The sequence below is a fragment of the Carettochelys insculpta genome, chromosome 2 (assembly GCF_033958435.1).
Source record: "Carettochelys insculpta isolate YL-2023 chromosome 2, ASM3395843v1, whole genome shotgun sequence".
NCBI classification, from domain to species: Eukaryota; Metazoa; Chordata; order Testudines; family Carettochelyidae; genus Carettochelys; species Carettochelys insculpta.
The window spans coordinates 50,786,033-50,930,211 of record NC_134138.1 but is presented as its reverse complement, the minus strand read 5'-3'; the positions used below and the strand labels follow the sequence as shown (position 1 = coordinate 50,930,211).

General features: G+C 45.2%; 1 protein-coding gene across 1 annotated transcript; it reads left to right on the top strand.

Moving 5' to 3' along the window:
- The first annotated feature begins 51,665 nt into the window (after positions 1-51,665).
- On the top strand, positions 51,666-126,432 carry NECAB1 (N-terminal EF-hand calcium binding protein 1). The gene is made up of 10 exons (XM_074986966.1): positions 51,666-51,672; positions 57,554-57,651; positions 90,944-91,080; positions 92,527-92,639; positions 95,288-95,364; positions 98,683-98,736; positions 99,894-100,006; positions 120,898-120,975; positions 122,410-122,501; positions 126,044-126,432. The coding sequence occupies exons 2-10, from the start codon at positions 57,634-57,636 to the stop codon at positions 126,070-126,072; spliced, it is 711 nt and encodes a 236-aa protein (XP_074843067.1). The 5' UTR covers positions 51,666-51,672; positions 57,554-57,633; the 3' UTR covers positions 126,073-126,432.
- The last annotated feature ends 17,747 nt before the right edge of the window (positions 126,433-144,179 follow it).

Sequence of the window (144,179 nt, the reverse complement as noted above, 5' to 3'; positions counted from 1 at the left end):
CACTCCAATCAGGCTATAGACAATTTTATTCACACCCAGCAAGATGTATACCTATGGGCCTATTTTACAGAAGTTTAGAAAAACAGGTCATCTCAAAATGTGAGCAGGCTTGATTGGTGAAAAGCTTAATTTTGTCCATAATGACTTTTGGATGTGACTCGTGGATCCTCAATTTAAACTATAAAGGGCGCGATCCATAGTCTATGCAGACTGAAGGGTGCCTACTACCTATCAGGAGGAAAAATTGAAGCTTTTGAGCTGTGGTTCTGGCGAAGATTGTTGCATATCTCCTGAACAGAAAAGACAGTGGAAGGTTTATATTAGAAATAGGTTTGAGGAGAAACCAATCCAGCTGTCAGAAAGCAACAGGCGCAAATTTACCTGTTTTGGCCACATCAGGAGGAGAGATGGAAGTAAACTCAAGAAAGGTATAATGGAAGGAATTGCAGCTGGTCATCATAATAGGGGGCAATCAGTAAATATAGAGATATATGATATGCAGCACATCACTGGGAGGTCAGCTGCAGAGTGCTCATAGCTTGCAGAGAATCACATAGGATTCCAAAAATCCTTCTACAATAAAGAAATGGATTTTACTTACAGCATTAAAATCTATTCCACAGATAAACTATGGTTATAGTAGGGGACTGTGTGCCAACTATACAACTGTGGCTTGACCATTAATTGTGATGTCTGCATGCATCTTGTGTTTGTTAATTGTGTCAACATACGTGCATTTCACTCTTGCTTCATTTAGAGATAAACCATATTCCCCACAGGTTGTTTTTACAAGCTGCAACAATTCATGAATTGCTGCTTTGGTATTGTGTGATCTTGGTTCTACTTAAGCTTGTGAAGTGAGCTCATATCTATCCAAAACCACAGTTTGTATTAAAGCACAGTGCATTTGCCAAGCTGGTTAAGGATCTTTATTTTTTTTATTTGTAATGCCTTGAACACACTTGACCAAAGTGTATTATTCTGTCACACCTTGAAATTAATTACTTGACATCTTCCCTGCACTCTTCATCAATATTTTTTCAGCTGATGTGCTGTTTGAAATTCTTCACACTTCACATTCGTCTTTTATTTCCTTGCATCCTAGCCAGCCTCCCTGCTCATCACACACTGGCTACGTCTACACGTGCAGCCAACATCGAAATAGGCTATTTCGATGAATAACGTCTACACGTCCTCCAGGGCCGGCAACGTCGATGTTCAACTTCGACGTTGCTCAGCCCAACATCGAAATAGGCACAGCGAGGGAACGTCTACACTTCAAAGTAGCACACATCGAAATAGGGATGCCAGGCACAGCTGCAGACAGGGTCACAGGGCGGACTCAACAGCAAGCCGCTCCCTTAAAGGGCCCCTCCCAGACACAGTTGCACTAAACAACACAAGATATACAGAGCTGACAACTGGTTGCAGACCCTGTGCCTGCAGCATAGATCCCCAGCTGCCGCAGAAGCAGCCAGAAGCCCTGGGCTAAGGGCTGCTGCCCACAGTGACCATAGAGCCCCGCAGGGGCTGGAGAGAGAGCATCTTTCAACCCCCCAGCTGATGGCCGCCATGGAGGACCCAGCAATTTCGACGTTGCGGGACGCGGATCGTCTACACTGTCCCTACTTCGACGTTGAACGTCGAAGTAGGGCGCTATTCCTATCTCCTCATGAGGTTAGCGGCTTCGACGTCTCGCCGCCTAACGTCGAAGTTAACTTCAAAATAGCGCCCGACGCGTGTAGACGTGACGGGCGCTATTTCGAAGTTGGTGCCGCTACTTCGAAGTAGCGTGCACGTGTAGACGCAGCCACTGAGTCAAATCAGGCGAAAATGAAAGAGACGGACAAAATGATTCTAGATCACTGAAGTTGTCCATGCCTTGTTTGAATCCATGATAATTCTATGCCCAGGACACCTCTTCATTGAAGAAATAAGAAGAGGCAGCCTCACTTAGAGCATTTTTGTACAAGCCCTCTGGAGCCAATATGTGGGGCTGGGATATGGAGGTGTGTTTTAGCACATACACTCCATCATCTGGGTGTCTTATAAGTCATGCTGACTGCCTCCAGAGGGGCTATTTGCATTGCAGACTCGAAGGATGGGTCAGGTCTAATTATGGGCCTGTAGTTAAGCTGAATTTCAAGATACATTCCATTCTTCCCCACAAGCGAATGTGGTCTGAACTTGACACTTAGGACCAGATTTTCAAAGGTACGTAGATGCAGATAGGCACCTAATGCAAATTTCAATAATACTTGAGCACTATGTCCCACTGAACTCAATAGTGTTTAAATAACTGTGAGGACCTGGCCCTTGCGGTTTACAGGGCAGAAAGAAGAATTTTGCTGGGATTTAAGAACACCAGCTTTTCAGTGAAGACTTCTGAGATCATTGTGACGGCTTGGCTCACTTTTCTGCATTCATAAACTCCTGGCTGCTAGCCAAAGCTCCCTATCTTTTGTTTCCCTGTGTGACAATGAATACCTCCTTCTTATCCCATGTGGGGCTGGAAGCAGAGAAAGGCTGAGAGCTGCAGCTTAAAGGCTGGGGAGGAACAATTGTTGTGTTGTACTTTATCCTTTTTTCTGGGCTTAAAAATCCTCCTTTTCATATTTTTTAAAGTTTTGAAAAACAACATTTAAAGAGGTAGACCCCAGTTGTCCCATGCTTTGCTTAGTCATCTGTACCTGGCAGAGGGATGACGTTTAGGAAGAAGGAAGGCTTTTGTGTGGTTCAGTGAAAATTGGTCATCATTTGGTCCCATTACCAGCACAGAAAATGGCAATTTGTGCATGTATTATAATTTTTTTAAAGGATGGCACTTTTCAACAACTATTTCCTAATATGCAAATTGAAATGGAATTGCGCCATTCCTCTACGTATTGCTAATTTAAGAGCACAGAAATATAGTATCTCATGTATCCTTCACTACAAAGTTCGTCAAAAATGCTAATGCTAGCCCTGCTTACTGGCTACTTCATACTGCATGTGTGAGAGTGAACCATGAGGAGCTCTGAATTACATTAGTGGCTTGCATATATTTGTCTCCATACCTGCTCACTCTAATGCACAATGTGTTGGACAGTGGCCATTACCATGACAAGACTTCCAACTTCACATGGGCTCTCCCACTACTGAAAGTCTGCCTGTAGTCATGTGTACTGACCACCCATTCACACGGATGTGCCCAGGTGCAAAGTTACAAGGGTTTTCCACCTTCAGTCCCCTGTGACTTTGTACCTCATTTAGTCCTCTGGCTGAGACACTTACAGTCCAAACCCCTACTGGGTAAGTAAGTGTACAAGTGTAGTCCAAAATCCTAAGGAATCCACCTAGCTGCTAGGCCCCACCGTTTCCTGAGTTTCTTCCACTTTCTCCCATTTCTGGTTGTTCCAGAACCCAGGCTGTAGCCTCAGCCCACATATCTACATGCTGCAATTTTATAGCCTGCCAGCCCACACCCCACCAGCAAGAGCCAGCTGGTCAGGGCCTACTGTGTGTCTTTTATTGCAGTGTAAATGTGCTTTCTATCTGACAAGTAACTAATTAATTACCACCCAAGTAGAATGAATTGTCCAACTGGCCTTTAATCTTTTCTCAACCCTGAGGGAGTTTCACATTTCCTTAGTAGAAACTATCAAGGTATGAGAAGTTGTAGCTCCTATAGACCCCAGCTGAGATAGGGGCCCTGTGATGGGGCAGATTAAGCCCCGGGTGGCCATGCACTATCCCAAAAACAATAAAGGAGTCCTCCAAACCATAGCAGAGTCCTCCAAAGAGGCTAGAGTGGCAGCTAGAAGACGTGGCCAGTCAGAAGACAGAAAGGCCCATAAAAAAAGGAGCTGCAGCACCACAGCCAGCTCAGGTTGGCTGGAGACTTTACTGAGAGAAGCTCCACCTTGGAGAGCTCTGTGTGAAGAGCTGGCTTGCACAGCAGACTGCAGTAGGTGCTGATGGGCTGCAGGTAGAGCTCTGAGAAGGACAAGGACTCTAGAGGCAGCAATTATAGAAAGGGAACCAAGATGGGCCCTGTTAACTGCTTAGCCTGAAGAAGTTTGTGTTGCCACTGAGTATGACTTGTCCAGCAAGGTAAGGCTAGAAAGACAACCATAACTGATATGGACTATGGCTCAGTGGGGATGGCTGAGTAATTGAAAGACTTATTATATAGAGATTGTGACGCTGTCAAAGGCTAAGTAGCCAAAGACTTCACTGAACTTTGGGGGAATTCAGGCACCCACACCCCACAGACTGGGGGTGCTAGTGAGAAACAAGGCAAATCCATTACAGGCTCCCTTGGGATAAATGTTCTCTGAATACATTTAGTTTCTGAGCTAAAGGGCCTTACATTATGATCAAGAAAACAAACAAAGGGTGGGAATGGGAAGTGTTCTAGTTGTTTCCTTCTGCCATGTGATCTTGTGGCAATTGCAAACCTTTCTTTGCCTTTTGCATATCTTGTGCTCCCATAACTCCCTTTTGCTGGGTGTGTGCACTGGTCAGTATCTCATTCGGAAAAGGACACTTGAGTGAAATGATGCCCCATCATTTGGGTTCATGTTTTTATGTATTTTTTAATCACTTGTGTTGTCTTCGAGCTCAAAAGAACAATATAGTTCCCCTGCCTGTGGATTTCCCATATGGGAGCTGCTAACTGTTAGAATAACTTACTGGCTGCCATATCTCCTAGGTTCTAAGTCTTGGTTCTACAGCTTACTCCCTGTGGGGAAGCCACCCAACCTACCTGTTTCACTGCCCCTGTGTAAGATGGGCACAGCCACACTCAGATGTGAGCTTGGATGAACTAAAGTGTAGGTGTGCTTTGAGATATTTCAAGTAAAGTCTTTACAGTAGACAAGAGGAAAATGATTTTGAAAACATATCATAACCACCCATGTGCTAAAATGGAAGATACAGTTTATAGCTGCTTCTTTTGTCCATGAAGGATACTGGAGAAGGCATGCAAAGGCAAGCCAAGGTTAAAAACAATCTGAGGGCATACTGCCACAGCAAATGATACTGGAGCTTGTGTAATTTAAATGTGTCCTGGGAAGGAATGTCCTTAGGAAAGTTGAGGCAGACGAGGTGGGTGAGATAATAACTTCTATTGGGTCAGCTTCTGTTGGTGAGAGAGACAGACCTCAAGAAGAGCTCTGTGTAAGCTCAAAAGTTCAGAACATATGAACAGCTGTCCTGGGTCAGTCCAGAGGTCTATTTAGACTAGTACGTCTGTCTTCTGCAAGTGTCCAGTATCAGGTGCTTCAGAGGGAATAAACAGAATATCACCAGTTCCCCATTCACAACTTCTGAGAAACAGAAGCTGCCCATCCTGGCTTAGTCATCGACAGACCTATCCTCCACAAATTTGTCAAGTTTTTTTTTTCAGTTCTGTTGTAATCTTTGCCATCTGCTGGCAGAGTTCCATGGGTGTGTGTGTGTGTGTGTGTGTGTGTGTGTGTGTGTGTGTGTGTGTGTGTGTGTGTGTGTGTGTGTTTTAAAACTTGCTGCCTATTGCTTTCATCTCTCACCAACAGATGTTGGTCCTATCACAGACATTACTTCGACCAGCTTGTCTAACATCCTGGGACCAGCATGGCTTCAACAACACCGCATTCAGAAAAAATTGGTCTTTCATAAATCATCTTTTGTTCATATGTACCTATGACAAAGACTGAAGGCTTAAATGTAGAAATTTCAGTTCAACTGCAGTAAATCACCTGGACCAAATGATAGTTGAGGGTTGTGATGGAAATAAAGTGTGAAATAGACACACTCATCATGATAGGAAACATATCCTTACAGACAGCAGCCATTCCTGAAGACCAAAAAGGCAGCAGATAATCAGAGATGCTGCTTTAAGAGATGTCTGTTGAGGGTGATTTAGTTGTGAGCTTCACCTCAGCACCAAGGAAGGCATGACCACTGTATTACTGGTGAATCACAGCTCAGAGTATAACTAAAGATAACCAAGATGCGAACAACAGAGAAGACTTAAATCTCCATAGCCTCTGTGAAAGTCTCTATAAGTTGGAGATTTTTAAAATTCATAGATAAAAGTGGTCATAGTTGGATTTTCAAAAAGCTTGTGCTTAGGTCTCATAAAATCACTAGAAAAGATAAATAACCATGAGGTGAGATGCAACATCTGCTCAGGCATTGTAAATTCAACAAGCTAAGCAACAGACAAACTGCTATAAGGCTCAATCCTAAGCCATATTGGCAAAACTCTTAGTGAATTTAATGGCATCGGATCAGGACTCCTTAAGAGTAGAGCCAGGTTACTAGAGGAGGGCCTCAGGCTTCTGCATCCTAACCAATACTATAGGTCCCTCTCTTCTCTCTGAGTCGGTCCTGGCTCAGAAAGGTTCCCATAGAAGTCATTCATGTCATGGATGTAGCTTTGCATGTTTCTTCATTATACATAATCAAAACTGCAATATTTGAAATCCTCTATTTTTTTAAAGAGAGTGAAAGCTAAAGGAGGCACTTAGAGTAAATGGATCATTGAAAGCATCTCTGTGAAGTCATTAAGCTACAGTGAAAGATTATATTTATTAAAATAATCTTGTTCGTAATGCACTCATTGTATAGGCACACAGTGTATCTCGTGCCAAATGGCAGATGTATTTAGATTCTCAAGCAGCTGTTTATACCAGTTGTGTTACAGAGAAGCACATGTCCAAACCAAATATTATGCCACCTTGGATTTTTTGACTTCTTGTCACTTTTGACATTTTATTTAGACTTTAAGGGTGATGATCTATAGCTGCAATATCTGTTTCCTTTTTATGTCAGACACAGTGATGAACAAGCCTCCAAATGGTTAGCTAAGGCAGAAATTCAATTTGCTCAATATTGAATCTGTACTAAGCTTGTGAGTTTGAGAGTTCCAGTCAGAAGACATAATGAGGCCAGGGACAAGGTGGGGAGAGCAAAAAATCTTTAACATTACTCCCTGGGGGGATGCACATTGCAATACAGGTTTTAATTACATATATGTGCACTATTTTTCCAGATGACCACTAGCCTGTTATGGCCAGAGAAGAGGGTGGGATTATTGTAAATACCTGGATTCAGGTCATCACCACTTCATTTTCTGCACTTTGTTGTATGAGGTATCATGAGTCAGCCAGACAATTGCTGGAAAACCAAGAATAGCCAAGTGAGCTCCAGCTTTTAAAACCAACCCAAAATTGTTTGAATGGTTGACATAACCTCAGACTCCAAGACCTCTGTTCACATTTAGTGCGGATGGTTGATTCAGGCTGCGTAAATACACACCATAATGAATTTTTTCATCCTACTAAGCCAGTCCCACAGTTCCCCCAAAAGTCTTCAGAATAGCACAGGTTTCCTTCTCACAAATACCCAGCATGCCGTCTCTCTTCTTCGCTCCCCAGAGCACCCCCACACCATTTCTTGCAAGTAATGCTATAGGCTTATCTTCTTATTTCCTTGGCTTTTGTTTGTGTCTTGGTGTTAGTGTTCTGATACACTAGGCCAGATTCAGCTCTCATCTGCCAGCAAAAGCCTGGAGTAGCTCTTGATTTACACAGAATTATTACAAAGTTACACTGGTATAACTGGTCTGGATGTGACCCACTCATTCCTGCTGAAGACCTGGAAGAGGAAGAGCAGATGGAGTCAAAATTTTACCTGTGACCTCTTTTGGGGGTTTTTGCATCTTCCCTTCAGCCCAGAACTTGGTGGCCCTTCATATAATTTTTTCTTAGTAGAAACTTGTCTAAAGCACCATCCAAGCTTCTAATCCATCCAAGGCACTTGGTATACTATTGCCCTCCTTCTTTCCACTTATTCCTTCTCCTCAGGCTTCAATCACTGCCTAAATGAATTACTTTTTCACTTGGTTAGCTTCACATACGGAATTAGTTGGAAAAAGTTTGGCCATACTTATGGACTCTTGCACCGGTTCTTACCACATCTGTCCAGAGTAGCCCAACACAATATTCTCTTGCTCTTTTGAATTCAACAGTTTGTGGCTCAGTTGCTGCATCTAGTAATCATTTTCTACATTGAGTATTCATGTGTCATATAAGAACAGTCTCTGAAAGCTCATGTTAATGGTGTTCACTGTTTTTTTCCCTCTCTGCATTACTGCCAGAAAATTTGAGAAAGTTTACATGGCAAGGCACTCGCTTTGTGGATTCAGATGAAATCCTTACTGAAATGATTTCTGCACATGTGTTTTCCTAGGCTGTCTCTAACAAGTGTTTTTGATTGTGCAGCCAACATGGTTATATTTCACAGTCTTAAATATTTGAAGGTTTCACTAGGACAGTGTATTAAAATTCCATTTCCTGAAAGTGCCCAGTTTGAAAGAGTATAGGGAAAATACTACTACTTAACCCTTGTACTCCACATGGAGCACAGGTCATCCACAAGTCTCCACTTCACTCTGTCTTGGGAGAAAACTTCTGGCTGGCTCCAGGGGTACCCCAATTGCTGTCCTTCAGTCTCAGTAGACTTTCTCCATGTTGTCAGAGGTCTTCCTCTTTTACATTCTCCTTACAAGTTGCATGTGAGAGTTTGATGGACTATGCTGGATGATGGTTTTTTTGAGTGTGGTCTAACCATCCCCACTTTCTTCTTTTGATTTCAGTGTCAATTGGTTCTTGTTCTGCTGTGTTCCAAAGCTTCTCATTTGATGTGAAGGATGTACCTCAGGCATCGGTTTATGAATGTCTGTAGCTTATGCTATGAAGACTTTTTAGTATACCAGGTCTTGCACCCATACAAGAGCGCACTGTTCATGTTTGTGTTGAAGATCCACAGTTTTGTCTTCACAGATGTTTGTGAACTCCATATGGGATGGAGAGTCTTGAATACAGCTGTTGCTTTCCCTTTCCTGGCACTGATATCCGTATTTGTTCCTCTATCTATGCCCATAATACTTCCCAAGTAGATGAACTGCTCCAGGTCACCTCCTCCCAGTGTGATGGTGTTGTTGTTGGACTTGTTGATCCTTATTGTCTTGGCTTTTCCCTTGTTAATGCTCATTCCAGTCATTGAGGCACTTTTGTCTAGTGTTGTGACCTTTTCTTTCCTGCTTTCATGTTCTTGTGAAAGGAGGGGGACATCATTAGCAAAATCAATATCCTCTTGCTGTTTGAAAAATGTCCACTGAATGCTTCATTGATTGCCATCTGTTGTCCTGTTCATAATCCAGTCCATTGTGATCAAGAGCAGGAAAGGTGACAATAGGCATTGTGTGGGTGGGATTCCTCAGTGGTTTGAGCACTGGCCTGCTAAACCCAGGGCTGTGAGTTCACTCTTTGAGGTGGCCAAGGGGCTTGGGGCAAAAATGAAAGAAAAAAATCTGTCAGGGATGGTGCTTGATCCTGCGAAGAGGGCAAGGGGACTGGACTCAATGACCTCCTGAGGTCCCTTCCAGCTCTATGAGATGTGTATCTCCATATGTTGTTGTCACACTCCCAACAGTATGCTGAAGGATTCTGTCAAGACACCATTGTGAACAGCTTGGCACATCAAGGGTTCATAAGTAGAACAAATCAAGTTAATAATTTTGGATGGGATGCCATGGTGTTGCAGCTATTTCCACAAAGTTTCTCTATCAAAGGGTTTTTCAAGGTCTATGAAGGTTATGTATAGTGGGGAGTTCCACTCAAGCAACTGTTCTGTGATCACACTGAGAATTGCTATTTGGTCAGTAAAGGATGTCTCGCTTTGGAAGCTGGCCTGTTCCTCCCTGAGCTATTGATTTCTGTCTTTCATTCCTGCCAAGAGAATCTTACTGAACACTTTTCCTGGAATAGACAGTAATGTGATGCCCCTCCAGTTCTTGCATTCCTTCTGGGTGCCCTTCTTTGGAAGCATGATAAGGTAGCCATGTTTCCAGTCTTGTGGGATTTCTTCAGTGTCCCAAATAGATTATACATCATATTGACTGATGTCTCACTATGCTTCTGTGGGGATATGTCTAGACCAGGTGCGTTTCTGCTTTCTTCTTTTGTAGGTCTGCTGCTGTTAATTTGCAGTGGTATATTTACAGGTGGTACTTGGGAGGTTCCATGTGGGCAGGATGGTTCAGTAGCTCTTCAAAGTGTTCCTTCCATCTGCTGAGCTGCTCACTTGGGTTTGTTAGCACATGCCCCTCCTTATCCTGTACTGACTGTACAGTGTACACACACTGTATGCTGTGACCCAGCTACCTTCTGTGTGTTGTTATAGAGCTGTCCTACAGCTTGTTGTGCAAGGTTTTCCACAAAGTTCTTCTTGTCCTGTTTTACAGCCTCTAAGTTCTTTGTTGGCTTCTGAATACAGTCTCTGAGCTTCTACCTTGGCTGCTCTTGTTTTACTGTTGTTGACCGCTGCTTTTCTGTCCTTTTGTTCCTTCACTTTTCCTCATAGTTTCTGGTGTGATCCATTGTCCTCTTTCCCAACATTTTATCACAGGTTTCTTTCCAGGCTGTTTTGATGTGTTCCCAAATTTATATAATTGGAGATGCACATCTCCTAGAACTGGAAGGGACCTTGGGAGGTCATCTAGTCCAGTCCCTTGCCCTCTTGGCAGGACCAAGCACCATCCCTGATATCTATTTGCCCCAGTCCCTAAATGGCCTCCTCAAGGATTGAACTTGCAACCCAAGGTGTAGGAAGCCACTGCTCAAACCACTGAGCTATCCCTCCCCGCATCAAGTCCATTGTTACCTCCCTCCAATTTGTTCCACAGTAGCATATTTTGAGATGAGGTTTGCTAGAAGTGCATATCTTTTGGACAGCTCCACTTGGAAACTGGTTCTTGTCTCTAAATCCTTCAGCTGCTCCATGTTGAATCTCATTCCTGGCTTGGTCACTTTTGTGGTGTACCTCTTGAGCCTGAACTTGAGTTTTACTGTGACCAAATGGCGGTCTGAACCTACATCTGCTCCTCTTCTAACGCGGACATTCTGCATCGATCTTCTGAAAGAACTGCTGATACAGATGTGATCAATCTGGTTTTCTGACTGGTGACCCGGTGAAAACGAAGTGACCTTATGGAACCTTTTGCGTGGAGAAACACTACCACCTCTTACCAATCCATCGAAGGAACAAAAGTCACTGAAGTGCTCTCCATTTTCATTCATGTTGCTTGGGCCTTCTTTTTCCATGGTCTGTTCTCTGCCTATATTTATGCTTCCAGTTTTTGCACTGAAGTCTCCCATCAAAATCAGCATATCCTTTGTTGCTTTCTGCTTCACCGCACTTGGTAGTTTCTCATAGAAGTCTCATTCATGGTCCATTCTTTGTCAGGGTGAGGTGGCTTGTGTGTCTCAAGCACCCAGAGTGCTATGCCAGTGGGAACTACAGCTCCTGGAAGGGTCATCCAAACTCGACAGGTCAAAGGTTAGAGACCAGAGAAATTTGGATCATCTCTCCCTGAGGTAAAAGGGGTTGGTTTAGGGTTAATAATCCCATCCATAAAAAACCCAAAAGTTACAGAAACATCTACAAAGAAACCTACAACTACACAAGTATTGGGAGGAGTTGGCAATCCTCTCAGACTGAGTATGAAGCATGGCAGGGAAAGCAGAAAGGAAGCTGCCCCACAGATGACCCTTCTCTTATCCAGGACAAACACCCAGTTTGGTATGTGGAATGTTCAGACCATGTATCAAGCGGGAAAGACAGCACAGACTGCAGCAGAAATGAAGCAATAGAAGCTTGCAGTTTTGGGCTTGTGTGAGACAAGATGGACACAATCTGGGCAGCTACGCCTGGCGACAGGTCTATTCAAAATATGAAGAAGAGGGTGCACCACCCCCAGAAGGTGTGGGCCTCATTATCAAGAGAGGCACATGGTGCTTTAATGGAGTGGACAGCAGTACCATCACACATCGTTACAACCAGATTCTACACCAAAGTGCAAAAGGTACTAATTGTGCAATGTTATGCACCAACCAATGAAGCCGCTGAGGAATGTATAGGGAAGATAACAGATTGCTCCTAAATCCAACATATTTAGAAGCAAAGTATAAATTTCTCCTACTTTTACAGGTCCATTTCATTTAAGCTCTCATTTATGTTACAAATTTTTCAATGCGTTTTGCATGTGTGACCATTGTTAGCTATTGCGCTGAAGAACAGATCCTCCTTCTGATATGTGCTGCTCTCTCTGGAGACAGTAGCAATTTACCATTTTACTGGGCTGCTCTTTTATTGTTAAGTTAAAAGACGAAACAAACTGAACAACATAAATATCCTCTTGAGTATGTCTGTTCCTAGGGATTTTCCCTGACTGGCCCTGTCCGCCCTTCACACTAATTTTGTCAGGGCTTTTTATGCTCATGGGTTTGAGTTAACAGGACTGTTATAGGATGTGCGTACGCTGCCAAAACAACAGAGAGGAATAAATAAGTGTCTTTAAGTGAGAGGAAACATACCTGTCACAAACTGTCAGTACAGATGGGCACCATTAAGGAAGTAGACCTTTGGAAGGGAGGCTTGGGCCAGGCAAGAGGCCTCTATTTCCAAGGAGGTGCACACACTCTTGGCCTCGGGCTGGACCGCCCCATGTGGAAGAGCATGGCTGGTGTGGCGCACTACTTGAGCATTCCAGCACTCTTAGACATTGTTGTTCTGTTTGTGGGAGAAGCAGGGGAATGCTGCTGGCAGTTGGCTGATGTGCTCTGCAAAGATTTGAAATGTTATCCGTACTACAGTAGCATGAAGAAGCCACAACTGGGATTCAAAGGCCAGAGGTTACCATTGTGATTATCTAGTCTAACTGCCTGTACACACAGGCTAAAGAACTTCCCCAAAACAATTCCCAGAGCATCTCTTTTAGGAAAAAAAAAAACATTGTCAAGGATGGATAATCCAATATGGCCATTAATAAATTGTTCCAATGGTTAATTATTCTCTAAAAGTTTACACCTGTCCTTTCTTTTTAATCTCTCTCCAGCCACTGTTGATGTACACAGGTCAGCACTAGACACAGATAGTCTGGCTATAAACAGGAGAGAATATCAAATCAGTTTATATGCTAATGACATTTTTGATCTATAGAAGATTCCATTCAAATCAATTCCATAATTACTGACTGCACTTGACATTTGCATGATGAGTTGTGGCTTTTGCATTAACTGAAATACATCACAAGCAACAGATGTATCTGAAAGACCAGATCCTTGTCAGTTTCAGTATTTTTATTTCAAATATTTAAGGAAATACCTTATTTACGTATTAAGATTTGATCTAATCATCCCAAAATTGCTTGCACAGATATGAACTATATGCAGAGAAATTTCCTAAGATGTAAAGACAGACCCATATGCAGGAATTTCTGTGGGGGGGTCTGCACTTTTTTTGTAAAGGTGGATTGTAATTTTGAATATAAAGGAGTTCAAAATAGTCATTAATGAGTATGCATAAGAGAGGTTAATGAAAAATTTGAGCGAAACAGTGATTAGTAAAATGATTTAGTTATAACATACTAAAAATGTATACAGTAATAAAGGGTTTAATGAAATTACTTTCTGGGATCATGCTGTAATATCGTAAGTGAAAAACAATACTCCAAAGTATTCATCCCCATCCCTCTACTGTTGCTAGCAGCCAAGGGGCATGCTGGAAAACATAGTCCCTTCCCTGCTGCAGAGCCAGCTCTCTAGGTAAGGAGCTGACAAAGGAACTACAGCCCTCAGGATGCCTTGGACTCCTTGCAGGCTCTGATGGCACAGTTCAGCAGGAAGGAAGGGAGAGAAACCTGACATAGGGGAGGCACCCCCTGCACCTATAACTGGCCATTAGGCATCCAACGGCCAATGTGATAGTGGAGCTTTAGCCTTGTCTGAAACAAAAACAATGTATAAATATGGATGGACATGAGTTGGCACAAGTTAAACCCAAGTATGAACAAAAATTGACTAATGTATATTTCAGTTCTGAAAATGGGATTGACTAATGTCCCATCAAAGACTTGTCCTGGTCCAGACTAGCAAATTAACTTAATTTTACTACATCAATCAGGGTGTGAAAATAGCCATCTTAGTGAAGATAACCTAAATCCCCACAGGAACTAGTTGGATGGAAGAATGCTTCTGTTAAACCAAGCTCCATCGCATCTCAGGGAGATGGATTACTTGTGCCAACAAGAGGACCCCCATGAATGTAGGTAGTGTCTACATGGAAGACCTGTGGCTGCATTGGCACAGCAGTGCTACTGTAGTGTTGTAAGTGTAGACAACCCCTAAGCACTCTGGCCCAGATTTTTAAAGTTCTTAGTCATTGCTGCACTTAGCATCAGAATGCCTAACTGACTTAAGAACAGAAATAGTTTCAAAAGGGGTTTAGGCAGTTAAGAGTATAAATCACACTAGCTGCTAATAGGAGTTGGATTCCTAAATGCCAAAAGCCTTTCTGAAAATGAGACGTGCCGTCCTAAATCAGCTAGGCATTGCAATGCTGAGAACAGCAACACTGAACACCCTACAAATACGGTCTGCAAATTCACTGGAAGGAATTCTCAAGTTACGTAGCCCTAGAGTAGGAAGTTGATGGCTCTATTGTTAACATTATTCTGTGTAAAATATTGTCATTGTCAGTGGCAGAGCTGTGAAGTTCATGGACTAAAGGATCCTGTTGCAGGTTCTACAGAAGCTCTCCACCTTCTAGGAGCCTTTGTAGACTTCCACAGAATGGGCTGTAACCAAGAGTTCAACTACTAATAGCAAGATTCTGACAGAAAAAATATACACAATGGCAGGAGATTTTCTTGCCATGTCACGTTTCCAGGAGCAGTATTAGAGGCAGAACTTTTCTATGGATGCCTAAGATTCAGAAAGATCTGCTAAGCTTCGGCCTAAATGAAGTTAGTTTGCTGATGTCTACTTTATGATGTCTGCTACAGACAATAATAAATCACAGACACAAACAGGAGTTGGCTATTTTGTGTCTCCAAAATATTCTGTGACCAAGAAAATGTCTTGAGCTGCTTCCCAATCCCTTCTTGAGCATGACACTTAGCATTTTTCAGTTGCAACCAAAGGCAGTCAGGAGGAGAGTACTACATGGCCTGACAGTTTGCAAATTATTTAGAGAAATGTGTCTAGGCATCATTGTTCAATAAATGCAAACTAGAATTGCTTCCGGCTGATGCTAGGATCCAGTGCTGTGATTACATTTGCCTTCACCAAACAAACTATCTAGCTATGTAAGACTGATAGGATCATCAACAGGAGGGAGTGAACCTGCAACCTTAGAGGCCAAAGCCATGTATGCTAAAAACCAACTGTCTCTCAGCAAAAGCTGTAGAGAAGAGACTTCGTCACTCTCCCTTTTCAGTGGTCTGAGTACCCCTGGGGTTACAGGTATAAAAGGGAGAGAAGGGCTAGGCAATAGACTGGTGGTACCCTTTTCCCTATGGCTTGAAACACTAGTGTTAAATTTTGCAGGGAAGATTAAATAAATACTGTGTTACCTTATTAGGTCAACTGCTTTTGCATGTCTGCAAAGGTTGACTGACAGATATACTACCATTATTGATACATTGACTTTAATACTCAAATTTCCAAATTTGATCTAAATATCTAGTCCCATGATTCCATTTGTTAAATCTGTTCAGATCAATTAATTTAAAGGAGACAGAAAACTGTATCCCTGCCTAAAAATGATTTAATTTCTTGGTTTCAGATGATGGCAAACTGTCTTTCGAGGAATTCAAAGCATACTTTGCTGATGGAGTCCTGAGTGGAGAAGAGTTACATGAGCTTTTTCACACCATTGATACACACAATACTGAGTAAGTATTCTAGGCTTACAACCCAGGGCTATGTTCTGTATTTGGAAATAAGTTTAATTTTGGAAAATAATTAAGCTGTTTTATACAAGAGAACTGTTTCAGGCAAATTATAATGCCCAATTATATATTTCTGGTAAGAGCAAAGCTTCCTATCAGCTGATCAGTTGCCCATGTTTGGATACTTAAACGTTCAGAAATACAGTTTTGCAGAGTGTGGTGTGGGCCTCAGACATGGCGTACATTCTCCCAGGCGGACAGATGGAATCACAGAAAGGAAAGACATGCCTTGGTCCAGTCTTCTCTCAGTCCGGAGTAGCTTTGTTAGGGCAGCTACACAGATGTGGGAGGGAGGGCTAGATTCCTGGCCCCACAAAATGAGCTGGATGGTAAGCATAGAGTTTGTTCTCAGGTAACCATCATGAAACCATCACAGATTGTAGTGAGCAAATGTTACTGATGTTCTGTAGGAAATGGATTGATGTCTTCATTCGTATTTCTTGCAAATCACTAAATTCCCATTATATTTCATAGTAGTTGACTTGTTGTCAGGGTCAGCAGAAGCTAAGGGTTGAAGGATATAGAGTATACCAACTTCCAAGTGTCTCTCTGCAGTGGGTTAATGCAACTGTCAGGCCACAGTGGAAAAATTGTATCATTTGTCCCCTGCAACAGGTACATTCAATACATGTGTGCCTGTGCTAGTAGCCTGGGCTTAGTGAGCAGTGGAATTTGCTGCTCCCCCTAGACTGCACAAAGGCACCTCCTCTGTCCCCTCTTTTATACACGGAGGCTGCATCTAGATTCAGTTTGGCTGCTGGCAGCATAATGCAAATGAGGGTTCTCAAAATTGCAAATGGTCGCAAAATTGCAAATGGATTTTTTTTCAGCGATAAGGTGCTGGTGACAGAGGGGGTTTTTGCTGGCAGAACCACGTGTACAATGGTTGTTTTCTGCTGCAAATATGCAAATGAGCGGTGCAAATATGCAAATGACCAGCCATGTGCAATTTCATGAACCCTCATTTGCATTATGCTGCCAACAGCTGGACTGAATCTAGACACAGCCTGATAAAACAAGTTATGTACTGCTCCTCTGACATGGCTAGCTACCACCTTTGACCTGTTAGTTTGATCAAAACATGTCTAGCCATCTAGCCATCACCCTGTCATCCTCACCTTATCTTTAAGAGAAATCCGTGTATCCCTGTTTTATCTTTGGTGAGCAAGTCTACACCATAACCCTGTCTTGGGATGTTGTGTTAGTAGTCTGCCTACATGAGATTTAGTGCCTAGGAGTGCTTGTGGTTTCACAGCACCAATCCTGTTTTTACCAAGTTCATATATCAAGTAATGAACCTGCAAGTAGCCATCTGCTTTGTAACAGGGCTTAACTTTTGCCCTCAGATTGGCTCTTGTTACTTTTGCTTATGTCATCGGATTCTGACATGGCCTGAGGACTTTTATACCATGCCTTGAGTCTCTGCCTCTCTCTATGACACCAAGCACCTATCTAAACCCAAACCTATCACTGGAGAAATCTAACACTAGCCAAGGAAAGCTGAGCCCATCTCTCTGGAAGTTCTAGCCCAACTAAATCTAAATAGCAGAGTGTTGTAGGAAGCAGTGAATTTTTTAATTCAGTTTTCAATCTGAATAGCGTTATTAAAATACTACAGCTTCTCACAGAAACAGCATGTTCTTTAGCAAGGAAAATAAAAATAAACCATAATAAGTACAGTAGGGTCTCAATATTTGTGAACCTAAGGTTCTCAAGTTCAATTATTCACAAGCGGCTGTGAGCGGCCACTTCGCTGGGGCTCCAGGTGGAGCACCAGCAGCCGCCACTTCCCATGGCTCTGGGGGAGGAAGCATCATTGGTTGCCACTTCCCAGAGCCCCAGGCAGGAGTGCCTGCAGCCACTGCTTCCCCAGGGTCTCAGGTGGGAAGTGCCAGCAGCTGGGGGCTCCCATATTCATGAAATTCAACATTTGCGAGGGTTCTCAACACGGAACCCTTGCGAATGTTGAGACCCTTCTGTCTTATGCATACAAAATGTACATTCCAGGTCTTAATGTTAAATAAACAGCCTCTGGAGAGAAACCTAAAAACTCTTTAAAATGCCCTCACCTAATAAGCCTTCTGTTCTTCTCTTCACTCACTTTCAACATTAATAAGAATTCCAGTCTTTAGTATTCAAGGTTGTTCCTTCTGGTCTATGTAAATATATAATATATATTCAGAGTCTCATTACTTTGACTTAAGAACCTGGCCACTCTTCTATTAATGCGAATGAAACAGTCTTCCTGATCAGCACCACTTTCCTGATTATATAAAACCATGAAAGGATTATAGCCAGGAAAGCCATTTTATATATATTCTAAGTACCCTTATGGGCCTGGCTCTGATCTCCTTTATACTGATATAAATCAGACTGAACTCCATTGAAGACAACTGAGTTTTGCCAGTCCAAAATTAGAGTAAATGAAGAATCTTGTTCACAGGACCTTCCTAAAACATTCAGTAAACTGTTCCGTATTACAGAAACTATGGTTCAGTGCTAGAACCCTGCAAGATTATCACCTAAGGTCTAAATTTCCTTTTCTATACAAGTCAGTCTCCAACATCAGTGATGAGTTACCAGTATCTGATTTCCTCTCAGGAAGGTTTCAGACCAGACAGCACTTCTCCTTAGAATAGAAAAGCACAGTCATTTTCATTGCGCTTGAGCTCTTTGACAGAGCTGACCAATAAATACTCTTTCCTGCATACAGGGAATTATGTGGATGAATGGAAAAGCCTTGAAATTACTCCAGTCCTTCCTCTCAGACCAAATCCAAAAGATTGTGGACTGAGCTTCCACACCTAAAAGACCTTGCTTGTAGAGATTAACAAGACGGAAACCTCTCCCACCATACTATAGAACATCTATATGGATTTTTAGACAGAGTGGGTGAGTCATAAGTGTCAACAGCATGAGGGTAACATCCAGCTGTATATTCCTTTTCACGAAACAGACAGCACCATCTCTTTGCTTTCTCAGTGTCTGGGTAAAAACAGCACCTGCACAAAGCACAGCTAGATAAAGTTTAACACAGGAAATTCTGAAAAGATACTGATAGGAAGAGGGAGGCACTTCAGAAAGTTTCCTTCCTCTGCAACATTCTCCTCTCAGGGACCTCTGCCCCCCAAATAAGTCAGTCCACAAACAAGTAGCCATGGATGCAAGAAACACGCATTTCCTATGTGAATGGCTGGAAGATTGTACTCCATCGTATCAGACCTGGCCATGCCATTCATGCACTTTTGACCACTAGGCTTGATTAGTGCCACTCGTATTTAGGAATGAAGCCATATACCCTGAAAAAACCCTCCAGCTGGTACAACACGAACTGGTCTTTCTTCCTAGCAATATAGATTGGCCTGGGCACATCAGCCTGCTGGACCACACTCTCTACTGTCTCCGCTGAATACATAGTCCACTTGAAGGTCTCCACCCTGATACCCAAAACCCTCCTTAGGTCTGTCCCTAGTTATCTGAGAGATCACTCCTGCCTCTGTGACCAGGCCTTCCACAAGAGCTGTGTTCCAAAGCACCAGTCTCCAAGCTTTTTAAGCACAAGATCACTTTTTGAATTTAATTGCAATCCAGGATCTACCTCAAACCCAAATACCCTTGCTCTACCTCATCCTCTGCTTCTTCTGAGGCCCCACCGTGCTCACTCCATTTCCCCGCTACCTCATCCTCATTCACCAGGCTGGGGCAGAGGGTTAGGGTGCAGAGGGATGAAAGCTCTGGGGATTCAGAATGCAGGAGGGGCTCCAGGCTGAGCCTGGGGCAGAGGTATGGGGTGCAGGAGAGGGTTCAGGGTACAGGCTTTGGGGAGTTTGGGTTCAGGAGAGGCTCAGGGTTAGGCAGGGGCTCAGGATGTGGGTTCTAGCTGTGCACCACTAACTTCAGGCAGCTCCTGGATGATGGTGCTGTGGTGCTAAAGCAGACTCACCTCCACCCTGATCCTGCGCAATACCTGAAAACAGCTGGTGTGTCCAGTGGCAACTGCTGGAGAGGAGGAGCAGGTGTTGCTGTGAGTTTCCTGCCTCCCCCACTTCCCCCCACCCCCGCTGCAGGCACTGTCACCACAACTTCCATTGGTCCTGGTTCCCTATTCCTATCCCATGGAGCTGCATGGACAATGCCTGCATGCAGAGGCAGCATGTGGAGGCCCCCTGCCCTACTTCTCCCAGGTCTGCAGGGATGTGCCAGTCACTCCTAGGAGTCAGCCTTATCCCTGATGTGCTGCCAGACTGTTCGCAGCTGATCTCACGAATTGGCTGCAGGAATGTCCAGGGGATTAAGCCTGATTCCAGAAGATTCCTGGCCAGTGTTCTGCATATAAATTGGAAAAAATTAGAGGGAATGAATTTTTTTATGTGCAACAATCTTGAGGTTACATGTATGAAAGGAAGAAATCAAAACATACCTACGGATAGATAAATTAACCCTAGGGATAAGAACTCCAGCCACCAGAGGCTGGGCATTTTAGAGCTCACTACTCAAAGAACAGTAACAGAGAGGTAGCTGTGTTAGTCTGTGTTCTAACAAAACAAACCAGCGATCCTGTAGCACTTTAAAGACTAACAAAATAATTTATTAGGTGATGAGCTTTCATGGGACAGACCCACTTCTTCAGATCTATAGCAAAAAGGAACTAAGCTTATAAGTTGTGGACTGACTTATTTAGGGGGCAGAAGCCCCTGAGAGAGGAGAATGTTGCAGAGGAAGGAAACTCTCTGAAGTGCCTCCCTCTTCCTACCTGTATCTTCTCAGAATTTCCTAGCTGTGCTGTGTGCAGGTGCTTATTTACTCAAGGAACTCCATTTAAGCATAAAAGAGGAATTAAACCTCAAAACCCTGAAATAATACACTTTGAAAGAAGGAAAAAGTAATGACAACACAAGTATGTGTTGGGTCAGGAGGTGAGTGTGAAAGACTGGGGATGTTTGTGTGTGTGAGTGACAGAGAGTCACACGGCCCCTTTAAGTGTGCTGAGTATGTTCAGAGATAGGAGCAACTGCCGGTAAACTCCCTCCATCCTGAGACCTGTCATGTGCCCTCCCCCCATGGAGAAGGGGCAGAGGAGTGGAGGAGGGGGACATCCAGACATCAGTGCCCCCTTTTTCTGCCTCCTCCACTTTCACAACAAGCAGAAGGCTCCTGGGTGTGTAGTTCCAAGGCAGAGGGAAGAAGCATGACAAGGCGGGGTGAGGGGCAGCTCAAGTGCCAGTACTTGATAGCTTCCCAGCCAAACCAGTCAGGATCACCTGTCAGAAGCTCCTGAGTCTACCACTAGAGCTAGTTGATGACCACTGTTCTACAGTCACAGTGAAACTGTTGACCAATATGGGAGAGCCTGTGAGTGTAAGAGAAGGGGATATTTGCATGAACTTTCATGGTGAGTTCATTCCTCCAAGAAATCAGAATGACTATGAACCTCATCAGATTTAGAACTGAATGAGAAAACTCATTTTCTGAGCTTAGCCTTCCCTTGCTATGGTCTTCATATAGACAAACATGTACAATAGGGTCTCAATATTAATTCGGTTATTTGTGACCAGCTGCGAGTGGCTGCTTCCCCAGGGCTCTGGGGCATGGAGCCCTGACAGCTGCTGCTTCTCCTAGGGCTCCGGGCAGTGAGTGCTGGCATACTCCCACCCCCCAAAAGCTATTGATCCTCCACACTGGGAAGAAAGTAAGAAGAGAGAAATCCACATTTCTGTTTTAAAGTTTTTGGGAGGTACTCTGCTACTATGATTATGCAGTCTTCTTAAACTGCCACATATGCTACATATACACACACCGGTTTCGTTTAACAAGCTATGGACCGTTTTTATTTCAGTAGTGATAATGCACAACCCTTGCCCCGTTACACAATAGAGGAGAAAATACAATGTGAACTGGATAGGATTGCATATAGGAGGATAAGATGTTGCCAGCCAAGATTTGCTAATATACCCAAAGTACTCCAATCATCAAAGAAAAAAAGCAGCACAAATCCATCTAAATGGATGATTACCATTTTTGTGCATATCAAATATGCATTAATTTGTTTTGTGAATAAAAGCCTTATTTCTTAAAATTCAGCCTCAAAGAAAGAGATAAACTTGATCTTACAAATATGATCCAAAACTACAAAATAATACTATTCATATGGAATAGGAAACTAGGTGGAAAATCATATGTATCCGTTTAGCAGATTGCACTCTTTCAGACAGTGTTCCTAGCCCTCTTTTTCAGAATCATCCCTCCTTGTACTCTCCTCCTGACTTCCCTTGAATGTAATTTAAATGTGACTTTCCTTTAAAGCAGTCTTGATTTACAGTAATTCAGACTTGTCAGGTTTAATTTACTTTTGAGTTTCATTTTTGTGAAAAAGGAATAGAATGCACAAGTGAATGTGAACTTCATTTTTACAAAAGGTAAAAAGGCCTGGAGAATGCATGGAAATAATAGGTATAATATTGTGACCTGGATACTGGGAAAGAAGAGTTGGTGACTGCACTAATAGTTAGGCTTTTAAATAAGGAAAGGTTTGAAATACTACCACTGAGATCTGAGAACAAACAGTGCAACTGGCACAGCCTTCTGAGCTAGTGAAATGTAATTACACCACTGGAACATAGTGGAAAACATGGTGTAAGGAATAGCAGGGAAAACACTCCCATGGGAAATGTGAGTGGCTATGTTGTGTATTTTGTTTTATTTTTAATTGGACATATTTGTGAACAAACCATCCCGCTGCATAGTAAGAAATGCAAACGTGGTAGGCAGCCAGCTTGGCTTAACGGGGAAATCCTTAGTCAGCATAAATTAAAAAAGGATGCGTACAAGAAACGTGGACAGCTGACTAAGGAGGAGTATAAACATACGGCTGGAGAATGCCGGGCAGTAATCAGGAAAGTGAAAGCACAGTTGGAACTGCAGCTGGCAAGAGATGTGAAGAGTAGTAAGAAGGGTTTCTACAGTCATGTTAACAATAAACGGGTTATCAGAGAAGGTGCAGGGCCGTTACTGGATGAGGGAGGTAACCTAGTGACAGATGATGTCGGAAAAGCTGAAGTACTCAATGCTTTTTTTGCCTCAGTCTTCACGGACAAAGTCAATTTCCACATGATGGTCCTAGACAATGCAGTATGGGAAAGTGGAGGGCAGCCATCTGTGGGGAAGGAACAAGTTCTGAGCTATCTAGAAAAACTAGATGTGCACAAGTCCATGGGTCTGGATTTAATGCACCCGAGGGTACTGAGGGAATTGGCAGAGGTCATTGCTGAACCTTTGGCCATTATCCTTGAAGACTCTTGGAAATCGGGGGAGATACCAGATGACTGGAAGAAGGCAAATGTGGTGCCCACATTTAAAAAAGGAAAGAAGGACAATCCAGGGAACGATAGACTGGTCAGCCTTACCTCAATCCCTGGGAAAATAATGGAGGGAATCCTCAAGGAATCCATTTTGGAGCACTTGGAAGAGGGAAAAGTGATCAAAAGTAGCCAACATGGATGTCCACCAGGGGCAGCCCTAACCCTAACCCTGACCAATCTGATTAGCTTCTATGATGAGGTAACAAGCTCTGTGGACATGGGGAAGTCAGTGGATGTGATATACCTTGACTTCAGAAAGGCTTTTGATAGTCTTCCACAACATTCTTGTCCATAAGTTAAGGAAATATGGATTGGATCCTTGGACTATAAGATGGATAGAAAGCTGGCTTGATGGTCGGGCCCAACGGGTAGTGTTCAATGGCTCAATATTTGGATGGCAGTTGATTTCAAGCGGAGTGCCACAAGGCTTGGTTCTGGGGCCGGTGTTATTCAACATCTTTATTAATGACTTGGATAAGGGACTGGATTGCACCCTCAGCAAGTATGCAGATGACACAAAACTAGGGGGAGAGGTGGATACGTTGGAGGGTAGAGAGAGAATCCAGGGTGAACTGGATAAATTGGAGGACTAGACCAAAAGAAATCTGATGCGGTTCAACAAGGAGAAGTGTAGAGTCCTGCACCTGGGGCGGAAGAATCACAAGCATTGTTACAGGCTGGGAACTGACTGGCTCAGCAGCAGTATGATGGAAAGGGACCCAGGGGTTATGGTGGATGAAAGGCTGGATATGAGTAAGCAGTGTGCCCTTGTAGCCAAGAAGGCTAACAGCATACTAGGGTGCATCAGGAGGAGCATTTCAAGCAAATGTAGAGAAGTAGTTATTCCCTCTATTCAGCACTGGTGAGGCCACCTCTTGAATATTGTGTCCAGTTTTGGGCCCACCAGTAAAAAAGGATGTGGATTTGCTGGAGCAGGTTCAGCGGAGGGCAACAAAAATGATTAAAGGTCTGGAGCACAAGACCTATGAAGATAGGCTGAGGGATTTGGGCTTGTTTAGTTTACAGAAAGGAAGACTTAGGGGTAATTTAATAGTAGCCTTCAACTTTCTGAAAGGGAGCTCTAAAGAGGAGGGTGAGAAACTGTTCTCAATGGAGTCAGATGATAGAAAAAGGAGTAGTGGTCTGAAGTTGAAGAGGGAGAGGTGTAGGTTAGATATTAGGAAAAACTACTTCACCAGGAGGGTGGTAAAGCATTGGAATGCATTGCCTAGAGAGGTGGTGGATTCTCCATCCCTCGAGGTTTTTAAGTCCCGGCTGGACAATGTCCTGGGTGGGATGACGTAGTGGGGGTTGATCCTGCTTGAAGCAGAGGGCTGGGCTAGATGACCTCCTGAGGTCCCTTCCAGCCCTGTGATTCTGTGAAGGCCTTTTGCTCAACTGATGACACTTTTCCGTATGTCTGTGTTCACGTACATGTATCCATACCTGCTCAGCATGGCTCTCTGTCCCCTTCTAGTGGTGGCTAAGCCAGCTAGAGCTTGATGATCCTGCAACAGGGTCAGCCGTGAGAAGAATCTTTTAAAGAGCTCCCAGGTTTGATTCCTGCTGCCAACAACTCATAGAGCAGAGTCAGCATTATGCAGATACTATGTAACAAATTTTGAATAGTGCATGTGATCAGTTTCAAAATTTCAGGACACAATCCAGCTACCACTGACCAAAACCCTGTTGATTTTGGGGAACCACAGTAAATTGAAAATATTAAAATATAGGGCACATGGATCCTGCCATTTCCTTAGCATTTCCACCACTTCAAACACTTCTCAACTGTCTATGGAGGAGAGAACTTACTGATGGCAGCCATCAATGGCAGCATACCAGTACCTCTGCTTAGCCTCTCAGTAAGGCTTGGCATCCTGGTATTCTGAATGATTTATCTACCAAATAATGGTGGAAGGAGAAGGAGAAATGAGGCATGTACACTGCCTCTGGCATGGGGCAGAGAATGGAAGACCGTGGTATGGTGGGAGGGGAGAAGAGGGATGGGGCTCATAGTCACCATCATGCAAGGGAGAATGGGGGTACCATAGTAAGGGAGGAGGAGGAATGGGTTGGTCACACAGAACTCCAGGCAGAGGGGAGATTAGGGTTGTTGCAGGGAACCCCTGAAAGCACACAAAAAGTTTATGGAGGGGGATGGAGGGATGCAGACAGTCTCTGGTGTATGCGGTAAGCTCAGCCCACAGAAGCTACAGAGTGTGTCTCTAATAGAACTAGATGGGACCTTGAGAGACCTCATAGGGCTAGAAGAGACCTCCAGAGGTCATCTAGACCAGCCCCCTGCTTCAAGCAGGATCAACCCCCACTAAGTCATCCCAGCCAGAACTATGTCAAACTGGGACTTAAACCCATCTAGGGATGGAGAATCCATCACCTCTCTAGGCAACGCATTCCAGTGCTTCACCACCCTCCTGGGCTATGTCTACACTAGCCCCAAACTTCGAAATGGCCACGCAAATGGCCATTTAGAAGTTTACTAATGAAGCACTGAAATGCATATTCAGCGCTTCATTAGCATGCGGGCGGCTGTGGCACTTCGCAATTGACGCGCCTCACTGCCGCGCATCTCGTCCAGACGGGGCTCCTTTTCGAAAGAACCCCGCCTACTTCGAAGTCCCCTTATTCCTATGAGCTGATGGGAATAAGGGGACTTCGAAGTAGGCGGGGTCCTTTCGAAAACGAGCCCCGTCTGGATGAGACGCGTGGCGGTGAGGCGCGTCAATTTCAAAGTGTCGCGGCCACCCATATGCTAATGAAGCGCTGAATATGCATTTCAGCGCTTCATTAGTAAACTTCGAAATGGCCATTTGCGTGGCCATGTGGAAGTTTGGGGCTAGTTTAGACACGGCCCTGGTGAAGCAGTTTATCCTAATATCCAATCTGCACCTCTCCTTCTGTAACTTCAGACCGTTGCTCCTTGTTCTGCCATAGTACTCATGTACTCACGGCAGGACCAAGCACCATCTAGATCATCCCTGGCAGATGTTTGTCTAACCTGCTCGTAAAACCTCCACTGACAGATTCTCCAACCTCCCTGGGCAATTTGTTCTAGTGCTTAACTACAGTGAAAGCTTTGTTAGCTGGCACCACATGGGGAATGCCAGTTGCTAAGTGAACTGAATGTACCAGAGAACAAAGCTTATAGCTCTGCCACCATCCCCTACCAGCAGATCCAGCTGCCGGCAGCTTGAGAGAGGCTGAGGGGGGAAGGAGCTACCGACTGATGACATCATCTGGCAGTGCCAGAGCCAGGAGGGATTGGGGGAAGGAGGTGCCTGCTGATGTCAGCTGGCAATGCCACAATGCCAGTTAACAAACTTTTCTGGTTAAAAAAGTGCTGGATAATACAGCTGTGTTGGTACCCTGACACGAAATTTTTCCTCATGTCCAACCTAAAACTCCCATGCTGCAATTTTAGCCCACTGCTTCTTGTCCCATAATTAGAAGTCAAGGAGAAAAAATGTTCTCCCTCCCTCTTGCAACAGTCTTCATGTATTTGAAAACTGTTATGTTATCCATCAGGGTATGTCTGCACAGCTGCCTTATTCCAAAAAAAAGCTATTCGGGGAGAGATTTTCTGGAATAGTTTATTTCAAGATAACACAGCTACACACAAATACATTTCAAAATAGCCCTTAGCTATTTCAAAATACAGTGTCTAAGCACAATGGAGCCTATTTCAAACCAGAGCCATCAGACGCACTATGACTTATTTCGAAATAGGCTCTATTCCCTGTCTACACGGTCCCTATTTTGAAATAGTTATTTAAAAATAGGTCACACTAGGTGCTATTCCTTGTGAAATGAGATTTACTTATTTCAAAATAAGCCAACCACTCTTTTGAAATCAGTTAGAAATAGTAGTTGCCTTCTGTAGATGCTAGGAAAGTTATTTTGGAATAACTTTGCTGTGTGGACATACCCTCAGTGCTCTATTCCTCAAACTAAACAAACCCAGTTTGTTCAAGATTCCCACATAGGTCATGTTTTCTGAACCTTTAGTCATTTTTGTTGCTCTTCTATGGAATTATTCCAGTTTGTCCAGCGCTTACCTGAAATGTAGTCCCTGGAACGGGACATAACACTCCCTTGGCTTCACATCAGTGCACAGCAGAGCAGAACAATTACTTTCTGTGTCCTGCTTTCAGCAATCTTGCTAATACGCCCCAGAATGATGTTCACTTTGTTTACAACAGTTACCCTGTTGTCTCATATTTAGCTCACAATCCACTATTACCCACCAGATCTCTTTCTGCTGTACTCCTTTCGAGATAGTCCTATTTTGTATGCGTGCAATTAATTGATTGTTCCTTCCTAAGTGGAATGCTTTGCATTTGTCTTTATTGAATTTCATCCCATTTACTTCAGACCATTTCCAATTTGTCCAGAACATTTTGAATTTTAATGCTGTTCTCCAAGACACTTTGCAGCCTCTCCCAGCTAGGTATTGTCTGCAAACTTTATAAATTTTCTCTCTATGCTATTATCTAAATCGTTGATGAATAACTTAGCGAGGGACCCCACTCACTATGCCCTTCAAGGTTGACTGTGAACCATTGATAACTAGTGTCTGGGAATGATTTTTCAACCAGCTATACTCCCACCTTACGGTAGTTTCTAGGATGTATTTCCATAGGTTGTTTTGAGAAGATTATGCAAGATAGTATCAAAAGCCTTACTGAAGTCAAGATATATCACATTTTCTACTTCCTCATCATCCACTTTCCCTTAGTGTGCATCAAGAAGTCAGGCAGGACGTAGGGCTAATAAGGTTCCTTGTTCAGGCTTAAGAGTGTGACTCTTTACCCTGTATTCACAAAACAGAACAGTTCCATAAGCAAAGTCAAAAGTTTCAGTTTTTAAATACTGGCAAGAGGTTTTCTATTCTTACATGATAAAACGTCTTTATTCCTGAATACAGCTGGCAAGTATCAAACATTGTTTGATCTCTCATCCTAGTAGAAATGCAGAAAATTAATTTTAGGGCTATTGGCTCCCTGCTTTGCCTTTGAAGACTGTCATCAGGCAGCCAGCATGACAGCAACGTGCCAGAAATCTGAGTTAGTGAAGAGAATGTCCATGTTGTCTGTGTGAATGCTGAATCCCTATTAGTACAGTTTCCCAACCAATAATGTAAGTTCACGTGCACGAAGCAGGTGTGAAAAGAAAGTCAAAATATCACTAATTAGCATTGGACACATTCGCTGAAAATGGGAAGGGTACTTAAAATGTCTACTAGTAACAGATTGGCTCATAAAAAGATCAACGTGTTCACTGAGCCTCATGGAGTTTTATTATGCAAGTGTAAGAACCATGTATGTGTCAAACAGTTCTAAAACCATCCACTGTGTATACCTGTCACTTGTACATTATCCTAGAGAAGAAAATGAAATGCTTGATTTATGCTTGTGAGTGCTAAGTAGCTCACAATTGCAGCTCAGTTAGAGAATGAAAATACAATTACTATTATCTACAGTACATCCAGCAAGTTAACATTTGCATAGCTGTTTTCACATTTTAATTCAGTTAAACAGAAAATATTCTAAACTGTACCAAAGAAAATGTCCCTCATCCACCTATCTCTCTCTTCCCCTTGCCCCCCAACCCAAGAGCTTTCCATTTCAAAACATTAGCATTCAAGGGTCTCAAAGTTTAACCTACTTTTTGTCCAAGATACTCCTGAAATAACCAGGACCAAATCCTTAGCTGGTGCAAATCAGCTGGTGCAAATGGTAACTCCATATAAGTATCATAATGCAGGAACCTCGGTTGCTTTCCTTAAGCTACAGCAATTCATATGGCGTACATGGATCCACAGAATCCTAATGGGGCAGAATGAGAACCTGTGTGTGTTGCATCACAAAAAGTCTCTAAGGTAGACCATCCCAAGAGGGATGGAGAATCCTGGAGTATCTTTTTCCCCCATGTAGCTGCTCCTATTAGCCCACTGAAAAGCTATTTCGATAGGATTTCACTGGAGCCTCTGTCATTGCATTTTAGTGTTTGAAATCAAAAACTGATTTTAGATACCATGACACTGACAAAAGCTTTAGTTCCACTTAGTGTGAGATGCCAAAATGATAGAGGAAAAAGGTGACAGTGAGAAACTACAAAAACCAGAAGAGATAGTCTAGGGATCTCACTCAATTGCCTATCTGTAATGAGTGGAATTGGAAGATTTCTTTATTTGTGTTTGCTCCACCATTGCATTTTTCACCTTCTCCTGTTATCATTCTTGTGTTTTAGCAGCATTATTGGTTTGTGTCTTTTTAGAACCTTGGACTATGGTTACACTAGCGAGTTTTGCCAACAAACTCCCAATTTTGTTGACAAAACTTTTGTTAAGTCCACACACAAAATAAGTTTTGTAGACAGTTTGTTGACAAAACTCAGCACTTTCACCAGCAGTGTTCTGCATCTCAGCCTGATTCTGTTGACAAAAAAGCTGTGTGGACATGCTGTGGGCCTTCTCTCAACAGACAGGACATCCAGAACAGTGGGCAGCCCTATCTGCTGTGCTTGCCGGTGCCTGTTTTGTTAAGAGAGCAGCCGGGCAGTCCGGGTGCACACTCTTCTAACTGGATTTTGTGTGCGGCTGCACTCTGTTGACAAAAGTTTTGTCGGGAAATTTCTTCCGGCAGTGACTTCTGTTGACATATCACTGTAGTGTAACTATAGCCTTCACATGCATCTGGCGAAGTGGGTCTTTGCCCATGAAACTTATCCTCCAAAAATGTGTTAGTCTATAAGGTGCCACAGGACTTTCTGTCATTTTTGTGGATACAGACTAACATGGCTACCTCTGTGATTTTTGCAAATAAGCGATGGTCACATAAACACCACCCTATACCGGAAACCCATGGACCGCTATGCTTACCTATATGCTTCCAGCTTCCATCCAGGACACACCAAATGATCCATTGTCTACAACCAAGCAGGGGAGCAGGAGGAGGTGATGTAAAGGAGAGGGTAAAAGGAGAACAGACCTTCAGTTCTGTCTCCACAATGAACCTAGTTTACTTTGGATCATCCAAACGCTTCTTTGTCTCTAGGTTTCAGAGCATCAAACACACTGTTCTGAAAACATGCCTTTTTGTCATAATAACAGTTATATGCACCACTGATTCATTAGGCCAGGTTAGGAAACATTGTCTTGGGTCAACTGTATGTACAGTTTTCCAGGCTGTCATTAATTCTGAGCCCTCAAACTCAATCTTAATTTTAATGTAAATGACAAGGAGTCCATGCTTCCATCCAGTGGGAATCTCTAAAATAGTTCTTGGTTACAGTGAATAATTGCTGGTGCTCATTACAAATGCAAATATGCCCACTACTGCCTTCTACACTTGCACAGTAATTGTTCTATTAATGGCATCCTTGGGAAAAGTTGTCAAAAGATGACAAGAATATCTGTCTGGGATACAGAATCAGAACTGCCATCAGACTATAACAGGGCTTCTGTGCTTATGATTGACAAGGAGGCCACAGTGTGAAAACTGCATCATCTGCAGCTGACTGAAATGGGCCAGTGGGTAATAATTCTTGAACATTTATTTTAAACATATTGGGTCACATTTTCAGCTGCAATCTGCTCGCGAAAGGAATAGAACCAGCATAAAAATCCCCAGGGGCTGCAGAGCTGGCATAGCCAGTGCCTGAGCTAGTTCCTGAAGACATGGCATACAAGTAGTGCTGGAGAGGATGTGTCACAGCAAGCACATGGATGAAGTACACTGCTGTCCAGCTACTTCCACAAAGTAGATAGCCACTGGAAAACCTTGGAGCTATTGTAACTTATGCCAAGGCTACTCCAAACTATATGAGGCCTAGAGCAGAGCAGGGCAGAGAATCAAGGAGCCATAAGCAGCTTCCAGCCCCTCCCACATGATGCACTGAGCTGATCTTGGGCACAGCAGACAATCTGTCCCCCTTTTAATAATGGTTCCAGACTAATAGCCCTGCTTGTCCAATTCCTGTGTGTGATCACAAGACAGACCTAGCAAACTGTTCCTCATCGCCCTACTAACGTGCCCAAAACTTGCTCCATACTGACAACGAGGGCTGAGAGGATACATCAGACCTCTAACACTGAGCAGATGGCAATGTGTCATGATCTAGCTCTCTGATCCTGTGGTCCAGTCAATCTGCATTACACTGAAGTTTACCATACTACAGTTATTCAATATAATAGCATACAAATAACACAAGACAATAACAATGCAGCAAAGACCTCAAAAATGTGCAAGTGATTGCCTGCTGTTAGGGTTCCTGAAAGTAAATGCTAAATCTTCAGTAGTTCAGCAAATCGTTGAGAAGGATCTAACCTGGGTTTCCCCTCAGAATCAGAGTCCATCTAAGTCCCATGCTGCTGCTGCTGCTGCTGCTGCTGACATTCTGTTTTCACATACAAGACAATTTACAACTGACCAATAAAGCTAATGAGAAAAAACACTGAATTCATTATCTTTTTTCCTCCCAAATACAATATGGAAACAAGACAGGTTTTATGAAACTATCAGCATGGAACACAAAGGCTGGATCTACACGTTGCGGCTTTCCCAGCAGGTCCATGCAAATGAGCAGCCTGGAAATTGCAAATGGCTGCTCATTAGCATGGTCCCGCAGCTCATTAGCATAGCTGTGTGAGAGCTCGGCATTGACAGGGTGGGGTGCCAGCAGTAAAGAGGTTGTGTGGACCTGTCCTGGCTGACAAAAAGCCCCTCTGTCGCTAGGCACAAGGGTCTGGTGACAGAGGGGCTTTTTGCCAGCAAGAGCAAGTCCATATGACCTCTTTACTGCTGGCACCCCCCTCTGCTGAGACCAAGCTCTTGCACAGCTATGCCAATGAGCCGCAGGGCCATGCTGATGAACAGCCATTTGCAATTTCCAGGCTGCTCATTAGCATGGGCCTGCTGGGAAAGCCGCACCATGTTGACCAAGACAAATGGTCTCTCTGTTTTGGTGAATTGTAGGTGATGGACAAATACAAACTAAAGTTTTGTGGCACCACTGAAAAGTTGCATGGACAGATGTAACATTCAGCAACAAATAGACTGGAAAATATAACAAATTAGATGATTCCACCTTTTAAACATTTTTTCTTAAATTTTGGTTCAAGCATGAATTTTGCAGCAATAGTCTCAGCAACTTGCAGAACTAGAGATTAATATTTTATACTGTCTATCAATGGGAATTATAAGCATTCAGAAGATAAACAGCATTGATTTTAACTCTAGCACCAAGTATGGAGGAAAAGACACAGTGGTAATCAGAATGATCTGATTTTAAAGTCCAATATTTCACAAGTCTAATGGAACACTGTTAGAAACTATTGTGGCTATGTCTACACTACAGAGTTTTGTAGATTTTGTCAACAAAGTTCACAGAGCATCTACACACACAATGCATTTTGCCAACAGAAACTGTGAACAAAAATGCTATGTAGACTTTCCGGGGGGCTCTTTTGTCAGAGTGGATCAAAAGATCGAGCCACGCTTATGTATGCACGTGATGTTGACAGAAGTTTTTTCAGAACATCTCTTCCAACTGTAACTTCTGTAGACAGATGCTTCTAGTGTAGACGTAGCCAATAATATGGAAATACAAGATTACAAAACTTATAGGCTACATCTACACTAGAGAATTTTGTAGACAAAACTCGCAGAGAATCAACACACAAAATGCATTGTATTGACAGAAACTGTTGACAAAAAAACAGTGGAGATGCTCCAGGGGCCTTTTTGTCTACAGTGTGGATCAAAAGATTAATCTACTTTTATGTGTAGATGTGATCTGTCGACAGAAGTTTTGTCCGGACATCTCTCCTGGCAGTAACTTCTGTAGACAGATGCTCCTAGTGTAGGCATAGCCATAATATTTTGACAGCTCTGATGCTGTTACAGCTTCTCTGAACAGGGTGAAAATAAAGCTGGTTGGGAATTTTCTGTTACAATTTTCCAAAGCCCAAATTGGAACATTTCATTTTGTTGTCCTAACCCAAATGTTCAACAAAGCATTATACTACATTTTTGTGTCAGCACGTTGCCTTTTTGGGTGTTGTAGTTCGGAGCCCCATTCTTTCCATTGGATCAGGTCCCAGGAAGACTGTATTGCCCATCAGACAACATGGCTTTCCTTTCAGCCAAGCTACATGGCGCATTATGAGAATTACGTGACTCTAGGAGCATAGCAGAAGATGTAGTCCTACCAGGCATTATTGGCCCATAGGTGGAACGAGACATCAGAGTCCCAACCTACAATTTTCCTGAGGCATTGTACCACTATGGGACAGTGATGTTTAATGTTAAATTGACTCAGACTTCAGCATTTCAGGTCACTTCAATAAACTAAAACAAAACAGTTCAAGTTCAGGACCACTGAAATGTTTTATTTTGATGCCAAAATAAAACATTTTGACGCTTCCAGATTTTAAAAAAAACAAAAAACAAAACAAAACACCTGGGAATTCTGTACTGCAACAATTGTGAAATTTGATTTTTTTTTGTCCCCATTAGGGATACCACTGTTAGCATTTCCCCTGAGACAAAAATTCAAAATTCTCCTAAGTTCTGAGTTCAGAAAAGATATATATAGACTCCTTGTTTACATAAAAACGGCTATACTAGGTTAGACCAAAGGTCCATCTAGCCGAGTATCCTGTCTTCCAACAGAGGCCAATGCCAGATGCCCCAGACGGTGTGTACAGGACACGTAATCATCACAATGACAATCTCCTGACATCCATTTCCAGCCTCTGACAAGGTTACTGTTTTTGTGATGGCATACTTCAAAGAATACAAGCCCAAATTTTGTTTCTGTAGTCATTGTTGAAGAGTTGGTTTTTTTTCATGTGCACACCAAATGTTTATAGGTTTCTCAAGGCTCTTCCTAGCAGCATAGATATATTTAGATCTTTGAAGACTAGACTGATGAAGCAGTGATTTAGCATAGCCAGCTGTATGGTCATTGCAGTCTTCTGAATCACCTGTTGATGCAAGAGGGTATTCTGTAACATATATTGAGAGCTGTATTTGGTTGTCTGAGAGTTGTGTGTAGGTATATATATAAACACGCACACTCAACTCATTATTCAGAACAATTTCCTTCTCCGCTGTAACCACATCACACAAAAGCCGTGTCTACAAGTGCATGCTACTTCGAAGTAGCGGCACTAACTTCGAAATAGCACCCGTCATGGCTACACGTCTTGGGCGCTATTTCGATGTTAACATCGACGTTAGGTGGCGAGACGTCGAAGCCACTAACCCCATGAGGGGATGGGAATAGCGCCCTACTTCAACATTCGTCGAAGTAAGGACCGTGTTGTCATTGCGCATCCCGCAACTTCGAAATTGCGGGGGTCCTCCATGGCGGCCATCAGCTGAGGGGTTGAGAGACGCTCTCTCCATCCCCTCAGCTCAATGGTGGCCGCGTGGAGCGGCCCCTTAAAGGTCCCCACCCCCTCCCTTCCTGTGCAGGAAGCTGAGAGAGCGTGCAGGCAGCAGCAATAACACGCGGCTCGCCTGCACGCTCCTCCGCAGCCACCCCCACCCCCACCCAACGTGATGGCCACCCGGCAGCCCCCCCAGCGCCCTGAGGGAACCCCCCCGCAAAGGGGAGCCAGGATTCCCAGGGCAGCCAGGGCAGGAGCCAGGCCAGGAAGCGGGGGGCCCCTCCTGGACGGAGGCCGAGCTTCGTGACCTGCTGGGGCTCTGGAGCGAGGAGGACGTGCTCCAGGTAATGGGGAGCAAGAGGCAGAATGCAGATGTGTCAAGGAGCTGTGGCAGGGTTACGCCCGGGCCCGGGATGCAGCTGGCCGATCTGGGGCCGCCCCCGTCACTTTCCCCTTTTACAGGGACCTCAGGGACATCCTGGGCCCCCGGCACACCTCCTCCCCTCTGGCCACGCTTGACACCTTGGCTGAGGAGCCCCAGCAGGCCCCGGAGCTGGAGTCCGCCCCAGAGGTAAGCCCCGCACCCCAGGGGCCCCCCCTGGAGCCCACCCCCAGGGCACCGGAGCAGGAGGAGGAGGAGGAGGGGGACTCCTCCTCCACTGAGACAGGGCTCCAGATCCTCCTCCTGCCATCGAGGAGCAGCAGCCGGGCATCCGCCCCCCGGCTGTCCCCCGAACGTGGGAATGGACCTACAGGTATGTACCCCCCCGGTGTACACCCACGGGGTTGAGGGGCGGGGGTAATACATATGTGGCCAGGGCCCTCCACATGCCCAGATGGCCATGGCCCCAAGGACAGCAGTGGCATGTCCCTCACAGGAGTGCATCAGCCCCTTCCCCCCTCCCCCCAGCACGACAGTGCCACGCCCCATCCCCGGGGCAGGGGGGAGCGGAACCTCTAGGGTCCCCCGGGAGGAGGGGGTGGGACACCCAGCAGCAGCAGCAGCAGCAGCAGCAGCATGTGATGGAGTGGGGGGAGTGCAAATGCAAGTCTCAGGCTAGATATGAGCAACAAGCTGAACAGCTCCCAGTGGCTAAGGATGATCCTGGGGCTACAACTGGCAGGTTACACCTCTGCCCTGAACAAAGAGGAGGGAGGAGCCGAGCTGGCTTTGAATCGGGGGCCGCAGGTAGAGGCTAGGGGAAGGGAGAGCTGGAAAGCAGCCAGCCTGAGGAGGGGGAAAGCTACACCCCAGAGGGGCACCCCTTGGGGTCTTCTCCCCAGGACGAGTTGGAAGGACTGTCTCTGACTGCTGTACTGTCGCTTCTGGGAGAAACTGGGCATCTGTGGCCTAAGAAACCTCTCCTGTCAGACCTGCTGAGTGAAGTGAGAGTCACTCCCACCGGGGGACGGGGTGCAGTGCAGGAGGACCCTTGAACCCCATCACAGCAGCATCTCCTGGGGACGGGGATGGGGAACCTGCAGCACAGGGGTGGGGGGACAAGGGCCACGGCTTGGGGCCCACACTAACGCCTGTCTCCACTCTTCTTCCCCACCTCCTGTGTTCCGCAGCTGCACCATCAGAAGGACTGGAGAGCGCCGGCGAGGCGTCAGTGGTCCCGGAATCCTCTCCGGGGCCATCACTCCAGGCCAGCCCCTCGGCGGGGGACCGACCGGCCCCACGGCGGGCAAGACGGCGGACCCCCAGCTCCTGGCCCTCCACCGCCGGCAGGTGGAGGTTGCGGAGCAGCGCCTATGGGTGGAGCAACGCCGGCTCCACCTGCAGGAGCGGGCGCTGGCCTGGCGCCAAGAGGCATGGGGGGCCTACATGGAGACATTCAACCGCATAGTGGACTACCTGGCCCCCCATGCCGCGCCAGCCGCCGCTGCGCCCGCCCTGACTGCTCCACCCGCCACGCCACCCGCTGCTCCACTCGTTGCCACACCGTCCGCCGTCGCCCCGCCACCGAGGGCCGTTCCGCCGAGGGAGACCTGGGGCCAGCTGACACTCGCCGGACATATCTGCCAGTCCGCCTGGCCCCCAGCCAGCCCCGGACAGGACTGCAGCCGAGGCGTGGCTCCCGGCCGCCCACCCCCAGTGCCAGACTATAGGGGCGTGGGGCCCAGGAAGTGGCCCCCCCGCCTTGTATATAGTTGGTATTTATTTATTTGTGCCCCCCGTTTGCCCAGTCCCCCCCCATGTAAATAGTTCTCCCCTTCCTTGTTATCCCTGGGTTTTTTGGTTAATATGTACGTACACTTTTCATATTTAAGTTAGTTAGAAGTTCCTGTATATAGTTTGCATTAGTTAGTTATAGAACAGAGTTGAAAGTAAACCAGTTTGATTTCACAAACAAGTGTCTGCTTTTATTTGTGCAGGAAAAGTGGGGGGGTGCTGTTGGGTGCTCTGTGGTGTGGGCGTAGGGGCAGGGAGTGTTGTGGAGGATGGGGGGGGCGCAGTGGGGGGCCTGGCAGCGTTCACCCCGCGGCCTCATAAAAGTGGGCCCGCAGGGCCTCCCGGACCCGGATCCCTTCGGGGTCCACCTGGCGACTGGGGGCTGCGGGTGGCTGCACGTCGGCCCTACCGGCCTCGGCTACGTCTACACGTGCAGCCAACATTGAAATAGTCTATTTCGATGAATAACGTCTACACGTCCTCCAGGGCTGGCAATGTCGATGTTCAACTTCGACGTTGCTCAGCCCAACATCGAAATAGGCGCAGCGAGGGAACGTCTACACGTCAAAGTAGCACACATCGAAATAGGGATGCCAGGCACAGCTGCAGACAGGGTCACAGGGCAGACTCAACAGCAAGCCGCTCCCTTAAAGGGCCCCTCCCAGACACAGTTGCACTAAACAACACAAGATACACAGAGCTGACAACTGGTTGCAGACCCTGTGCCTGCAGCATAGATCCCCAGCTGCCGCAGAAGGAGCCAGAAGCCCTGGGCTAAGGGCTGCTGCCCACGGTGACCACAGAGCCCCGCAGGGGCTGGAGAGAGAGCATCTCTCAACCCCCCAGCTGATGGCCGCCATGGAGGACCCAGCAATTTCGACGTTGCGGGATGCGGATCGTCTACACGGTCCCTACTTCGACGTTGAACGTCGAAGTAGGGCGCTATTCCTATCTCCTCATGAGGTTAGCAACTTCGACGTCTCGCCGCCTAACGTCGAAGTTGGTGCCGCTACTTCGAAGTAGCGTGCACGTGTAGACGCAGCCCTCCACAGCCCAGCCCTGAAAAAAGGCCTCCCCCTTGCTCTCCACCAGATTGTGTAGGGCACTGCACGCACCCACAATCTGGGGGATGTTGGTGGGGCCCGCATCCAGGCGGGTGAGGAGGCATCTCCAGCGCCCTTTGAGGCAGCCAAATGAGCACTCCACCACCTGGCGCGCGTGGTTCAGGCTCTGGTTGAAGCGCTCCTGGCTGGCAGAGAGATGGCCCGTGTACGGGTGCATGAGCCAGGGCCGGAGGGGGTATGCCGCATCTGCGATGACGCAGAGGGGCATGGTGGTGTCCCCCACAGGGCTCTCCCGCTGGGGGATGTAGGTCCCCGCCTCCAGCCAGCGGCACAGGCCCGAGTTCCGGAAAACCCGGGTGTTGTGGGTGCTGCCAGGCCAGCCCACATAAATGTCCTGGAAATGGCCCCGGCTGTCCACCAAGGCCTGGAGGACCACTGAGAGGTAGCCCTTCCGGTTTATGTAGCGTCCTCCACTGTACACCGGGGCGCAGATGGGGATCTGAGTCCCATCCAGAGCCCCGAAGCAATTGGGGAAGCCCAGGGTGGCAAAGCCCGCAATGGTGGCATCCGGGTACCCCAGCCTCACGAGCCTGTGGAGGAGCATGGCGTTGATGGCGCGCACAACCTGCAGGGGAAGCACATGGGAGAGCACCAATGAGGGGTGAGCAGGGTGTGTGTGGCCCTCCCCTGCCCTGCCCTCCCCTGCCCTGCCCTGCCCGGGCCCCCCTGCCCTGCCAGGGCTGCGTCCCCCTCCTCCCCCCCATGGGTCCTCTTACCTCCATGAGGACAGCCCCAACGGTGGCCTTGCCGATGCCAAACTGCTGTCCCACGGATCGGTAGCTGTCTGGAGTGGCCAGCTTCCAGACAGCGATGCTGACCCATTTCTCCACAGGGAGGGCACGCCGCATGGCCGTGTCCTGGTGCCTGAGTGTGGGGGTGAGCCACTGGCATAGCTCCATAAATGTCTGCCGGCTCATTCTAAAGTTCTTGAGCCAGCGGTTGTCGTCCCACTCCCCAAGCACCAGCCGCTCCCACCAGTCGGTGCTGGTGGGGTAGCTCCACAGCCGCCGGCGTGTGAGGCGGGGTCGGGGGGTCAGGGTGCTGCAGGGTTGGGGGTTGAGTCCTCCTCCCCTGCGGGCCGCTCCTCCTCCTGTTTGGCAAGGAGGTGCTCAGCTGCCTCCCGCATGGCATGGAACAGGGCAAGCCGTGCTCCTGCAGGGGCGGCTGGGTGGACCTCTGGCTGCTGCTGCTGCTGGGGGTCCATGACTGCGTCGCCCGAGGTCTGCATGCCTATGGCTCTGCAGACTGCGTGCTGTGCAGGCTGAGTGTGTCTAGGAGGGGCCCTTTAAGGGAGCGGCAAGCTGTTGCCCCGGAAGCACTAGTCCGCCCTGTGACCCTGTCTGCAGCTGTGCCTGGCACCCCAATTTCGATGTGTGCTACTTTGGCGTGTAGACGTTCCCTCACTGCGCCTATTTCAATGTGGTGCTGCGCAACGTCGATGTTGAACATCGACGTTGCCAGCCCTGGAGGACGTGTAGACGTTATTCATCGAAATAGCCTATTTCGATGTCGCCACATCGAAATAGGCTACTTCAATGTAGGCTTCACGTGTAGACGTAGCTAAAGTGTGATAAATAATTTTTGTTACACAGAGATATCCATGGAATAAGGGACAGCAGCCCCAGAGCTTCTGCCATGCCCACAATGAGCACAGAACCATGAATATTAGGAACAAACAGATGAGTCAAGCTACAAGAATTAAACAATAATCCCCTACGGCAGAATGACTGCAGAACACAAAGAGATTTTAATAGCTAAGCCATACATTTCTAAAGTCTTATTATGAGACTACAGGCATTAGTAGTGAAATGTCTAAATGAGACTGGCTCATGAAAACATTTGAGATACTATTAAGAGTATTCAGTAAAGTCTGTTTATGTAACATTCGTCACATTGTGGCAATCCTATGCATAACGGCATTCTACAATGAGTATGTAAATTACATTTCCCTGTGCATGACAATCTCACAGTATCCCATGTAGATCGTGAATGCAATTTCACAGTGCTATTATCTGCTGCACTGGAGGTAGCTTTAATACAGGCGTGGGCAATAATTTTGACAGGGGGCAAATGCTCTAGATCTGCACTTTTCTCTAGTTGGGGTGCAGGGTCTGGGAGGAAGTCAGGATGAAGAAGGGAGAGAGGGGGAGAAGACTGGGGTGCAGGAGAGGGTGTAGGATCCAAGAGGGAGTTAGGGTGAAGGAGGGATTGTAATCTGGCAGGGGCTCCTAAGGCAGGGTTTGTGAGGGGCTATGGGTTCAGGAGAGGATTCAGGCCTCGGGGAGGGGTGTAGGAAGGGGTGCAGAGTCTGGCAGGCAGTTTTGACTGGGGGAGGCGGGGGCAGAGGATTTGGGTGGTCACCTGGGGCAAGGAGTTGTGGGGAGGGAGGGGCTGGGGTGCCAGAGGCAGGTTCTGGGGAACCACTTACTTAGATGGCTGCCAGCCAGCAGCCCTGCAGGGCCCTGAAACAAGCTCCCTGCCTGTTGCACCCCCAGATAACTCAAAACTTACATCTGCTCCATGCGGCTCTCTGCTCCAGATGTCAGGGGGAGGGAGAGGCTTCACATGTTGCCCCTGCCGCCCAGCAAAAAATCTCAGTTCATTGGCCAGAAACCAGCCAATGGGAGCTGAATGATTTTGCTGGGGGTGGGGGCAGTACATGAAGCCTCCCCCCACCCCCGGGGTCTGGGGCAGAGCACTATATGGAGCAGGAAGATGCTTAAAGGAGTGCTGGGCTGCTCTGAAGTGGCTAGCTGCTGTGTGCCTGTGGCTCCCGCAAGGATGTCCCATGGGCCATATCTTGCCCTCCTATGCTTTAATCCCAGCAAGGCTATGTGTGAGCCTAGTGGTGGATATTCTGGAGTGGAGGCTGGTTGCATTAGCCAGGCCCACTTTTTGAGAAGCCCTTATCCATGGTTGATGCTCTGATGATCTCTTATAAAGGAGCCGACAACCTGTTGCAATGAGTTTGCACTGCCATATCCTGGATTCCTGGAGACAGGGAATTTGATAGCAGCCCTCACCTGCCCGAAGGAGGATTACAAAGAGGATGGAGAGGGCTGTTTTCGGTGGTGACAGATGACAGAACACAGAGCAATGGTCTCAAGTTGCAGTGGGAGAGGTGTAGGTTGGATATTAGGAAAACTATTTTACTAGGAGAGTGGTGAGGTACTGGAACGGGTTAGTTAAAGAGATGGTGAAATCTCCACCCCTAGAGGTTTTGAAGTCCCAGCTTGACAAAGCCCTGGCTGGGCTGATTTAGTTGGAATTGATCCTGCTTTGAGTAGAGGGTTGGACGTGATGACTTCCTGAGGTCTCTTCCAGCTCTGATTCTATTCTCCCATCAGGGACCTATCCCAGCACTTACCCTCACTGAATCCACACTGTGATTCACAGTGCGGATTCCGTGCAGAGATGTCTACTGTTGACATGGTCTTCTCTCTAAGGCAGCTGCAGGAGAAGTGCAGGGAGCAGAGGAAGCCACTCTACATAGCCTTCATCGACCTGACCAAGGCCTTTGAGTTGGTCAGCAGGGATGGTCTGTTCAAACTGCTCCACAAGATAGGCTGTCCTCCACGGTTACTCAAGATGATCCAGTCATTCCACGAAGACATGAGAGGAACCATCCAATATGACGGCGCATTATCGGATGCTTTCAGAATCAGGAGCGGCGTCAAACAAGGATGCGTGCTTGCTCCGACATTGTTCGGGATCTTCTTCGCACTCCTCCTGAAGCATGCCTTTGGATCTTCAACAGAGGGCATCTTGCTGCACACAAGATCTGATGGGAAACTGTTTAATCTTGCAAGGCTGAGAGCTAAGCCTAAGGTGCGGGAAGTCCTCATCAGAGACGTGCTGTTCGCAGACAATGCTGCTGTAGTGTCTCACACAGAAGACCAGCTTCAAAAGCTGCTGGATCAGTTCTCCAAAGCGTGCAAGGATTTTGGTCTTACCATCAGCCTAAAGAAGACAAACGTACTCGGTCAGGATGTTGCTGAATCCCCATCAATCAGCATTGACAACTATACGTTAGAGGTCGTCCATGAGTTCGTTTACCTGGGGTCCACCATCACTGACACCCTGTCGTTGGACACTGAGCTAAATAGGAGGATCAGAAAAGCAGCCACAACTCTGTCCAGGCTCAGCAAGAGAGTGTGGAATAACAACAAGCTGTACACTCACACCAAAATGCAAGTCGACAGAGCCTGCATCCTCAGCACCCTCCTTTATGGCAACGACACTTGGACCCTGTATGCCCGCCAGGAAAAGAGGCTGAACGTCTTCCACTTGCGTTGCCTCAGGCACGTCCTTGGAATATCATGGAAGGACAGAGTGAAAAACACCGCCGTCCTTGAGCAAGCTGGAATCCCAGCCATGCACAGCCTCCTCAGGCAGCGTCGGCTCCGCTGGCTTGGCCACGTCCACAGGATGAATGATGGAAGGATTCTAAAAGACATCCTGTATGGTGAGCTAGCCTCTGGCAAAAGGCCTCCTGGACGCCCCCAGTTGCGCTACAACGATGTCTGCAAGAGAGACCTCGGAGAGGTAGACATCGAGCTGGACAACTGGGAAGAACTAGCAGATGACCACAGCAGATGGAGCCAGGGGTTACACAAGGGCCTTCAGAAGGGCGAGATGAGGATCAGACAGCTAGCAGAGGAGAAGCGAGCGCACAGATAGCACACTAAGGACTTGCCAGACACCCACCACATCTGCAAGAGAGGCAGCAAGGACTGTTACTCTTGTGTGGGTCTTCATAGTCACAGTAGATGCTGTAAATGAAGTCCTAAATTGAAACGATGAAGGGCGCGATCCATAGTCTATGTAGACTGAAGGATGCCTACAAGAAACCCTCACTGAGTCCAGCTAAAGTGTAGACTGTGTAGACTGGTCTTTTATTTATATATTAGGTAAGTTCAACTACGTGGCATGGGTGGTGAAGAATATGCAAAAGAATACCTAAATAGTCCTTAAAAATGAACCATGGTATTAGGCAACAGAGGGTTTTAAACGGGAAGCTCAGACAGGTGAAATATTCTGTCTTTAACAGGCAACAGAGATTCTGAAAATAATTGTGCTAGTGTAACACGTATGCTCTCCACTGTACACTGTGCCTAGGATGCTCATAATGAATCAGAATGATAGCAGTATTGGACTCAGAATGCCAGTCATCTGGAAAATATTGTAAAATACATATGTTCAGCATTACCAGACTGTAATCTATAGGATGCTGTGGCTTGGTATGTATACTAAGGGGAATGTTGAAAGTTGTGCACTGCAAACCTCAGTTATTATGTTGCAGACATAGATCTGTGCTAAGCATTCCCCCTCCAATTCCCAATCTCCTCTAAACCCCCAATGAGCTACATGGGATTCTGCAGCCATCTAGACCTTTTTGTGAAGCACAACATTTGCTAGATTTATTAATGCCTGAGATCACTGAAGATAATATAAAAATTAATCAGATGTATCTAACAATCATAGATATACAAAATCAGAAAAAAAAGGGTTGCCGGAACTCAAGTCCTGCCGGCAGCCTGAGCCACAGGAACCCTGGCCCGGTGTGGGAGTGATACCACAGCCCGGCAGCTAGGAGCCAGCTGGGATGCAGAGCCCTGGTGGCAGCCTCTGCTGTGGGATCCCCTGCTGGAGGGGAAAAGGCGCTGGAACGCTGTTCTGGTGCGTTTCAGCAGACAAAAAGCCCTGTACAAAATGATAAGGTATATGCCTTGAAGAGACTACTGTTTAGCTCAATTGCACACAGAGGACAATGGGACCTCAGTGAGCAGGCAGAATAAACTAGAAAGGATGGTACGATGATTTGGGCAGTAGGTTTCATTCATTGTCTGCCACTGACTTCATGCATCACCTTGAGCAACTCACTAAATCTCTTTTGTGTCTCAGTTGTCTCCCTGTGCACTGTTTCTGAAAAATGCTGACTCTCATTTTTAGCCACATAATTATAAAATAAATCAACTGGGATGTAAACATTGTACTTACATTTCCGTGCATAGTATACAGAGCAGTATAAACAAGTCTGTATTAAACTGTAGTTTGTACTGTCTTTGCTAGTGCTTTTTATGTAGCCTGTTGTAAAACTAAGAAAATGTCTAGATGAGTTGGTGTACTCCTTGAAAGACTTCTGCATGCCCCTGGTTGACAACCACTGCCTAAGAGAGAAGGAAACATTGATCAGTATGAAAGAAGAGGATTTTAAGCAGGAGTTTGAAAAAGGAGAGGAGACCTGACTGGCAGATGGGATGTGTGGGGTTTTAAACATAAGCATCAAGAATGAGTCTTGAATTGTTTCTTCTCCATAGGAAGAAATTAGGAGAGAGGGTGTGAAGCAGCACAGGTTGCAGTGAAGGAAAAGATAGGGATCATACAGCAAACTCTGTTGTAACACAACAACATTATCTGCAGTGTGCACCCTGAAGGTTCTAGCTATATTATAGTTTATATCTTTCTATATTTTGGAACTTGGTTTAAAGCTTAGAAGTGTCTCTTTTTTGAGGAATAGCTTTCCAAAATTCTCTCTGGTGAGTGTCATGAGTAACAAAGGGATCAATAAGAACTTCTGCATGTAGTACTATATGGAAGTACCTGTAGCTGTCTAAAGATGGGGTAAAGCAGTCATTGTGAGAACCAAAGAATGACCCAGCTTCCTAATAGAAGGAAAGTTGATCAGCTGGTATCTCCGACAGGCCCTTAAAGGTTCTGGACCCCTGTTGCCTTTTGAAAGAAAATGTGACTCAAAGTATATAAAACCCAAAAACTAAAATCAAAAACATATCACCAAAACTAAACTACTATTAATAGAATTAACTAACTATATTAGAATAAAGTTCAACACCACATCAGTCTCAATACTGGAATAGAGTTAAGTCATCAAATTAGTACTAAAAATGATCAATCCTTATACGTGACAAGAAGGAGTCTAAGAAAGTAGGTGTCAAAGGGTTATAAATCCCTAAAAAGATGTCACCAAAGTTAGTCAAAAATCTATAATTTTGAATGATTAAGCAGCTTAATACCGAAAACTAATTATCTAATGTCTCAATATCAGAGCCAATTATAAAGTTTTCTTCTTAGCTTTCAGTTCCTCTCTGCTGGTTAACCTTTTCCTCCCCAACACAGATATTATAATACAGATGTTAGCAAACATGCTACACAGAAATTTAACAACTCTTGTTTACTAAAAATCAGAAATGACAGTGTCAGGTCTCTTAGGACTTTAAAAACAGAACATACACTAATGAATAATTTTATTAGACAATATTTAAAACTGTCTAACCCTGGAGATTTTTTTCTTTCAGGCACCTTCCCTGGGTGGACTTTATGGATGCTTAATGCGCATAGCTACACTTTTACTTCTACACTCAAAACTAAAAAAAGTTGGGACATAGTCCAGCTAATAAGCAGAGACAGGAAAAACAATCGACTTACAGCTGGTGGGGGGTTGCAAATCTCCTGCTCCTACTGTCTTCTGTACCCTTGCAGAGTAGGACCTGGAGCTGTAGGCAGGGGAGCAAACAGTGACATTTTGCTGGCATGGTTTTTCTCACTAGTAGGCCTTCTTTGGGTGCAAGGAGAGACTGGTCAAAGGCTACAGAAGGCGGGTTCTTGATTTCATCTCTTCCTCTCCCTGAGGTGGCTGGGTCTTGAAGATATTGGAAGGTCAGTCATCCCTGAGGTTGTCTGTTGAGCTGCAAGGCTAGGCTTCTCAGCATTCCCCTTGAGACTTATCCAGGTGTATCAAGATTTATTTTACCTAATAGCACCTTCCTCCAAAGTCATCATGCAAATCAGGGATGAGGCCTACCTGGGAACTATGCAGCTTGATACAATTAGGTTGAAATTAAATCACCCTTACCAAATGCCATTTGGAAAAACCCTTCTTAAATAAGTCACATCTAAAAAATTCAGTATTCTGAATCTTGCAGAAACTGCGAGTCTGTGACCTCTCAAAATATCATTACACCACTTTTGAGTAAACTGGCAGGGTCTGATCAGGATGAATGATGTTAAGGCGACCTTGTGTCACCAGTTGATGGACTGTTCAGTATAAAAACCCTACAAAATAGGCAATTGTAAAAAGCCATCTAGCAAAAAAGCAAGTCACTCAACATTCATCCCTCAACAAAATTAAAATGGAGGCCAAGTTTACGGTCAGTTTCATCATCTCCGGCTTCTTTTTCTTACTGGAAACAAGGAAATTACATTAGTCCTGATATTTTGGAATTGGGCTATAGGTCAAACAAGTTAACTTCTGAAATCGTGTCTTTACTGAGAACAATTAATTAATCTTAACAAGATGTGTATGTATTTCCATGTAAACTATTCTCACTATTAAACATTGATGCTAGTTTCCTGCACTCAATCTACATAATTCCATTTGCAGAATACATGTAAGTGCAGACACAGTGGGTGGCTCTGTGAAATGGGGGTGGCTGAGCCAGAGGGGATGTGATAAAAAAATATAAACTGTACGTGTTCTTCAACTGGACAAAATTGGTGCCAGTGGTTTGGTGTGAACAAGAGCAGTCAGAAGGGTGCTGTAATGTCAAGCAAAAGATGGCGTAGAAACCCCCCACTCACTCATACTTAAAAAGACTATGCTCAGAGTACATCCCTCTGCTGATGTCCCCTGGTGAGTTCACACATTTTGGCTTTTCTCCCTGCGTTGTGTGGCAAATGCACTCTGGAAATTGCCTTCTGTTTCCCCTTATATGTTATGGAGGATTGCCCTCATACACGTGGAGCTGAAACGCAGATGATTGGCATAGGCAACAGATGTGGGATGAGGAAAAGCTGACAAGGCTGCTAACCACCTGTTGCTAACATTGGATTCACTCAGAATGCAGAGAGTATTCATCACGGATGGGGGAAAGGCGATTTTGCAGGTTAACATGACAGGACTGCACTGATGAAGAGATAAGGGATTTTTCTGGTTCTGCAAACCCTGGTGATGACATAAGATGCTGGGCATTAGTAACTGAATTAAGCATCTCTACTTTCCCAATGGATAACCTTTTAACAACTGGTCACTGAAAAGAATATTATTTAAATAACTTTTAATTCCCTCATCTATATGCATCTGTGCTTTGTACTCCACACCCAGGTTTTTCTCTGCTTGGGTGACACTTTTGATTGTGATACTGAATATAAAAGATCCAATAGGAAGTGAGAGACTGTACCATCTCCTCAAGAGCATGGAAAGGGAAACGTAACAGGAGTTAGAACTTCCACATGGAGGAGAGAGCACTGCAGCAACCAGTTACAAAATGGCTACTTTAGCAATGGTGCATCTCCGTAGAGTGACAATCCATCCCATTTTGTGTGGGACAGCACCGTATTTCAGGCACCATTCTGGTGTCCCTATTCATTTTGCCAAAGGAGCCAACTGCTCCATATTCCACATGTTCCCCCAGCTGAGTGAGCTTGGAGCCAGACTGGCGCAGGGTGTGGCTGCCACCTGAGCTGGACTCCTCCATGTCCACAGCTGTCTTGGATGTTGCTTGAACCATGTATTCTCTGTGATCAAATTATGAATTCTCGTCCATTCTACTAGTCTTTTGCCTCTCTCATTTCTACAACCTAGACCATGAGGGCCTGCAATATCCTCTGTCCTTTCGCATCCAACCTTGGCATTAAAATCTCCTTGAACAACTATTATTGCACCTGAGTTACAATAATTCTTTGGTTGCTCTACTTCTGCATAGAACCTTTCTATGTCTTCTTCTGAGCTATCTGCAGTTGGGGCGTAAACCTGAATTATGTTCAAGTTAAAAGGCTTGCTTTCCAGTTTTGCTAGCAGGACTCTATCAGATATTGTCCAATAACCTTTCAAGCTATTCACTTCTCTAGGACTTAAAATGACTCCTACACCTCTTTCATGTTCTTCTCCACCTGAATAAACTACTTTGTACCCATCTGATGTCACTGTTCCAGCTCCCTTCCACCTCTTCTCGCAAAGCCCCATCACCCCATCTTCATTCTTTTCATTTCTTGCTTGATGTTTTCAAGTTTTCCATTTACCAATAATGTTCTCACATTCTACGTAGCTATGTATAGAATGTTCATTTGAATTTTATGTTTTGGTTTGCTAACAGTCACTTGATAACTGTCTGGTGTCACCTGTTATACATGATGTACCCTACTGGACAAGGACGTTTTGCAACCTCTCTTTACATCATTCTCAGCAAATAAACAGTGATTTTGTATCATTCGTACATGGGAATGATATGATGGTGGCTTCCCCTTGCCTTCCATTGGTTATCTTTGGTTGTCTGCGTTAGCCTTTGGTAAACCAATACCTTCCTGCAAGGCAGCCGGTTGAGTTGCATTTCATCTGGCCCCTACCTTCAGACCGTCTGGCATGGGTGGCCCTACCAGGAGATAAACTCCAACCAGCATAGCTCACCGGGTCATCAGGACACACAAGCTCTCTCACTGCACCAAGGTAGCAACTCATGAGAGAGGATCACCCTACACCTCTGCCAAATTCAGCAGAATGGCTCGGAAAAAGTTCCTCTGCAAATCCACAAGAATCAAGCAATCAGCCTGAGAGATGGGTTTCTAAAACTCATATATTTCTTCCCATCATTTACAATGTTATGGTCTTAATGCAAAAATAACTGTGAGGTTCTTTGCTCGGGGATATATAGGAGTAGGGTTGTCACTCAGTGTACAAAAAGACCAATATATGTGAGATGATCTGGAGTCCATTAAAGTGGACAGCTGTTAGCATGCACTGAGCATCCTTAGAGATTTCCCAGAACAACTACCACAAAGGATGACAATGGGGAAACTCAAACAGGTGGCAACACTATGTTTGAGGTCAGATCAGAGGATCATATTGTCCCTGCTAGCCTTAAAATGTAGCATATTCTCATGTGTAGGCATCCTTCAGTCTGCATAGACTATGGATCGCGCCCTTTAAAGTTTCATTTGAGGACTTCATTTACAGCGTCTATTGTGACTATGAAGACCCACACGAGAGTGACAGTCCTTGCTGCATCTGTTGCAGATGTGGTGGGTGTCTGGCAAGTCCTTATTGTGCTTTCGGTGCACTCGGTTCTCCTCTGCTAGCTGTCTGATCTTCATCTCGCCCTTCTGAAGACCCTTGTGTAACCCCTGCCTCCATCTGCTGCGGTCATCTGCTAGTTCTTCCCAGTTGTCCAGCTCGATGTCTACCTCTCCGAGGTCTCTCTTGCAGACATCTTTGTAGTGCAACTGGGGGCGTCCGGGAGGTCTTTTGCCAGAGGCTAGCTCACCATACAGGATGTCTTTTAGAATCCTTCCATCATTCATCCTGTGGACGTGGCCAAGCCAGCAGAGTCGATGCTGCCTGGGGAGGGTGTGCGAGGTTGGGATTCCAGCTTGCTCGAGGACAGCGGTGTTGGTCACTCTGTCCTTCCATGATATTCCAAGGATGCGCCTGAGGCAGCGCAAGTGGAAGACGTTCAGCCTCTTTTCCTGGCGGGCATACAGGGTCCAAGTCTCGCTGCCATAAAGGAGGGTGCTGAGGATGCAGGCTCTGTAGACTTGCATTTTGGTGTGAGTGTACAGCTTGTTGTTATGCCACACTCTCTTGCTGAGTCTGGACAGAGTTGTGGCTGCTTTTCTGATCCTCCTATTAAGCTCAGTGTCCAACGACAGGGTGTCAGTGATGGTGGACTCCAGGTAAACGAACTCGTGGACGACCTCTAACGTATAGTTGTCAATGCTGATTGATGGGGATTCAGCAACATCCTGACCGAGTACGTTTGTCTTCTTTAGGCTGATGGTAGGCCCAAAGTCCTTGCATGCTTTGGAGAACTGATCCAGCAGTTTTTGAAGCTGGTCTTCTGTGTGAGACACTACAGCAGCATCGTCTGCGAACAGCACATCTCTGATGAGGACTTCCCGCACCTTAGACTTAGCTTTCAGCCTTGCAAGGTTAAACAGTTTCCCATTAGATCTTGTGTGCAGGAAGATGCCCTCTGTTGAAGATCGAAAGGCATGCTTCAGGAGGAGTGCGAAGAAGATCCCGAACCATGTCGGATATCGGTAGCATATTCACAGTCATGTAAGTAGAGAAAAACCTAGGCGTGGAGTGCAAGGCAAGGATGAATGTAAATAAGGGAATTTAACATTTTTTAAATAATGTTCTTTTCAATGATCAATTATAAAAAAGGTTGATTCATTTGGAAAATAGAGATGGTTAATTCAGTCACTAATACCCAGCATATTATGGCTTGTTCAGCGTTTGTACAGTGCAGAGACACTACGAGGTCCTGATCTCAGTTCTGGTTCGTAGCTGCTACAGAATACAAATAAATAATAATTATCATGAACAGCAACTGTAAAGGCAGAAAATCTGAACTTCTGGGAATTAAAATGAACATAGCATTTCAACACTAGTGAAAAGAATCCTTCCACTGGATGGGATGAAAAGGAGTCTTACTCCGTGATCAGCTTCAGGAAAGAAAATGGCTGTGTGTTCCTCTGTACTGTTGCTTTAATTTTTGTGAATTCCCGAGTCTGTAAAGCATACATTTCCCCTGAAAAATGGTGTTTCTGAAGATAGTTCTGATCTTCATATTTGTTCTTGGAGGGCATTCATTTTTTTAATCTTTATTTAAGAAATTACCAAGTAGAGGCGCAGTAACACCAAGTATGGTTACCAAATTAAATTTCATTCAGTGTACAAGATGGGTAAGCAACAAAAGTAAAAAGTAACTGATGTTAGTACAACAGATAAGAAGAATGTGTACCAGGACAAGAATCGTTCTAACAAACTGTTCATCAAAGCTGCTAAACTTACAGTCTCCTCACCAGTCTACAGGTCAGGTTAGGCTTCTCTTCTGGTGCTTGGGGTTGTATCTACATACCAGCAAACACGACCCCCAGCAGCAGTCTCATAGTCACCAGCCCTAGTCTTGCCAACACTGCTATTTTTTGTCCACAGCCTGAGTGAATGTCACTTGATTTGAGTCCTGACATTTTCTGCCATGAGTCTTTTTATTGCATCGACATCCTTAGAAAGCAACCATCACTCACTGCAGCTTACCTGGCTTCTCTCCCCCGCTCTACTATACTCAGAACATCAGCTCTGCTTCCTGGTCCTGTTTATATGCCTAACCTCTCAGGATGAGGGAGGGTGTCCTCAATTATCTACAGGGTATAGACAACAGCCTCTTCCGAAAGAGGTACTACACTTTCCCTGTACACTTTCACAGGCCATAATGCATACATACTCCACAAAAGAGTTATGTGGCTTGTGTGTAAAACACTTTGTGATTCACAGAAGTTCCATGTCTCCGTCAGGCCCAGACACTATTGTAAGTACCACAGTGTGCTTCAGATATTAAAGCGCCAGTCACAATTATACTGAGATGCAGCTAGTACAAAATGTAGCAAAAAGGAACATAGGAATTGCCTTATTGGGTCAGTCCAGTATTCCATCTCTGTTGGCAGCCCATACCAGATGTCTCAGAAGAAGATGTAAGAATCTAGCAGAAAACACATGTTGATTGATCTGTCCCTTATTAAGGTCTTACTCTAGTCTCTAATAATTAGAGATTGGCATGACTTCTGAAACATGGAGATTTTTAGCCTTTCAAAATTATTTCATATATATGTTAATTGCTATAGCTCTGGATATCTGTGTAATGCATATAATGTCCAGTAACACTTTGAATCTTACAACTTACTAATAAAATGGAAAAAAAAACAGTGATTAATCAGATTTGTATTTTCTTATATTTTCAGCAACCTTGACACGGAAGAACTCTGTGGTAAGTTCCCTTTTCAAAGGCAACCACACAATAAGACTGCAACAGGAGTGTTATTGCAAATGAACACATGGACTGACGTCATTTTTTGTCTTTGCTAACTTTGAACAAGTATATAAATTACCTGGTCTGAACAACTGGGACAAATTGAGATGGCTCAATGAACTTTTAAGTCTAAATTGGAATCTGCCACAGAATTGTGTAAAAATATTTCATGAATATTTGTCTTCTTATTTTATCATTCAAAAGTGCTTATCACTGCTCTACTTTATTGCCAGATAACTGTTATTCCAATTATTCCATTACTTCCATAAGTATAAATGCTTAGGCAATGTCAGCATTCCAATGGCTTTGTGACTCTTCTCCAACTTGGCAAATTCTGCCAATTTTAATTAAGTCAAATTCCCATTGGTTGCAGAATTTGCCCTACAAAACCTGTCCTATCACATGTTCTTCCCTGAAAACCATTTCCTTTTGTTCCTGAGACAGTTTAACGATATCTGAGTTAATCATGCTGCTTGCAGTGCAAGAAGACAGTTCAGAGAAGTTCTTCAAGTCCACCCACAAAATGTGAAAAACCAGTGTATATTTTTAGTGTGTATATTTAAAAAAATGTATATTTCATGGTGGTGGGAGGGTAAAGTCAGAGAATAATGGGTAGAGTAGTATTTGTGCGTTTATATTTTTCCAGGGCTGATAGCATGTGTTTTAGGAGGTCATTGTGAGATACCTACAATCATTTGAATGACAGCATGTTTGTCTAATGTGACACAGTGACAAAAGGTGGGAAGAATGAATGATCTCTTTATGGTAAAATACAATGAGTACATGGCTGGGAAAAAAAAACACAACACAAGGACCAGAGTACCAGGGCTTGGCTAAAATCAAAGTAGCTATGGTGATTTACCACTCATAGGAACTAGCCCAAATTGTCTATAACTGACCTCAAAAGGGTGAATAATGGTTTTGTGGCCTGTCTTTACTGCTTTGATTTATAGTTTACTATTGACTATCTGACTATTACATCTGCAAATTGTGTACTCAGTTGGGCCCCAATTCTGCAGTCAGGCCCATGCAAATAGAGTCCTGTGTAGTTCCACTGTCTGCACCTGCTAAATGAAGGCAAAATTTGGTCTATAAGGTTTAAAGGTATCCTATTCTACCTATCTATTTTGATTATACGTGGGCAACATGAGTTACTCTCATGACATCTGATCTTTCCAGTATCCTCAGAAATCATTTATAAAATGCTTCTGAACATCCCTGATTTGGTCCTCATAATTCTAGAACTGAATTCATCTGAGCCCTTTGTGCAGACACTCTGAAGCGACCACATGCTCGCTTCAGATACTTTCACAGCTTTGCCATATTTCACTTCCCTCTCATTTCCCAAATAAAATGCATCTTCAGCTCCAGCATCTTAAGTCACAGTACATTTCATTTATTTGTTGTGAATAATGGGGAAAATATTTGAATTCGGGCTCTAAGCAATATTAGCATCTGTCACCAAATTCTCCTCAGCCTTAGTGACTCCACTTCTGGTTTCCTTCTCAGCTAACAAAAAAGCATCACAGGACCTGTCTATACTGCAAGCAGAGATGTGATTGCAGCCTGCATACACATACCAGCTCTATTTTTCATCTAGCTAACTTGAGTTCTGATAGTAGCAGAGTTGAGGCAGCAACATCTGTACAAACCCAACTGGGACCTTGGATACTTACCTGAGCATGGACTTCAGTGCAGACTTGCCTCTGACTGCATTGGAAACATAACCACACTGTTGCTACTCATTATTCCATACACTTCATGAAGCTCCTGTCTAAACTTGCTTGGCACTTTTATCTTTTTTCCAGTTCTTATTCTAGATTCTTAATCATCTGCCTAAATATTCAACCAAGATGGTAGATACTTAGGCTTATGTTCAAGTATTCGAGTATTTTCTAGTCCCAAACTTCATGGGAGCATCATTATTGGGATTTAAAAAAAACTTTCTCCTGTCACACACACCCATGAGACAATGTAAGTTGTAAATGCACTGACTTCAATGGAGTTACTTCAGCATGAGTGAGGTCAGAATCAAGTTCTTCATATCTTCTATTTTACAATATTTTCTATGTGTAACAGCATTCTTGGGAGCCAAGTATTCTGGCTGATATACCAAGATATTGTTATTAAAGTGGATTGCAATAATCAAATATCATATAGCTGAGTATCACCACAAAGAATTGTAAAAGAAAGACTATCTGAACAAGGGTGAAAAATCTTAGCACCTCATTGTCAATTGAGGTCTACTATTGTATACAAACGGGTCAGAAAGTCTTTCCCTCTTTATTTATCCCATTAACTACCCAGTCTATATTTTTTCTCTAAATGACCCCACAGCCTGAATCCATACTGACCATATACTGGACCATTCCTTCCCACCATCCCTAGATTGTTATTTAATATATAATGGATAATACATCTTTATTTACAGATTTATGCTTGTGATATATTTCTCTTCTTTTAACCCAGGGGTTCTCAAATGGGGGTTATTATGTGGGGATTTGAGCTGTCAGCCTTCACCTTCAAGTCCCCCACTTTGCCTCCAGCATTTATAATAATGAGATATTTATATACTTTATATATGGGGCGGGTTGCTGTGTGCCAAGGGTCAACAGTACAAACATTGGAGAACCACTGTTCTAACTGATTCTCTGTATTAGCCTAATCTTTTTATATTGTCTTTTCAGTTCTCCCCATAGCATGACTTTCTTTAAGCAGGGATCCCTAATACGCTGTATTGATTTCCTTTCATGAGCTTTTTAACCACCCCCACCCGTCCCCACACACACACATGCGGTTTTGAAAATCTATTGATATTTTGTCAGCTTTATTTTGTTTCATAACTCCAATAAGCCCCAGTGTAAACCTGCTACAGGTTTAAACTCCCAAAATCTGGCACTCTCTTGTCCGGCAACATCCATCATCTGGCAGGACCATGGATCTTGCAGGATCAGAGAGTGCCGGGGCTGAGAAGAGAAGGGGACAGCCAGACCAGCGGCAGGAGCCCAGGGCAAGGCAGCCACAGCTAGTCTGACTGCAAGGGGAGGGGTGGGGGGAGCTAGCAGCAGCCAGGGATCCTGAACCAGGAGCTGCAGCAGGGAGAATTGGCCTGAGTTGGTAAGCTGGCAGCTCATCGCTGGGGCCAAGTCGGACCTGGAAGCTGCAGCTGGGGAGGGATGGCTGGGGCTGGGAGCTGGGGATCCTGTACTGGGGGAGAGAGGGTTGAGAAGCCACAGGCAGGGAGCACAGGAGCAGGGGCTGAAACAAGCAGCAGGGCAGAATTGACCACCCCTGGTCCAGCAAAATCCCTGTCCAGGACCGCTCAGGTTCTGAGGGTGGTGGACCAGGGGAGTTGAACCTGTATTGATAAAATAAATTTCCATCACAAGTGCAAACTTCCCTTTTATCTTTCAACCTCTTTACACAGAACAAAATGGCAGAGCAGAAGGCATAACTCTTTCTACTGAAATTTCCCTCTTAACGAAAACAGCAGCTCCATCAGAATATGGATGTTATACAGACATATTGTTTTCTTGATTGTTCACTATTACCTTAAAAATGATCACAGCTCCCAAGAGCTTAACTGATCAAATCATTTAGGAATGCGTCTCTTTCCAAAAGATGCAGGTTCCTGAGATATTCGTGGTCTCATTCTGATCTCATCCTGGTGTCACTATAATGACTTTACCCCAGATAACAGTGTAAGTGTCACCAGATTATGTTTACATCCAGATGCCCAGCCATTCTGTATTTTTGTGAAAATGCACCTGCTGTCAGGCACTGCACAGAAGAGCTCGTTGATAAATGACAAAACTAATTTAGCAAAAAACTTATAAATTCTGAAGCTGGGCCCATTCCTCAAAATTTACACTTTTTTGTAAAAATATCTGTGACATTTTGTTTCTTCACAAGAAGACTTTATAAAAATGGGTCCTGACTATTCCCCTAAAAACACCATTTATTGTTTTTCTTCAAATTTTAAGTCACAAAATTTCTGATTATTTTTGATAGTTAAATACTAAATTTGCAGACATAATGTATGAAGATTGAAATAAAATGACACATATAGATATAGATAGCACAGTCGGAGGCAACTAGTGCCAGAATTCCAGGATTACCACCAGCCATGTGCCCCCTGCCCTGTCCCTTCCCACCCATGGCCCTCTCCCTCCCACCCCTGCTCCACGCCCGCCCACCTCTTCCTGCGAAAGCGCCGCTTCCAATGAGAGCAGAGGGAGTTCCCTCCCACTGGAGTGGTACGATCCAAGAGCAGCACAAGGTAGGAAGCTCGTGCTGCTCTAGGGGAGAGACACAACTGCCCCTGCACCCACCGGAAGCAGCACAGCACTGATGGTGAGTATGGGGAGTCTGGCTGGGGGGTGCATGTGACTCCCTGCATACCCCTACTCACCACCTCTGAACACATTCACCTACAGTTTTCAAAGCATGGTTTAAAATGTGGGCTCTTAAATTTTCAAACTGGAAATGAAAAACCAAGTGGAATTATCTTGGGGTTCGTTAAACAACCCAGTGAATGACAAAAGAATACATTTGCTAAAACAAACTGGACCACTCGTGGAATGAGTTACTGCACATAGCCATGTAGTGCCCCCATCCCAAGGTGTGCCTGGAGGGCACATCTCCAAATTCCTGTGTTCCTAACACTGTCCCTTATAAATGAGTGCCGCTAAATCAGAAGCTTTTACAAACATATGTCTGCTCCTGGTGTGGGCAAAATATGGACCATGGGCTGGATCTGGCCCATCCAGTATTTCTATCCAGCCTGCTCAGCTGATTAGCAGAGTATGCCGGCAGCCTGTGTTCAGCTGCTCTTCCCCCCAGCTTGCACCGTCTTGCAACAGAGCTGCTCCCAGGACCTTCCGACTACTTCTGCAGGGCAGGGAGTGGGAGGGATAGTGAAAAAGGAGAGTGCAGAAGTCAGGCATCCATCTGCCTCTGTACTCTATCTCTGCAGAGCTGGGATAGGAGAGAGGGACACACACAACAGAGCTGCTTCAGTCTGAAGTATGTACACACACTCTGTCACACACCCACACATAAAGTCTGTGCCATACAGTCTCTGTGCCACACACACACACAGATCTTTTGAAAGAAGCACTTCTGGAAGATCTCCTCCAAAAGAACTTCCTTTGAAAGAGTGCATCCATGTTTTCTTTTGAAAGGGCGCGCTCTCCCTGAAACGGGAAAGGAAGAGCGGTTTCGAAAGGAGCGCGGCATTCTTTCAGTTACTTTCAAAAGAACACTTTGTATGTGTAGTCGCTCCACTGGATCTTTTGAAAGAGCCCTCTTCTTTTGAAAAATCTTTTGAAAAAACTTGCTAGTGTAGATGCAGCCAATCTCTCTCTCTAGCCCTCAAATCCACCCCATTTTCTCCTTCTAGTGGCCTGGACCCAGCTCTTCATGACTTACCAAAATTCATAGAGTGGCGCCCCTGCAAAAATTTTTGCCAACCCTGGTCTACACTAAGGTGTAGAGATATTAATTCAGCTGTCCAAATTCACACTGGAAGTAATGGAAGAAGCCGCAGTTGACCTCATTTCATTATCCTATTCCCTATCTACTATGCAATCCCCAGTTCCCTCAAATGAACACACAGTGCAGCTAAAAGAAAAATGTAATATCAGTTGCTTTCCTTGATAAAATAGATCTTCATGGAACAGCTCTTCAGTTTCATCCCACACAGAAAACTGTTTGGGGCAGTACATATATCCATTATATTCAGAAAACAGTCAGTTGCTTGTTTCATTTACTTCACTAGCTGTGCCTGATACCTAAAATCCTAAATGAAAGGTCATTGGACTTATTATTTTTCTTCTAGAATATTTTTCGCAGCACCTGGGGGAGTATGAAAATGTGCTGTCTGCCTTAGAAGACCTAAATGTTTCTATACTTAAGGCAATGGACAAAACAAAGAAAGTAAGTGGAAATTAGGTTCATTTTCTACACAATATTTTGAGTCTTTTTTCTATTGTGATTTGATGTTGTACTGGGTTTTCATTTCATTATTCAAAAAGTAGTATTTGACAACTCTTGTTTAATTATGTCCACAATTTTCTTGTTTTATTACTAGAGGAGAAGCAGGCTTCTTAAAATGATCAAAATACCAAGCCATTCAAGTCTTGGCACAAGGAACGTGTAGTTTCAATCCATGCAAAACTACCCTTTTGAATGACAGCCAACACAGCCTTCAACTTGAGTTCAGATGCCATTCAGAATCTAGATGTCATAAAGGTGCTGTGTACCAGTACAAATAGTAAAGCTGTATGAAGCTAATGATCTGAGCATAGAATGAGAGAAGTGTTGACAATACAACTTTCAAGAATTAATTTTTAGGATTTCAGGAGTAGTATTTATACTATGGCCAGTTGCAGATTCTTAGATTTTAAGGCAGAATAGGTCATAATGATAATCCCATTTGACCTCCTATGTAACACAGGCCAGAGACTTTCTCCTAGTAATTCCTGCAACAAGCCATTACAGAATCATATAGACAAGATAAATATGGGGTTTCTTATCAGTACCATAAGAACAGAAGAAACCCATTTTTTGCATTGAAGCTTTTCCAAGAGCACAGCATGCATATATTTTAATTAAGCTACTGACATGTACAATAGCCAGAAACCTTATATCTTACTATGCAGGGGTTGGTTCGCCATCAGCACCTCCTCATGACTGGGCATGGCATGGCATCTCCTCCTGTTCACTAGGATCTGCTGCTATAGTGCCTTGCCTCTTCCTGGGACTGGGCCCTCTGGCCAGGTCATTTCAAAGTGTCTCCGTTTCTAAGGGCATCCATAAAAGAAAGCAAAGAAAGTTAACATAAATAAACTGATTTAGTAGGAGAGAGAAAGGAAAGCTTCCATCTCAGGGTACCTCAGGATCTGGCTCTCCCTTTCCTCATGGAAAGGCCATCAGGCAGTGGTGGTTGGGGAAGTTCCAGCTTTTCCTCAGGGGTTGAAGGACTGGTCTCTTCCATGATTTGCCAGTGAGTGAGGGGATCTGCTCCTTCTACATAGACTTGTGTGTGTGGCAGCATTGTGGGGGAGGTGGCTAGCTAAACCCATTCCACTCCAGTCTCTGCTCTCTCCACTCCCCATGTTCAGCAGTGGGGATGAGAATTTGGGCTCCAGCTGTACGGAAGGGCTACATGCAGAGCCTCACCCTCAGCTGGACACTCTGTTACAGATGTGGCCGCCCCTGTGTTCTCTCTGCTGTATAACTGTCATCTACACTTGCTTATCCCAGTGGTCATTCCGTAGCAAAAACGTCCCTGCTAGCAGACCCCTTCCTCTCTGTGGTATGGAAAACAATCAGATTCCAGACACATCCCATTGTCCTAGCACAACCACGCCCTTACCTTGTTTTAAGTTATAGGACAAAGCTGCATACCAAATTTGGTAGTCCTAGCTCTTACCATTTAGGAGGAGTTCTTGAACAAATGTATTCACAGACAGGCAAAGCTTCTAAACTAAATAGTAAACATCACCTGAAAGTGAGAATATGCATTCACATGGCGCTATTTTAGCTGGCTTTGCAAGGTATTTATACTCCAGAGACACTACACATTCATGTGCCTCTTTATGCTTCAACTGCCATTCCAGAGAATGTTCTTCCATGGGAATGACTGGTTCTGCTCGATAATGATCCAAAACAGTGCAGACCCATGCACATTCATTTTCATTATCTGAGTCAGATGCCACCAAAATGAATACTAATCGTGTTAAATAAGGCTAATAATATAGAGACGTACAAATATTTCAGTCAGTCATTTAAAAAAAAACCAAAAAACACTGAAAACAGAACAACTGGGTGCTCATGCTGACAGACACAATAAAGGCGGCATAGAGAGAGAACCAGAGTATTAAGTATTTTAAAGATCAGTCTTTAAAGTTTCTGTATATTTTATGATGGCGATAAATCTGTTCACACTGGTGGACCTGGCAATACTAGGCACTACTGGGGTCTGAAGGCTCAACCATGGGAGTTGTCAAAGTGCCCTCAACTCCCTTGATCTTCTCACTAAGTTGAGGAAGCTCAAGCACTTTGTAGTCAGGCCCTTAAATGACAGACTGGTTCCTAGACTGACTAGATTGGAGAGGTAACATCTTTTACTGGACCAGCTTCCTTTGAGGAAGGAGACAAGCTTTCGAACCAGACAGAACTGTTCTTCAAGTCTGTTCCTAGGAAACAGGGTCTTTCCAACAGGCAGCTCATTCAGTCATGGCTTCCACTATTTATTGGGAGAAATAAAAAGTTTGTGCCTTCCTGCATTTTATCCATCCAAATTAAAGCCAGATAAACAACCAGTGCTGGACCAAAAATCAGACAGCCCCTGTCCATCCTTACTTTATGGTTATTTTATATGACAACAGTTGCAGGATTAGACCCCGAGATAAATTGTTCATCCTCAGTTTCCAAGGTAACCAAGCAGAAGAAAAAAAAGAAAACAAAAAACTGTCTTCCGTGGGAACACAAATACATTGGCTAGGCATGTCTGAAATTTTAAAACACAGATTGTGAATAAGCTTTCGGTTCCTTCCATATTCAAAATATAAATTGAGCAATAGCGAGGCTGCATTAAGCTAAAATTTGGAGTACAATTTAATTTCTTGTTTACTGTTCTTGCATTTTTTCTAAGTCTGAAACTGGTGATATCAGAATAAGCAATACTGCTTGATTCATCTTTGTAATGCAAATATTCATGATTTTAGTGTGCACCCAGGCATCACCATTAATCTAGTTTGATTTTTTTATTTTTTTTTTACATTCAATTTATTTTCTGAAATTTAATGACTCTTTTGACAGGCATCTGCATTAACTAAGTCTATGTGGTTTTGTTCCAAAAGCTTCTCAGTATGTGAAATCCTTCAGAACTCAGTAGAAGAGAATTCCTATGAGCTTTGGGCCAATATTAACAAAAACTGTCTATTCAACCAAGAATATTTTCAATTGTGCATATTCTTCCTGCACCTGTGGACATGAGCCAGGGCCACATTCTGACCCCTATAATGTAATATCAGTAGAGTTTAATGTATTTCTTTAACTTTATATAGAAAGCCCTTAGAATTCAAAATATAACTTGAAAGCCTCACAGAAGCTGGCCCAAAATGAACATAACTATATCAGAGAAAGCAAGCACGAGAATTATAAGGGCAAAATACTGTCAAAAAGCAGTTAAGAGGTTTAAAATAATACAAGATGAGAAGAAATCGCCTAAGAGATTATGAATAAGAATATGCTCAAATAGACCATGACTAACATGTCAGTGAAGGACTAAGATGTCCTGTAAGAGATGACAAGTGTCAATCACGCACAAGAACACTGCTAAAAATTTTCTTAGCTTCTGTGTTGATAAAAAATGAGAGCTGGAAAGGAAGGGTGTGGAATTTACATGGGAAAAATGCAGAAATATTGGAGGCAGGATCACATGCAAGTCAGGATTAAACATATTCAGGTAGCTAAAGTCTAACAAAGGACAAAAACCAGAAAGGCTCTAGCTGATAACTTCAGAAGGAATGCAAAAGGAGGTTTTTTAAAAGCAAATAACTTTAAAGTGGTTTTAGAAATAGGAAACAGGAAAGTTATTAGTGAGCTAAAATGGCTGCTACGCCATCAATTTGATGTTTCTTGTGTGAATTTAAATTAGTTGTTTCTTTAGTTCGATCATTTGATTAAACATGCAAATTTATGAAAATATATGAGCTTTACACAGACTGCTATTTGAATGGAAAAAAACACCCTGTGAAAGAAGGAGCTTAATATTAATTAGGTGGACTGAAAAGGTAGCAATCGTTGCTGTCAGGGACAAAGCTCTTGCCTGTTCCCTCAGACTTGTATTTATTTTAAATTAAAACTGTGGGCCATTTAAGAAAGCAGTTGCTGTGTCTCACTACATTCTGACTCAAAGGCCAAAATGCATTTAAAATCTGAACAAGAGTCAGCACTTCTGACATACTGTCCTTGTGGGCAGGATGTCATGGACACATGTAACGGTAAAAGGACAAAATCAGTTACAAAAGTATTTTTTAGTTCTTAAGACCGTTGGACTGGGGCTCAGGAGACCAGGGCTCTCGTCCAGTCTCTTCTGCTGAATGATCTTGGGTAAATCACCTCCCGTCTCTGTGACTGCATTTCCCCATCTGTAAAATGAGGATGATGATATTGCCCTTCTTTGTAAAGTGCATTGAGATCTGTGGTCAAGAAGTGCTATGTCAGAGCTGGGAATTATTAACAAAAACATTGACGTATTAGCCAACAAAGCTATGCAAATAGTCTGTATCTTGATTCTGATCAAAAGCCCATTGAAATCCAGGAATGATTTTCCACTGATGTCAATGGTCTTTGAATTACAAGTGTGAGGCTCAGATCTGTCATTCTTACTGAAACTGAGTAGTACACTGTGCAGGCCAATTGAAGTAAATGGGACTATTCATGATGCAAGATACGCTGTAGTGTGTGTGAAGGAAGAGACTTATTGTCAGCTTTCTTTGCTGAAATAACAAGCTTCTGCAAAACAAAGCAGCAGAAATGTAGCACTTTAAAGACTAACAAGATGGTTTATTCAGTGATGAGCTTTCATGGGACAGATCCACTTCATCAGATCAAGCTCATTTCCAATACAGACTGACATTTACTAAAGTACAGAGGACCCCCCCCCCCAAAAAAAAAGCAATAAAAACTGACAAATCAAATACATAGAACTGAAGGAGGGGGATGGGGAGTGGAAGGGATGATAATTGTCCTGCCTGAGATAATTATGAACATCAAAGGATGGGAAGCAGTCCTTGGAATGCGTGAGGTAATTGATGTCTCTGTTCATACTGGGCGTGTCTACATGGGTACAAATCTTCAAAATGGCCAAGCTAATAGCCATTTTGAGGATTACTAATGAGGCACTGAATTGAATATTCAGCACCTCATTAGCATTAGGACACTTATGGCCGAAGCGCCGCTTTCGAACGCGCGCGGCTCGGTGTGGCTACATGGGGGTCCTTTTCAAAAGGACCCCACACATTTTGAAATCCCCTTATTCCGTTCAGCTGAGCGGAATAAGGGGATTTCAAAACGTGCAGGGTCCTTTTGAAAAGGACCCCCGTGTAGTTGCGCCGAGCCGCACACGTTCAAAAGCGGTGCTTTTGAAGTGCTGTGGCTGGAAGCGTCCTAATGCTAATGAGGCACTGAATAGTCAATTAGTAATCTTTGAAATGGCTATCAGTATGGCCATTGTAAAGATTTGTGCCCGTGTAGACACACCCACCATGTGTTAATATGTCAAATTTGAATATGAATTCCAACTCACAAATTTCTCACTCTAATCTGTTTTTACTGTTACTAGGCTTCTACAAAGTTCATCCAGGACTAACACAGTGCTTATTACTATGGCTGGGTGTTTCTCCGAAACTGGCATGTGTAGAAACAGCCGCTGTATCTACACTAGCATTGCACTTTCGAAAGATGCATGCAAATAAAGAAATTGAAAATGCAAATGAGGTTCAGATTTACATAGCTGGCACCTCATTTGCATATTCTCCTTATGAAAGAAAAAATTAGGAAGAAGGTTCTTTCAAAAATGGGGTTTACTTTTGAAAGAGCTGTGTTTACACTGCTATTTTTCTTTGAAAGAAGCTCTTTTGAAACAATATGCAAATGAGATGCTGGATATGTAAATATGCACCTCATTTGCATTTTCGATTTCCTCATTCACATTCCTCTTTCGAAAGAGGTATGCAAATAAGGTAAATCAAAAATGCAAATGAGGCACGAACTTGCTTATCTGATGCCTTGTTTGCATATTCTTATTTCGAAATAGCTTCTTTTGAAAGAAGAAAACCAGTGTAGACACTGCTCTTTCGAAAGTAAACTGCATCTTTAAAAGAATCCTTCTTCCCTTAAAAAAAGGGAAGAAGGATTATTTTAAAGATGCAGTTTACTTTCGAAAGAGCAGTGTCTACACTGGTTTTCTTCTTTCAAAATAAGCTATTTTGAAATAAGAATATGCAAATGGTGCCAGATATGCAAATTTGCACCTCATTTGCATTTTATTTACCTTATTTGCATGCCTCTGTCGAAAGAGGAATGCAAGTGTAGACACAGCTTAGGGGTGTCTACACTAGCCGCATGGCCATTTCGAAGATTACTAATGCATATTCAGAACCTCATTAGAATTCCGGTGGCCACGGCACTTCGAAAGTGCAGCAGCTTGCTGCCCTGTGGCTCATCCAGACAGGGGTCCTTTTCAAAAGGATCGCACCAACTTTGAAATCCCCTTATTCCTATCAACAATTTCAAAGTGCCACAGCTGCTGGCATTCTAATGAGGCGCTGAATATGTTATTTCAGCGCTTTATTAGTAATCTTCAAAATGGCCATTTGCATGCCATTTCGAAGTTTTGGGCTAGTGTAGACGTAGCCCCTGTGTGAATACTAGCAGTCCTATCATTATTCATACCTGAAGGAGAATCATTGAGATAAAGAACAAAAAGAAAGTAGATGTAAAAAGACATGCATATTCACTTAAAAAACATTTAATTTTGTTCCCATAGAATGTGCGTTAATGCTGTAGTCATCTTACTTAGAGCATACTGAACAGAACCTTGTTGTCGCATCTCTGATCCAGGAGAGAGATACACAGTTGAACAAGGAATAGAAGGAAGGCTTTGATAATTTATGGGTGGGGTGGGTCTGAGGTTTGTGGCACTTGGTATTTGATCATCCCTCTTCTGGGAATAAGTTACTGCATGAGTCACTTTTGTTGCCAGGGAGAGAGGACTAGATTTTGAGCTGGTTTGGGTTTCCTTCCTCTAGCTGGCAGGTTACAATTTTCCTGCTTAGAGTGAAAGCTGAGATAGTTGCTTTTGCCTCTTTGTTTTTCAGTCTTACAAAACAGGAAGAATTAAAAATTAAAGATTCAGTGCTGCTAAAATATTTTGGGGGAGCAATCTAGCCAGCAAGAGGCTGTGTCACCCCTTGCACTGCAAACTGGGGTATCTCATTGGCTATGTCTGGACTGCAGGGTTTTGTCAGCAGAAGTTCATGTTGGAAGATACCTTGCGCCAAAACTCCTGTTGCCAGAGCGCATCCAGACAGCAAGAGTGATCAGCTTCATTGACAGAGTAGCCAGACAGTCCAGCCACGTCTAAATAAAACCACCACCTGGAATGTCAGCCAGGGTTACTGGTCACCCCTTCCTTCCAGGAGCCTGTGTTGGAGACCTGCCTGGATGGGCACTTAAAGGGACCCCTCTGGACAGCAATTCCCAGGACCCTGCTGTGGGATGGCATACCCTAGTGAGGGACAGCTGTGCTCTCCAAGTGCCTGCTGTGCTTGCCCTGTGTTTGGGGACAACACAGCCGGTCCCTGGATGCCATGCTGCCAGAGCTGCCCCTGGGCTTGCAATGGCCCGACACGGACATGCTGAGGCAAGGGCTGAACTTTCTGGCAGCTGTCTTCCTGTTCTTCACCAAGAGTGAGCCCAAGAGCACTTTTAGGAATGGCACCCTGGCTGCAGGACTTGCACATCTGCACCTCCCCACCCAGTGCACAGGTGGCTCTTGAAACACCACATCAGTTTGGACTGGTGGGACCAGCTGGTCAGGGAGCAGTGGGACAACCAGCCATGGCTCCAAAACTTCTGCATGAGGAAAGCCACCTTCTTGGAGCTCTGTGCCTGGTTTGCCTCTGCCCTCCGGAGACATGGCACCCAGCTGGAAAGCAGGTTGCAGTCACCATCTAGAAACTTGCCACCCCCAACAGCTACCAGTGGGCAACCAGTTTGGCATGGGGAGGTTCATCGTTGGGTCCCTCCTCATGGAGGTAATGTGCTCTCAGGCAACGGTCAGGGCTAAACTGAGGCTGGGACCAGGGGGAGGTATAGATGGGGAGGGGCTGCAGTGGAGTCTGGGTGGGCAGGGGGAGCAGAGGGTCCTGAAGGAGCAGAAGGTACCTGTGAGTCAGGGGTACGGGCCATGGCCATCACCCATTGGAGCAGGCGGGTGCAGAACAGCAGGAGTGCCCACAGGCAGCTGGGATAGCATGTCCTGGCAGATTGCACTGCACAATCAGACGATTCATGGTTTTTTTTTCAAAAAAATGGCTATTTTGTTGACAAAACTCTGAAATCTAGACATAGCCATAATATTTCGTTACTGTAGCTCCCAACGTGGGCTCCTCATACCACATCCAGTATGCCTTTGTATAGCTACAACTCTGACCTCAGTTGCCCGTCACCAAATACCAAACATCCACCAGCTTTGTTTACTACTTGCAGTATGACCCTAAAACATTCCCAGACCCAGACTTCCCCCCATCCAAAAAAATAAAAAATGATTTGCACTGTTCAGCCCTCGCCTGGATGGTCCAGATATATTAGGCCCATTGACCTTCTAAAGAGGTCAACATACAACAGTTTGCTACCTTAAATGAAGTTACCCAAACAATTATGACACCAATGGAGTGGGGATGGAGAACAAAGGAGCTAGCTATGCTGCATCCTGGTGATTCAAAAGGCTTTGAGGCTCTGGATTGCTACTGTCACTGCAGAAGCAGCAGCAAATGTGGCTGGAGCCTTGTGGCTTGATCCAGATGGTGCCAATATCTGTGGCGTGAAGTCCACACCCCTTCCAGGGACCCTGGAGCAACCTCCCCACCCCCATTTTGCCCAGGGCCCAGCAAATTCAGTTGCCAACCCTGCATGACACTGGGTTAGTTTTAAAAGGTAAAACCAGTTTATTTACTTACAAAGACAGAGGTTTTGAGGAAGCACTCTTATAAGGCATTAAAGTCAGAAATGGTTACAAAAGAGAGAAAGATAAAACGCTTGTTAAACTTAACAAACTGGACTTGGTTCAAAGTGAAGTCCCTTCCCAATGTTTCCAGGCCAGGGTCTGCTTTCAAAGTCCAATGGCTGTTTCTTTTGTTGTCTTAGGTGAAGAGGTAGTTGATATGATGATGTTGTCCAACCTACAGAAGTCCTGAACAGGTTAACATAGGCCAGGATGGGCAAATTAACTTTATATGTGCACATGGAGGAAAACCAGGGACTGATAGGCCCTAACAGCAAATGAAGCCCAGCTCAGGGAGGAGCAGGGCTACGATTATACAGCCACCAAGCAAAAACAGTACATAGTTGACAAGTAAATTTCATTTTTTCTAGAATTACAGGAGGTCTTTAAGAAGTCTTTTATCTTGCTGGTTATATGTATATTTTATCAGTAGATCCTCCTCCCGCATTCTTGTAGCTCTTTTTATGCAACTTTTTGCATTCTCCACTCAATCTTTCTCAGAGGGTTAACATATGCTATTTTCATATCTTTAGTCACTGATTTGACAGTTTTAAAATATAGATTTTTTTCTCTTTGATTTTCATTTCTATGCTTGCCTCCTCCTTCAAATCCTGATATTACTATTAATAGTATTTTTTTTTTGTTCTGATCTGGGACCTTTCCTCATCCCCTGCTGCTCCTCTTTCATGATTCAGGGCAGCTTTTTCTTCTCTCCTCATCATCAGTTTCATTGTTTTCATGGCAACCAGCACCAGCTACAGCCCTTAGTTCGGTCTCACCACATTTAGCCAGAAAGCAGTACTCATTAGCTGCGTCTACACTAGCCCCTTCCTTTTGGAAGGGGCATGGTAATGAGTGCGGTTGGAATATGCTAATAAGGCACTTTCAGGAATATGCAGCACCGCATTAGCATATTTCCAGCCATAGCGATTCAAAAGTGCCGCTTTTGAATTGCATGCCACCCGTGTAAACGGGGGCCTTTCAAAAGGACGCGCCCCAGTCTTCAAAAGCCCCTTATTCCTTTCGAAGGCTGGGGAGTCCTTTCAGAAAGCTCCCATCTACATGGGCAGCACACAATTCGAAAGCGGCACTTTCCAATTGCTGCAGCCACCACTATGCTAATGAGGTGCTGCATATTCATGGCAGCTCCTCATTAGCATCTTCCAACCTCACTCATTACCATGCCGGCTAGTGTAGACACAGCTATTGTGACTCAGATCTCAGCATTGAGCCTAGCCCAGACTTGTCCTTCCCTTTCCCAGGATTTCAGGCATTTCCCACTTTCCAGGCACAACAAAACCCTGACCTTGGTTTAAGTTAGTATAAGAGGAGGCTGCATACCAAATCTCATGGTCATAGCTCATACAGTTTAAGAGGAGTTCTTGAACAAACATAGCACAGACAGACAGACCCACTCTAAAATATAGAGTTGATTATGGAATTAATTAGCAGCACCTTGCAGATGGTGGGATAACAAAGTTTACAATCATAGCAAAAGCAGCAGAAAAATATCTAAAGATAGATAATCTCTCATTAGACTGTATTCATTTAATTTTAAATGAAGGTAGTAATACACAATCTTAATGACCCTTATGATGCTCAGTTGGAATGTGCTTATTTTAATAATTCATAGACAGGAATCTTTGAAATGGGAAATGCCTAATGTAACGTGTGTGCAAGAAACATGGCTATTAAGTACACCTGTGTTGACTCTAAAAGATATACACCACTGCAATCAGGAAGCTAGTGTGGGCAAACAGGGCTGTATAGTTATAAGAGATGGGTTCAGTTCTGCCGAAATGGATGTGTAGTAACTATAATGCTATTTGAGATTCTTAAGAAGAACAAAAGCACAAATACAGATTTATAGTCCATGTAAAATAGTTATTTTAAAATTAGAACAATAGTTAATATCAAAACTCCATTCATAATTTACAGAGACTTTAATAGTCATCTTGACACAAGGGACTTTAGAAGCCTCACCTAAATGGTAAATTATTACAACAATTTATTGGTATGCATAACCTGGTAATACCAAATACATAAGCACCTACCACCTTTAATTAAGTACCTGGATCCTTTTCTGTTTTGGATTTTGGAAACTCATAGAAAAGACAAAAAGGGGAAGTGATTATGCTTATTGAACATAAACATCAAAGAAACATTGAAAACGCCTAGCGTTCCTAGCTGGAATTTTTGAAAATGTGATTGGAATCTTCACAAGTGATGAATATTTGTGCAATTACTGTACAAGTGACAAAAGCAGAAGTATAAAATAATGCAATAAAATGAATTACAGCATCAGTTGACTGGCCACCTACAAAACATCAGTCTAATGACTTATCTGTTGCTAATCTCACTCCATGTAAGAATGAAATTTTACAGGTACCTAACTTTTGCCTAAACTGCTTGAGAAATAAGAACTGTCAGTAGCTTTAAAATCATGCCACTCATAAAAACAATAAGTCTTGTGGCATCTTATAGACTAACAGATCTTTTGGAGCATAAGTTTTCGTGGCAAAGACCCGCTTCATCAGATGTATGTAGTGGAAATTCCAGAGGCAGGTCCACTACATGCATCTGATGAAGTGTGTCTTTGCCTATGAAAGCTTATGCTCCAAAAAATTTATTAGTTTATAAGGTGTCACAGGACTTCTCATTTTTGCAGATACGGACTAACATAGTTACTCCTCTGATACTCTTACTCATGTGACATATATATATATGTGCAGTTAGAACCTAAGCCAGGGTTACTCACTTTGTGCAGTAACTGGTGTTCTTTGACATAGTTGTCCATGTAGTTGCTCCACCTTAGCTGTTGCAGCACCACTGCACCTTTAGCCAGAGAATTACAGTAACAGTGCCTTTGGAGGGCTGCACACGTGGGGCAACCAGCATGCTCTGATTGGAGCAGCTGCTGCACGTGCATATCCACCTAACCCCTCAGTTTGTTTCCTGTGGCTGTTGGCCTCAATTGGAACCTGCAGTTGCCCGTCATAGTTTAGTGTTCTTGATAGTTGGCAGTTTAGTTGTTAGTGCTTTTTTCACAGTTCTTAGTTAGAGTTACTCCTTAGACCATTAGTTATTTTTTTTAAATCCCTTTTAATTGTACACAGTTAAATGGACATGCCTAGCTGTCCAGGTTTTAAAAGATGTCTCATTTGTAGATGTCCAATCCCATCTCGGAGGGTCACTCCCAGCACAGTTGTTGCCTTATTGAGGGACACTGCCCGAGCAAATGCCCTCATTGCAAGAAGCTCTCTCCACCAGGACCAGGAAGGTGAGGGAGCTCCAAATGAATTTTTTCCTAAAAGTCAGTGCACCCAATGTCAAACCCAGAGCCCTCCTCATTGCCCAGACAGCCTTCCCCTATGGCGAGCTCTGAGGGGCAGCTCCATCAGGAAGGAGCTCTATGGACTCTGCCTTGGTGCAGTCCTCTAAGAAGCGCTCCCACTCTCATCTAGGGTCAATCCACTCAAAAGCTCTTACAAAGAAAAATCAACCACAACACTAGGAATGGCCAAGACACCAGAGCATGGAGCACTGGGCACCTCTAGCACTGAGTCAACCCAAGGAGCTAAGGAGCCAGCATGGGCCAGCTCTAAGTCATCAACACACAAAAGCCAAAACTTGCTTCGTCGGTACCAGCCAAAATTGCCTCGCCATTGAGCAAACCATGCTCTTCCTTGGCACTGAGGGCCTTTAGGCACCCTAGTTTGAAAAGTTCAGCCTGGGGTTATGCTGTTTGTAGGGAACTGCAATTGCTTAGCACTCAGAAGAACTGCGGTCAATGCCTTGCTCTGCTACAGAATTCCTGTATGACCTTGGGTAAATCACGTGACCTCTTTGTGCCCCAGGGATTATTTAAAAATAAAGATAATTGTATTTCCCAAACATAAAGGCTGTTGTGAGAATAAACACAAAAAGACTGTGAGGCAATGAGATACCACAGTGATCATGGTCACCTAATGAGAAAGGGAAATATACCAAATATAAGATATTTACAACTATATATACTGCAAAAAGTTGATTATTTTATATTGTCATGGGGTTTTGGGGTCCCCCAAGCTCTGCACCCCGGCCGTAGGCAGGAGAGTCTTTCACTCAGCAGGAAAACAGCAGGTTTATTTGCCGACAGGACACAGCATTGTACAGAGGAGTCAGTACAGCCGGCAGAGACAGCCAGTCCCATCCATGTTGGGGAGAGGAGGCCCCGAGGGGCCCCCAGAGCTGGGGCCTTGCCCCCTCCTTTGTCTTTCTCTCCCTCAGCCCAGACTAACTGCTTTCCAACTTCTAGTTCCAATTTAAACCCCTCAGGCTCCACCTCCTCCTTTGTTTGCAGTACAAAGGTGTTACCTGGTCGTCAAGGTTACCCTCAGCAGGAGCCCCACACCCTCTGTGAGCCACTCACACACACACAGGTATCCCCCACTCCATCACATCTCTCCCCCCTTCCAGACTGAACTGAGCGGGGTCACTCAACTGGTGACCTGGGGAAGTTCGGGGCTCTCCCCTTGTGACAGGGCATTGGCTGTACCCTTTGTTCTCCCCTCGATGTGCACCACCTCCACATTATAGTCCTGCTGGGGGAGGCTTCAAGTTAGGAGCTTGGTTTTGGCCCTTTTTATGTGATGCAGCCGGGCAAGTTTCTTTAGTTTTCTTGGGTTGGTTGGTTTTGCTGCAGCACCAACAGATTAAACAGGTTTTTTGTGGTTTGGGTCCTGCCCCCTCTGACCACAACCAGCTCCTGGGTTTTACCTACGCCCAGGATCACTTCTGGCCAATTAGGCAGATTCCCACGTAATCCCCCTCCAGGCAGACAGCCAGTACCACCGGACAGAAGGTTAGGATCCCTTTCCTCCCTTCTGCTACCAGCTCCTTTATCTTCATCAGTCAGCGTAACTTTATTGCCCGTCTGTTCTTGTGTCCTGGCGAGAGGATGACTCTGGTAGGACAGAGTCCTCTCACCCCCTCCCAGTAACACCTCAGCATCAGGCAAAGAACAGGTACCAGAATTGTCTGGTCTCTGGGATTCCCTGATGATCCTAACTGGATTAGACCAAGTTAAAGCATTATTCCCCCTGAGAGACACAGAGGTAGGCCCACTTCCCATCTGGGCTTCAGCTGCCCTCAGATCCAGCTCTGGGATCTTGGCTCCATCTTGAGCCCCCACAGGCTCAGGCAAAGGATTCACTTCTCCAGAAGCAGAAGCACTTTTCTTGCACCAAGGACCAGTGTCCTTAGCAGGGATACCACTGCCCATCCTAGAGCCATTTCCTCTGCTCCAGCCCCCATGGCTGGATTCAGAGACACACCTGGAATGCTCTTTTCTGGTGGATCCTTTTCCAGCCACCCTAGGCTGAGGAATCTTCCTCAGACAATGGGCTAGTTTCCTTATTGGCACCTTTTTCAAACGCAGGCTCTGCTCTCTCCCCAGGCTGCTGCTGCTGTTCAACACAGACAGACAATGGGAGACACTTTCTCCTTTGTCCCAGCCCCCCGGCTGGTCTCCACACACACACTGAAGGTGGAGCAGCTTCTCTCACAGACAACTTGCCATTCCCAGTGGACAAGCTGCTTTCCTGCACAGACACACAGGCACCTTTCTCGGCCCAGGCCTGGAAAACTTTTCGCAGGTCTGTCTTGGCCACTAGTAGACAATGGGGTGGAATCGCTCCTTCCCTCCGTGAGCTGTGGCAGGACACTCGGTTCAGAGCTCCAGGCAGTCCAGGGTTCCCTGCCCCGATTCGGGCTCACCTCTGCAGGATTCTTCCCAGCCCTCAGCTCCGCCACTGCACATCCACGCTGCCTTGTTCAGCTTCTTTAATCTTGATTCGGTTTCCAGGTGCTGCCACTTCACAGTGGAGTTGCTCAGCGTGGTTGCAGGCTCTTAGGCTGATGCCCTCTGCACCCCACGATTCCTGGAAGAATTTCTTCAGTGTGCCAGACTCCTTGCGGGTCACAAGCTGCCCGGGGTTAGGCCGTAGGCCCCTCTGCCCTCTGGGACCGACTCCAACAGACTCCCAGCGGAACCCCTTCTTCAGTGCGACACCCGCTCTCAGGGACCATGAGCACCCTGTCTTGGGAAGAACTCATTCAGCGTCAGCCTCCTCAGGGGTCACTTGTTCCTGGGGGTTGGGCTCTCGGCCCCTCCACCTTCTGGGACCGACTCCAACAGATTCCCAGGAGTAACCCCTCCTCGGGTGTGACACCCCCTCTCGAGGACCACGACCACAGTTGCTTGGGTTCGGCCGCAGGCCCCTCCGCCTTGGGGAACTGCACCTCACTGCCCTTCAGCACACCTGGGTCTCGCAGGCCCCACTTCTTCCGGGGCCCCAGTCACTTACTGCTGGATGCTCCATCCTCGGGGTGCAGAACATCCCACTTCTGACACCAGTGTGATGGGGTTTTGGGGTCCCCCAAGCTCTGCACCCCGGCCGTAGGCAGGAGAGTCTCTCACTCAGCAGGAAAACAGCAGGTTTATTTGCCGACAGGACACAGCATCGTACAGAGGAATCAGTACAGCCGGCAGAGACAGCCAGTCCCATCCATGTTGGGGAGAGGAGGCCCCGAGGGGCCCCCAGAGCTGGGGCCTTGCCCCCTCCTTTGTCTTTCTCTCCCTCAGCCCAGACTAACTGCTTTCCAACTCCTAGTTCCAATTCAAACCCCTCAGGCTCCACCTCCTCCTTTGTCTGCAGTACAAAGGTGTTACCTGGTCGTCAAGGTTACCCTCAGCAGGAGCCCCACACCCTCTGTGAGCCACTCACACACACACAGGTATCCCCCACTCCATCACATCTATATAATTTTGATGGACAATATAAATTATTTTATTTAGGCATTTTTAGATTTTTATTGATTAAAGTTTTCACAACTGCACAAAATCATGGGGGAACTACACAATTATTCAGTGACAGTCACAGATTTAAAAACTTAAAGCTTTTTAAACATTGAAACACAAATTGTCAACATCACATATAAAAATATATTAAATTAATATCCTTAAACTAAGATCTCAAGCAGTTTTTTTTACTTTGATGATTTGTAAATTTCAGCTGTCAACAATTAAAGTATTTTTCATTAGTTTGTGTGGATATGGTAAAGGTGACATTTACTGACACTTACTGCTAAAATGCAAAGTCTCTGAAGCCTATATATGTAGTCAGCAGGTGTAGTAATGTTGATCTTATTTTACAGCCAACTTTCTCCTCTTCATTATATTTTATACAATTCTTGAAAATTCACCCTAATCCTGATCAATTTTCTTTATTCTGAACAAAATCTCTTGAAGTTGTTCCATGATTTTTAATTACAGAAAGGCAAATTTAGTTCAGCTGCTGCCTACACTTTTCATACCAAACATTTCACCCAGTTCTAAGCCCAGGCTCAAACATATTCATATGTGTTACCATGTTGAGAGTACTGCACAGCTGTTTGGGGAAAAAAATCCCAAAGAACATTTTGACATGTCAAAAAAAAGCCCTAAAAATTATCATTGTTTGGCCAAAAAAAGTGAATTATCAGTTTTTGTCTTGAAACTTTCAATGTTCAGGTTTTCCATTAAAAATAGTAAGTTTTGAAGGAAAGCAGACACTTTCCATGCAAATTTGTTAATTTTTATTTGTATTGCCATTGTATTTAGTCAAAATCCCAATTTTTCAAGGGAAGGTTTTGAAGGAAAAAAAATGAACCGCTCAAGTTGAGAAATCTAAGAAATACACAGAGATCCTCAAGAAAAGTCAAAATATCATATAAGTGACTTTATGGCTACGTCTACACTATTTCCATGAGCTGATGGGAATAAGGGGACTTCGAAGTAGGCGGGGTCCTTTCGAAAAGGAGCCCTGTCGGGACGAGCCGCGCGGCGGCGAGGCGCATCAATTTCGAAGTGCCACGGCCGCCCACATGCTAATGAAGCGCTGAATATGCATTTCAGCGCTTCACTAGTGAACTTCGAAATGGCCATTTGCGTGGCCATTTCGAAGTTTGGGGCTAGTGTAGATGCGGCCTTTATGTCACTGAGTCCCAATCCAACAGCTGTTATTCTTTTCCGTAAGGTTCCCACCTCCACATGCCACCCTTTCTGTAGCTAAAGTCATCATAAAACAGATTAAATAATGAGTGACAGTAAATTCAGCAGAAGAGCCTAATTAAAAGCCTTTTTTTTTTCCTTTTTTCTGTGTGTGGAGTGCTATGTATACCTTAGTCCATACACCTCAGTTTTTAACCAAGCAAACTCCAATTGGTTTAAACTGGAATCTGGATCCTATTTTTATAAAACCATTTTCTGAACTACTTCTCAACTGTTTACAGCAAATCCATTTGAAGCTAATAGAAATGCTGGTGGTAGTACTGAATATGTCACCCATGCAGAGCAGAGCTAGCTCCATGACTAAATATCTCATGTACAAGCAACATGATAGGTATTTTTATTTAATAGTGTTAGTGCTGCGTGAAATTATGGCACTTTGCTGTATAGGGTTTTCCACTTATTTTTAATTAATTTATTTATGATCATGATGACTGCCACTGAAAGTCAAGTCAGAACATTAAAGAAAAATATCCTAGGCTGAGATAGTGAGCAGAGCAATTTGAGCAGAAGAGCACATCTTGTATGTATTTGACAGATTTCTTCCATTCCTCCTCTCCCCCACCCCCACACTATGTTGAATAACGAAAACTCATGAGAACTGCTTTGATCTTTTTGCCTAAGCTTCAAAACTGCAAGGCCAAGAGAAGCCAGTGCTCAGATTCTGCTGGAGGCACAAGACGATTTGTTAACAATCAGAAATTTCAAAACTATAGCCCAAATTAAATCAATGCCAATGCCTTTTAATATATAATTGCATGGAAATAGCTTTCTAGCAGAAAATGAGGTACATAAACTACTCAATCTTCTGTCAATATCTATCAAAACACACCATCTACACCTTTGATGTTTTACCTATGTGACTACAAATGTCTCTTAAGAACAAGGAATTATATATACTCCTACTACCAGCAGTTATAAAAAGCAGCAAAGAGCAGTCATGTGCCTCTAACATATCTGGAGAGAAAAATGAACAGAGCTTTTTATCTCTGTATTAATTTTGTAGCCACTCTCACAGCAGGAACTTCAGAATTACTAATGAGAATGCAAGATATAGCAATACACTCTTAGCAGGTGTGTGTGTGTGTGGTGCAAAAGCTTCCCCTTAGGGACATTAGCCCCTTCTGGATGAGATCCTACCCTCTTGTAGCTGAGGCTCTACTGCTCACTGCTCAGCCCCTCACATGGACCCAGCTAGGGCAAGGAAGGTTTGGCTGAGAGCTTAACCCCACCCAGTGTTGAATTCTCAGCTTTAGCCACAATTACAGCAGCACAATTACTGTTGGCCATGGCTGAAGATTAGGGTAACCACCTGTCCCATTTTTACCAGGACAGGCTGTTATTTAAGCTGTCTCACAGGCATCCTGACTTTTTTCAGAAAATGGGCAAACTGTCCTGTTTCCAGTTGTATTAATGGCAGCTGATAAATCTCAGCACCCCACAAAATTAGGCTTGTTTCTTGGGCCAGAAAGAAGTGAGAAATTATCTCCATTTACTTAAGATCCACTTATCCAATAAAAGCAAACACTGGTATTGTATGTTAACAGGCACATTGTCTTTGTACCATAATGAACTATTGTACAGTGTCAGGAATATGCTAGGGAGCTGTAATTCACTGTTAACATATTCAAGAAATGGAGCATCCTTCTTGTTCTCTCAAAGACTATCACAGGTTCTCATTATTAATTGGTGGCTGTAGCATACTAATAGCATTAAACACTTTTCATGCAAGCTGACCTTGCTCTAACTTATGTATGGTTAATAAATGGATACAAATCTTCCTCAATTCAGAATGAAACCTGGCAGTAGTGTTTACAACGGAAATGAAAACAATCTCCCCTAGAAAATAACAGCTAATGATGAGGTATTATAAAACATTGTAAACAATAACTCATTCAGTACTTGATTTTAATTTCTGTGGAGAAGGTTTCTTCCTGAATTGTTTTATGAATAATACTGATTACTTCTGCAGCATCTACAGCTCGCTAAAACCCACAGAAAAGTGTTCTTACACAGAGGGTTTCTGAAGTTCAAAGAGATGATGTAACTTTCCCGTACTCACATGAAAAACCAACAGCAGAGCTGGGATTAGAAGACCTAGTTCTCCTACCTCTGAACTGAACCACTAAAACCACTTCATAAAAGGCGTGGACCATTTAATTTCTCAGATGGTGAGGTACAGAGGCCTATTTGAAAGCCCACTGAAGACAACGGAAAGGTTCACAGCAGTTTCAGTGAACTTTGGAGCAGGCTTTGGAAAAACAAGAATTCTTTCAGGTGTACTGAAAGTGTTAAATGCCAACAGTACAGAGTACAGTCTAGTGGCTATGATTAAAAACCCCCAAATGAGTCACTGACAAAGATCTTTTCTGAAGCAAAGAGGAAATATCAACCAGGGCAGAAACTGACAAGTATTTTTAATAATAAGGCCTTGTCTACACTTACCTGCACCAATGATCTACTTCAGCTGTGCAAATAGCACAGCTGAAGTTGACATATCTATTGCAGCTTCTTGGGTAGGGTAAGGTCAATGAAGGCTGCTCTCGTCAATGCTGGGTATTCTTCTCGTCTTGGTGAAGTATAGATATCAACAGACATGAGCTTGGAGAATGATTTATCACATCTATAACATATGTGATAAATCAACTGCCAGTGGATTGATCGCTGCTGCCTCGATCCACTGGAGACAAGGCTGGAGGTTCTTTTGCCATAACAACTCAATTTCAGTAGCTCCAGTCTACAGAGTGATACAGTAAATATAACACATTTTTGATGAGTTAATTCAGCACAATGATTAATCAAATTCACCATGTGCAGACAGGAAGCTCTGTAGAGCAGTCTAACGCTTATGGTGGTTTACAATTTGATCACCTGTCTGTTATGAAATAGCACTGACATCTAAACTGAAGTGAGGGTTAATTTCTATAAGGTCCATCCATGTTTTGTTCAGAACTTTCAAAGTATATTGGTCAAGGATAAATTAAAACATACCCTAGATTTCTGCTGTAGGCTTGGATTTAGTTGTCTAGTCTGAATAAATTTGCACATGTTCTAATGTGTCACACAGAATCAAAGTTCACAGAAAGTAAATGAACTCTGTCAGACACAGCATCTTTGAACCAATCAGAGTGAGGAGTTCAGGATGATTTAGAAAAAAACATTTTTTACCAGTTTTGACCTTTAAAATTAGAAGTGACTCAAATCATATACCGAATAATAGTTCCAGAAGCACTGTGTTCTCAAATATAATGCCTGTTATCTCACACAGCCTACTGCTTATCTCACAGAGCGTGCGTCTACACTAGCAAGTGCATTCGAAATTAGGATCGGAAGACCGAGTTCTTTCAAAAGAAGCCGCAGCGCGTCTACACTGACACGGCGCTCTTTCAAAATTAACTTTGAAAACGCCCCCCCACCCCCCGGCCCCGTTCTTTTGAAGTTGGTCCACTCCCAGGATGGGAAAAGCGTCCTCTTTTGAAAGACAATTTAAAAAGAGAGCAAGTGTAGGCACTCTGCGGTCCGCTCTTTCGAAAGAGCAGGTCCTCCATGGCCACGGTCAGCTGTCAGGTGGCGGCGCTGCTCACAGCACAAGCAGAGCTCTATGGTTCCTGCATCTGGCCGCCTCCGAGCATGCAGGCTCCCAGAAGCCCTCAGGAAGCTGAGAGTGTGCAGGCAGCAGGGAGCCCACGCTGCGGCCCACACAGCTCCCAGCCGCGATGCCCCGGGGGAAGCTGGAGCATCTCCAGCACCATGGCCAGCAGCCAAGACTCCCGCCCTCCCCAGGGGCCATCCAGGGACTGGGGGAGTCCTCCCAGGAGGGGAACTAGACCCCCAAATGTTGGGCCCCCTCCTGGACAGAGGCCGAGCTGCAGGACCTCCTTGCCCTGCAGCAGACGGGGGTCTGGCGCTGAAGCGTGCCTGCTTTTGAGCTCCTGACCAAGGTCCTCACTGGCCAGGGTCACTGCACATGGACCCCAGACCAGGTGAGGTCCAAGGTCAAGGAGCTCCGGCAGGTGTACTGCCAGGCTCGGGACACGGCCGGACGGTCAGGGATAGTGCCCACCAGCTGCCCCTATTATCGCAAACTGGACCACCTCCTTGGGTCCAAGGAGGTGGGACCCCCGGCCGTGTACGTTGACACTGCTGACCCCCCGACCGAGCCGGAGGAGATGGGGATGGGGACTGAGGGGGAGGACTGGCCCGGACCACTGGCCACCTGCAGGTGCCCCCCAAGGATCCAGGACAACAGCAATGACGAGGGCTCAAGCGAGGGGGCCCTCGTCATCAACGTCCCCTCAGGCCCATCCAGCCTGGTCCCCTCTGACCATGCCTCGCCTGAGTTCCTGGAGGGACCCACAGGTATGTACCGTGCACGCTGGTGGCTGTGGGGCGGGGGGAGGGGTGCGCAGTCCCGCTCGGGGTGGCCACAGCCCACCCACAGGGACATCAGCCCCAGGGCCCGGCAGGCCAGATGGCCCCGCTGCCCCGGCCTCACAGGGCTGACGTGTGGCACCCAGCACCATGCGGGCCAGACAGTACCACAGGCTGCCAGGCCGTGGAGGGACCGAGGGAGCCAGAGAAGAGCCAGTGCTCCCACAACCCAAACCAGGAACCCTGGATGCGGTCCCTGCAGAACAGCCGGGATGGGGTGGTTGGGATGGGGGGGTGAGTTCAGGGGGTCCCTCATTGGGACTAACAGCCCGTTCCTCTCCCCTTTTGTCTCCACAGCTCCAGCAGCCAGACCAGCCACATGATGGACCTGGGGACCCCCACCACAGAGAGCGAAGGGGAGTGGCCCAGGCCTCGGTCTGGGACAGCGCGGTGCCGCTGCCGGTCCCTCCACCAGCGCCACCAGGCCGGGGAGGAGGAGGCAGGGGACACAGCCCACACGGACGTCCTCAGGGAGCTGACAGGCGTCGTGCGGGAGTGACTTGCCATGAAGCGGCAGCCATGGGACTGGGTGGGGTCCAACTTGGATGCCCTCACCCAGGCCGTGGTCGGCCACCTGGCCCCTGCCGCCGCTCCATCGTGGGTCACTCCCGCACCCACACCCTCCGTCACCCCCCCACCGTCCCCCGTGCATCCTCCCCCTCCCTCCCAGCGGTTCCCCGCCCCAATCCCACAGCCCCTTGCCTCCCCCACAACGTCTCTCCCCGAGGAGGCTGACCTGGAGGCCCTGCTCCCTCCCCACCTCCCCCTGGCTAGCCTCATCTGCCTGTCCCACAGCCTGCTGGCCAGGTGGAAGCCGAGCCCCAACCCCCCCACCTCCCCCCATGCCAAGCCCGGCACAGGCACAGGGACCGTGTCTGAACCGCGCCCCTACCTCTCTGTGCCACTGGCCTCAGCCCAGCCCCGATGGGGCCCCCAGACCTGGGGAGGAAGGGGCGGGCGTGGGCGACGGGGCTCCCAGCCATCGAGCCCCCTGGAGAGGTGAGCGCCCCCCCCCCAACCCCGGCTCCCCGTTCACCCTCCCCCCACACATGCATATAGTTCTCCCTGTTCACCCTCCCCCCCACACGTGTATATAGTTCCCCCTGAATTATGAGTACAGTTTTTCCTCATAAACGATTTATTTGTGTGGTTTACCTGTGTCCCCCCGTGCATGGGTGGTGGTGGGCGTGCATGTGTGTGCAGGGTGCGGGTGAGAGGGAGTGTGTGTGCAGGGGATGGGTGGGGGGGAATGTGCAGAGGGGGTTACCATGGCCCCCACTCAAAGGCCTGGCGCAGGGCCTCCCTTACTTACATCCCGTCCTGCTGGGCCTGGTGGCACGGGGCGGAAGGGGATTGTTTGTACCCGTGCCCCACTTCGGCAGCCCACCCCATAGGGCTCCCATTTCGCCTCCACCATGTTATGGAGGGTGCAGCAGGCCCTGACCACCCATGGGACATTGGAGAGGCCCACCTCCAGCCTGGTGTAGATGCATCTAAAATGCCTCTTGAGGCAGCCAAACGCCTGCTTGACAGTGTTCCGGGAGCAGTTCAGCTGCTCGTTGAAAGGTCCTGGCTCAGCTGGGTGTGCCCGGTGTATGGCCGCATCAGCCAGGCTTGCAGGAGTAGGCCGAATCCGCCATGATGCAGGGTGGCATTGTCGTGTCCCCAGTAGGGAGCTCCTGCTGGGGGATGAACATCCCCTCAGCCATACGACGTCCCAGCCCTGAGTTTCGGAAGACCCTCACGTTGTGGGCGTGGCTGGACTAGCCCACGTAGATGTCCTGGAACCGGCCGTTGGCATCGACCGGGGCCTGCAGGACCACTGAGTGGTGGCCCTTGTGGTTCACATAGGCCCTGCAGCTGTATTCCAGGGCCTGGATGGCGATGTGGTTGCCATCCAGGACCCCGAAGCAGTTGGGGAAGCCCAGCTCCTGGAATCCCCAGATGGCGTCATCCAGGTCCCCGACTTGCACCAGTTGCCTCAGGAGCACCTTGTTGATCACCTGGACAACCTGCAGGGCATGGGGGGGGTGTGCTCGTGAGCATGGGGTGAGGTGCGGCTTGCCTGCCTATGCCCAGCCGCATCCCGGCCCCAGCCCCGGGTTGCCCGTCCGTGCCCGTCTCTATCCCTGCCTCTGGCCCCAGGATGCCCACCCCCATCCTGGCCGCAGGGTGCCTGCCTGTGCCCATCCTCATCCCCGCCCCTGGCCCCAGGGTGCCCGTCCCCATCCCCGCCCCCTGGCCCCAGGGTGCCCATCCCCGCCCCTGGCCCCATCGCCAGGCTGCCCCACTGATCCCACGTGCAGTCTAGGTGTGAGCTGGGCATGGCTTACCTCGATGAGGACGGCCCCGATGGTGGCTTTGCCCACCCCGAACTCGTGGCCGACGGATTGGTAACTGTCCAGGGTGGCCAGCTTCCATAGGGCGATGGCCACCTTTTTGTGCAGGGGGAACACCAGCCTCAGGTGTGTGTCCTGGTGCTGGAGGACTGGCGCGAGCCAGGGGCACAGCTCCAGGAATGTCCCCTTGGTCATCCTGAAGTTCTGTGGTCACTGGTCATCATCCCAGTCCTCCAGCACCAGCCAGTCCCGCCAGTCGCTGCTTGTGGGGAAACTACACAGGTGGCGGATGACCCGGGGAACCAGCTGGGGATGTTGTGCCCTGAGGATGGCATCCAGGAGGGTGGCTACTGTGGTGGCCACCTGGAGCCACTGCAGCACAGCAGCCAGGACTGTGGCCAGAGCGCTGGCCATGGCTACGATGAAGGGGGGGTGCTGGTCGGGGTCCATGGGGGAGCAGGATGCCACCTCCAATGCCTCCTGGTCTCGCTGTCACTCTCTCTTGCACTGCCTGGGGACAGGGTTGCTGGCCCTCGGTGTGTGCGGGCTGAGGTATAGCGGGGCCCTTTAAGGGGATGGTGGGCAGCGGCCCCAGAAGGGCTCGTCCGCCATGCGACCCTCCCTGTGGCACTTCCTGTCCCAGCTCTTTCGAAAGAGCGCCCTGGCGTGTGTGGACACTCTCCTTCGAAATTGTGCTGGGGGCCTTTCGAAAGAATGGACCGAACCTTCGGTCCCCGCTGGTGTGTGTGGACGCTTGTTTCGAAAGAGCATCTTTTAATGTTCTCTTTTGAAAGACGTTCTTTCGAAACAGAACTGTAGTGTAGACACAGCCAGAGTACTGCTTATCAAATATTTTCTTTACCACCAGAATAGACTGTTCAGCTAGTTCTTGCACTGTTGGAAGATTTAAACTATTGAAATCTCAGATAGTAAACTCAACAGCATGAATTAAGTAGCTGGTAGATTCAAAGTCTTCTATGTTTATTTACCATATGTAAAATTAATCCGGTCTGAGAGCTCTCTCCAATCAAAGTATCTCATTATTTTTAAAGTCACATAAGAAAACTTAATGAGATACATTATCCTACACTTTCTTTGGAGCATGTACCTAAGGCTTTAATCAGCCCCTTATAAAACATTAGTGGCAGCCTTTTATAATGGCAGAATTTATTTTTGTAATGGTAAGGCTGATTTACATGCTGATTGCAAACACATGCTTACAAAATTAATACATAAAACAGGCAGAAAATCCAAAACCCAGGCTGAATAGCCAAGGGACACCCTATGCATAATTCACACCAAAAGACACAACCAACAGTTAAAAATATACATTCTCACATGCATCTTAAATACAGGCGTTCATCTGGCTGTAGCAGAAGGTAGTTGCTATTTGTCAATTTTCCCTAAAAGCTTGAAATTCAAAAGGCCTGCCTCACTTACCTTCAGATCAACAAGAAGTCTTATGGCACCTTATAGACTAACAGATATTTTGGAGCATATCCAAAATACCTGTTAGTCTATAAGGTGCCACAGGACTTCTTGTTGTTCTCGAAGATACAGACTAACATGGCTACCCTCTCTGATACTTGCTACCTTCAGATGTCTCCTGGGGTGAGGCCCTGTGACCTGAAAACTTTTGTCTTTCCCTATTTATATCTTATTGTATTTAAACATATCCACAAGCTTGCAAAATTGTTTACAAAAATATGTTCGGTATCACTTGCCAAAGTCTACAGGAAGACTGGTAAGAACACAGGCCCATTTTCTGGCTGCAGTTGAAAGTTCAGAATATAGTTAAGCGGTAAGCTCCTGAAAATAGGAAAAATGGTTCTGATTCAAGGTGCCTGTGCCTAACTTCAACCACAAGTTTGGAATCCATTAGACCTGATTCTAACCCGACAGCATAAAGAGACCTTTAACTGAGCACAGGTGCAATTTATTTTATGGCTCCTTTGTGTTGCACCACTTAGTATAAAGAGACCTAAGCATAACTGAGAATTTAGGAGATTAGCTCAAATTTGATTACAGTAGACTCCTGACTTATGCCTAAACTAGCTAATGAAACTTGCCAAAGTGACAGTTGTGTCCTTAGCCCCATTGCTCTCTGGGAGATAGGCATATGTCCAGCTGTAAGGGAGACACCTCCCTCTACTCATGATTCTCAGCTGCAAGCCCTCTATTGCAGTTAGGCACCAAGAGTGTATGTCCAAGGGACTGTGGGAGAGAAAGGGGTCTCTCGCCTGACTTTTAGCTTAGTGGTTAGGGTACTCACCTGGGATATGGCAGGCCTCTGATTCCAGCCCCTCTCCAGCCAGTGAGAGGAAAGGAGTTGGACAGCTGCCCCCTCTCAAAGTAGTGTCCTACTGACTGGACACTAAGGCAGAGACTCCCTCAGTCTCTCCTGATGAAGCTGTTCCCCTGTGGCTATGTAATGAAATTACTGGATGGAGTGGAAGAGAGATAGTGACTCTATAGCTTGGTGATTAGTGCCTTTGGGGAAAGACCCAGGATCCAGTCCACCTGCTCTAATTATTTTTTTAAAAAAGTTTAGTCAGAGTGGAACAGCTTAAACAGGAGAGGCAGAGTGAACCCTACATCAAAATGCCCCATCGTCTCACGGTTAGTCTATTCAGATCTCCGCAACTGGGGGACTGTGGAATAGGCTTGCCCGCATCTCACAGAGCACTCTACCCACTGGTCCATAATTATAAGGACATTTCCTCTCACCAGCCGTACTGAACAAGCTCACCTGTAAGGACCGAATTTAGTGGATGAGCTCAGACAGACTTAGCAGATCAAGCCCCACAGGCTAGTCAAGTGGAGGAACTGCTGTCTTCTCTCCGTTCATGCACTAGATCTTGGCTGGCTGGCATGAGGCTGTAGTGAGCATGCTCAGTAGCATAGGCCCCAAGGGCAGTAGTTTTCAAACTTTTTTTCTCATGACCCAGTTGAAGGAAAATGCTGATGCTCATGACCCCACATAATTATTTCTTTTGAATGGGAGTGCAGGCTCCACAGTGCGACACGGGATGTGGTCTTTGGGGTGCTAAAAGAGGCTCTGGGCTTGAGGGGACTCAGGGCTGGGACAGGGCATTGGGGTGTAGGCTTACTTCTGGTGGTTCCCAGTCAGCAGCGCAGCAGGGCTGCAGTGGCAGGGTTCCTCCCATTTCTGGCATTAGGTACTGTGCTGTGCCCAGGAAGCAGCCAGCATCACATCCCGTTCCTAAGTGAAAGTGCTCAAACATTTCTGCCTGCTGCTCTCACCCACAGGGACTGCCCCCAGCTCCCACTTGCCTGGAACTGACCAACAGAAGTGCAGAATCAGTGCTTAGAGTGGGGCCAGAGTCACGCGGCACTCCCGCCTAGAAGCTAGACCGGCTGCTAGCTGCTTTTGGGATGCAGTGTGTTCCACTGTGCCAGAGCAGGCTGGACGCTTGGCTTAGCACCCCTGCTTGTCACCCTACAGCAAGGGGACACAGTGCCTGGCATTGTATGACTCAGTAAAGGGTTGCAACCTGTATTTTGAAAACCACTAACCAAGGGAAACTCTAGTGTATTTGTGTGTGGAGAAAGCTTAGGCACCTACAGGGTTTTGCAGCACCTGAACAGGGATTTGTGAAACCTACTGTAGCCTGATTCTGGGATTAAAATACCTAAAATGGCTGTTAGATGCCAAAGTTCTTTTGTGAATCTGGTCATGAGTGTTTCCATGACAACATGCCATTTCAGCAGCAGTTTGTGGCCTGCTCAGACTTCTAACTCAGTTTTCGGTGAAAAGGAAGACTGGCGGCTGTTCAATGTTGCACACGTAGGCTCCAGTCCTACAATGAGCACCACATTGTGGACTCCTATGGAAGTCAGTGAAGCTTGCATGAGGGACCCATGAGATAGAATTGGAAACATTGTTTTTAATAAAGTGTGTTTAAACTGGCTGAATGTATTGTTTAACTGTTCTATCAGCTACATCAGTAAAGGTTTAGCACACATAGCCAGGCCCTTTGCGCCAAAGGCAGCTGATTGGAAACAGTAAATTCATTCAGTAGTGAAGCTCAAGAAGGGAGAGAATACAGCTCAGGTGCTCTGAAATTTGCAGACTGGGCCACTGATAATCTATAATTATTACAATTTTTTTCAAACAGTGTTGCCATATAAATTACAGCATCCTTACTATGGAATAATATGCTGTAGGGTATTTATGGCCCTGCACTGATGAAAGGACTTAATTGTAGCACATACGCAAACATTCAAAACGCTTGTCTTCCCTGTAGGAGACAATTTAATCAGTGTCTAAATAACATCTAAATAATTTTAGAGCCTACTTTAATGGTACAGATAGTCACAGCTTGCTGAAGCAAAGTTACATTTTCGGGACCATTACCAATAATTCCTTTCAGCTGAAGAACAGGTGCTCTAAGAGTCAAACTTCTAGGATTACCTGGGGAAAAATAGGACTGATGTCTTATAAACCATATAGATCTGCTATAACATGATGCCAAATTTAATCTTGAACAATCAACTCATAACTGAGAGAACATCTCAGTTATAACCAGCTATTGCTCGCATTTCACACAACCCTGAAATGATTACACATGAAAATCTCAGTGGCTTTTTCTGATGAACAGTGGCTTGGGAATGCAAACTATATTCACCACCACAGCTGCCTGCAGTACCCAGGCCTTTCTACACTTAAGAGACATTGTTAGCGTGCACTCATTGCAGAATGGAAAATTATTAATTTTTAGTGAATCAGTGGGAGTTACACGTGCATAGAAAGCACAAGGGAACTCCTCGGTGTTGTACACAGGCACATGTATTGTTTTAGTAAAGGATGCCTGCTATCTGAGTGCTTACCAAGATTAATGTGCAAAACTGTGCAAAAGACTGAAGACGAACACTTGAAACAGCAATGTTTCATTTCCTCTACTCCTACTTTTGTAATGCAGTGTTGAAACTTGAGAGATTTCTATCAGGGTTATTAAGTTGGGTGAGAATTTGCACGGTCTAGAAATCTAAACACAGAACTAGAAACCTAGAGTCAGATTCTGTGCTATGCCTTTAATAGAAAAGTACAGAGTTAACGGCTCAGGGAACTGTTTGAAGCATTTTTTGTACCACGGCTTGCAAAGGCTTCATCAGGAGGCTACGCCAGAGAAGTACTCCCCAGGATAGCTATGGAATTTCTCTGCTGCCTGGCCTTTTCACACATCTGAAAGGAGCCAGAAGGGGGTGAGGATTCACCCCAAGAAATCTTGTTTTCAGTCCTGATTCTGAAAGCTACTCTCTCATTGGCCTTAAGGAAGTCGCCTAAATTCATTGTAAAATGTAAATAATATATCTCCCTCCTTTCACAGTGCTGCTTTGAGAATTAGATACATCTCTAACGAACTTTTGAAGATATAAGAGAAAAGGTAGGTGCGTAGAGCCCTGTGAGGATACAAATTTCTATCTGTGGCTGTGGACATCTATGGTAAAAACTGATATCTACTGATACACAGGCTTCTAATCTCAAAGACTGCAGCAGCCAAGTAAGAAGAATATAGTGCCACCACACCTGGGGGCCAGCACCCCAAGCCTGCAGTTCCTCCTGTCTGGGGTTGCCAAGCCCTGTTGGGGACAGTACAGATACATGGACAGAAGAAACTACTGGTGCAGTATGTTGACTCCAAGGAGAGACGATACCACATTCTTCTCATTCGGAGGCTGCGTTCTTGACAGTAGACCCAAGAGGATCAATGGATATCGTTTTCTATCCACGATATTGACATCCACAAATACAAATGTGTATCCCCATACAACTCTATGTATGAGGTAGTATCTTTTATTGGACTAACCTCTATAATACAGTGCAAACTTTCAAGCTTCGCAGAGTCCCTTTTCATGTCTGGGGAAAGAAGCAGAGTGTCTGAGCTACATACAAGTTGATTCAGATGAAGACAAAGGAAAGACAAATGTAAATGGCCATATTATTATATAATCATGGCTTCAATACTTAAGAAAAATTATAAATTAATGTTTTAGAAATTATATCTTCTTTCTTCCATGATTACTGCATTCATTTTTGTTCTTTGCTTTTTTGTTGCATACATAACCTTGTGACTCACTTGAGTATACTCTGACAAAGATAAAACAGTTGATTTTAGAAGATACTTTGCACAGAAATTAATATAATTAAGGCCATGTTTGATTCGTGATTCTATCCTAAATATAGGGAAATACTGTAAAAGGTATTATTTTCAAAGGTCTAGTTTCTTATGGATCTTTATGATCTTTTAAGGATTATTGTTGCTTTGTAGTCAAGATAACACTTTTGGTGGCTGTTTTATCTTACTGTATATCCGTAATACAAAAATCTGACTAAAATAAATGCAAACATTAAACAGAAATCTTAACAATGTGCACAGTGCTGAAAAGAAGTGCAAACAGACACCACAAGACAGAATAGAGTCCTTCAATCTTCATTTTCAAGGAGGTTTATGAAGATTTTATTGGAAGTTCCTTAAGGATATTTTACTAGATTCTTGCAAAATTGTAATTCTGCAATCATATGAAAAGGCAGTTTCAGTTAAATCAACTTCCTTGTTAAGACTCATTTATTTAAAAAATATAAAAATCTCCAATACCCAGAGAGTAGCTGGTCTCTGGGTATTCATCTGGCCCTGAATTTGCACCAGGAGAAATAAAAAAACAAATCAACAGGGCCAGACAAATACCCAGAGACCAGCTACTCCAAGATAGGCCTAAAAAAGCCAGTAACAGAACTACAGCCCCCAACCCAGACCTCTGCAACACATTATTAAAGACCTACAACCTATCCTTCATCAGGATGCCACACTCCAGAAGGCCATAAGTGACAAACCTGTTCTCTCCGACGCCCAACCTTATGAGGATTCTCACCAACAGCCACAGACTATATCACAGGAATGCCAATCCTGGAACTTTTCCTTGCAACAAGGCCAGTTGCCAACTTTGTCCATGTATCTATTCTAGAGATACAATCACTGGACCTGACCCATATCAGAGAGGTAGCCGTGTTAGTCTATATCTTCGAGAACAACAAGAAGTCTGGTGGCACCTTATAGACTAACAAAATATCTGTTAGTCTATAATGTGCCACCAGATTCTTGTTGTTCTTGGACCTAACCAGGTTATTCACATAATCACGGGCACATTCTCATGTTCCTCAACTAACATCGTAAATGTCATCATGTGCCAACAATGCCCACGTTTTGTATATTGCACAGACATCAAACTCTCTTAGACAAAGAATTAATGGGCATAAAACAGACATAAAAACACTCCTGCGTCACAACCCTGTCAGCCAGCACTTTAATGGAGTGGGCCATTCTGTTAATGACCTGAAAGTCTGTGTTCTACTGAAAAGGAACTTTTACAACTGTTTGGAAAGAGAGGCTGCTGACCTCTACTTTATATTCAAATTCGACACATTAACACACATTTTGAACTTGGATGGCAATTTTCTAGCTCATTATAGGGGCTCTTTTACATACTTTGCTTTATCTAATTCTTGACACCGCCCCCCCCTTCCTGCCCCTCTGCTCTCTGATTTGCTCACCTGGATAATAATTTTTCTGATTTGTCAACCCTGATTACTATTTTTGGTTCTCTGTGCCTTAAATAGTGAGTCTGTTCTGGTATGGCTATGGTCTGAAGAAGTGGGTTTCTCCCACGAAAGCTCATCATGTAATAAATTATTTTGTTAGTCTTTCAAATGCTACTGGACTGCTTTTTTATTTTGATAGTATATAGACTAGCACGGCTATCTCTCTGTTACTGATTGCACTGAATATCTGCTTCAGCCTCCCAGCCCCCAACTCCAGGGTCAGAAAGACAGATTATCTGGGCTTTCTGCCTCTCTAGTTTCTGGAGCTGTGGGGAAGGCAAGGAGATGGAGTGAAAATAAAACACCTTCTTGGTGGGGTAACTGGAAAACAGAAAAGGTTTTTTTTTTTCTCTTGAAATGGAATTTTTCCCTTCTGCGACAAATGTAATAGTTTTGCTTTGCTTTTTACCTTTCATCTCAATTCAGGATGACATTTCTTTCAAAAATGCAAAGATGGTCAGAGGAACGGACTGTAGTTTTCCCACAAGCTCTTGTTAAGGTGACCAAATGTCCCATGTTTAAAGGGACTGTCCCATATTAAAGCTCTCCGGCAGGTATCCTTCCTTCCTTCCTTTCTTTCTTTTTTAAATTGGGCAGTTGTCCCATATTTTCTGTCTCTTCATTCCTAGCAGTGAGCTGCAGGGAGGTCCAATGGCTGGTTGCCTGGCAAAGCTGCAGCATGCAGGATTGGCTTCCCCTGCTGGTCTGTCAGTGCACTCCCTGAAGCATGCCAGCTCTTGGCCAGCAGAGCCCCCACTGGCTGCTTCCTGCAAGCAGTGTGGCTGGTGAGTGCAGGCAGCTGGTGACTGGTTATGTGTCACCTCTTCTGCCCACCCATCAGCTTCGCCTTTCACTATCTTCTCCCTAGTGTGTCTGCCCACTCCCCCACACCTGCACTGCTCTTACATATGTGTCCCATTCCCAATGTTGTATGGACAGCCAGATCCTCGTTGGGTCATTCAGCTCACAAGCACCCTGGCTCGCAGGTTCCTTCCTTCTCCTGCTGCCTCTGGCCAGGCTGGCATCCAGGAAAGCTCAAGACTTTCTGAGCCAGGGTACTGTCCAAGAGGAGCCAAGTCCTGCATGTGCCAAAGCCCTACACAGTGCTGGCCTGGGCAAACTTCTCCACTCCTCAGTAAACTCTGGAGTGGCTGGGAGAAAGCTATTTCCAAACTGCTTGTGCAGGAGGCAGCTTCGTTATATTAGTGGCTAGCAGCAGTTTTGTGGCATTAGTTGCCTTTTTGCACTGTGAATACAGGAAGGGACAAGATGCTTCTAGCCATAAGAGAGTGGGACAATGGGTGGTAGGGAAGAAATGACCTCTGGAAAAACATGGGCAGGGAAATCCCTATCCTCAGCCCCACCAGCCTTCTGCTGGAAGCAGCTCCTATCCCTTTCCTCCTGCACAATGCTAAAAGGCTGCTGCTTGCCACATTCTGGTGTGAAACCTGAAGAAATCTGGAGGGGAGGGCTGTAACCCTGCACACCTCCCATATATTGACTTGAGAGAATGTGGTGCCAGACACCATAAGAGGTGAGTCTATTCAGGGGAGCCCAGCCAGCCTTGGAGTGTGGAGAGCACTGGGTAGGGATGATTGAGTTAAATCAGTCAGTCAACCCCCATCCCCATGCAAGAAAGGTGTACAGGAATGTGTGTGTCATCTCTCCTCATGCAAACCCTGGAATAGGTACATAAAAGACTTCAGCTGTGCAGCATTTCTTTTTAATAGTGGCTCAGTCATCTTGACGTTAATTTGATCATTTGTTCTGCATAGTTCTGATTGATTGCCATTGAATGAAGATGGGTAATTTGACCAGGTATCCCATATTCAGCTAGCTTTAATCGAGGAGTTCATGCACCTCCTGTTTTGGATTAAGGATGTTTGTTCACTCTCTCGTATTTCTAATATATTGAGCTAATTCCTACCAATACTGTATATAATTTTTAGGACTATCAGAAAGCCTCTAAATTGGAACAGTTTGTGACTCGTTTCTTACTGAAAGAAACACTGAATCAGCTACAGTCGCTCCAGAATTCCCTGGAGTGTGCCATGGAAACCACAGAGGAGCAAACTCGTCAGGAAAGGTAGGCTAAATATTTTCCCTAATTAGGTGTGCATCAGGATCCAATATAGTTCTCACAGTACTGTTTTTAATGCAGTCCTTTAACTAGTGGGCACCATAATTTTGCACTAGCTCAACCTTCTAAATTCACTTATCCTGAAGGTTCATTACCATCAGTACCATTACATACTACCTGTGGTGGTTTATGCAAACATAGATGGTTGTCTAGGCCCAGCATACATCATGCTCAGCTGCACTTAAACCGCATCTACAATAGTAAAACATTCTAATCTTGGGGGAAGAGGGTGCAGAAATGCGTACTTTCCCACCAAGCACAGATTTGTTTTAATTTCGGCCCAATGAACACTGTGGCATACATGCTTTTTTGCAGGCTTGAGGTTGCAGATGTTAAAGGCACAGTACTGTAAACTTTTTATCTTCCGAGCAATCATTAGTCATGTGGGTAACTCCAGTGAATTCAGTGTCACACCACACACATGCGTTAAGATTTGAAGGAGCAGTATTAAAAGAGTTCATTGTATTTGAAAATACATTTGGGGTTATCTCGCTAGATTTTTCATTTTCCCCCCAGTTATCATATCTCTGAATCCATTTCTGAGCTTGTCCTAAAGTGCTCCCTAGGATATTATTGGTGAACTTTTATGCTGAATGGGAAAGCAAGAAAAGCTGCTGGTTTTGCCCCTTACTGCTGCTTTACAAAGGATAAAGACTGTTTCCAAATTTATAATGTTTTAAAAAGTGTTTTCTCTTTATGTGTTCATATTAGACTTGCCAGGTCCTTGTGTGCTCTGATGTTGGATGCTAATTTCACTGACACCTGAATAATAATGTGACAGTGATACCACCTCAACTACAGGTCTTCTTCCCAGAGTAATTAAGGGGGTTGGCAATGCTGATTTTTCATATACATAGTCTATGACTATAAGAAACGGGGGTGTGGAGGCGTAATAGTTCTGCTGTAAAAACAAACAACAAAATCTTTAAAGGAGAAAAGTTTAAGACCATCTTTATACATCATAAAGGAAAACTGAGTGACCTGGGTATCTTGTTTGGTTTTGATTCACAGTTAGCTCTCCTTTCACTTCCATATCTTTACATCAAAATATAAGCAAAGTGATGTGATCAAGCTATTTTCGGTTTGAATTTGGGGCACTATTTTCCATCGGTGATGAAGGGATACGACCTGTCCTATTGTTTATCTAGAGTCACTGATGTCACCAAATAGCTTTCCAGTCAGTTTATGGAAGGGTATTTTGTTACCATCTTCCCACTCTGTTGATTTTCTGGTGGGACAATATGGAGCTCTTTTGTCTAGATACTACTGTTCCTAAATGCCCTACATAAACCCACAGTGCCACTGTGCATTGTGTCACTGTAGGAATCCATGGCAGCAGAAGGGTGTCAGAGGCTTTAGCACATAGATTAACTATTATCTCTTTGTGTTTAGACAAGGACCAGCAAAGCCGGAGGTGCTCTCAATTCAGTGGCCAGGAAAACGTTCAACTAGAAGATTTCAGAGGAACAATAGCTTATCACCAAACAGCCCTCATTTTAATACAGGTATTTTCATTTCAACTTTTAAATGTATTTAAAATACACAGATGCAGCCATGCAATTACCCTCAAAATTTTAACTAGCATGTATAAATCAACTGAAGTGCTATTTCAGCAGAGAGCAATCTTCAATTTCACAGAGCAGCCACTAGCTCTAACTGTAGGAGCAGAAAAAATAAATATACTGCTATAGCCCAACATCTCCCCTGCATTAGGCCTGTTTTACTATCTTGCATGGTGATTGGTTTTGTGCAATAAACTGAGAGCAACAGTGTATATTGACTAGCTTTGTAGGTAGTGGTGATTGGAAGAGATGAGATTATAATGCAGAGGGAAAAACACCAAGAAACAAGTTTATGCTGCCCGCATTACTCACAGAGTGATAATGTGTCATGGTCGATGGGGAACTAGTGTGTTTATGAGAGAAGGAAAAAATAAGACGTTAGATTTGAGGCAGAGCAGGCCTTTCTTAGGTTAACATGAAAAATTAGAAATGACAATTTTGCCTTAGGGAAAAGAAACACTGAGAGGGTAGCAAGGCAAAGAAAAATTTTGGAACTGTCACTGACCCAGAAGGGTGCAACCCTCACCCTAAATATAAATCTCAGGGCCATGACATCCATGCAACAGAAACACCTTAAAACTTGATAGAACGGGACTGATGCAGCCACTTGTCTCCATCTGGGCTCTTGGCCATGCCATTCACTCCATTTGCAGGTGATGTATCTACCCCCTTCCCTCAAGCATTCTCTTGTGAAGCACCTTCTGTGGTGCACAAAATGGGTACAGAGCCCCCAGTGTAAAGGCTGTCTGCTGTGTCTTCTCTGCAGCCAAATTAAACGTTCAGTGTTAGGTCCCCTGCCCTGCTGTGATGCAGTGGATTTTTGGCTTTGATCACTTTTTCAGGATAAAGTGTCATGTAATAATGTTCCTACATTTCACTTCTAACTCTACACGAGGGAAAGTAAGTTGATTTGAGAGACACAATTCCAGCTATGACAACAGTATAGCTAGAATCGACGTAACTGCAATCGACTTTCCTGGCAGTCCTCGCTGAAGAGGGTTGACAGGAGAGTTTCTTCCATCAACCTCCCTTACTTCTCATGATATGCAAGGAGTACAGGGGTCAACTGCGAACCCCTGATAAGTTGATTTACGCATCTGGTAGGGAAACATTAAATAGAACTCCAGAAGATTGACCCTGAGCAAGTAGGATACAGTAGAAAACCTGTAGCCACCATTTAATTATTGTGCAATTTTAAAGAATTAAAGCATTTTCCTCAGACAGCTACTCTAAAGCACTTTGCTAGACAATTCTCTTGTTTTGAGAATTTCTGTTTGTTTAGAACCTTTTTCAAGATTTCTTTTTTCTAAGGCAAAATTGACTTCTTCTAATACCTCCATAATAACCTAAGAGATTTTGGCACTGTCTCCAGCTAGAATCACAGCTTTTTTCTCCTCTTCAGTTTTACTCTGAACATCAACTATGGTATTTAATCTTAGTAAGTAACACAAGGATCACAAAATAGGTTCTTAGACCCTCTCTTTACGTGCTATAATCCCATTTTTCTTTTTTCATTGCCCATATATATAAATAATTATTGTTTAGTCATCTTTGTCCTTAGTGCCAAAACAGTGTCAACAATGGGTTGACAAACATATAATGATATACGCAAAATATCTATACTAGATACATCTAAGATGATGATGCCCACATTGAGGTCCATGGACCAGCAGTAGTCCCTGGAACCCCCAGAGAGCTAGCTGGTCTCATGGCACTAGCTTGCCTCATTTCCAAAAGTTGCACTGACAGTTAAAAAGATACACAGAAATTATGCATCATGAGTAGGAGGAGAGACTGTCCATGTGACAGCAAATGGGAAGAGAGATGGTCTACAAGACAGCATCTTTGTTAAGAAGTACCCAACTGCTGTGTTATTGAAGAGCTAAGCAAATGAAAGGTTCAAGTCTCCATCTCTCCATGTATCTGAACGTGCGTGTGTGTTTTATGCTCTTCTCCTTGCTGTCTTCTTTTTCCCCATAATTGACTCACTCTAAGTCAGTGGTCACCGATAAGTATATTGGGATTATTAGTAGATCTTGGTGCTTCTGATAGGTGATCCTGACTGGTTTGGCTGGGAGGATATAAAATACTGATGCTCCAGCTGCCCCTCCTCCTACTGTTGTGCTTCTCCTGCCTTCTGTCTTGGGGCTGCCCCTGGGGTCCTCCTGCTTGCTGTGTAGGGTGGGGGAGGCAGCTGAGGAGGGCATTGATGTGAGGGTATCCCCATCTCTACAGAAAGCAGGGACATGACAAGGGCTTGGGATGGAGAGAGCTTGCTGGAAGCTGCTCCTATGCCTGAATGTAAAACACTGAAATAAACCTAGAAGTCAGTTTAAAAATAAAAAAGCACTGTAGCTTCTACTACATCCTATGAAAAATCATGTGTTTTAAGAAATCTCTATTACAGGAAAATTTGTTTGTTACTCATGAGTAAATGTTAACAATCAAATTCATACTCTTCAAAATCAAAATAAGTTACAAGCTAACAAAACATTTTTATATGTATGTTTATAATAGCATAGAAATAACTAAGTTCATTACATCACAGCTTTCAGAAACATTTTCTCCTTCATTATTTATGCTTCTCAAAGGTTGGTTAGAAGAAGACAATCAATGGATGACCCAGATAAACAGACTCCAGCAGCTGATTGACAGGTTGGAAAAGAAGGTATCTTTCTCTTTTCATCTGTTTTCTCTCTCTCATTTTTAGTAAAAGTTTCTGAAGCAATTCTGAAACCATAAATGTTCTTCCTGCCATGTCAGAGCCACATTTACATTCCAGCTAATAATGACAGCAACTAGCACACCAGCTATATGAACTAAAGCATATTAAATGCACACATTTTATTTTCATCCTGCTTATTCCTATTGGATGAGTTCATTAAAAATATTAAATAAATTTGAATTGAAATCTGTATCTGCTCTGGAGGCATATGATATATATGTAACACACAATACTTTGCAACTGCTAGTTGACTAGTTAATTAAGTTTGGTCTATACATAACATGTATAATGCAAAACCATAAAAGCACATAACGTTAAGGCACCTAACAGTACCTGCCCTCCACTCCGTTAGCCACAGGCACACACTTCCCCACTTCAACAAGCATCCACCACAGAAAACACATCACAATCTTACTTAGAATACTTAATAAGGTGCTTTATTCAGGATGTCAGCTGTCCAGCACTCCCTGGACCAGGGTCCTCAGCTTCATTATAACAAACAGATCAGATTTTATGTTGCCTTTGTGCAAAGATATACAAAAAATCACATCCACTCTTGTCTGGGGAAAAAAATCTCTTTATTTGTCTTATTTGCATTTATTTTCCATTCTGCAAGCATGGGGTCCTGGGGTTCATCATTCTTTATAGGATTCAGGATTTGCTTCATCACTTCCAGTTTTGAATCTTCCCACTCCAGCTGGTCAGAGTCTCCAATGGCAGGGTGTTCTGTCAGAGAATGCCAATTGGTCAAAATCAAAAGTTTGTGGAAACAGTTCTATTTTGACAAAATTCCAGTGGACAAAGAGTATAGTTGCAATGGGGCCTGGCAATTCAAAAGGGCCTGGGGCATCCATGCAGCATGCTCTGGGTGACTATGCGGACTGCCTGTTGGTGGAGGAGCTATGGCGAAATACGCTCCAAGCAATGTTGAGGCCTGGCTGCGCCCAACCCCAGCCCTTCTGCTGCAGAGCCTTCCCTCCCTCCCACTGGATCCCTAGCTGCTTAATCAGATGGGGGCCCTTTTCAGTGTACCAGGTGGACTGATAAGGAACTGGGCACTTGGCAGCCCTGTGAGCACCAGTTCCCAGATTCGCTCCTCCTTGCAGTTCTGGGGCAGCTTAAAATCCAAGCCATGGATGCCAAATCTTCTAGTGCTAACCGTTTGGACTGCCCTGGAGCTACAGCTCCACTCCTTTTTGCAGTAAATTTCAAAATCCTCAGCCAAACAAAATCACTTCTTTCTCTGTAAAGGTCTTCCCATTTCCAGCTTTAGTTGCTAAATGATACGGCATCATTACCAACCAAGACAGTGGGATGAAAGTGATCTCCGTGCAAAGGTCCAGTGAAATGCCTATGTCTTTTAAGTCCAATAGTCTGACCTATTTTGAAAGGTTTAAGTGATGCATAGCTCTTATATTGGCTCTCTGTATAGGGTGAATTTTACACTAAACCAGTCTTGTACTTTCAAATTTATAGAAGGAATTTGACCATGTATTAAATTAGCCTTTCAAAATTTTTTGACCAAATTTTATGCTCAGTTATGTAAATACTACACGTTTTGTCAGAGAGCAGAATTTGATCTATTTCATTCTACAGCAAGTTGAAGTTTGTAAAAGTACTTTATGCCGTGATCTTTTTCTTCCTCTCTTTTGCTTTATTCCTGTCTATGGAGTTTATTATGAGAAATATATGGAGGCCACAGGAAACATAATAAGATGAAGTTTCCTGCATCGCTCTTCATCTGAAGTCTGTGTGCTGACAGATAAGCCATTACAAATAGTTTCCTCACAAATGTTGTGATTTAACATCCAAATTCTGTATGAGGGGTACAATTACACAGCAGTTGATGAGTGAATGTCATTTCACTACTGACTTATCCTGTCACCTGCTGTGGGTGGTGATTCAAAAGCTACCATGTTTATTTAAACTCTCACCCACAGCGTCACATCTGCTGTTTGCCTCTAACCATATATTGTGTTTGCACTGGCAAAATGCCTGCTTCCCAAGATTCATCAGTCAATACCCAATGGTATTCACGTTTGGGAAAAGAAAAAGAAAAAGCATTTTTTAACTTTCTGACAAAAGAAGCACATACAGTGTGTTGCTATTTACTACAGTGTAACCTGTTGCAATTTGCCAAATGCAGAATTTTACTTCATATCTTTATTACAAATATTTCCTGTTTGTTCTGAAGTGTGAAGAAACCCGTATGTCACTGAGTACATTTACCCTTCAAGCTCAAGATATAAATTCCAGCTCAAGCAGGCATATTCATATTAGCTCTTGGACAGATAGATATTGTGAGCTGCAGAGTCTAGCTACCCTATCATAACTACACTTTATTTTTGGTGCAGTGATTCTATCAGAGCAAGCCCGGTTATGTTTCTTCTGTATGTAATGTATACCTACAACTTGACATATATTCTCGTTTGTGTAGCATTAGAGGGCCTGGTCATTAGGAGATTTGCTAACTTTGTACATGCCTACTAGACCTGTTCACACAAATTGATGATTTGCATGCCCATATTGAGCAGTATGCATATGAAGTGCATACGTAAATTTACAATCTGACTGAAAAAGCTAACTGCAAAAATTAACTGCACGCAGGTAGTTCACTGTACATGCAGTTGTCCATTGTGTCTGTTCCTTCTCCAGAAGCCTCTTCGATACAGCAGATAGTTTAGATGCTAATTTACAACCTCTAGTATATAATATATACTGTTCATTTCTGCAGTTTGGATCTTTGTAACTGCAATGTTGGCTGTATGAAATATGTACCAGCTATGAATGCTAGTGGTTGTAGATGACTCTTGAAGGTCTAATTTAGCGTCTTTATTCTCTTAAGCACATTTAGTACCTACCCATTTATAGACAAAGTTGCTCCTAATTTTACCTGTGAATAAAAGCTATACAAGCTTCTTCTGTACAGTAACAACTTTTCTCTGTCTAGCTATCAATGGGATTTGAAAGTGCTCTTTCTCAAAATTTCTTCAAATTCCATTAGTTGAGAAAGCGAGCACTAAATTTGATCCAGCCTGTAGCTCTCATATAGTCACTGAAATGGATGAGGTTCTGTAAACAATCTGTGTGTCAAATTAACGATTAATAAATAAGCAGAAAGACCTTAGTTCAAACTTCATTCTAAATTGGCCTATAGCAGAATCTGATTTGGAATGGCCCAGTCTATCACAAAAACAATCAAATCTAGAACACTGTTCACAGCTTATCTTTTGTGTTTATACCTGCATTTTTTTTACACAGGATCTGAAGCTTGAGCCACAGGAAGAAGTAGTTTTGGAAGGAAACACAAAATCTGTAAGTGTTTATTTATGTTGTTTAGATTGTATCCAACTGCCGCTTCTTTGAAATAGCCAAACTCATTTTTCAGCTAATAAGTGTCTATTGTATTGCATCAGAGACCCAATGCACAAGAGATAATAACAAAACTTAAAAGAGCTTTTCTGGGAAGGGAAACTATCGCCAGACTGGGAAGGCACAACAAAATACCCATTATTTAGAGATAATGAACAGAGTTAGTGAATCGTAAAATCAAAGAAACTAAGAACATATCCCGAAATGAAATTACAAGCTGGTCTGTATGCTAATAACCTAAATAAATTGGTGTTGATACCAAGGTTAAACCTTAAATCAAATATGCATGAAAAAAGACAGTTCATGATGGCCCTTACTAGAATCAAACAAGAAAAACATTAATAAGAAAACATCAAAGACTATTAATTCTGGATAGCTTGCTCATGAGATCGTACAGAGGGAAGCTTACCAGTGAGACTTAGGTGCAACTTGCACATCCACTTGCGTATTGATTCATCCATTGAAATGAGTTTGACTTTTTTATGAAATAACAGTTATAAACAGTAGAAACTCTGATATAGGCTTTGGACAAATCACACACATTTTCAAAAGTGGCCATAGATTTTAGGTGCCCCACTTGAGCAGTAGCCTCACGTAGTGCAAAAATAACACCTGTATAATATGTAGATTAGTTTACTCTAAGGTTGCAGAGGACTGAAAAAATGGACTGCAAAGCCTGCAGTGGAATATTGGAGGAGGATAGTGGGGAGGGGCAGTTACATGATAGAATCATTGCTGGTGATCTCACATTTTATAAAAGCTTGTATTTACGAAAGCTAAATCTGGGGACAAACTGAAACTGAAAGTAGCCCCTTAAGATTCCTGTACAATCAGTATTTTCTTAAATTCTCTGTGTTGCACCAGATCACCCAGTCTGAATGTTGCATTTACATTTTAATTTGGTTAAATGAAGTTGGATATACTCAATATCGTGGATTTGAGGATACTCAACTTGAATGAAGCTGATGCGAACTGAGGTGCTCGGTAATGGAATTCTGGTCAAAGATTTCTGAAATTGGGAACCTGAGTATTTTCTTAGTTTAAAATATGAGGAATTGATAGGAAGCACATGACAATGAATGCTGTAATATCTTTATCAGCACATAATGATTGTTCAGCGTCAAATGTCTGTGCTAGAGGAAGAATTAGAAGAATTCCGACTCGCTCTGAAACAGTACGTGGAATCTGCTTCTACTCAGACTGGATGTTTGCAGTAAGTATGATATATTACTAGGCCCCTACCAAATTCACAATCCATATTGGTCAATTTCATAATCATAACATTTTAAAAATCATAAATTTCATTACTGCAGCTATTTAATCTGTAATTTCACAATGTTGTACTTGTATTGGTCCTGACCTGACAAGGAGTTTGGGGGTCAAAAGCTTATTGTCAGGGAGGTTGCAGTACTGTGACCCTTATATCTATCCTGCGACTGGCAGTAGCTCTGTAGATCCGCCACCAGCAGCAGAGCAGAAGTAACAAGATATGGTATGGTACTGCTACCTTTATTTCTGTGCTGCTGCTGGTGGGACACTGCCTTCAGAGCTGGTTGCCAGGCCAATAATCATTGGTCTCCAGCTACCCAGCTCCGAAGTCAGTGCAGAAGTAAGGGTAGCAATATAATGAGCCCACCGGAACTCCTTTTTGGATCAGGACCCCCAATTTGAGAAACGCTGGTCTCTTCCATGAAATCTATATAGTATAGGGTGAAAGCACACAATAGGAAAGATTTCATAGGAGGAGACCAGATTTCCTGGTCTGGAATGTGTTTTTCAGAGCCATGAATTTGGCAGGAGCGCAGTTATTACCTTTAAAAAATGTACTTTTCAATGATGCTGTTAGTTGTTTTTAAGGAATGCCCATTGGGCATACCTATTCAATTCCGAACAGATGGGTGTATTTTCAATCTCCAGAGATTTCAGGCTCGCACAAAAGCGGTTACTACAACTATCTATGACCTTCTGTTTGCTGATGACTGTGCATTGTTGGCTCATTCAGTGAAGGATGCACAGGAGCTTTTAGATCACTTTGTCACTTCTGCTCACCACTTTGGACTCACAAGCCGCGTCTACACGTGCTGGCTACTTCGAAGTAGCCGCTCCAACTTCGAAATAGCGCCTGCCACGTCTACACGTGGCGAGCACTATTTCGAAGTTGACATCAACGTAAGGTGGCGAGACGTTGAAGTCGCTATCCCCCTCAGGAGATGGGAATAGTGCCCTACTTCGACGCTGAACATCGAAGTAGGGCATGTGTAGCCGATCTGCGTCACACAACATTGAAATAGTGGGGTCTGCCATGGCGGCCATCAGCTGAGGGGTTGAGAGACGCTCTCTCCAGCCCCTGAGCTCTATGGTTGCCGCGTGGAGCAGCCCCTTAAAGCTCCCCGCCCCCTGCCTTCCTGTGCAGGAACCTGAGAGAGCGTGCAGGTGGCAGCAGTAACACGTGGCCAGCCTGCATGCCTCCCTGCAGCCCAAAGACACCCCTCCCACTGCGATGGCTGCCCGCCAGCCCCCCAAGCGCCCCCAGGGCACCCCCCCCCCAAGGGGAGCCAGGGCTCCCAGCCTGGCAGCCAGCCCTGGAAGAGGCAGCGGGCCCCCTCCTGGACGGAGGCCGAGATCCGGGAACTGCTCGGGCTCTGGAGCGAGGAGGAGGTGCTCCAGGTAATGGGGAGCAAGAGGCAGAACGCGGATGCGCTCGCTCGGCTAGCCGAGGGCCTGGCCGCCTGGGGTCACCCTGCCCGCACTCCTGACCATGTCAGGAGTAAAGTCAAGGAGCTGTGGCAGGGTTACGCCCGGGCCCGGGATGCGGCCAGCCGATCTGGGTCCACCCCCACCACTTGCCCCTTTTACAGGGAGCTCAGGGAAATCCTGGACCCCTGGCACACCTCCTCCCCGCCAGCCACTCTTGACACCTCGGCCGACGAGCCTCAGCAGGCCCCGGACGCGGAGTCCGCTCCGGAGGCAAGCCCCGCAACCCAGGGGCCCCCCCCGGAGCCCACCCCTGGGATGCCAGAGGAGGAGGAGGAGGAGGGGGAATCCTCCAGCGATGGGGGGCTCCACATCGCGCTGCCATCCCGGAGCTCCAGCAGGGCGTCCGCCCAGAGGGTGTCCCCCGACCGTGGGAGCGGACTGTCAGGTATGTACCTCCCCCGGTGCACACCCCGGGGGTTGAGAAGCGGGGACAACAGACATGACCAGGGCCCTCCACATGCCCAGATGACCATGGCCCCAAGGACAGCAGTGGCATGTCCCTCAGAAGAGTGCATTAGCCCCTGCCCCCCCAGCAGGACAGTGCCATGCCCCATCCCTGGGGATGGGGGGAGCGGAACCTAGGGTCCCCCGGTGGGAAGGGGTGGGACACCCATCAGCAGCAACAGCATCTCACAGGGATGGGGAACCAGCAGCAGAGGGGTGGGGGGACAAGGGCCACGGCTCGGGGGCCACACTAACAGCTGTCTCCACTCTTCTTCCCCCCGTGTTCTGCAGCTGCACCATCAGAGGGCCTGGAGAGTGCTGGCGAGGTGTCAGTGGATCCGGAGAGCCCACCGGGGCCATCACTGCAGGCCACCCCTCGGTGGAGCACCGACCAACCCCAGGGCGGGGACGACAGTGGACCCAGCACCACCACCGGACGGTGACGGACCCCCAGCTGCTGGCGACCCTCCGGTGACAGCTGGAGATATTGGAGCAGCGCCTGCGGGTGAACGAGCGGCACCTGCAACTGCAGGAGCGGGCGCTGGCCTGGCACCAGGAGGCATGGGGGCCTTTATGCACACTTTTGAGCGCATAGCAGACTACCTGGCCCCCCATGCCGCGCCGCCCACCGCTCTGCCCGCTCCACCCTCCGCTCCACCCGCTGCTCCACCCGCCGTCCCACCGCCGTCTGCCACCGAGGGGCCTTCCGCCGAGGGGGACCTGAGGCCTGCTGACACCTGCCAGCCGTATCTGCCGGTTCGTCCGGCCCCCAGCCAGCCTCGGCCAGGGCTGAGGCTGAGGTGAGGGTCACGCCCACCAACCCCAAGCGCTGGACAGTAGGGGGTGTGAGGCCCAGGATGTGGCCCCCCCCCTTTGTACATATTCCCATTATTTTGTATATAGTTTGTATTAGACCCCTGTTATTTTATGATACCTGCCCCCCCATGTAAATAGTTCTCCCCTTCCTTGTGTTCCACTATTTATCATATAATATATATATATTTGTAGTAATAATAAGAGAATTCACCGTTTTGTGGTTTCAAGAACAACAGGTCTATTTTTATTTGCAAGAAAAGTGGGGGGAGTGTGCTCTTGGGTGCTCTGTGGTGTGGGCGTAGGGGCAGGGAGTGTTGTGGAGAATGGGGGGGGTGCAGTGGGGGGCCTGCCAGTGTTCACCCCGCGGCCTGGTCAAAATGGGCCCGCAGGGCCTCCCAGACTCGGGTCCCCTCGGGGTCCACCTGGTGACTGGGGGCAGCGGGTGGCTGCACGTCAGCCCTGCCAGCCTCCACAGCCCAGCCCTGAAAGAAGGCCTCCCCCTTGCTCTCCACCAGGTTGTGGAGTGCGCTGCAGGTGCCCACAATCTGGGGGATGTTGCTGGGGCCCGCATCAAGGCGGATGAGGAGACACCTCCAGTGCCCTTTGAGGCGGCCAAAAGTGCACTCAACCACCTGGTGCGCATGGTTCAGGCACATGTTGAAGTGCTCCTGGCTGGCTGTGAGATGGCCCGTGTAAGGGTGCATGAGCCAGGGCCGGAGGTGGTACGCTGCGTCTGTGACAACGCAGAGGGGCATCGTGGTGTCCCCCACAGGGATCTCGTGCTGGGGGATGTAGGTCCCTGCCTCCACCCAGCGGCACAGGCCCGAATTCCTGAATACCCGGGCGTCGTGGGTGCTGCCAGGCCAGCCAACATAAACGTCCAGGAAGCAGCCCCGGCTGTCCACCAAAGCCTGGAGGACCACCGAATGGTAGCCCTTCCTGTTCAGGAAGCTCTGAAAGCTGTGCTCCAGAGCTTGGATGGGGATATGGGTCCCATCCAGAGCCCCAAAGCAATTTGGGAAGCCCAGGGTGGCAAACCCCACGATGGCAGCATCCGGATCTCCAAGCCACACGAGCGTGTGGAGGAGCAGGGTGTTGATGGCGCAGACGACCTGCAGGGGAAGGACATGGGAGAGCACCAATGAGGGGTGTGCAGGGTGTGTCTGGCCCTCCCGCCCCAAGGCTCCCCTCCCCGGCTAGGGCTGCCTCCCCCTCCCCGTGGGTCCTCTTACCTCCATGAGGACAGCCCCGACGGTGGCCTTGCCAACTCCAAACTGCTGGCCCACGGATCGGTAGCTGTCTGGAGTGGCCAGCTTCCAGACAGCGATGCTGACTCGTTTCTCCACGCTGAGGGCACACCGCATGGTGGTGTCCTGGTGCCTCATTGTGGGGGTGAGCCACTGGCAGAGCTCCAGGAATGTCTGCCGGCTCATGCGAAAGTTCTGGAGCCAGCGGTTGTTGTCCCACTCGCCGAGAACCAGCCGCTCCCTCCAGTTGGTGCTCATGGGGTAGCTCCACAGCCAGCGGCGGGGGGGCGGGGGGGGGCGGAGGACAGCAGGGTCTGGGGTTGCTTCCTCCTCCTCTGGGGGCAGCTCCTCTTCCACAAATAAAAGGTGATCAGCTGCCTCTGGCTGCTGCTGCTGCTGCTGCTGGGGGTCCATAGCTGCTTCGCCGAGGTGTGCGTGCCTATGGCTCTGCAGACCGCGTGCTGTGCAGGCTGAGTGTGTCTGGGAGGGGCCCGTTAAGGGAGCAGCTAGCTGTTGCCCTGGAAGTGCTAGTCCGCCCTGTGACCCTGTCTGCAGCTGTTCCTGGCACCCTTATTTCGACGTGTGCCGCTTTGGTGTATAGACACTCCCCTGCAGCGCCTACTTCGATGTGGTGCTGCCCAACGTTGACGTTGAACGTCGACGGCACCAGCCCTGGAGGACATGTAGACGCTATTCATTGAAATAGCTTATTTCGATGTAGCATTCATGTGTAGATGTAGCTACCGTGAGCCTCAAAAAGACAGAAGTTACGTGTCAGCCTGCTTGGAAAGAGCCCAGCACTCCAGTGATCACTGCTGCTGGTATAGTCCTTAAGGCCATTCACAAGTTCTGCTATCTTGGAAGTGTACTGTCCTTTAGTATAAATGTGGATCATTATGTCTCTGCTCAATTAGCAAAAGCCTTTGGAATTACCTTTGGAAAACTGACCAAATGGCTATGGAATGACCATAGTATTAAACTCCATGCCAAAGTAGCAGTTTATCAGCCAGTTGTCCTGAATATCCTGCAGCGTGGCTCAGAGTCATGGACAATATATCACCACCATATTTTGAAACTCAATCAGTTCCATATATGCTGTCTGAGGAAGACTGCCTATGTGAATTGGTGGGACAAAATTCCTAACATGGAAGTTATTAAGCTGTATGGTGTCATGGGCATGGTAGCAATGCTTATGAACAGACAGTTTTGCTGAATTGGTCACATTATGAGGATGGATGATACATGTATACCAAAGATTATCTTCTATGGCCAGCTTGCTCATGGAAAGCGCCCCATCGGTGGTCAGTATAAGCGCTATAAAGACACCTTAAAGGCCAATGTAAAGTCATGTGGCATATCTCCCAATGATTTGGAAACTCTAATTCAGGACAGATTGGAGGCAAACTACTGTACAAGCTCTTAACTGCTTTGAGAGTCAGTGTATCCAGGCATTACAAGAAAAGCATAGGATCTGAAAAGAACATACAATGCTTGTAGTTGGCAGATTTTTAAGTGACAGCTTTTCTTATCTGTAATTGGCTCTGACCATCAAGGATTGGTTTCGTCACTCACCAATGGTGTCACTGAAGATGAGATCCATTGATGGACAGCTCAGTCCAGGAAGAAGACGACGAGTTATTACCATTGTGGCATGTTCTGTTTTCTGCTAAGTTATGAATGTTTCTTTGAATGAATTTCCAGTGTGGGATGGACCACATGTTAATAAGAGAGACCATCTCATGTACCATCTCCTTTTCCATTCATGGACACATGAACCATCTTCTCTTCTACTGGAGAACACACACAAGGACAATGTTGAGGCAGAACTATAGGAATCAGAGGGAGAATTCAAAACATATTAAATGTTGCGTGCACGACATGCATCTGACGAAATGGGTCTTTGCTCATGAAAGCTTACGCGCTGATAAATCTGTTAGTCTACAAGGTACCACAGGACGTCTCCTTGATTTTGCGGATACACACTAACACAGCTAACCCTTTGATACTTCTCAAATGTTCTAGTAATTTAATGAGGTAAAGTGTACACAGCTGTAGAGGTGGACAATATTAAAAATATATATTTTGAATAATTGGAAAAAAATCAGTCAAGTGCTGAATTAGCCAGTATATAGTATTGGCCCCACTTTGTCTTCTGTAAGAGAGGGTAATTAAAAAAAATATCTGCACACTGAAAAACAAGATACCTACTACACATACCAATTGAAGTGGTCTATATTAGATATTACCACCCAAAAGAGAGATCTTGGAGTCATAGTTGATAGTTCTCTGACAAGATCCGCTCAATATGCAGCAACAGTCAAAAAACAAACAAACCAGTATTATGGAAGTCCTTAAGAAAGGGATAAATAAGACAGAAAATACATTGCCTCAGTATTTATCCATAGTACGTCCACATCTTGAATGCTGCCTGCTGATGTGGTGACCCCTCTCAAAAATTATATATTGGAATTAGAAAATATTCAAAAAAGGCAACACAAATAACTAGGTGGATAGAACAGCTTCCATATGAGTAACAATTAATAAGATTGGGACATTTCACCTTGCAAAAGAGACGACTAAGAGGGATATGACACAGGTCTATAAAATCATGACTGATGTGGTAAAGGTAAATAAAGAAGTGGTATTTATTTCTCATAACATCAGAATTAGGGGTCACCAAATAAAATTAATAGGCAGCATAGATTTAAAAGAAAGAGAAGGAAGTATTTCTCCACACAGTGCACAGTCAAATTGGGGAACATTCTGCCAGGGGATGTTTTGATGATCAAGACCATAACAGAGTTAAAAAAAGAACTAGATAGATTCATAGAGGATGGTTCCATAAATGGCTGTTAGCCCAAATGGGCAGGGATGGTGTCACTAGCCTCTTTGCCGGAAGCTGGGAATGGGCAACGAGATGGTGCACTTGATGATTACCTGTCCTGTTCATTCCCTTTGGGGCACCTGGCATGGGCTGCTGTCAGAAGATGGAGTAATGGGCTAGATAGACCTTTGGTCTAACCCAGTATGGCTGTGCTTATATTCGTATTACCATACTGCCTCAGGGCCACACTCACTGATAAGGACCCACTGAGCTAGGAGCTACACAAACACAAAACAAGATGTCTCTGCCCCATAGAGCTTACAATCTAAGTAGTATATAAACAAACAAAGGCATAATGCTAGTCTAAAAGTATTTTTGTTTCCTTTTCCTATTATTAGAATTAATTAAAAGAAAGGTTATTCACCGTAGTAACGGTGGTTCTTCGAGATGTGTCCCCGTGGGTGCTCCACATTAGGTGTCGGGCTCGCCCGGCGCCGCAGATCGGATCTTCCACGCAGTTTCTGCCGGACCGCGCATGCGCCGGTGCGCGCCACTCCCCCGCGCGCTCCCGGCCACGTGCGCGATCCGGTCCCCACCAGTTCCTTGACCAACCGCCTTGGATGCTCCTGCAAAACACTAAACAGAGATCCGGAGCGGGGAGGATGGGTGGGTAGTGGAGCACCCACGGGGACACATCTCGAAGAACCACCGTTACTACGGTGAGTAACCTTTCTTTCTTCTTCGAGTGTCCCCGTGGGTGCTCCACATTAGGTGACTACCCAGCAGTAACCCAAGATAGGAGGTGGGTAATCGGATTATGTGCAGCTTGTCCCCGAGAGGACCGCTGTCGAGAGACGGGTATCCTCTTGGAATACCCTGTGAAGGGCGTAATGTTTGGCGAAGGTGTCACAAGATGACCAGGTCGCCACTCTGCAAATGTCTTTTAGCGCAACGCCCTTGAAAAAGGGCTGTTGATGCTGCCACCGCCCTAGTGGAATGAGCCCTGGGCATGGCCAGGAAAGGAGTCTTTTTGAGTTTGTAGCACATTTTTATGCAAGATACGATGTGCTTCGAGATTCTCTGCGAAGAGAGACATTCTCCTTTTGATTTGGGAGCGATAGAGACTAGGAATCTATCCGTTCTCTGGAAGGACTTGGTCCTGTCTATATAGAAAGCTAGCGCCTCCTCACGTCCAGGAGGTGTAGGCGCACCTCTTTGTTAGAGTTATGAGGCTTTGGATAAAACGAGGGTAAACAATAGGTTCGTTAGTATGAAACTCAGAAAGAAACTTTAGGAACAAAGGCTGGATGCAGCCATATGTTTACCGCCTCCTTGGAAAAAACAGCGCAGGGTGGCGTTGCCATAACTGCCGCAAGCTCGCTCACCCTGCGAGCTGACGTGATTGCGAGAAGAAAGGTCGTCTTTATCATAAGGAGGCAGAGGGAAACCGTGGCCAAAGGCTCGAACGGTGGTCCCCTTTTCGCATTAAGCACCAGGTCCAAGTTCCACGAAGGTGGAAGCGGTTTCCGAGGGGGGTATAGGTTTACCAGCCCTTTAAGGAACCTGGTAACCATGGGATGGGCGAACACCATGTGCCCTGTCTCTCCGTGTCTGAATGCCAAAAAGGCGGCAAGGTGGACCTTAAACGAGGATAGCGAGAGTCCTCCTCTCTTGAGGTCCAGTAAATACTCTAATATCACAGCCATAGGCACCGAAAGGGGGGCTAGCTGTTTGGTAGAACACCATGCCGTAAAGCGAGTCCATTTCTGCTTGTAGGTCTTCCTGGTGGAAGTCCTCCTGCTACTTTCTAGGACTTGCTGCACTTCCTCCGTACATGTGCTCTCTAGGGAGCTGAGCCATGGATTAACCACGTTTGTAGTCACAGGCCTTGGGGGTGCGGATGCACTATGGACCCCTGGGCTTGCGTGAGCAGATCCGGCGCCACCGGAAGGGGCATCGGTGGCCGGTCCGACATGTGCAGGAGTAGGGGGAACCATTGCTGTCGATCCCACGTTGGGACTATCGGGATCATTCAGGCTCCTTCCCTCCTGGCTTTCTGCAACACTTTGTGGATGAGCACTGTGGGAGGGAAAGCGTAAAGCAGGGGGCCCCTCCATGAGATCGCAAAGGCGTCCCTCAGGGACCCCCATCCCAGTCCTGCCCTGGAGCAGAATCGTGGGCACTTCTTGTTGTGCTGAGTAGCAAACAGGTCTATCTGGGGAAAAACCCCATGCATGAAAAATCGGTTGCAGCAGATCGGGACGGATCTGCCACTCGTGCGTGAGTGCGAAACGCCTGCTCAGCTGGTCTGCCTTCACATTGTGAGCGCCTGGGAAGTACGAGGCTTTCAAGGTTATATTGTTGGCGATGCAGCAGTTTCATGACCGGACTGCTTCTGCACATAAGGCACGGGACCGAGCTCCTCCTTGCCGATTTATATAAAATATGGTGGAGGTATTGTCTATACTGATCCCGACTACTTTGCCTTTTATATGGTCTCGAAAGTGTCTGCAGCCGTTGAACACTGCTCTGAGCTCCAGTATATTTGTGTGCAGTGACTGCTCCGTGGAGGACCACAGCCCTTGCGTCACCTCTTCGCCCATGTGTGCTCCCCACCCTATGAGGGAGGCATCTGTAGTAAGAAAAACCAATATGTGTGGTTGGTGGAAGGGTACCCCTGTTAGCAGGTTCTCGGGGTTTACCCACCATTGCAGGGATTTGCGCACCTCTGTTGTGGGCGACGCCACCCTGTGAACAGTGTGTGCTGCCGGGTTGTATACGCTCGCCAGCCAGTGCTGCATGCTGCGCATGTGTAACCTGGCGTTCTGTTCTACGAACGTCGCTGCTGCCATGTGGCCCAGCAGCTGTAAGCACGTCAGAACCAGCACCGTAGGGCTGAAGGTGAAGACTTGCACGAGGGAGCCGACGGCCCGAAAGCGAGTCTCTGGTAGATACGCCCTCGCTGTAATAGAATTTATGCGTGCCCCTACGAACTCTATGTCCTGTGTGGGGTCTATCTTTGATTTTGTCAGATTGATAACCAGGCCGAGCGAAGAGAACGTGCCTGCTGTGACGCATATCATGCGTAGTACCTCCTCCTTCGAGGCCCCTGTGAGTAGGCAGTCATCCGGATACTGGAATATAAATACCCCCTGTCTGTGCAGGTAGGCTGACACCACTGCCAAGGGCTTGGTGAAGACTCTGGGGGCCGAGGAGAGGCCAAACGGTAGGACCTTGTATTGAAAATGTTCTTTGCCTACCATGAAAAACCAGAGGAATCATAGGTGAGCCGGATGAATAGTTATGTGAAAATACGCGTCTTATAAGTCGAGGGCTGCGAACCAATCTCCATCGTCTAGTGCCGTAAGGATGGAGGCGATTGTGATCATCCAAAAGCGTTGCTTGTGCAGGTACCGGTTGAGGCCTCGAAAATCTAAGATGGACCTCCTGCCTCCTGTCTTTTTCCCCGTGAGGAAGTACCTCGAGTAGAACCCTCTCCCTTGCAGTTGCTCCGGCACTCTTTCCACTGCCCCTATGAGCATGAGATGGTCTACCTCCTGCTTGAGCCTCGCTACGTGGGAGGCCTCCTGGAGGTGGGGCCTGGGTGGAGGTCATGGCGGTGGGAGCGACTGGAAGGGGATGGCGTACCCCGTGGCTATGATCTCCAGCACCCATTTGTCTGTGGTGATCCTTTGCCACTGGTTATAGAATGGTCGGAGGCGATGGTGGAATAACCGCTTCGGATGACCTTGCGATGGTAGTGATGGCGCAGCCCTGGATCTGTGTGTCAAACTTGTGGCCTTTGGCCCTGCCCCGAGGACGCACGGCTGTGTTGGGAACGACGCCTGGGAGTTCTGTACTGCTGGTGCTGTTGATGTCGCCCTTGCTCGTAACCCCTGTGGTACTGGGGACGCTGTTGCTGGTACTGGTACCATCTTTGTTGAGGGTAGTACTTTTTCTTTCTGTATGGAGGGGTATAAATCCCAGGGTCCTAAGTGTGGCTCTTAAATCTTTACTGGAATGAAGGACCGAGTCAGTTAATTCAGCAAACAGCTTCTGCGAGTCGAAGGGAAGATCGACTATCTCTGTCTGCAGGCCCTCGGTATACCCGGAGTCTGGAGCCAGGACTCCCTTAGCATCACCACTGCCGTAGCTGTGGAGCGTGCTGCTGTGTCCGCAACATCCAGGGCGATCTGAACTCCCGTCCTCGAGGCCGCGTAGCCTTCTTGCATGATGGCCTTGAGCACTGGTTTCTTGCCCTCTGGAAGCGAGTCCATGAGGGAGGTTAACCTAATGTGGTTGTCGAAATTATGGTTCGCTAGATGCGCTGCGTAATTTGCCATTCGCAACAGTAGAGTGGAGGAGGAGTAGACCTTTCTGCCCAACAGCTCTAGCTTTTTGGCATGTTTGTCTGTTCCCCCACATTGCGACGACTCCACCACCAAGGAATTTGGTTGTGGGTGGCTGAACAGGAACTCCGTGCCCTTTGTTGGCACGAAGTTTTTTTTTTTTTTTTTTTTTTCCCGCTCTCTTGTGGACAGGCGGAATAGTCGCAGGAGTCTGCCATATCATAGTGGCAGGCTCCAAGATTGCGTCATCAAGCGGTATTGCTATTTTGGAGGAGGCCGGAGGTCTCAGATTTTTGAGGAGCTTATGGTGTTTTTCTTGCACCTTAGCTGTCTGGATGCCTTGCGTGAAGGCCACCCTCATAAAACAGCTCTTGGAACTGTTTGAGATCGTCCGGAGGATGGACGTCCCCCGGGGCCGTAGCCTCATCTGGGGAGGAGAGCGAGGAACCGCTGGGGTACGTCTCTCTGGACCCTTCCGGTTCCTGCTGGTGATGGTACACCCTCTCACTAGAGGTTTGCGAGGGAAAATCTCGGGGTTCCATAACCAGTCCCCCCTGAGATGCTTGAGTCTCTGTCCCCGGTTGCAATTGCCCTCGGGGGTACGAGATCGTTTGTGGGGATCTTTCCCTAGTAGATAGCCGATGGTGTCTATGCCCCGCGTGGTAGGGGCGACCATGGCAGTATAGGCACTGTTCTTGGGCAGGTGACCTAGACCACTCCCTTGGTGCATACCCTCTGCGTCTGGGGGAGGGCTGGAGAGAGCGATTTTGCATAATAGTCCAGCGGTTCAAACCCCAGGAAGGGTGAAGGTGGTCCCAGCCAGGGTGAGGCTGGTTGCAAAAAATGGAGAAGGGGGCTCCGGGTAGGCTAGGGGGGACCCCTGCCTTCTGGTTGGAGTCTGCAACATAAGCGGAGGGCTGTGAGAAAGCAACTCCACAGCCCTGTGCGGAGAGGGGCTGCAATGCCTCCTCTTGTGTGCAGCCTTCCCCCTCCCTTGAGGAGGTAACTCCGCCCCCTGACGTACAGGGGATCCCGGCCCCGTCCGCACTGAGCTCGGCACGCTCGAGGGCGGTGCCGCACGTGCGGTGTCCTCCGGTGCCTGCAGGCTGCGTGCCTGCGCGCTCTGCACCGCCGGTTCCCCGGGGGTCGGTGCCACTGCCTGCGGTGCCGCCGGTACCGGCGCTTGTTTAGCCACCGCCCTGCCTGCGGTGCGGGGCGGCTGGCTGATTATCGGAGGCTGAGCCGCTTCCACGTGGCTCTCCGTGCCGCCGCCGATCAGCTGTTGCTGCGGCTGGGGGCTGCTCGCTCCTCCCGTCCCGCTCGCTATTGTTGCCGGCAGGGATCGGGCTGGGGAGACTTTCCTCCGTTTTTGCGCTGATGGGGTGAGGGAGGCAGCTTTCCTTTTATGGGCCCCGGAGGGTCCCTCCTGCTGCGGCCGCTCCGGCACGTCTGGCTGGAGGGCCTTGTCGAAAAGCAGCATTTCAAGCCGCATCTCCCTGTCTCTCCTTGCTCTGGCTGTTAATTTAGCACAGAAGGAGCATTTCTGTGCAACATGGGACTCCCCAAGGCACCTTATGCATAGACTGTGCCCATCAGACGCTGGCATCCCCTCTCGGCAGGACTCACATTTTTTAAATCCTGAAGAGGACATTGTTGGTGAGTCTTTCAGTTGTTTAACGGGTACTTAGCACCTTCTCTGTGCTGTTTTCCCCTTCTGATGGCCTGCTGCAGCAGGAGGGCTGATGGCCCTATGCTCCTGGCCTCCAGTGCTTGTTACTGGGACTGGATTGAAGCTGTCCCGCTTGTAGTTTGTTTGTTGTTTTTTTTTTGAAAAATAACAACCGGCTAACTTGCAGTAGCCTAAGTACTTGAAAAACTTTAAAGAAAAAACAGTTAAAGCCATTGAATACGCTACTTGGCCTTAGCCTAGTTCGGATTCCGTCTGCAGCCGACGGCGGTTAAGAGGAACTGGCGGGGACCAGATCGCGCACGTGGCCGGGAGCGCGCGGGGGAGTGGCGCGCACCGGCGCATGTGCGGTCCGGCAGAAACTGCTTGGAAGATCCGATCTGCGGCGCCGGGCGAGCCCGACACCTAATGTGGAGCACCCACGGGGACACTCGAAGAAGAAGCAGTGGTTCTTGAACTTAGTTGATTGGGCTCTCCTTCTTTCAGTCTGTAATTATTTAATTTCTTCCTCCCCCCATAAGTACATATATCCCACCATGCAGCTCTGAAGGTAGGGTGGATAGCAGCAGCTGCTGGCTGTGCAACTTGATCTAAAGACAGTCCTGCACCAGCAACAGCACAGAAGTGTGATGATGTGAAAAGAGATTTGTCAATATCAGTTTTCACAGCAGACATAGTGCCCCACTGCAAGCCTGGGGCTGACAGCCAGAGCCTCACTGACTTGAGGTGAGAGACTTGGGGGTGGGGAAGGAGAGCCCAAGCCTGGGCTGCCTCACTATGAGGGATTGAAAGGGGATCCTGAGCTGTGATGGTGGGGCTTTGGCTATCAAGCACAGGGTGGTGAGGCATCAGCTGTCCCTTTTATCCCTGCGCCTCCCATTCTGCACAGCCATTCTGTTCTAGCCCCTGCCATCCAGGGCTGACTGTCACAGCTCTTTAAAAAATCACAGCTCAGGCCTTTCTTGACACATTTCTGTTCCTTCCTTGGTAGGCCTCCCTCAGTTTGAGAACTGGTGAATTGAAGGGATCAGATTCCATCCCTGTGCATCACTAAAAAGGTAGAAGTCAGAGAGTACTTTAAACATACTTAATTAGGTTTGGAAAGATCAAATGTTCATCAGAAAATGTCAATTCCACTATATGAACACAGACTGACAAAAATATCCACTGATAATCATCAGAATCTATAGACTGAAAAAGTAAGAAAAAATGCTTATGAGAACTTTGAGAATGATTTAAAGATGATTGCTTTGTGTCTTTTGACAGGTAATATTCATCACTTGTTGTTTTAAGCTACAAAGCTTTAACTTTTGAATCTCAACATCTAGTCTAATTATTACATAATTATTGCCTGACCTCCAAATCCTCCATTATTTCCCCACAGTTGAGAAAATTTAAATTGATAAAAACTGAAAAAAATGCTTAAACATTGATAGTTTTTGAAATTAAAAAAATAAAAATAAAATTCTAACAAACTAACACTTCATGAATAAAATTAACATTAGCTAAACAACAGCATGGATGTTTAGTTTATTTTCTGTAAGCCTGTGAGCTAATGTTTGAATCACTATCCTCTAGCCTGACAAAATGTAATGGGATGCTATTTTGCCTGGGAATGAACTATACAGGAAAGACAGATTAAGTCATCAAAGTAGTGATGCTGCAGTATACCTCAAGAGTCCATAAAAAATGAATGATGCAGATAACAGCACAATTTGTATGGAAATGAATCTCACGTCATTAGAAGATATGGAGAATTATAATATCAGTTTCTGGATCATGAGTCTTATTCTCAGGTCTTTCTGTGAAGCAACTTGGGAGAAAACCCATGGTGAGGAACAAAAGGTTACCTTTACATTCACTTATTCTGGAACTGGTTAGCATATGTTGGAGCAAGTTACTGGTTGCTCTAACTTACACTTCTATGCCTATGGCTGGGCCCGTTAATCTAGTAAGAGTGAATAACCACATTTCTTTATTCTTGGACTTTGCCACTTCACTAATAGCTGTAACATCCCATTATTGTTCTTTAGAAAGAGGTGTATCCTGTTGGTGTAATCCACTGACTTTATTTGCCATTTACATTAGTGAAGCAGTGCAAAGGGCCTGTGGCATTATGAATGTCAGTCTATATTGGAAATGAAATTGATCTGATGAAGTGGATCTGTCCCACAAACACTCATCACCGAATAAATCATTTTGTTAGTCTTTAAAGTGCTACATTTCTGCTGCTTTGTTTTGTTGGAGTACAGACTAACATGGCTACCTCTCTGTTACAGGTCCACTGAGTTTGTCTTGGCATGGGAGACCAAACAGGAAATTGTAGCTAGTAAAGAAATTAATAAAAGGCCAACTTCAGCTAAACACAAATAAACTGGTCAGATTTTTTGTCAGGACAAGGTTTGGAGAAATAATAAACATTTGTTTCTTGAAACAACTTACTTAAAATCTAGTATACATAGAGAGAGGATGGTCTCAATTTAGGACTGAACCTAGTAAAACATTTTCCTACTGAACAATTATGCATCGGAGGGTGTTGTTCATTCTACAGAATGAACATGACTCACCATAAAAGACAGTGAGTGGAAATGAAGTTGGAGAAAGAAAAAAATGAATGTTTTGCAGCATTTGGGAATGGTCGACTGTTATGGACAAATGTAGCATCACACAAGGGCCAAGAGATGGCAAAGCAAACAAGAATGGTACCTGCTACAAAAAGAGTCTATCACATACCAAAGCATTTTTAATAACACTGAACTACACCGTGATCATAAGAAAAATCTTAAACTGAAAATGCAATTTAAAGAGCACATATAAAAAGTAAGAACTTATTTTTCCCAAGGTAGCATATATTTGTTATGCCAGTGATGCCACCTGCTGGTAACTTCCTGATTCATTCTAGATGTTTTATTGAACCGTATATAGTTGCTAATTACCTCTTCATATTGTACAGGAAATAACAAAACCAGTAAATCAGGGTGAATTCATTACCTGTTACAGTTTATGGTATAATCTCAGCCCAATTTTCAAACAAAGCAACCATAAGTATCTGGATGTTCAAACAGTCTGTAAGTATCTTTTTTTGCAGTATTCTGTCAGGCTATGTCTAAGCTACAAAAGAAAGTCACATTTAATAAAGTCAACTTTTTCACACTAGATTTAAAAAGTCAAATTTGACTTTCCACAAATGTTCTGAAAGTCAACTTACTGTGTCTCCATTACCCGACTTACGTTTGACTGCATGAGTAATGCACTGTGGGTACCTATCCCAAAGTGCCTGTTGAATTCTGGGTTTTTGTGCCAGTGGCTTATGGGAAAAAATGCCCCACAAGTGCTTGTGGGTACCTGGTATCATCCCAGAGTGCAGAGCACCCACATTCACCCCTGCTGGAAAACAATTGGTTGGCCCAAGTGATTTTGCATCCTTTTTGGGCCATTTTCCCACAGCCTGCCCTGGCTCACATGACTGCATGGATCCTCAAGAGCTTATAGCCATTGCACAGTGTGTTATACCAACTTTCTGAAATGTCACAGGTTATTTAGACAAAGTAAGTGGGAGGGTGAGTTGGCTGAGGATGATTTGGATGATGAAATTGAAGAACTAGATACCAGGAGTGCTAAGCTGCTGGCTGCATTGGTTACAGTGTAGTGCTGTTTCTGGAGATGTGAAACCAGCACACACTGGTGGGACCACATTGTTTTGGAGGTCTAGGATGACCAGCAGGGGCTGCAGAAATTCTACATGTGTGAGGCCAATTTAACTGACAGGACAAGACCTGCTTTGACATTTCACAAGGATATATAGAGAAACGCATCTCATAGAGCTGGAAGGGTCCTGTTCCCTGTCCTCTTGGCAGAACCAAGCACCATCCCTTCCCCCGCTTTTTGCTCCAGATCCCTAAATGGCCCCATCAAGGACTGAACTCACAACCCTGGATTTAACAGGCCAGTGCTCAAACCACTGAGCTATTCCTCCCCCAATGCTAGCCCTCCCTGCAAATGAGTGGCAGTTGCTCTGTGGAAGTTTGCAATGCTCGACAGCTACCAATCACTGGGAAATCAATTTGGGGTGGGCAGATCTACAGTGGGGGCCATGGTGATGGAGGTATCCAGTACATTCTGTCACCATCTGATGCAGAAGACCATAACTCTGGGAAATGTCTAGCACGTAGTGGTGCCATGGGGTTTCCTAACTGTGGTGGGGTGATGGATGGAACGCATATCCCCATGATGGCCCCGGACCACCTGGCCTCAAGAATACATAAGCCACAAGGGGTACTTCTCCATGGTGTTGCAGGCATTGGTGAATCACAAAGATCATTTCACCGACATCTACAAGGGATGGTTGGATAAGATACATGACACATGCATGTTTAGAAACTCAGGTATGTAGAGAAAGATCCAGGATGGGATTTTCTTTCCAGACTAGAAAATCAAGATTGGCAACATGGAGATGCCCATAGTGATACTATGTGACACTGCTTACCCTCTGCTCCCTTGGCTCATGAAGCCATACACAGGCAGCCTGGACCACAGCCAGGAGCACTTCAACTACAGGCTAAGTAAGTGCAGAATGGTGGTGGAATGCGCCTTTGGCTGTTTAAAAGCCAGATTCAGGTGCCTTTTGACCCATCTGTACCTTTTCCAAACGAATGTCCCTATTGTGGTTGAAGCATGCTAGAGTCTCCATAATACATGCAAATCAAAGGGGGATAATTTCATACCAGACTGCGTTGCAGAGACTGATGCCATGAGAAAGGCTTATACACAACCAGACACAAGGACATTCACCAATGCACATGAAGACACAATGGCAATCAGCGAGGCTTTAAAAATAGCTTTGGCTACGTCTACACGTGCACATTACATCGAAATAGCTTATTTCGATGTAGCGACATCGAAATAGTCTATTTCGATTAATAACGTCTACACATCCTCCAGGGCTGGCAACATCGACGTTCAACTTCGACGTTGGGCAGCACCACATCGAAATAGGTGCTGCGAGGGAATGTCTACATGCCAAAGTAGCACACATCGAAATAAGGGTGCCAGGAACAGCTGCAGACAGGGTCACAGGGCAGACTCAACAGCAAGCCGCTCCCTTAGAGGGCCCCTCCCAGACACAGTTGCACTAAACAACACAAGATCCACAGAGCCGACAACTGGTCACAGACCCTGTGCATGCAGCATGGATCCCCAGCTGCCGCAGCAGCAACCAGAAGCCCTCGACTAAGGGCTGCTGCACATGGTGACCACAGAGCCCCGCAGGGGCTGGAGAGAGAGCGTCTCTCGAGAGAGAGCGTCTCTCAACCCCTCAGCTCATGGCCGCCATGGCGGACCCCGCTATTTCGATGTTGCGGGACGCGGATCATCTACACGTGCTCTACTTCGATGTTCAACTTCGAAGTAGGGCGCTATTCCCATCCCCTCATGGGGTTAGCGACTTCGACGTCTCGCCGCCTAACGTCGATTTCAACTTCGAAATAGCGCCCAACACGTGTAGCCGTGACAGGCGCTATTTCGAAGTTGGCGCCGCTACTTCGAAGTAGCGTGCACGTGTAGACGCGGCCTTTATGAATGAGCAGACAGCCACATGATTCTGCTTCATTTAACTACTGTGATACCACCCTCACCCCCAACGACGTGTGCCTGACCTTTATGAAAGCACCTCCAAGGGCACCGCATCCCATGTGAACCAATAAATGACACTGTGGTTTTCACACAAACATTCTTTTTATTTGGGTGGGGTAGAGTTAAGGGGTACGAAAAAACAAAAGGATCCTGGTGTCATGTGTGGTGGAATGTGAGCCTTCTGCAGTGTGGAGAGATCTTGGGCATGGAGTGAGAGACTGTCCTTGCTGCTCATAGTACCAACAAATCTTGGAAGAAGATCCAGATCACCCATTGGCTTCTTGGAGTTGTGATAGTTTTGCCAGAGCTACTTTGCTTTTTCCCAGCATTGCTGAGAGTACTGGGAGTAACCTTTTGTGATCATCCCATCAAATCTTTTCATAAATGTCTGCATTTTGCTTGCTGACTTGCAGTTTGCTCAGCACTGATTCCTCTCCCCAAACAGAAATGAGATACAGGATCTTATTATGGCTCCATGCTGGAGCCCTCTTGTGACCCTGAGAACTCAGATTAGAAGAACTCTGTACACTCATGATGGCAAGATGGCTAAATGCAATGTGATGGATGCCTCGTGAGGTGCACTCCTGATATGCATTATCCATGCTGGTGAGAAGGAAAATGAATAAAAATTCCTGCTATCTAATCCAAATTCCTGGGCTTCTTGTTACCTACTTCCTGGCACCTGGAGTGCAGTAGAGGTGAAAGCAGCCAGAATGGACACCTGTGGGGCATTGAGGGGTATCCTCTGGGACACCTCTGGAGACCAATAAAATCAATTTAAAGAAATACTGTTTCCACACTGGCATTAATCTTACCTTTTAAATTCAAACTTGATGTTACACCACATTGGACAGTTGATGCAAGAAAGTCAACCTTAGCACTTCTTAAAATTGACCTAATAGTATTTGCAGTGAAGACAGTCACGTTGTAAAATCAAGCTAACTGCCTTAAAATCAACTGTATGTTGTAGTATAGACGTAGCCTCAGTTGCCAATTTTAGCATCCAAGTACAGGATGACTAACTGAATCGAGATTTATAGGGCACACTAAAGTAAATAACACTATGGGAAGGACTGGCATATGTTCAGTGGGACACCTAAGACAACCATGGACTGGTAGATGAACTCCATGGCAAGAAAAAGACAGATGGAGGAATAAACTCATGAGCAGATAACACGTGAGTGTGCGTGCTGGGGGAGAATATGGATTCTCAGGCAGAAACTGTTTTTTGTGTTGTTTGTTGGTACAGTACCTAGTGTGATTGAACCTATACAGGGTCCCTCGGTGCTATCATAATAGAAATAATGATTAAAAGATTGTTTTAGGATGTGTATGAGCAACTGACAATGACCATTCTTCCATCTCTATGACACACAAGACTGCTTGCTTCCAAAGCACCTAAGGTCCATCCTGCTTTGATGTACTTCTCACCTCCGAAAAATTAAGATATACAATGTAATTGGTGAAGTACCACAGTTTAGGTCAGGGTCTCCCAAACTTTACATAGTTGGGGCCCGTTTTTTTTTTCAGTATCTTTTTTTGCGACCTAAAAATATAACCCCATATAAAAAAAAGCATGAAAAATGAATAAATTTTCACTGTTTATTATTTATTCACAATAATAATATTACATAGTGATAATCTGTATATTTTCTAAGGACCATTCTTTTTTTTCCAAAGACCAGTACTAGACCATGGACCACACTTTGGGAAATGTTGATTTAGGCCAAGACTTTCAGAAGTGACTGATGATGTAGATGCCTTACTTTCTCAATATCCCACTCACATACGTTACCCAGTCCGCTTGATTTTCCAGGTGGACAATCAGCCCTTTCTAATAATATAACCTGTCTCAGTTTGGGCAAAAAAGTACTTAAGCATCTAAGTCACCACACACTGTTGAAAATCTTGTCCTAATTTCACAATGTACGTCACTTGCTCTGGGGTAAACCCTGTATTATGCTGGTGTACTATACAGCACAGCTGGATTACTTTCAATAATAGTGAACCATGCATGTTGAGATAAAGTACCCTAACACTTGGAACAGTATGATAAATTAATTTTGTAAATAAAAAGTCTATTACAGTTCTAATTTTGAAGCTTATAAATAAAAATTCTGCTCAAAACTGCCATGTGGTATATCACAGGTAAAAGTAGAAAGGACTCAAGTAGCTTGCAACACAGATGCCTCTAAAACCACATATTTCTCTCTCAGACTATCCAAGAAGATACTTTTTACAGAAATAAGTCTTTTGTTCAATAACTGTGTTGTAGCAGTTTGGAAGAGTGTGCTACTTAGATACCAGTGCCTACTGTTGATTATAATAATTCTGTCTTACAACTTTTAGTGTTTCCATACAGAAACTTTCAAGTGAATCCCGCTTCATTGTTTATGAGTTCTGGGAGAACAGCAGTGCCTGGAATAGGCAAGTATTGAGATTACCTATTGCATTTCAGGTTGTCTTGAAGGTCAGAAAGTAACTGCATTAAAGTAGCTGATATTAAGAATGCTTCACAATACTTTTTTCTGCATTGAGCTTTAAACACTATGTTGAATATCTAGTTAAAAATATTGGAATGACAGCCAGTAGTCTGAGGTGAACAGGAAGAGCCTCTAAATAGAAAGAGAGTAAGGAGTCATCAGAATAGGGACAGTAGTTGAGTACAGAAGGAAAAGAAAATAGGGGAGTCTGATGATGGCAGAGAGCTATACAGAGTGAATAAGGATTCAAAAGGAGACAGAAAGTTTGCAGTCCTGCAACACAGTTAAGTGCCTTTAAGCATGTGAGTGGTCACTGGTACCTTTCCCCAAAGTTGCCAACCCCTATCACAAAACACCAAAAGGCTTCTGGTCTCTATTCAGGACCTTGGAAGAAACCACATCTAATGCATTTTTCACCAACTGCATTCCAGCCTACAGGAAACAAAAGGATATAGATAAATGGAAAAAAGGTGGAGATTTTTCTCTGAACTGTTTTATAAAAAAGATTAGACCAGCCAATCTTAAGGTAGAATCCATTATTTTGGGGTTTTCTGAAACCCAGTATCTTGCTTGCAGAGAATCAAGCCCAATGAGTTCAGAATAGGTGCAGAAACAGTAATAAGGAAGACTGAAAAGGCACTTCAATCCCATTGGAAAAGAAAAATTGCCATACAGGATCAGACCAAAGATCCATTTTCTACAATTTCCAGTTCCAGATGCTTCCAAGAAAGAAGCAAGGATGCCACAGCAGACTCAGATGGGATAATTTTGCTCTTCACATTAAAACTCTAAACCTGGACTCCAAGGCTGTGGTTACACAACAGCACTCTGTCAACAGAAGTCACTGTCAGAAGAGATTTCCCAACAAAACTTCTGTCAACAGAGTGCAGCCACACACAAAAGCCAATCAGGAGAGCGCTCTGCTCTGTCAACAGAGTGGCTGGACTGCCCAGCCGCTCTCTCAACAACACAGGCACCCAGAAGCACAGCAGACAGGGCTGCCTATTGTTCTGGATGCCCTGTCTGTTGAGAGAAGCCCCCCCCTAGAGCATCCACACAGCTTTTTGGTCGACAGAATCTGTCAATAGTACCATTATGCCTCATGGCTGAGGGGCAGAACACTGCCAGCAAAAGTGCTGAGTTTCGTCAACAAACTGTTGACAAAATGCATTTTGGGTGTGGATGTTCCACCGTTTTTGTTGGCAAAACCCACTTGTGTAACTGTGGACTAATACTCGGAGATTGTGTTTCAGGGCTTCAGGCAATGTTTAATATCCCTACTGATTTTTTTAACAATTAATTTCTTGGTATTCTTCATTGGCATATAAATATTTAGTTCTTCTAAATCTTGTTAACTTCTCATCACTTATTTACACAGTCATCTTCAGATGAACTACAGCAAGACATTCCAAAGGAGTAATGTGGACTTCCTGGAAACTCCAGAACTCGTAACAACTATGCTAGTACCTGGTAATTAACAAGTTTTTCATAATACTTTATTTGCTTCATTATGAGGACTTTCCTTTGACTAGAATGTTTCATATGTGGAACAGCTGCAGAATTTACCCTTATTACGCCTTCTTTTGTAGTTTTGTTATTCTGCATTTTTCCTTTAAACATCAAGAGTTTGTACACAGTAATACAACTGAATAGTAACAGAGAAGTTGCTGTGTTAGTCTGTATTCTAACGAAACAAACCAGCAGTCATGTAGCACTTCAAGGACTAACAAAATAATTTATTACATGATGAGTTTTGAAGAAGTGGTTCTGTCCCACGAAAGCTCATCACCTAATATATCATTTTGTTAGTCTTTAAAGTACTACATGACTGCTTGTTTGTTTTGCTAGTAATACGATTGTTAAACACATCAGTACTGGGAACCTACACAATACTTCCTCCTGTTCCAGAAAAAGTTAGTATTAAGTGAACAAATACAGTTCAGAAAATATACATATCTCATAGAACTGGAAGGGCCCTCACGAGGTCGAGTCCAGTCCCCTGCACTCACTGAAGGACCCATCACCAACCCTGACAGATTTTCTTTTAAATCTATTTGCCCATGACCCCTAAATGGCCCCCTCCAGGATTGAGCTTACCATCCTGGGTTTAGCAGGCCAATGTTCTAGCCACTGAGCTACATACAGAATATAAAGAGCTTCTTTGTAAATAGTAACATTCTGTTATTTAGAACAATTTTTTAAATGATTGAGTTAAAATACCTAGACAGAAAATATGTTTGCTTTCTCACAAAGAGCTAGATTTCAATTTACTTGCAATTGCTTGTATTGCACTGACAGAAAGAGTAGTCTTAATCACCCAATTTTGCATATTTCCTTCAACTTTTTTCCAAATTCCATGCTGAACATTTGAGATGCAGAAGATTCCCAAATTACATTTACTATTATTGGCATTACAGTAATACCTAGTATTAAGTGGTATACATGCATCTTATAAGATATACTTCCTGCCCCAAAAAGCTAATAGTACAAGAAGACAAGAACAACAATGAATGGAGCAAGCATCATCTTCATTTTACAGAGGGAGAAGTGAGCCACAGAGAGATTAAGCACATTGTCCAAGGTCATTTCGGAAATTTGCGACAGAACTCAGAATTGACCCCAAATCTCCTTCTGTAGGAACTGGTTCTACAAATCCTCATCCAATGCCTAACCTGTAGACCGTTTTTTCTCTCCAGTACAATAACTGGGACAAATTCTGAGCTTTTTCCATCAAGCAAACTCCCATACACAAACTCCACTGACTTTAATGAGTTTGCCTGAGTCAGGAACGTGTAAACCTTAATCAAGGAATGCAAAATTTGTCTCAATAATGAACTATATTCTCTGCATTATTGCATCACATTACTTTGTGCCAATGGCTGGACTAGAATTCAGTAAGGGGCGGAGAAAGAAGAAATAATGGGGTTCCATTCATGACTGGGGAAAGTTTGATTAGCATCCAATCAAAAATGTGTATATATATAATTTATAAATATCAAAATATAAAGATTAATCTGAAATTGAATTTAAAACCTGTTTAAAGCATGCACTCTATCTTTTAAGTGGATTTCAGTCTACAACATTCCCCCGGTAGTTTATTACTATAGCAACCATAATACTGCTCAGCATGAATTCCTTATTCAAACAATAATATAGGAAAGTAATATTTAGGATATGTTAAGTTTTTATCTTTAGTAAGTACAGTAATTCTAGCATAAAGGCCTTCATACAAATTTGTATTCAAAGGAAAGAAAAGTCTTAAGAGACATCAAAAATGAGGCTGTGAGGCTATCACTATATTTTATGCAACAGCCACATACAAGGTAGATTGAGACCTTTTTAAAACTCAGTGAAGAAACAAAAAAGAACTGCTACTAACACCTGCAATTTTGTAACTGATGTAACCCAGGAAACCCCAACTCAGACACAGTTGCTGCTTTTACTATAATCCTTTTTGACACAATTTTCCAGCTCAGTTCACCAACAAAGAGATGTACTGACCTCTCTGAGGTCGCACTCTGAATCTGTGACTCAATAAAGATTACAAACCAGGAACTCACTACTGGAAAACCTCTCATGGGAAAAATCCAGTACATATCAAAAGGAGTATACTCACCATGATAAGGACTACTCATAAGAGTAAGAGATTTGTGTGAATGAGAACTGGGTTCCTCCTTGCCATAGAAGCCAGTGGAGCCAGTAGATTCTGATCACTGTCATTGGACAAAGATATCAACTTTTTCTAACCTTGAATAATGTCCTGTGACTGGGTATTAATAGGAGATCACTGCCCAGGTTCACTTGCTTCTAGACTCTCTATGAGGTTGCCAAGAACCACTCAGTACTAGCTTTGATTTACTCTGCTTACCCTAACTGGAAATGGTAGACCTCCCAGTACAGTTGGAGCACTTTTTACAAGATTTACAGGACTTTTTACAAATCATGTACCTGACTTTGATGTTCATAAAACTGAAGTCTGGCCTCTGCACAAGATTAGCAAAGATAAATGCTTCAAGATGCATTTGCAATGTTCTACCTTATTGCTCATACAATTCCAACTGCTTAAGAGAGGGCATAGACTTGCAGGCTGCTATTTGGAATCAGATAGACCAGAGGAATCTGTTGATCCCAAATACATTTGCAGCAGAGAGAAATACAAAGGCAGTGAATCTGTAAGGAAAGATCCAGTTCTTAGGAAATAGTCCAAGACCAATGATTTTGATTTAAAACACGAACTGGAATCTGCAGGAATCACAACTAAGAGGTTCCTGAGCCAGGTGCTTTTGCCCAATGAACTTTTTATACCTTGCATCCTCCTTTAGATCAGATGATGAGGAGGGTGGATAGATCATACTCAGCTGCCCTTGCTTTGAAGGGTGTTGCAAAAATGTACATCTTCCCCAATACTAATCACCAGTTATGCCCACCATCCTCCATGCAAGAGCCTTGCAGTTGAAATGACAATAGCTAGACAGAAGACCTGCTATGTTAATGGCACCATACCTCTTGATGCTAAGTTCTGGGGATGGAATTCATTTGGACAAAGTGTTTACAAAACCACCATAGTAACTCTAATTACTACAGAGACCTAGACTTCCATAACCAACATTGGGTTAATCTAAGGAAAGAAGCCTCCATTCTCATCAATATCCTTCTCTGAGGCAAATATTGGAAATTTAAGAACTTAAGTCTGTAAAGATGTAAACTATTGCACTAAAATCTCTCCCTACCTCCTCCACTGTTCTACTCAGACTAAGGAACTTCTCCTGGACTATCACGCTCCTCTCCTGATTAAGCAAGTTCTGACCTTTAAAATGCACGTCTCCAATATATCTTTGGTGGAAAGTGAACACAAAAAATGGTTTATTTCTGTTTCTTTAGACTAGCAGAGGAAGAGATTATAAATAATCTATTTAGGGGGTTCAAGAAAGAGCAGAGGGAAGAAGAGAGGAAGAAAAAAGAACATCATAAAATAAAGTAAAATAAAAATTAGTATTTTTTTTCCTTTTCAGCTTCATGGTGGATCCTGAACAACAACTAAAAGCTTTCATTGTGGGTAATAATAAATGTTATATTTTGCATTTAAACAACATCCATTTTGCATTTGACAGGTGCTACAGCTAATAGACTATAATGTAACATTGTTTATCACAAGCACAATCCTTTCCATTTTAAAATATGGAAAAATAGTTATGTGTTACATTTGCACCTTGTGACTATTTTGGTGAAACATTTTTACAAGCTTATGTAAGTACACACGTGACCCTGCTAAACTGTTAGATGTGTGTGTGCGCACATGTGCTCTAACCACCTAAATTATTGTACAGAAATGAGTCATTGAAATGGTCTGCATGTGAGCATTAACTACTTTGGTTTTATCTGTATATTAATAAATAGTTACTCCAGGCTTCCATGTTGTCTTCTTTTCAAAGAAATGGTATGATTTTAACATTCTTAGTTTCATAAGGTTATAATTTTTCTATGTTAAATAGAAGTCTCTAGGCTGTGTAGTGGATTCGCTGCTGGCAGCTCTCTCCGCTAGCACAGAACCACATACACGTCTACATTAAATCATTCAGAAGAGTGAAGGGCTCCTACCTCCCCAGCACGATAAACAGAATCATAGAAACCTTGGTCTGGAAGGGAGGTCACAAAATCATCATTTGCAGGCCCATGCTGAGGAGGGACCAAGCAAACCTAGATCATCTTTGACATTGTGTTTGTTCAATCTGTTCTTAAAAACCTCTAAATATAGGGATTCCACAGCCACCCTTGAAAGCCTATTAGCAAGCATAACTATCCTTATATTTAAAAAAATTTCTTAGCACCTAACCTAAATCATCCTTGCTGCAGTTTAAAGCATATTCATTCGTGCCCTATCTTCAGTACACATGAAACACAATTGATAACCATTCCCTGTAAAACAGCCCTTAATAGGTGATGATGTATCAGATTCCCTCCCCAGATCTTCTCTTTATAAAAATGATGTCCCATTTTTTAAACCTTTCCTTACAGGTCAGTTTAATTAGACATCATTAGACATGTTACCATTTCTGCTGCTTTCTTCTGGACTTGCTCCAATTTGTCCATGTTTCCTAATGTGAGGCACCCACAACCAGACATAATACTAGAGCTGAGGCCTCATCCGTACGCAGTAGAGCAGGACATTCCCTTGTCTTAACATACTACTCTCCTGCAAGTACACCACAGAATTTTATTAGACTTTTTTTCATGACAGCTTCATATTGTTGACTGTCAGCTTGAATGGCAGTAAAGGGCAGTTCAACTCCAGTCTGAGCAAGTGTAAAAATGGTGGTATGATGTACTTTTGACAATTTAATAGGATGCTAGCAGTTAATTGACTAGGTTAGACCTTGGCAAAAGCAATATTCCCACTGTTATTGCTGCTTGCTATGTGCTGCATAATATCTGTGAAACGTAGTGGGAAGGGTTGAGGCAAATTTCCTGAGCGGCACTTACAAGCAGCTAACCACTCGGGCAATAAAAAAAGAAAAAAAAAAGAGTATACTGAGGAGCACTGTACATCAGGAGACTGAAAAAATTTCATGGATGACCAGATTCTGATGTCGCAGTTGTGTGTTGCTCATTACCAAACTGCACCATTGTACGTGTACTACTTTGTAAAACAATCCCCTCCCCCCAACTGCAGTTGGCACAGTGAATAAAGAGCCTCTTGCTCTGAAATCATGCATTTTTACTTAGGTTACACAGTGACCACAGGCATTACTGGATAGAAGAGGAATTACAGGTATAACAAGGGCCTGATTACAGACTGGTAGTGGGGGAAGGACATGGGAATCACCACGTGTAGCAATCAAAGCTGGGAGAGATGACAGACTTCTGATCCATGAGCCATCCCTGAGGAATTGAGTGAAAGGTTTCCCAGATCTTCCCCAGTCCCCCTGCATTTTAGGACATCTGGTGGAGAAAGATATGGAACTTAGTGTGGAGTGGAAGTGGTTTAATTGATGGAAGCAGGGGGGCTCTGTGCTCTAGCTGCTCTTTCTTCATCTCTACCAAGTATCTCATTAGGTCTGTTTGCTCCTCCATAAACCTCCCCATCTTATCCTGTGTGTTGCACTTCTACACCCTCCATGCTTTCCTTTCCTCATGTCTGCTGCAGATGACCTCTTATAGGGCATAATCCAATGCATGAAGGTGTACACTATCAGTACTGGTGGACTGCATGATCTTGTTAAAGACTGTGGTGCATGACTTTTCTTTTTTTTTGGCCTTCAAATCTACAAAAGCTTAACAGCTGCAGCGGGCACATATACCACACACACGTTGTCTGGCTGCTTTGCAAAAAAAAAAAGTGTAGATTTTACAGAAGACATTGTAAAAAACAGAAGATTACCTCTTTTACAGTAAATGAACCATTTCATAGCACAAAGCATGTTTGTTTGGTACAAAGCCAAATTTTGCATTTCAAATTGAGTGCCTACTAGTAATTCATAACATATGGCAGACCACTGGACAGTAGAACTTGGTTTGCAGAGAGGCATGGTAAGCCACACATTGAGGCGGTGTAATATGACAGGGTTTCGGGGCACAGCTAAGGAAATTAATCCAAGGTATCTTTGCTTAAATCCAGGCCACTTACAGCCCCAGGCTGGGATTTCTTTCTCACTAAGGCAAATCCATTAGCCACAAAAGTACCTCTGCCAGCCCTACTCTCCAGGCAGAAGCCACACAAGCAAACCCAAAGATTTCCCAGCTACTTCAAAGTGCCCAGTCCAACAGTCCCTTGCTCAGGTGAGAGGGTCTTAAAACCCAGTTCACGAACACCACACAGATTCTTCTGAGCCCCAAAGGGCCCCAGCCACAGTCCCAGATCAATATATATTTGGATCTTACCCAAACAGTACTCTGAATGCCAGTCTTTAGAATCTAAAACCTAAACATTTATTAAAAAAGAACAAAAGAACAAGGTGAGAGAGAAATTGTTAAAGTGATACTTTACAGACATCAATTATAGATATTGATGCAGACCAGACGTTATATGCTGATTCTTGAAAGTCCTTGCTTTCTCCTTCCCATCAGGCACTGGAAAGTCAGGGTCATCTGACTCAGGTAGGCTGCTGTGGCACTCTGCTATTGGAAGCATTCTAGAGGACTGTCCCACATTCCTGAGATGTGTATTTGACATCTGGGAATCTGTTCCTTTGTCTTAGTCCATCATCCTGGCTGGGGAGGAGATCTCACCTCCTACTGTGAAACGCATCACTAAGACATTTTTAATGCAGCTACAGGGCCAATATCTATATTTTCATGTACACAGACAGATAGATCCAGGGCATCACCAGCTTTCATTAGACACCTTACTTGGCCCACCTGGCACATGGTTTGGTGCCAATTACATACAGTGGTGACAAAATGCCTTCCATATTCAATTTAAAAATTCAATAACAACAGAGAGGTCTTTTGCTTCAACTTTGAAGACATGGGGGATGGTGCCTACAAACTACAGCCCTTGCTATTCACATCTGACTTTGCAAAAGGAGGTCAGCAGGGTCAGTGGAAGGGCAGAGATGTGCAGTCAGTCCAGGGACACACCTGTCTCCCACACAATATGGCTATTCTGCAGCATGGTCTCTTCAAGCCCCTCACAAACAGAGCACAGTATCTGGGATCACCATTTGTAGGGGATGAGCATACAGAGGCCAAAAGGTGGATTGTCTTAGTGCTATCAATTACAAAAATTCCCCCATTTCCCCAGGGTATGTAACACTTTTCCAAGGAGCATCTGTTGTACAGCTAGACTGGCTGACACTGTATCCCCATTGTTCAGGACAGAACAACATTAAACCCAATTACATTGAACCAATCTAGTGGGATTACAAATGGAAATGCACCAGAAGTGTCCTCCCACCATTAAGATCTGGCAACAACAGGTCGTGGGAGGGGCTTGGTGAGAATAGATCCTCCACGTCCCTGCTGAACATTCTCCTCTTCCTCATCTACAACGTTCTCATCATTGTTGCCGAAGGCTGCTGAGGCCAAAGAATCACTTGGGCTGCTGCTCAGCCCCATCCTTCCTCATGAATCCCATACAGCTGCTCATAAAAGTGACACATCTGAGGCTCTGACCCATACTAAATATTTGCCTCCTTTGTCTTCTGGTATGTTTGCCTAAGCTCTTATTTTTGCATAGCTGGGTGTCCCTGGCCTATCCTTTTATTTACCCCACCGTGTCCTCTCTGATTTTGGCACAGATATCAGCATTTCTTCTGCTCATTCAGAGTTCCACCTGCAGCGATTCTTCACCCCACACAGCATCATATCCAGTATCTCCTGTATGCTCCAGGCTAGAGCCTATGTAAAACACTGAGCATTCATAGGTGTACTGCTGGGTTCACCCCCACTGACCAAACAGGAAACGAAATTCAAAAGTTCCTAGTTCTTTTCCAGTGTACCTCGGAAAGCAACAGAGTTGAAAGTTCTGGCCAGAGTGGTCACATTGGGGCATGGTGGGATACCTTCCAGAGTTCAAGAATGTGGAATTTAATGGTGCTGTATCTACACTGCCACAAATTCTACTAAGGAAGATCAAACTTAGTGTACTTCTCTCATTAAGATGAAATACAGCAGATGATTTTAAAAGCCCTTAAAATCTGAAGACAGGCCAGGGTAGTGTAGACACATTCATTACAAAATCAGCCTAACATGGATAAGTTCAACCTAACCTCAGTGAAAACCAGGCTTTTCTCCTGCTCCTTACGTATTTCAAGAACCTCCTCTTAGTGTCTTTTAGGTCTCTTGCTCACTATAGGCCATTTTGTGCTTTAGTCTTTCTGATTCTCTCCCTGTATGCTTATGATTTATTTTGTATTCCTTCTTGACAATTCATCCATTTTTGCAAAACAGCAGGACTCCTCACACATTTGGATCTCCCATATGCCCTCCAGGCTGCACCCTCATGTAACTGGAATTTCACATAAGTTGGGGGTAGCTTTGTTCCCCAATGGAACACACATTCTGCAGCTGGGGAAGCAGCAGGAGCACCTGGAGCATCTTTTGAAGATAAATCCTGGGGTTGGGTGGGGACAGGACAGTGGGGAGGGTTAAGCCTGGCAGTGGGTTGGGGCCATGGGTAGGGGTTAAGCCTGGCGTAGGTTAGGGCTGCAGGGATGGGGGGGTGGAGTTGAGCCAGAGCCACATGCGGGGGGTTGAGCTAGAGCCATGCACACAGGCGGTGAGCCCAGCCCCAGGGGCGATGAACTAGGGCTGTGCCGGGGGGAGAGGGCAGAGAAGGGGTTGAGCCAGAGACATACATGGGGAATGGTTTAAACCGGGGCAGAGGTGATGAGCTGGAGCTGTGGTCGGGGGTGGTGAACAGGATTTTCAGCTGCGCTTAACTCGTGTTAATGCAAATTAAGCTCACCTCGAAATACCACATTTCAAGGGCTTACCGTAGTACAATCCAGGACAGGTAACACATTAAGCAGTTCTTTAATCAAAGTACTTCACAATTAAATAAGCAAGCATTTGGGATACCAACATTTGAAAAATATTTCCACAGGTACGTATGCTAATTTTACGAGAAAAATATGCTCCCATTAAGACTATCTGTCCTTCACTTTTGCATGTTTAAAGATGATTGCTAGGAAAACAGACAAGTAAATGTACACCATTCTTTACACTTGCAGTGCAATTCATGTATATTATATAATGTCAGTACTGACTAGCATTAGCCAGGTACAGATCACTACCTACAGCAATGAACAGTTGTTTGCTCATCCTTGTCTTTAATTTGCGCAAGCAAGAACATGCTTTCAAGTTAGTGAGGTTTTTGTTTGTTTTTATTAAGGGCCACGTCATCACTGGGATGGAAAAATATACAGCAAACCCTCGATTTAACAGACCCTGATATAATGGACATCGGAAATAAAGGACACTGTCTGCGAGTGCCAGCCCCTTCTGCCCCCCAGCCCCACAAAAAAATGCCGGAGACTCAGCAGAGCTGCTGCTGGGTCCAGAGGAACCAGGAAAGGGGCTAGAGGAGCTCTCCTCCCCCAGAACTGTGTGCATGGAGCAATGTCAGCACCCAGCTGACATGGTCTGCAATGGTGCTGAGCAGCAGCCACAGCATTGGAGGCTGCTGCCAGCTAGCAGGTGGCTATTCTTTACCTTTGTGTGGGTGGCTTGGAACCAGGAGCTGGAGGAGCTGCAGCACTGAGAGCTGCAGGATGGAAGGAGACAGGTTGGCATTCAGTGATTCTACTGGTAATTGAGAGAGGGAGATGGAGGTTTGAGGGAAAGAATACGGCAGGAGGCAGGAATGGAAGAATGGGGGCAGAGGACAGAAGTGAGTGATGGGCTGGGATGTCAGTGCATCATCATACAGTATAACCATTCAGATTTAACGGACTTTCGGCATTAACAGACACCTCTTACCCCCATTAGTCCGTTAAATTGAGGGTTTACTGCACAAGCCTTCAGGAAGTAACATCCATCCAGTGTTACCAATAACTTAGTGCTCTGATACTCTTTGCTCCAGTCTTCACGTCTGAGGATGTTACAGAAGTTCCTAAATCTGAGCCAGCCTTTTTAGGTGACAAATCTGAGGAACTCTCCCAGATTGAAGTGACATTAGAGGTGGTGTTGGAGTTAATTGATAAGCTGAATAGTAACAAGTCTCCAGGACCAGACGGTATTCACCCAAGGGTTCTGAAAGAACTCAAATGCTAAATTGCAAAGTTATTAACAGTGGTTTGTAACCTATCCTTTAAATCCGCTTTGGTACCCAATGAGTGGAAGACGGCCAATATAACGCCAATATTTAAAAAAGGCTCTAGAGGAGACCCTGGCAATTATAGACCGATAAATCTAACATCAGTACCAGGCAAATTAGTAGAAACAATAGTAAAGAATAAAATTGCAAGGCACGTAGAAGAGCACAAATTGTTGGGCAAAAGTCAGCATGGTTTCTGCAGAGGGAAGTCGTGTCTAACTAATCTATTAGAATTCTCTGAAGGGGTTAATAAACATGCGGACAAGGGGCACCCAGTGGACATAATATACCTAGATTTCCAGAAAGCCTTTGACACGGTCCCACACCAAAGGCTTTTATGTAAATTAGGCGGTCATGGGATAGGAGGAAAGATCCTTTCATGGATCGGGAATTGGTTAAAAGACAGAAAACAAAGGGTTGGAATAAATGGTAAATTTTCACAATGGAGGGGGGTAACTAGTGGTGTTCCCCAGGGGTCAGTCCTGGGACCGATCCTGTTCAACTTGTTCATCAATGATCTAGAAAATGAGGTAAGCAGTGAGGTGGCAAAGTTTGCAGATGACACCAAGTTGTTCAGGACAGTCAAAACCAAAAGGGATCGTGAAGAACTACAAAAAGATCTCAGCAAACTGAGTGATTAGGCAGCAAAATGGCAAATGAAATTTAATGTGGGTAAGTGTAAGGTAATGCACATTGGAAAAAATAACCCAAATTACACGTACAACATGATGGGGTCAAATTTAGCTACGACAGATCAGGAAAGGGATCTTGGAGTTATAGTGGATAGTTCTCTGAAGACATCCACGCAGTGTGCAGTGGCAGTTAGGCAGTTAAGCAAATAGGATGTTAGGAATTATTAAAAAAGGGATAGATAATAAGACAAAAGATATCATACTTCCCCTATATAAAACTATGGTACGCCCACATCTTGAGTACTGCGTGCAGATGTGGTCTCCTCACCTCAAAAAAGATATATTGGCATTAGAAAAGGTTCAGAAAAGGACGACTAAGATGATTAGGGGTTTGGAACGGGTCCCATATGGGGAGAGGCTAGAGAGACTGGGACTTTTCAGTCTGGAAAAGAGGCGATTGAGGGGCGATATGATAGAGGTATATAAAATCATGAATGGTGTGGAGAAAGTGAATATAGAAAAATTATTTACCTTTTCCCATAATACAAGAACTAGGGGACACTAAATGAAATTGATGGGTAGTGGGTTCAAAACTAATAAAAGGAAATTTTTCTTTACACAGCGCACAGTCAACCTGTGGAACTCCTTGCCGGAGGAGGCGGTGAAGGCCAGGACTCTATTAGGGTTTCAAAAAGAGCTCGATAAATTTTTGCAGGTTAGGTCCATAAATAGCTATTAGCCAGGGGTAAAGTACTGAAGGCTAGGGCACCATACAAGGGCAGGAGATGGATGGCAGGAGATAAATCACTTGATCATTGTCTTCTGTTCTCCTTCTCTGGGGCACCTGGCACTGGCCACTGTCAGCAGACGGGATACTGGGCTGGATGGACCTTTGGTCTGACCCAGTATGGCCATTCTTATGATACAGAGCTTGTATGCACATACATCATTTAAGGGAATATTGTTTCACACAACTATGCTCGGTAAATTCTGGTTTAAAATTGTCTCCCTGAAGTTTTAACCCTTGTAATGGATAAGGTAATCTGTTCAAGAACTGAACAAAGTCAAATGCCAGGAAGAAAAATTCTAGTCAATTGAGTAGTCAGTCATCCTGCCAATGCAGAATTATCTCCCCTATTTACAGCAAATCAACTAACCGACATCAGGCAACAGTATTTTTAAGTAATCTCATCCCTAAAGATATTGGAGATAAATGGGATGAGACTAAAACTGGAATTCCCTTCAGGATTACCAGTAGGTTTGCTACTGGGAAGATCATATCTGTAACCCCCAAGTACAGTTTAACTATTTCAGTCTTTTGTAAATGTACGGCTTTCCAGTTACTGTGTTGTGTGTTTCAGAGAGAAGTGTACAAACAGATTGCAATTACATAACTATTTTTAATTGACACATATAAGGGACATTAGACAATTACAGCGATTGTCTGAATATGCTGCTGTGTATACAGAAGCAAACATAACAAACATCAAGAGAAAATTGAGGAGTTTTTGGAAAATCTTATTTTGCATAGTTTAGGAAAGATTAAGACACTCTAAAGCTAATTACTTCTTTATCAAATCTAATTTTGCAAATTTTCAGTACTATAGCTCTATCTAACCCTTCCTCTGGTTCAATTTTGGGTTTAAATATATTCCTTGCCGGGGGGGGGGAAAAGCTAGAAAAATCCAATTCCAAGAGTGAAAGGATTAATTTAAGCCTGATTGCAGTTCTGAATATAGAGGCTGTTACAGGTTGGAACCCCTAAATCCTGCACTCTCTGGTCTGGCAACACCAGATGCGGGATGTCACTGGACCAGAGAACCGGGCAGGAGGGTGCAGCCTGGCGCAGGGGTGAAGACTGCAACAGACCCCACATACCACCAGCAACCTGGGGGTGGGGGGGAGGCACAGAAGAATGGGGACAACATCCCCTCCTGGGCAGCCCCGCTGGTCCTGGAGCTGGCTTTCCCCAGCAGTCCTGCGGGGCCAGGTCCAGCTTCCTCCAGCAGCCCTGCAGTGGGGGAGCAGCCATGCAGTGCTTGAGCTGCAGTCTCCAATCTGGGCTGAAGCCAGCTTCCCCCAGCTGCCTCATGGGGCTATTGCCAGACTCGGCTTTCCCTGGCAGCCCTGCAGGGCTGGGGACAGCATGCAGGACTGGAACTGTCTCCAGAGAGGACCGAAGTCAGCTTCCCCAGAGCACAGCTGGTAGCCTGGCAGCAGCCACAGGCCAGAACCTCAGGCAACAGCAGCAGGTAGGGGAGCAACCCAGTGGCAGGGGTGGCAGCTTGGGAGCCCATGGCAGGGAACCTTCTCTGGTCTAGCAAATGCTCTTGTCCAGGACTGGTCAGGTTCCAACCATGCTGAATCAGGAAGGTTGAACCTGTGTAAGTAACTACACCAATATAAAAATAGGTTTTTGGATTATTTCTTATCGTCAGTCAATTTAGAGCATTGTATTTGATTATACAGCAAAAGCTGTGTCATCCAGCCACGTACCAGCTGAAAAGATCTATAAATCAACATTTCTAATTTTCACAGTCCAGTTGGCGCTGGGCTGGAAGGGACTCTACCTGGCTCCACATGGCTCCCTGGAAGTGGCAACATATCCCTGCTACTCCTAAGCAGAGAAGCGGTCATGGGAGTGTGAGCTCTGGAAGCAGTGCAAGGTTGGGGTGTAGGCTCTGCAGGGAGTTTGGGTATGGGGTGGGGTTGAAGAGAGCTGAGAAATGAGAGGTTTTAGGGCACCAAATCCACAGGGCACTCACCTCAGGTGGTTGCCCACAAGCAGCAAGCCTGTCCCTATTGAAGGAAGTGTGAGTAGGAAGCTCTACACACTGCCTCCACCTGTAGGCAGCACCCCTCCAGCTTCCACTGGCTGCATTTTACAGCCTATGGGAGCCATGAAGCCAAACCTTGGAGAGGGTCAGAAGCAGCACACAGAGATGCCTAGTCATGCCTCTGCCAGGAGCAGCAGGAACAGGCTGTCCATTTGCAGTGAGCTGCCCAAGGTGAGCACACCCCAAATCCAGCATTCCAAATCTCCCCTCAGACCCAAACTCCCTTTCAGTGACCACATCTTGTGCCCTTCATGTGCCTGCTCCTTCACCTAAATTCCTTCCCTCTTAATTAATTGCACTTCCCCCTGCCACTTACTAGCACCTTCCATTCCCCAAAATGCTGGAAGAAAAAGGAAAAAAAAACTAAGGCTTTTTGAGGCTTCTTTTTATTATGCAGTTCTTATTTAAAGAAATAGCTACAAGACTCTCAATAGCATGCCATTCCCACAATACACTTGCAATTTTTCACTTTGTTCCCACTTCCCATTTCCCCTTCTGCAAAATCAGTACCATTGGACAATAGAAGTTTGGATTGCAGTTCCTGAAATACGCTATCCTACAGACAGCTCCCCTGAATAGTCTATTTTTGTTAGGATGAATATTCTAGTTTTATGGAAACTGTCCTGCCTTCTAATGGCTCCAAAATGTTAAGATATTAAAAATCTTGAAAGAAACTAGGCATATATGGCCATTAAATTCAAGAGGTTGCTGATCAGACTGAATTACTGAAAAGCAATCAGAGTCAATTTCAAAATACAAGAAATATATGTACATAAGCCTAAGTCATGTTTAAAAAATACAGCATGTTGTATTTCTGGTTCATTATTATACCTAATGAAAATCTAAATATGGGAAACAAGATTTGAGTCAAAAATACTGCTTTAAAGTTAGTAGTAGTTCTAGAAATGTTGAAATTGATTCAGCAAGCCAAATACTTCTCACTTTTGACAATTATAGAAACCAATTTACAGCCATTGTAATTTGCTTACACTCTATTAATATTCTTTGACTAATGACTGGGAGAGGTTTTTTTTTTTTTTAAAGCATTTAGGCATCTAGGTGCTCCTGTAAGTTCCACTAAGCACCTATCTGCATGATAAGGCACCTAAATACTTCTAAAAATCTGGCCTTTAATCCACTTCATTGTTAGCTATCCAAAAGACAGATTTCTTATCTTCAAAAGGACATGTCATTCCTTGTATAAGGAAATAAAACAGTTTTTTTCCTGTAAAATAAAAACCCAAAATCTTATTTCAGTGTCTGAAATCTTTAAATATTTACAATACACACAGGAAGTTAATTCTCAGTGAATTTTAGCAGAAATTCATCATATGAGACCTAAACATGTCAGGCTGTCAGAGATTATTACAAGAATTACAGGTTGATTAACTGTCTCAACTAGTGGCCTAAATTTTTTGAAGTAATTTGACACTAAATACAATATCTCCAGATTTTCTATTACTCTGCAGGAGTCTCAATGGAACCCATCATCAGGAAGAGTCAAGCACTCATCCTCTGACAATAAGGCCTATTTTAAAATAATGTCATCAAGGTGAAGAGCTAAAATATTACTAATCACTAGAAAATTTAGAGCAGGGTTCAGCCACACTTCAGGATTCAATATTTAGAACATCTCCAAACTGCTCCTCAAGATCTACCTCAGAAGGTGCTTACCAAAATTAACAGAAGGAACCAAAACTTAACTGTCCTCAAAATTGTGTATTCTGGTTATCAGTGACCATTTGAGGGAAGCTGTTAGTTAAGTTCGAAGCATTTTTTTTTTTTTGCCATAACTTTCCCATGTTAACTTTAAAAGGTGCCTTTTCAGGAAGAGAAATTTGTTCTGTCCAACATGAACAACATTTTTGAGAAAAACTTTAATTAGTCACAGATGTCTGAAAATAGTTAGAATTCTACTCCAAAGACAGATGGCTGTAGCTGTTTACAGCTCTTTAATCCAGGCTGCCAAAAAAAAAAAAAAAAAAAGCCTTCCACACTCACGCTGAGCAGCTTGCTCCAGTAGAAGGCACTGCACAGCACACTCTCCTGAAGCAAATATACCGTTCCACTGATGTTCAGTTAGCTTGGAAATATATTTCCCCATTATGCATGTAAAGAGATTTAGATCCAACAACTGAAAGGACGTTAGTCAGTGATGCATCTCAGCTAAATATAGTAGTAGTAGGCATCCTTCGATCCCGAGGGATCATGGGTTTGCGGCCCAGTTGGACTGATTCGAACAGTGTCTTCTGTGGCTGTGCAATCCAATCTGGGAGTGGCAGTCCTTCCCGCACTGCGAGCAGCAGTAAGCAGATGTCGCTCTGGTATCACAGGCACGGATCTTCCTGAGGGCTCTCCTGTCTTCCGCTTCCTTCACCAAGGTAGTTTCATACATAGCAAGAGCTTCCTTCACTCCCTGTTTCCAGGCATGCCTGTCTGAGGCGAGCGAATGCCAGGTGTTCACGCTGATAGAGAGCACTGAGGTCACACTTGCACATGTCCTTGTAGCGCAATTTAGGTCGCCCTTTCGGCCTCTTTCCAGATGCCAGTTCACCGAAGAGGAGGTCCTTCAGTATTCGGCCATCCGTCATCCGTGAGACATGGCCCAGCCAGCGCATACGCCTCTGTTTGAGAAGGGTGAGCATGGAGGCGGTGCCTGCCCTCTCAAGCACTGTGCTATTGGGGACCTTGTCCTGCCATGAGATACCGAGTATGCGCCTAAGGCAGCGCATGTGGAATGTGTTGAGTCACTGCTCTTGTTTTGAGTGCAAAGTCCATGTTTCACTGGCATACAGCAGTGTGCTCAAAACACAGGCTGCGTAGACCTGCACCTTGGTGTGTACAGTGAGCTTATTGTTAGCCCATACTCCCTTCGTCAGCCTGGAGAACTTTGTGGCGGCTTTTCCAATACGCTTGTTGATCTCGCTATCAAGTGACAACTTGTCAGAGATCGTCGAGCCTAGGTACACAAACTCATGGACGACTTCCAGTTCGTAGTCTAGCACATTGATAGATGGCTCGTTACCCACGTTTTGGCCCATCACCTGGGTCTTCTTTAAGCTGATTGTGAGGCCAAATTCCATACACACATCCGCAAAGCGCGTTATGAGTCACTGCAGTTCCTGCTGCGTGTGAGCAGCAATAGCTGCATCGTCAGCAAAAAGGAACTCCCTTGGACGCTTCATAAGCACCCTGGTCTTCGCTCTAAGCCTTGAAAGTTTGAAGAGGTTGCCATCCATTCTCGTGTGGAGAGAGATGCCCTCTGTAGCAGTTCCGAAGGCATATTTGAGCAAAACTGCAAAGGAGATGCCCAACAGTGTTGGAGCCAGCACACACCCCTGCTTCACCCCGCTGAGAATCATAAAGGGTTCTGATGTGGATCTGGCGTATACGACGGTCCCCTTCATGCCTTCATGGAAGGCCCTAATAATGCTGAGCAAAGTTGGGGGACAGCCGATCTTAGCCAGAATCACGAACAGACCTTTTCTGCTAACGAGGTCAAATGCCTTGGTCAGGTCGATGAAGGCAATGTACAGAGGTTTGTTCTGCTCCCTGCACTTTTCTTGTAGTTGCCTAACAGAGCAAACCATGTCTATAGTGGACCGTTCAGCTCTGAACCCACACTGAGACTCAGGGTAGACTCTTTCCGCAAGAACATTGAGCCGCTTCAGAACACCACATGCAAATAGCTTCCCCACAGTACTGAGAAGGGAGATGCCGCGATACTTGTTACAATAGCTTTTGTCACCCATGTTCTTCTAGACGGTAATGATGTTAGCATCCCTCATATCTTGCAGTACACTGCCTTCTCTCGAGCATTGGCAAAGTATTCCATGCAGCTCTGAAACTAGAGTACCATTGGCGCATTTGAGGATTTCTGAGGGAATACAGTCTTTCCCTGGGGCTTTTCCAGAAGAGAGTGCTTTTAGCATGAGTTCCTCCAAGGTGGGCTCTGCATCGAGTTCAATCATGGTGGGCAGAGGCTCGATGGCATTCAGGGCTCTCTCTGTAACTACGGTCTCTCTGGCATACAACCATGAGTAGTGTTCCACCCAGCGTTCCATCTGCTTGATTCTGTCCTTTAAGACCTCGCCTGTGGCCGACTTGAGTGGGGCAGTCTTTCTTTGTGATGGACCAATGGCCTGCTTGATCCCATCGTACATTCCTCGCATGTTACCAGTGTCCACGGCCTGCTGAATCTTGGAGCAAAGTTGGAGCCAGTAATTGTTGGCACACCACCGAGCAACCTACTGCACTTGACTCTGAGCAGACCGGAGTGCCTGCAGGTTCACCTCACTGGGAGAGGACCTGTATGCAGCCAGTGCCTGTCTCTTCTTCTCAATCGGGGGCATCAGCACTTCAGTGTGGGCTTCAAACCAATCAGCAGACTTGACTGTCTTCTTCCCAAAGGTAGATATCACAGTATTATAGATAGCATCCCACAGTTGTTCCCATCTGTTGCTGATATCAGTGTTGTCCGCGCAGGGCAAGGCCACTTCAAGTGCTTGGACAAGCTTGCATACTTTTGAAGGGTCACGAGTCTTGCCAGCGTCAATGTGGGGCCTCCCTTCCTTTTTGGAACAAAAGAACCTTCGCGGCTGGATGTGCACCTTACTACACACGAGCAAATGGTCAGTGTCACAATCTGCGCTGTGGTAGCTACATGTCACCCTGACATTACCTAAACGGCTGCGTTTGGTGAGGACAAGGTCAAGCTGGTGCCAACATTTCGATCTTGGGTGTCATCACAAAACTTTGTGCTGGGGTTTGACGTTGAAGAAGGTATTGGTTATGCAGAGGTCATGTTGAGAGTAGAGTTCAAGGAGGCGCCATCCGTTTTCATTCATCTTCCCTGTTCCAAACTGTCCCAGACAGGGTTGCCAGCGGTGGTGGTCACTGCCAACTCTGGTGTTGAAGTCGCCAAGGATGACTAGCGGCTCACGGGAAGGTACCTCACTGATGGCAATGCTAAGTTCATCATAGAACTTGTCCTTAAGTTCCTGGGCAGAAGTTAAAGTAGGTGCATAGACACTGTAGATATTGACCAGGCCCACTGACGTTTGAAGCTGGATTTTCAGCACTCTCTCAGTTCCCACATTTGGTGGTATGACTGAGCCAACTAGGCTGTTTCTGATTGCGAAGCCAACACCGTTTTACCTGGTCTCTTCTGGAGGCTTCCCATGCCAGAAAAAGGAAAAGTCCTTCTTCCTGAGACATCCAGAGGACGATAGCCTTGTTTCCTGGAGGGCCACAATGTCCATCCGCAGTCTTCTCAGCTCGTTGCTAATGATTGCTGTCTTCCGGGGGTTACTAATGCTCTGTAGGTCTTCTGTAAGGCCCAGAGTCATGGTCCTTACATTCCACGTGCCCAGCCCGAAGGCTGAATCATTTTGTTGCTTGTTTGTTTTGCCTGGTGTAAGGTTAACGATCCACCTGTCGGTGATTCCCTAAGCCCCACACACCCAGTGGAGCAAGTGGACCGTGGCGAGGCAGCACCTACTTGGCTGGGGGCTGCCTAGCTTGAGGCAGGCGGTAGCTGCCCAATGAGATCCAAAGACCTCTCCCACTGTCGGAAGCAACCCCTGGCACCTCACTCTATGCCAATCAAGTGCAGTGGCTTAATACCAGTAACTGCTGCTCCCCGTGTTGTGCCACCGCTCAGAAAGCGATGCCGGAGTGTCCTCTTCAGGGCCCAGGCCTGGGCAAGTAAGTTTGAAGAATCAGCTGATGCCCAGCAGCAGGTTCCCCCTCTCCACGCCACTGACGTAATCCAAGGAAAAGGCAAAAGCCAGTCCAACTTGGCACCAATATCATCGCAGGAGCTGCCAGAGTGAGATTGAGCACAGCCTCAAACTGCCTTAGGGGCTCCATCTCCACATTTTTCCTCGGGGTTTACTTCCGAAGCCTTTCCCATGACTAGGTATTGCCACAAGGCAGTGGAGGTTTTAAATCAGAGTTTCCTTCGCCTAGGTGGGCGGCCTTCCCAGGCTGACAAGCCCCATCTGCCCGAAGCAACTGGTTTTAAGGTGCCAGTCACCCGCCTTCGCCCCTTCTCCTGTCAGTGCAAACAGTTTTGCCAGGCTTAGAAACTAAGCCACACGTGAAGGCCAGGAGCTGGACTTCGGTTGTCAGAGGCCATTGGAGACGCACGCCATGGGAGCATTTTATAGATAGTGGGAGCTTATCCCCACTACCACCCCCGGCTATGACAACCCTTGAAACGTTGACAAAAAATGACTATAGGAAAGTAATTCTGAGAGAAATCTCTACTTGTAGACTAGAGAGCTTCAGGAATCTGTGTACAGTGAAACAGAACCACAAAACTATCAAGAGGGAGAGTGGGGGGATTGCCATAGAAAGGGATCAATATTTCCTTTTTCTAAGGTACGTAAGTATTCTTCTGTATTTTAAAAAGAAAACTTAAAATATAGAAACAAACTCAGACACTGACTTTCATTTTTTCCAGAGTCAGGGGGAGGGGTTGCTCAATCCCCACTCCACTTGAGACCCTACCTCCACTCTATCCCTGCCCTGAGGTCCTTCTCTCACTCCACCTCTTCCAACTTTACTCTCTCCCCAGATGCCCCCCACCTGAGAGGTGCTCACTGCTCTCCACCCTCTCTCAAGTGACTTATTCTTCACTGATTTTTTCAGTTCTCTCTCAGTTATTCAGAATCTGAAGTGGTGGGTCTTTCCCACAAAATCTCATTCCCTAATAAATAAAATTATTTGTCTTTAAGGTGCTACAGGACTGCTTGCTTTGTTTTGAGCTGCCAAATAGCTGATTACTGGCCAGCCCCAGGACCTGCAAAACAGCTGTGGCTTGGGAATGCTACGCATTTCCTATTTCTTTTCCACACATGCTTGAGCTGTGGAGCAACCATGAAGTTGGTGCCTATCATAAAAACTTGAGATGCCATTCAGAAATGAACTAGGGCAGGAGTTGTTAACCTTCACTGCACCGTGACCCCCTTTTGACAACAAACATTACTTCATGACCCTAGTGTGGCGGGGGGGCCTTAAGCTTGAGTCCACCTAAGCCCCACTGCCCCCAGGTTTGGGGCCAAAGCCCAGGCCTCATCATTGGGAGCAGGGAAACACTGAAGCTCAAAGGCTTCAGCACAAGGCAGGGTCCTGTAACCTGAGTCCTAATGTCCAGGGCTGAAGACCTCAAGCTTTGGGGCTAGGGCTTCACGCCTGTATCCCAGCAAATCTAAGACAACCTTGACAATTCCATTCTAAAGAGCATGTAACCACTTTGGGGTCCCAATCCATATTTTGAGAATCATTAAACTAGGGAAGTGGCGTATTGGACTCCCCTGCCCTGGGTACAGTTCACTAACAAATGAAGCCATAAACTTGCCTTGAAGAGAAAAAGTAATATACATGGAACTCACTGCTGCTCTAAAAGACTTCTGACCAGAAGTAGACCAGTAACTGGCTTCAGAAGGAGCCATTCCTTCTCTTTAGATAAGCAGTAAAGTCACAGACTACGAGGTTTAAACAATAAATAAAGGTACAGGGTCTACTTGTCCAGCATTGTCGGGATCTGACCGGTCCAAGACAAGAGAATTTGCCTGACAAGGAAAGATTCCTTGGCACAGCTCCCAAGCCACCACCCCTACCCCCCACCACCACCACTGGGATGCTCCCCTACCTTCTGCTCTGGGGCTTTCAGGAGAAGCTGACTCAGGTCCATGCTGGGGATGCAGCTCCAGCCATGAATGGCTGCCCTCTCCAACCTCCACCTGCCCTGAGGGGCACCCCAGGGGAAAGCATGGCTCTGGCCAGAGCCCCATGGGGGAAAGCTGGTTTCAGCTCCAGCTCTGGCTGGTTCCATGGGGAAAAGACAGCTGTGGCTCCAGCCCCAATAGGGAAAGCCAGCTCCAGCCCTGTGAAGTTGCCAGTGGACACCAGTCCCAGC

Coding starts and splice junctions, on each gene's coding strand:
- NECAB1 (XM_074986966.1), top strand. Junction 92,640..95,287: donor CAGCCCTCATTTTAATACAG/GTATTTTCATTT, acceptor TGCTTCTCAAAG/GTTGGTTAGAAGAAGACAAT. Junction 98,737..99,893: donor TGGAAGGAAACACAAAATCT/GTAAGTGTTTAT, acceptor TATCTTTATCAG/CACATAATGATTGTTCAGCG.